General features: G+C 40.9%; 15 protein-coding genes across 20 annotated transcripts in view; 12 read left to right on the top strand and 3 right to left on the bottom strand.

The window, feature by feature from the left end:
- The first annotated feature begins 2,183 nt into the window (after positions 1–2,183).
- On the top strand, positions 2,184–4,370 carry LOC115780862 (DEP domain-containing mTOR-interacting protein). The gene is given in 8 exon segments (XM_075074372.1): positions 2,184–2,292; positions 2,395–2,573; positions 2,665–2,788; positions 2,966–3,144; positions 3,303–3,512; positions 3,639–3,756; positions 4,061–4,172; positions 4,245–4,370. Coding segments are annotated over 8 exon segments (1,131 nt in total). The 5' UTR covers positions 2,184–2,209.
- Positions 4,371–4,634: 264 nt separating this feature from the next.
- On the top strand, positions 4,635–9,013 carry LOC115780883 (activity-dependent neuroprotector homeobox protein-like). Of its 2 annotated transcripts, XM_030730303.1 has the most exons (4): positions 4,635–5,030; positions 5,461–5,574; positions 6,138–6,230; positions 6,343–9,013. In XM_030730303.1, the coding sequence occupies exons 2-4, from the start codon at positions 5,467–5,469 to the stop codon at positions 8,659–8,661; spliced, it is 2,520 nt and encodes an 839-aa protein (XP_030586163.1). In that variant the 5' UTR covers positions 4,635–5,030; positions 5,461–5,466; the 3' UTR covers positions 8,662–9,013. The 2 variants fall into 2 exon arrangements, with proteins under 2 accessions (XP_030586163.1, XP_030586164.1); XM_030730304.1 differs by lacking the exon at positions 4,635–5,030 and having other exon boundaries at positions 5,049–5,574.
- A 554-nt stretch (positions 9,014–9,567) lies between these two features.
- On the top strand, positions 9,568–11,339 carry LOC115780418 (bcl-2-like protein 1). Of its 3 annotated transcripts, none has more exons than XM_030729602.1 (3): positions 9,568–9,656; positions 10,204–10,778; positions 10,879–11,339. In XM_030729602.1, exons 2-3 carry the CDS (start codon positions 10,227–10,229, stop codon positions 11,005–11,007), a joined length of 681 nt encoding a protein of 226 aa, XP_030585462.1. In that variant the 5' UTR covers positions 9,568–9,656; positions 10,204–10,226; the 3' UTR covers positions 11,008–11,339. The 3 variants fall into 3 exon arrangements, with proteins under 3 accessions (XP_030585462.1, XP_030585460.1, XP_030585461.1); XM_030729600.1 differs by having other exon boundaries at positions 9,593–9,748; XM_030729601.1 differs by lacking the exon at positions 9,568–9,656 and adding an exon at positions 9,764–9,943.
- Positions 11,340–16,366: 5,027 nt separating this feature from the next.
- On the bottom strand, positions 16,367–20,628 carry gata1a (GATA binding protein 1a). Its single transcript, XM_030728469.1, has 6 exons — positions 20,507–20,628; positions 18,582–18,813; positions 17,983–18,486; positions 17,373–17,518; positions 17,135–17,260; positions 16,367–17,031 (listed from the first exon to the last, which is right to left on the bottom strand). Exons 2-6 carry the CDS (start codon positions 18,793–18,795, stop codon positions 16,744–16,746), a joined length of 1,278 nt encoding a protein of 425 aa, XP_030584329.1. The 5' UTR covers positions 18,796–18,813; positions 20,507–20,628; the 3' UTR covers positions 16,367–16,743.
- A 5,765-nt stretch (positions 20,629–26,393) lies between these two features.
- Positions 26,394–31,232, top strand: LOC115779709 (ras-related protein rab7). Its single transcript, XM_030728470.1, has 5 exons — positions 26,394–26,545; positions 26,808–26,934; positions 27,051–27,269; positions 30,912–31,037; positions 31,146–31,232. The coding sequence occupies exons 1-5, from the start codon at positions 26,490–26,492 to the stop codon at positions 31,230–31,232; spliced, it is 615 nt and encodes a 204-aa protein (XP_030584330.1). The 5' UTR covers positions 26,394–26,489.
- Positions 31,090–44,524, bottom strand: LOC115779707 (host cell factor 1-like). The gene is made up of 28 exons (XM_030728468.1): positions 44,503–44,524; positions 43,600–43,800; positions 42,958–43,106; positions 42,010–42,170; positions 41,695–41,903; positions 41,293–41,377; positions 41,057–41,163; positions 40,779–40,958; positions 40,451–40,693; positions 40,204–40,352; positions 39,920–40,102; positions 39,610–39,834; positions 39,131–39,235; positions 38,802–39,018; positions 38,439–38,575; positions 38,207–38,354; positions 37,888–38,108; positions 36,702–37,614; positions 36,314–36,453; positions 35,908–36,042; positions 35,577–35,784; positions 35,068–35,343; positions 34,862–34,968; positions 34,627–34,761; positions 34,345–34,530; positions 33,921–34,218; positions 33,761–33,824; positions 31,090–33,661 (listed from the first exon to the last, which is right to left on the bottom strand). The coding sequence occupies exons 1-28, from the start codon at positions 44,504–44,506 to the stop codon at positions 33,622–33,624; spliced, it is 5,226 nt and encodes a 1,741-aa protein (XP_030584328.1). The 5' UTR covers positions 44,507–44,524; the 3' UTR covers positions 31,090–33,621.
- A 13,575-nt stretch (positions 44,525–58,099) lies between these two features.
- LOC115780887 (blue-sensitive opsin-like) lies at positions 58,100–60,434 on the top strand. The gene is made up of 5 exons (XM_030730308.1): positions 58,100–58,612; positions 58,718–58,886; positions 58,978–59,143; positions 59,454–59,693; positions 60,175–60,434. The coding sequence occupies exons 1-5, from the start codon at positions 58,234–58,236 to the stop codon at positions 60,274–60,276; spliced, it is 1,056 nt and encodes a 351-aa protein (XP_030586168.1). The 5' UTR covers positions 58,100–58,233; the 3' UTR covers positions 60,277–60,434.
- A 6,346-nt stretch (positions 60,435–66,780) lies between these two features.
- LOC115780886 (blue-sensitive opsin-like) lies at positions 66,781–69,996 on the top strand. Its single transcript, XM_030730307.1, has 5 exons — positions 66,781–67,305; positions 67,609–67,777; positions 67,911–68,076; positions 68,635–68,874; positions 69,376–69,996. The coding sequence occupies exons 1-5, from the start codon at positions 66,927–66,929 to the stop codon at positions 69,478–69,480; spliced, it is 1,059 nt and encodes a 352-aa protein (XP_030586167.1). The 5' UTR covers positions 66,781–66,926; the 3' UTR covers positions 69,481–69,996.
- Positions 69,997–76,363: 6,367 nt separating this feature from the next.
- Positions 76,364–78,680, top strand: LOC115779986 (red-sensitive opsin). Its single transcript, XM_030728897.1, has 6 exons — positions 76,364–76,547; positions 77,101–77,397; positions 77,539–77,707; positions 77,807–77,972; positions 78,063–78,302; positions 78,396–78,680. Exons 1-6 carry the CDS (start codon positions 76,445–76,447, stop codon positions 78,492–78,494), a joined length of 1,074 nt encoding a protein of 357 aa, XP_030584757.1. The 5' UTR covers positions 76,364–76,444; the 3' UTR covers positions 78,495–78,680.
- A 5,301-nt stretch (positions 78,681–83,981) lies between these two features.
- Positions 83,982–92,530, top strand: LOC115780101 (guanine nucleotide-binding protein-like 3-like protein). Its single transcript, XM_030729089.1, has 15 exons — positions 83,982–84,058; positions 84,154–84,197; positions 84,871–84,981; positions 85,068–85,184; positions 85,280–85,363; positions 85,528–85,663; positions 85,737–85,840; positions 85,969–86,113; positions 86,284–86,371; positions 86,566–86,743; positions 86,831–86,973; positions 87,064–87,200; positions 87,368–87,534; positions 88,612–88,783; positions 92,427–92,530. Exons 1-15 carry the CDS (start codon positions 84,046–84,048, stop codon positions 92,492–92,494), a joined length of 1,707 nt encoding a protein of 568 aa, XP_030584949.1. The 5' UTR covers positions 83,982–84,045; the 3' UTR covers positions 92,495–92,530.
- Positions 92,531–93,202: 672 nt separating this feature from the next.
- On the top strand, positions 93,203–101,936 carry LOC115780104 (transcription factor E3-like). Of its 2 annotated transcripts, none has more exons than XM_030729094.1 (9): positions 93,203–93,338; positions 95,810–96,043; positions 96,129–96,353; positions 96,819–96,914; positions 97,623–97,734; positions 97,834–97,890; positions 98,075–98,150; positions 98,280–98,427; positions 99,690–101,936. In XM_030729094.1, exons 2-9 carry the CDS (start codon positions 95,843–95,845, stop codon positions 100,146–100,148), a joined length of 1,374 nt encoding a protein of 457 aa, XP_030584954.1. In that variant the 5' UTR covers positions 93,203–93,338; positions 95,810–95,842; the 3' UTR covers positions 100,149–101,936. The 2 variants fall into 2 exon arrangements, with proteins under 2 accessions (XP_030584954.1, XP_030584953.1); XM_030729093.1 differs by having other exon boundaries at positions 98,262–98,427.
- LOC115780108 (myoD family inhibitor domain-containing protein 2-like) lies at positions 101,860–103,676 on the bottom strand. 2 transcript variants are annotated; one of them, XM_030729098.1, is made up of 5 exons: positions 103,622–103,676; positions 102,785–102,951; positions 102,606–102,706; positions 102,343–102,520; positions 101,860–102,246 (listed from the first exon to the last, which is right to left on the bottom strand). In XM_030729098.1, exons 2-5 carry the CDS (start codon positions 102,918–102,920, stop codon positions 101,975–101,977), a joined length of 687 nt encoding a protein of 228 aa, XP_030584958.1. In that variant the 5' UTR covers positions 102,921–102,951; positions 103,622–103,676; the 3' UTR covers positions 101,860–101,974. The 2 variants fall into 2 exon arrangements, with proteins under 2 accessions (XP_030584958.1, XP_030584959.1); XM_030729099.1 differs by lacking the exon at positions 103,622–103,676 and having other exon boundaries at positions 102,785–103,147.
- A 374-nt stretch (positions 103,677–104,050) lies between these two features.
- Positions 104,051–110,259, top strand: LOC115780098 (CXXC-type zinc finger protein 1-like). Its single transcript, XM_030729087.1, has 14 exons — positions 104,051–104,186; positions 105,496–105,611; positions 106,567–106,667; positions 106,760–106,896; positions 107,056–107,211; positions 107,446–107,589; positions 107,668–107,775; positions 107,873–108,051; positions 108,321–108,528; positions 108,612–108,722; positions 108,805–108,854; positions 108,938–109,034; positions 109,153–109,305; positions 109,704–110,259. The coding sequence occupies exons 1-14, from the start codon at positions 104,184–104,186 to the stop codon at positions 109,848–109,850; spliced, it is 1,710 nt and encodes a 569-aa protein (XP_030584947.1). The 5' UTR covers positions 104,051–104,183; the 3' UTR covers positions 109,851–110,259.
- A 2,592-nt stretch (positions 110,260–112,851) lies between these two features.
- Positions 112,852–122,320, top strand: LOC115779898 (methyl-CpG-binding domain protein 1-like). Its single transcript, XM_030728791.1, has 16 exons — positions 112,852–113,006; positions 113,211–113,800; positions 115,711–115,851; positions 115,984–116,119; positions 116,208–116,494; positions 116,583–116,665; positions 116,805–116,848; positions 117,059–117,199; positions 117,292–117,372; positions 117,462–117,482; positions 117,571–117,663; positions 118,648–118,791; positions 119,199–119,279; positions 119,372–119,452; positions 122,080–122,172; positions 122,252–122,320. The coding sequence occupies exons 2-16, from the start codon at positions 113,379–113,381 to the stop codon at positions 122,318–122,320; spliced, it is 1,917 nt and encodes a 638-aa protein (XP_030584651.1). The 5' UTR covers positions 112,852–113,006; positions 113,211–113,378.
- An 11,422-nt stretch (positions 122,321–133,742) lies between these two features.
- LOC115780097 (coiled-coil domain-containing protein 120-like) overlaps positions 133,743–138,828 on the top strand; it is a 6,505-nt gene continuing 1,419 nt past the window's right edge. Inside the window, exons 1-9 of the mRNA XM_030729086.1 lie at positions 133,743–133,772; positions 135,841–135,940; positions 136,304–136,434; positions 137,062–137,163; positions 137,261–137,381; positions 137,549–137,608; positions 137,833–137,986; positions 138,107–138,208; positions 138,530–138,828. The exon at positions 138,530–138,828 is cut by the window's right edge and continues 739 nt beyond it. Coding sequence (XP_030584946.1) covers positions 135,892–135,940; positions 136,304–136,434; positions 137,062–137,163; positions 137,261–137,381; positions 137,549–137,608; positions 137,833–137,986; positions 138,107–138,208; positions 138,530–138,828 — 1,018 coding nt within the window. The 5' untranslated portion in view covers positions 133,743–133,772; positions 135,841–135,891. The remainder of the gene's footprint in view (positions 133,773–135,840; positions 135,941–136,303; positions 136,435–137,061; positions 137,164–137,260; positions 137,382–137,548; positions 137,609–137,832; positions 137,987–138,106; positions 138,209–138,529) is intronic.

The raw sequence follows: 138,828 nt of genomic DNA, 5'->3' as shown, positions 1-138,828 counted from the left end.
GGATCCCACCAGAAGTCGACAGCTCAGCAACAGCTCTGACAGAACAGACACCCGGCTGTCCAGAGGTGATGCCCCAGTGCACAGGATATCGAAGGGTTAAGCGATGTTCCTGCCCTGAAGTGACCCTCTCAGGCAGTGCTTTCTCCAATGATAGTGAAAGCTTCACTGACAAGATAAAAAGACTCAAGCCAAAACCAATAGAAATTGCTGTCTGAGAATGGCCAGGCATTGTTTCAGCGAGTTTGACTTGCTGGGAAGAGAGGAAAAGAGGAGACAGTGTGACTGAGCAAGGATTTCTCAGGGACACAAAGCAGGATTTATGCCAGAAGACCAGGGTGATGCTTTGTGGTATAACTTGTGCTAATGATAGGATGCTTAAAGCCTAAGTGCACGTCACTGGTTGGCACTACGATTCTTTTGTCATAACAAGCATGTATCAAAACAGTCGAGTGTCCTCAACGAAAGCTGAATTTCTGGACACTGCAACAGCAAGTTTATACATCAACACAAAATCACAGCTCTTAGAAACTTTAGGCTCTACTTTATCCTGATCTGATATTAACCTAAATCTTCAATAATAGTTGCTTAATTTGAAATAAGGGCATACATGCAAGGTGTGCTTTTCTGGTTTTCCATTTGGGAGACGACTGTGTGATGACCTTTAAAACATGATGATAAAACAGCATGTTGCCTAGGAAACTGTATATATATTTAAAAAAAAAAAAATCCCAGCTTGCCCCTACAGGCGGTCTATTTTGCCCTCCAAGCTCGGGTCCTCTACCAGAGGCCTGGGAGCTTGAGGGTCCTGCGCAGTATCTTAGCTGTTCCCAGTATTGCGCTCTTCTGGACAGAGATCTCGGATGTTGTTCCAGGAAACTGCTGGAGCCACTGTCCCAGTTTGGGGGTCACTGCCCCGAGTGTTCCGATTACCACTGGGACCACTGTTACCTTCATCTTCCACATCCTTTCCAGCTCCTCTCTGAGCCCTTGGTATTTGTCGAGCTTCTCGTGTTCCTTCTTCTTGATGTTGCCGTCACTTGGTATTGCAACGTCTATCACTACGACTTTCTTCCTTTGTTTGTCCACCACTACGATGTCCGGTTGGTTAGCCACCACAAGTTTGTCTGTCTGTATCTGGAAGTCCCACAGGATCTGAGCTCTGTTGTTCTCAACCACCCTTGGGGGCATGTCCCATTTTGACCTCGGGACTTCCAGGTCATATTCGGCACAGACGTTCCTGTATACTATGCCAGCCACTTGGTTATGGCGTTCCATGTATGCCCTGCCTGCTAGCATCTTGCACCCTGCTGTTATGTGCTAGATTGTCTCAGGAGCATCTCTGCACAGCCTGTACCTGGGGTCCTGCCTGGTGTGGTACACCCCAGCCTCTGTTGATCTTGTACTTGGAGCTTGCTCTTGTGCTGCCATGATTAGTGCCTCTGTGCTGTCTGTGAGTCCAGCCTTGTCCAGCCATTGGTAGGATTTCTCTATGTCAGCCACTTATTCTATCTGCCGGTGGTACATGCCGTGCAGAGGCCTGTCCTTCCATGATGGTTCCTGTTCTTCGTCCTCTTCTTTCTCAGGTTTCTGCTGCCTGAGGTACTCACTAAGCACATGATCCTTTGTGGCCATCTTTGTGATATATATATATATATATATATATATATATATATATATATATATATATATATATAAAAGTACATATATAAAAGTACATATATAAAAGTACATATATATATATATATATATATATATATATATATATATATATATATATATATATATGTACTTTTATGTTACCAATTTTTATGTTACCAATTTTTCATGAATGACACACTAAAATAAACAAACAATTTCAAGCCACTGTTAGAAAACACAACACTCATCGACACATCAAGCATCACCCAGGCAAATAGCCACTTGTTTCTCTGAAAAAAATCATTTTAATTCAAGTACTTCATAATAGTGGTAGTAGGCATTACCCAAACACCCAACTGAAAAATGAATATCTGTTACATTATGAATGAAACTAAACAGACAAACCTGAATTTCAGCACTTCATTCTACCCAGTATGCACCATGTCACTGTTGTTTCTGTATACACAACACTGCTCCCACATGGCAGTGGGGTTCTGTAATGTTTCGGTAAACACAAAAGGCCATTTCTAAAAGTGAGCTTCACTTACTCTCGAGTCCAGAAACAAGAAACATGGAGCAAACAAGTAGCATTAGGATGAGGTCCATGGCCAGACAATATAACGCTGAGGTCATGATTGCAGGAGAACAACTCAGGTAAGAGGAAACAGATTCAGGGTGATATGCAGCAGATTTGATTCTGCAGGTCATGCATATGATTAATGCCAGTTTTAAGGCTGATTTGAACGCCACTTTAAGGTTGAGACTTCACGATGGAAAACTGATTAAGGACCGACGCTACTACTTTCATACGTACCCAAACTGCTTTGTGGCGCACGAGCTCATAGAATGGCTTGTCAGCCACAAGGAAGCTGCAGATCGAGAAACAGCTGTCAGAATCATGCAGCACCTTGTGGACCATGACATTCTACACCACGGTAAGAAGGAAGCAACTAGAAAGAACTTTGGGCAGAGATGTTTTTTCCAAGACCTTGTGTAGCTTTCACGACTTATTTCACCTTTTCTTAGTCTGTGACAAGAGGACAGAATTCAAGGATGCCAAACTGCTGTACCGTTTCCGCAAGGATGATGGCACATTTCCCTTTAACACAGAGGTGAAAATCTTCATTCGAGGACAACAACTATATGAGCAGTAAGAGCTGGTCTGTTTGTGCTTCAGGTTTCTGGACTGAGAAGGATCTTAAAATGCACTGTCAATCATATTAATGCAGGTCTTTAAATAAAATTCTCCACAAAGCTCTCATCCAGGTTTTTCCTCTATTGCAAGCTATTTAAAATGTGATCTTTGATTTTGTATCTGTTTCTTCAGTCTTATAGCAGACAAGAACTCCATTCTGCAGGTGAGAGAGGAGCAGGGCTTTACATATCAGCGCTCCTTTCCTGGCTGCCAGTTGATTGACTGGCTCATTCAGAACGGAGAGGCAGACAGCCGGCGACAGGGGCTGGAGTTGTGTCGTGCATTGCAGGAGCATGGCATCATTCAGCACGGTGAAGGGGGGGGGCCTTCATTTGGCCTTTTTCATTTGGCTGCCAGCAGTGGGTTTGCCATCTGGGACTCTTGCAATCAAAAGCAAAAATACATATTGTAGATCCCATTTATTCTAAAACTACTGCTTTTATGCTCTCTCTCCAACTCCGACTACCAGTGGCAAAAAAGCATGATTTCTTTGACAGTGGGCTACTCTACCAGTTCTGCATCAATTTCCGGCGCCGGCGGCGCCTTTCTGAGCTGTTAACTGAAAACGAGCAGGTTAATGATGAGACTGTGATGGCATCAACACAAGAGGACAACAGTTCTGAGAGTCCCTTTCTTCTACGCAGAAACTCATCCAAGGAATTCAACCGTGCATTCAGTGGTAAAATAAATAAATAAGAAAATAGTTTAGAAGAAATTAAAACCCTCTGCAATTTTCACAACATGCACTTTTTTTTATGAATGCTAATCACTGCATGATAACTTTGCCACTAATCTAATCTAACAGTGGGCTCAAATAAAGACCTGAAACAGGTTACCGGTGGACATCGAGGTAGCTTGAATTCCCTTCAGCTTCACCCTGCTGGATTTCCACCTCTTCAGCTGTCTTCAAACTCAGCAGGATGGTGCAATCCTAAATCAGGCAAGAGTTTTATTAATATTCAGCTGTGAAATGTTTCATAATATCATTAATGTTTAGCATTTACTATAATGAGGCTCTCTTGTAAAAGTATATAAACTTAACCTTTTAATGGTTTCACAGTTCTTAAAAGAAAAGTCACTTGTGACGAGTTATTGGCACCTGGCACACCCTTTATCAAGAAAGTATTGACGGTGAGTCCTGAAAATGATATAAACTATTATTTAGAGCATTGCTAGGATTTAATATACCTGGATGACTAAGTTTAAGGTGTATTTTATCGGATTGAGATTGCAGGTGATAGGAGACGCTCTGGGCTGGGGCTTTGTGGTCAGAGGCATGGCCCCTTGTTATATACAGGCTGTTGACCCTGGAAGCCCTGCAGCAGCTGCTGGAGTTAAGGTTAAATAACTGAAACAAACTGAAAATTTTATAGGAAACATGTATAAAACCCATGACCTTATTTGTTTTTAGGTGCGGCAGTTCGTGTGCCAGGTGAACGGACAGTGTGTTCTTTACCTGGACTACAGGACGGTCACCAGACTGGTAATGACTGGTCCTCGCACTGTTGTACTGGAAGTTATGGAACCAATGGAGTGAAAACAGCTACCTTATCAAATCTAGCTCTTGTTTTTTGACACAAATACTGCATTTGAAAGAAACAAAATGTTTATTATGTGCTCATTTTTTCAGAAATAAAAAAATATCTTGCAACATGGAAGGTCTGCTAAACGGCTTAGTTTGCTTTCATGAATTTGAATTACAGAACTCTAAATGTTAGTCATGAATAACTGGGAATAAATCATAATTATAAGGACCATAGTGAATCCAAACTTCGGGTAATTCAGTCCAGCCCAACGCTTGATTACGACTTCCGTCTTTTTGTAGTCGCCATTTTGGTTTGTGAGTTGATCGGCGCGTTAGCCAGCAAGCTGCTCTGCCCACCGGTGCAAGAAAATCAGATCGCTGGAGGAGTCTAGGTGGCCCTGGAGTTTCCCGTTTATAAGTGTGCTATTTTCATGAGTTGTGCATCATCCTAGCACTCTGCTCTGCCATTCGTCCCCCAGCTTGCAGCTCCGCAAAACAGATGAGACAGCTAACTAGATAGCTCGGCTAGCTAGCTGTGGAGCTACCGAGCACCGGCGTTGAGGGGAAGCATCACCGCCAGTCTGCATGTCCCGGCCGTTCCCTCAGTTTCTTTGTTAGCCATTAATGTCGTGAGACAAGCTGTGTAAAGTTAGTCCTCGGGCTTATTGCAAGGTGAGTAAAAAAAAACGTTAAATAACGTCAGTGAAAATGAAAAAGAAGGAAAAAAAGCAGTGATGTGATGCTAGCTAGTGTTGGCGCTCAGTTGGGGTAGCTAATTCTTGCTAACGCTGTAACACTAGCCCGCAAAGCTAACATGTACTGCAAAAATGTAGTGCTTGAAAGTGCTGTACACGGGGGACAGTAAAGGTCGCAGACCTGCTCTGTGGTCAAACCGTCACTCACTCATAAAGGAGGTTACGATGAGGCGTAAGGGGTGCGGGACCCCTGAAGCTCTGAGCCCAGACAATGTCACCATAATAAACATGTTGACAGTGATCTGCTGGAAAGGGCGTGTTCTCTATTAGTAAGGCCGGCTAGTGTGATATCGGTTATAAATGTACCTGAGGTTATAATGAAGAATGTGAAATGATCTGTCTGTCAGGAGATCATGTATCAGCTCCCAGTGAACAACCTTACAAGAATCAGAAGAGCCAGGAAACAAGTGAAAAAAGCACTTGGTGACATTGGGTTGGAGTTCTGCAAGGAAGCGGCAGAGGTGAGTGTATTTTGAGTTACATGTGATGCATAACAGGAAGTCTAAATAAAAGACAGGCGGTTTTGATGGACCTAACAGATGATCCTAATGCATGTGTCAAAACATGGTTGTAAGCAATGTATAGGCATTTTGAGGCGACCTAACTCAGTGCTGTCTCAGCACAATTTTCAGTTGATCATTGATGGATATGTACTGAGAATAACAAGTTTGTATATTACTAAATTATATTTACTTACAGTAACAGTCAAAAGTTTGGACACACTGTCCAAACCTTTGACTGGTACTGTAAGTACTCTGGCTTGAAAAAAACAGGAGACACCATACCATCTACACTGACGAGATGTGTGTTTTTTCTTTGATCATTAGAATAATTTTTTTTTAAAAATCACAAAGTGGGAGCAGAAAAGTATTAGAGGAGACATGCATAAAAATTTTGAAACAGCTTATATTTGAAAAAGAGCTACAGCACAGACTTGGATGTACAAACACCATGCAGGCATGTTAACAGTGTTAAAAGCTTGGTTTTCAGTTGGAGGTCTTAAATCTTTTCAATTTTTCTGCAGGAGTTCAAAGAGTTTTGTCCTAATGAGCAATTTGTGAAGGGCACTCTTTGCCTTGATATCTGCGCATGGGATCCATCATCCTCTAAAACACAGGTAAGATTTATTCCTACATTCAAGACTTATTCAAATTTCCATGCACTAATGTCCGTATTTTTCTTAATGCTATTTTTTTCTTTTCTTTTTTTTTCCTTCTATCTCTTTTTAGGAATACAGATCAAAGCCATTTTGCTGCACAGAGTGTCCATTTTCTTCCAAATTCTACTCAGGCTACAAGAATCACTTCCGCAACGTGCACAGGAAAACCTTGGAAAGTAAAATCCTGCTCAACTGTCCATACTGCACGTTTATTGCAAGCAAGAGAACTCTGGAGACACATGTTAAAATATTCCACATACCCAATTCATCACGGCACAATTATGGAGGCTCACAGGGAGCTGGGCTGGGAAAAGCCTACCTTGATCGATACAAACAGGGAAACGTTGTGGAGAAAGCGATGTATTTCTGCAAAAAATGCACGTTCCGGGACACACTATACAATGTGGTGAGAAGGCACATCTACAGGGAACATTTTCAGCATATTGTCTCACCATATCTTGGTATGATTCCTGAATCATTTGTGAAAAATGGTGCTAGTTCCGCTAGTGGCAACAACATCCTCTGTAAAAGATGCCAGTTTACCACTTGCAGCTACGAGGCGCTGGTGCAGCATGTTATTGAGTACCATGAGCGCATTGGTGCTCAAGTAACAACCATGATTGGACATGCTAATATTGTTGTCTCCAAGTCTCAGCCCTTAGCAGTTACATCACAGAAGGCTCCTTTGGTTGTCAGCAGACCCCACACACTTAGACCTGAACCAATTACACAGCCAGTAATTGGCTATTTAAAGCCAGTGCGCCCTGTTATTAAAAATCAGTCCCCCACTGGAGCCAGTCAGGTGCGTGCCACTGCTCCTGGCACCAGTACAGTGGTTGAAAATAATGCTAGTTGTGTAAACACAGCCCAAACACAGAAGTGGAAGATATGTACAGTTTGCAATGAACTTTTTCCTGAAAATCTGTACAGTGCTCATTTTGAGAATGCACACAAGGCGAAAAAAGTGTGGGCGCTGGCCAAGTATATCATGAAAATCCACAACTTCACCAGCAAGTGTTTGCTTTGTAACCGCTACCTACCCAGTGATACACTGCTTAATCACATGCTCATCCACGGCTTAACCTGTCCACAGTGTCACTCTGCTTTCCACAATGTCGAGAAAATTATGGAACATTCAGCTCAGGCACACCCTGAGGAGTTTGTCGGACCCCCTGGTGCATCACCTCTAACCTTTGACCTTACCATTAAACAAGATAAGTCCAGTAATGTCCAGCTTGCTGTTCTTACGTTTAATATGAAGGAACCCATCAATGGTCAAGATCAGTCTGCACCTGCTCAGAATAGTCTTCCACATCTTGTCAAACTAGGCGGTCCTAGAATGAGTGAAAAAAGTGAACCACTTGCTGGAAGTATCCCTTCACTAATGCAGACAAGTGAGGTTGGGAAGACCGTATGTCCGCTGTGTTTCACCATCCTCAAAGGTCCTATCTCTGATGCTTTGGCCATGCATCTGAGGGAAAGACATCAAGTCCTTCAAACAATGCATCCAGTTGAAAAAAAGATGACCTACAAGTGCATTCATTGCTTAGGGGTGTACACCAGCAATATGGTGGCTTCCACAATCACGCTGCATCTCGTGCAGTGCAGGGCTGTCGGTAGGAACCAAGCAAACCAAAGCTTCAAGCCTGGCTTGACGCTCAACTCCTCTGGGGCTGGCTATCTCAAGAGGCAGCCTTCAACACAGGCCATGCCTGGCTCCAAAAGGCTAAAACTGGGCAAGGATGCAAAGATTTCTTCCACCATATTTGGAAAGAAGGCTGAATCTGATGGACTTGCTCTAGATCCCAGAAGCTATGAGCACAAGACTTATGAGGCCAGGAAAAGTTTCCTGACTGCCTACTTCAATCGCCGACCATACCTTGCTCCTGAAGAAGAGGAAAAGCTGTCTGCAAGCCTGTGGCTGTGGAAGTCTGACATTGCTAGTCACTTTACAGCCATGCAAAGCACATGTGTGAGATGCTGCAACACCAAGAAGGTGTCAGTGCTGCTCGGCTTTGACATGCAAGCGCTAAAGAAAGTTAAGCATAACTTGATTTTTGAAGACAAAGTTGTTGGCACCTCAGCTAAGAACGCTGGAGGAATCAGTTGTCATGCTCCAAAGACAGACCAAAACAAGCAGTGTGGGACACTAAACTGTACTTTAAAACTTAGTACATGCATAGAGACCATTTCCATAGATTCAGACAGTGAAACAAACACAGATGATAAACCCACTGAGAATGGAAATGTCGACACAAATGAACATTCGAATGTACGATCTAAGGAACTACTAAACGCAACTGAGGAGACAAGAGTTGCAGCTGATGCTTCTAGGGAGGAGAGCTCTTTACAAGATGGGAAAGCAAGCCTAGCAGTGTGCCTTGGTTGAGTATTAAAGGCGTGTATTAAAACAAGAATTACTGATCTACACATGCAGTTACAAGTTGCCAAGTGGCATGGGTCAGTAAATCGTCAGTTCCAGATAGTGATTTTTTTCAACAATGTTGGAAAAAGGTTACATTATAGTTAATAAATAGCATATGTAAGTAGTAGTGTATATATTTTAGCCATTGCTCCTTGTTAGTTTTTTCATACGGTCTGTCACTCACTGGTTAGCAGTCACATCATAAGAAATATGTGTCAACTTAACAACTTGCATATTTTTTTTCCCCCAACTGTGACAAAAATCTGCTTCATGTTGTTGTTTCACATTTAGAAAATGTAGGATGTCTTAATTCCTTATGGACATGTTTTAATAAAAATGTTTGGTTAATAAAGGTTGTTGGAACTCATTCTTTTCTGTGCTATTAAACTTGTTCCAGGTTTGATGAAATAAGCTCCTTTAAAATATTTCTGCAGAACATAATGGTGCTTTAAAAGTTTTCTTTGATAAGCTGAATAACAGCTTATACAGTGAGAGAAGTGTCAGAGATTTTCCAAATACTTTTTTTATAAAGGCAAATTTAGGGCAACTAGAAGTCAAACATGATACCGTGTTAACTTTTTTTCTCTTTTTTTTTTTGAAACAAAGTGAAGTAAAGAGTTTTTGTTTACACGTTGCACAACACTACTTTTTACAACGGGGGGCGCTGTTAATTAAAATTAAACATTTAAACTCAGTAGGTAACCATATGTCAGAAGATGAAAGCATGGGAGCATGTTTTGAGTCACTCCGCATGATTTAGTGGGCGTCAAACTCACAACAGATGGAGCTGCGTGTTTTTCTAATGAAATTACAGCGACTTCTTAATATCCGGGGTGTCTTGTCAGCTGATTGGTCCATTTTGCAGAAATAGGCGGGACTTCTGGCTGATAGAATAGTACAATTGGCCAACCGCCAGCGTGTTTCACTACGCAGGCCATAAAGTGTGACGCTTCAGCAAGGTGCGTTTATTTGGAGTATTGGCAGCAGTATGTTTTTCTTTTTTTAAACTTCATAGCTGCTTTATGAAAGGGAGAACAGCATATTAGCAGATGTAAGTATAACATTCGGTGGTGAGACCCGCATATCAGCACCTTGAACAGAGTTTGTAGTTGTTTTTGGTTCGTTTCTTTGGACTGTGTGGCAGCTGGTTAGCACGTGAAGCTAAAACTGAGAGTATCCAAGCGTGCCACTTCCTAGCTGGAGCTGTCAGTGATGGTTAGCTGGCATGTAGACGCTCGGGTATCAGGTGAGTTAAAAAGTGATGTTAGTGGACCTCTCAGTGCTAAGCTGGATAAGCTGCTAGTTAGCTTCTGTGCGTTAGCTCACATTTAACGTTATTTTCCAAACGGCTGCCACAGTTTAACATTTGTTTACTTATTCATAAGTTTAACACAACTGACGACAAATAACGCCTTTAATCTGTAGGGATGGATGCTGAAACAGCTGCGTGGGTTGCTAAATGCTTAAAGTAATGAAGGTAACTGCAGCATCCCTCTGTGCTTCCAGGTGGGGACTCAAAGTGAAGTCTGATGTGCCAGATGATACAAAGGTATGACTTGCAGGAGAGATCGTGGTATCTGATTAGGCTGGCCCTGCGGAGGAGGTCCAGAGTGGAGATGCAGTACAGTAACAGAGAGCTGGTGGAGTTCTTTATAAGCTATAAACTGTCTCAGAAGAACCACCCAACTCCTCTACTGAGGCCGAGCGATGCTGGGCAAAGGACTGAGGAAGACCAGGCCAACTCTTGGCCTGCACACCATGGTGTAGAGGCTGTAAAATCGGCTCTTATAGACTCAGGAGAGCAGTTTGGTTTTTTGTTCACACAGTCTTTTCAGGACGTTGCGTCACACCTCAGCATCACACCTGACACGGCCCAGCAGTGTTTCAAGAATGTGATGGACGAGTTGTTCAGGGATGGGATCAACTGGGGACGTGTAATAGGTCTGTTTGTCTTTGGCTCTGCAATGTGTGCGGATTGCGTCGAAAACAATATGAGTGAGATGGTACCCCACATTGCAGATTGGATGACTGTGTATCTAGATGAGCACATTAACCTGTGGATCCAACGACATGGAGGATGGGTAAGTCAGCGGGGGATTGACTTAACGTGATGTGTGCTACTTTTGTGCTAAAAGGAAAAATAAAGTAGTCTTAAACATTGTTTAATGTCTCTTCTCCCAGGACCGCTTTACTGAGATTTTTGGAAAAGGGATGTCGGCAAGGAGATCCAGGGAGTCTCTGAAGAGATGGCTGTTTGTTGGAGCGGCATTAGTAACAGGGCTGCTGGTTGGCATGCTCATGGCTGATTAACAATGAAGGTGCTACATCTCTGCGGTCATTGAACACCCTATGAAACGCTAAGCTGGGGGTGGGGGGTGGTTAATGTTTACAAAGAAGCCCAGATCACATGTGCAGCCACAGAATGTGGATGGGCAAAGGCATTTTGTAGGAGAATTCATAATGTGTAACTTGGTGAGCTGTTACAGACCTGCTTCTCACCTTGCTTTGACCAATGTCTCATATTCCAATTTTTTTTTTTTTTTTTTCTTTAATTTTAAAACCCACAACAATTTCAGTAGATGTGGCCCTCTCAGAGGGGGAGTGCTTCAAAGGAACCTAATAAACAGAGCTGGTGAAAGTGATTCAGCTGGTGTGGGATTTTTTTTTTTTTTTTTTTTTTTTTTTTTTTTTTTTAAACCCCCTCTGCATTATTCAGCTTCTTTTGACTGCGCTTGAGTTTTAGGTGTGTTTCAAAAGTGCTTGTCATTTTGTTTTGTTGAAAAGACAGTGCAGTGGTTCACGCTGTTGCCTGACAGCAAGAGGGTCCTGGATTCAAATCCATAAGCCAACTGCAGACCCACGTTGAGTTTGCATGTTCTCCCTGTGCCTGTGGTTTCTCTCGGGCACTATGGCTTCCTGCCACAGTCCAAAGACATAATGGTTAAGTGTGTGTTTGTTTTTCCTCTCTCCTCCCAAGTAACTCACTATGACATTAAGCTACATTTATGATTGGTAGGGAGAAAACGTACAGGAGAACTTGATTTGCATGTAGTGAACAGTTCATTCTAACAGGAGCAGTTGGTCAGTGTTGTGAATCCCAATTTGGAACATTCACTGATTTATTAAAGGTGCCAAAATTCAGAAGTAGAAGTGCAGATGGATCCCTTAATGTCGAATAATTAAAATAATTCTTGCACAGTGACTGTTGATGGACAACACGTGCAAATACAACAGGCTGAACGTCGGCCTGAATATCTTCTGACTCTTCTTTTTAGGGGTCACCGAAGAGGATTATCTGCCTCCACCTTGCCCTATACCAGGCGTGTCCTCCTCCATTCCATCCTTAAACTTTCTCTGTGGTCCTCCTCTTTTCCTCCTGTCTGGCAGGTGATCTTCAGTATATCCATTTCCCCTTTCTGCACATCTCCAAATTATCTCAGCCTTGCCTCTCTGTGTCTCCAAAATGCTCATCCTGAGCTGTCCCTCTGATATATTCATTTCTAATCCCGTTGCTCCCAAGGACAATCTTCATTTCTGTCACCTCCAGCTCCACCTCTTTTTTTTTTTTTTTTTTTTTTTTTTTTTTTTTTTTTTTTGGTCAGCACCGCCATCTCCAAACCATACATCATAGCAGGTCTCACTATCACCTTGGAAACCTTCCCTTTCACTCCTGATGCTTTCCTTCTGTCACAAATCAAATGAATAGATGGAACAAGAAACATCGTGAAAGATGGAATAAAATGAGATGTGTTCTATTACACTGCACTGAGTCTGTCAGCATATCATGTACAAGAAGCTATACCAAGGTCCTTCCATAAGCACTTGGTACTTGGTAGCCATCTTGGTAATGCTTCTGGGCAGTTATTGAGTTATTCAATTCAATTCAATTTTATTTATATAGCACCAAATCACAACAAACAGTCGCCTCAAGGCGCTTTGTATTGTGGGTAAAGACCCTACAATAATACAGAGAAAACCCAACAGTCAAAACGACCCCCTATGAGCAAGCACTTGGCGACAGTGGGAAGGAAAAACTACCTTTCAACAGGAAGAAACCTCCAGCAGAACCAGGCTCAGGGAGGGGCAGTCATCTGCTGCAACCGGTTGGGCTGAGGGGAGAGAAAAGACATGCTGTGGAAGAGAGCCAGAGATTAATAACAATTAATGATTAAATGCAGAGTGGAGTATAAACAAAGTAAATAAGGTGAATGAAAAGAAACAGTGCATTATGGGAACCCCCCCCCCAGCAGCCTAGGCCTATAGCAGCATAACTAAGGGATGGTTCAGGGTCACCTGATCCAGCCCTAACTATAAGCTTTATCAAAAAGGAAAGTTTTAAGCCTAATCTTAAAAATAGACAGGGTGTCTGTCTCCCGAATCCAAGCTGGAAAAGAGGGGCCTGAAAGCTGAAGGCTCTGCCTCCCATTCTACTCTTAAGTATCCTAGGAACCACAAGTAAGCCAGCAGTCTGAGAGCGAAGTGCTCTATTGGGGTGATGTGGGACTATAAGGTCTTTTAGATAAGATGGGGCCTGATTATTCAAGACCTTGTATGTGAGGAGAAGGATTTTAAATTCTATTCTAGATTTAACAGGCAGCCAATGAAGAGAAGCCAATATGGGAGAAATCTGCTCTCTCTTTCTAGTCCCTGTCAGTACTCTAGCTGCAGCACTATCTCAGTAGTTATTATATACCACCTTTTCTGTTGTTGAGTTCTCCCATAGAGTTCAGGGTTCTTTGTGTGCCGTGCCTAGAATGAATTGAAACTGTAAAATCTGCTTTGCTTCATTCTGATTGAACCCTCTTGGTGTCATAGTTTGAAGTGTAAAGATGTGTGCAGGGTTTTACATGCTACACAGTATCACTTATCAGCAGTGTTGCGCTTCCACCATGTGGGGGTGCTTATATACCACATGTTTCAAAAGAAGTGTGCTTTATATACCAAGCTGTACTACTTTGCTTTCAGTTATAAGTAACAGTAGACAGAACAGCTGTTGTGTTTACATCCTGTTCTGTCATGATTTTATCCTTTTGTATTTATCCCACAAGAAAGTTAAAATTAGACACAGAGAAAATGTGAATTATCCCAGAGATGGGTTTGATCTGTTTGATCATACACCACAACAGGTGATCAAATCACTCACTGGAACATGCTAGAAAGGCTTTTACATGAATATTCTGCAACTCTGGATGATATAACAGTAGGCAAACAGTGAAGCAGCAGGAGAAAGAAGGCCACCAACGGATGGCCTTGTGAGTGAACTGGAGAAGGCCTGTGGTTGCTAATCTATCCCTGTCATTTGTTGCCATTTCCCCAGTGCAGAGCTGACAGCTGCAGCAGATAAACAGCAGATACAGGCGGTTGAGGAAAAGTGTATAAATTATGGATGTGCTTGCCAAATCATCATACTCCTTTAAAAGAAAGAAAATTCTTTTTTTTTTTCTGCACTCAACTCATTTTCCTGCAGAGGTAAGCATCGTGTATTAGTCTCTGCTTTAGTGTGATTTAGGGTATATTTATGGATTCAAATAGAAACTTCCTCATCTTGCTCTGTAATTTCACAGGGCACTATCACAAATAATTCCTATAATCAAGGTCTTCGGGGAATCAGTGGAGTTCAGTATTGTAACGGTTGACTGCTAATGAATGAAGCTGCACTGAGAAGAAACACAGTACAGTTTTAATGTTATTTTTCCTACTGGGGGGATTTGATAAGTAAGTTGAGCAAAATGCTTATATTCATAATCTTTGTCAAAGAGTTGGTTTATTACCAATGAACCCAGTGGTGCGTGTCATGCAGTGGGTGGTTTGCCCAGATGTTCACAGGGCCGTACTCGCTGAGATGAAACCGAATGCATAAAAGAAAATCATATTTCTCCTTGAGTTCTGCAACGAAGCGTGTACAAATCAGCCACGAAAGAGCACACGGGCGACGTGAGCGATAATTTATAGATTTGTCTCAAGGAAAGCGTTCTGATGTGCGCCCGCAGATTATGAAACATGACACATTGGTTTTGTAACCAAACTGTTTTAAGCAAGCACCCCGACACTCATCTACCTACAACACCCAGTTACCAGCCCTTCAGATGATTCCAGTGATATGTGTGTTTGTCTTTGACACCTCATGAGACGCTGTGGCCCTCGCTGACTAACTGACAGGGAGTGTGAGAGTGGCGGTGCTAGGAGCAGGTGGATGGTTTGGGGTCTGTGGCCTCAGTGATAACTTATCAGCCATCCCCCAGTCCTGAGTGAGCAACCCCAGCCCTGCAGCTCAGCACGAAGAGTGCACATACACGCGTGCACTGTTATTTGGCATCTTTCATAAACTGTTAAGGCAAATGGCAGAATCTGTTAGGATACTGAATTCAAGGTGTTTCTTTGCATGGATCAGGTTGTGTTTTGCAGTAAATTTGTGCCACATAACTTTGCCTATGCAGTCTAATTTAACCTACTAGGACAATCCCACAATGTGCTCATTGTAAAACATTCCCCTATAAGAACAATCAAAGCAGCTCTACGTGTCTGATTACTTGTATCTACATAAAATGTCATAATAAAAGATTCTTTAAAAGCTTGTTTTGAGTAAATGCACTTATCCATGTACTTGCATATTTACTGCTTCTCCACTACTCATTATAAGGAATAAAATGCACATACTGTAGTGCAAAGGTCAGAAACCACAGAGATATGAGCCAAAGAAGGTCAAGCAGTCAGTGCACCTGGATTGTGAGGTGAATTTGTTCAGATAACGTGCAGTTGTTTCCTTTATTTAAGCAGAAGAAGCAATACAATCACAGATGTTCCCACCAGCATGTGTTTGAATGCTGTCCTCCCTCACGCTGGTTTTTGTTTTGTTTTGTTCTAATTACTTTTCAGGCTACGGTTTTTCAAAATAAAACATAATGGCTCCTTATAATATATCATGCATTGTTAAGAGTTTAAACTGCACCACAGTAAAGTGGATAAAATTAGCCCTTGTTCCTTAAATGTTCACGACTCGCTGATAATTTTTTAAATATATTTTACATTTAAGTGTTCTTTACTTTGTTAAAGTAAATTTTATTCGTAATAGTGTTGCTCACTCACTGGAGTAACTTCTAATAGTAAATGTTTCCTCAGTGGGTCAGAAAAATGCGTCATGATATTGCTTCTTCTAATGCTTCAATAAAGTATCTAAATGATTACTGAGCAATGACACATTTCACCCCACAATTCATGCGCATTAACTGCTCAGCTTTCTTCGGCTTACACCAGTCAACGAAGCATATTGTCTTATGATTATGAAGCATTTTCTCTGTAGTTTGAGACCTTTAATGGAAAAATGAAAAGAAAAAAAAATCCCCCTTCTGTTCATTCAAACAGAGACGAGCAATGAAAAGTACAAACATGACCCAGCTGTTCTGTAGCTAGTCTAAATATAAAACCAGTCATAAGTGGTGCACTTTAGTTGAATGTTTGTCACTTCTGCGGAAAAGAAGATTTGCATACCTGCTATGAACTATTACACTGTCAAAGTGGAGAACTGCCAGCACAAAGACACCATTATACCAGTGCAGGGGAGTACAATAACCTCACACAGCAGGCCTTGCTGTGGTTGGGTCAGTGAGCTGAGAATTCAAATGACTTAAAACAAAAGCCTTCATAAGTCAAACAGAATAAGTCACACATGTTTTTTGTTTAGCGTTTTAATATGGCAATATGAATTATGCAAATACAAAACAGACCCACGAAGCACGAAACTGAAGTATACCTTCACTTTAAGAATGATAAAAGGATTGTCATACAGATATGGTAAATCAGATTTGTGTTTGTATTTACAGCTGGAAGAATTCCCTCGTCAGGGTGTTAATGCATGCCAAAACCTGAGTCAGACTTCAAACAAGCGCCCAATCGACACATTACCATAAAATATGGATGAGATACAGTGAAAACACACAGAGAACTCCATTCATATGATACCCACTGAAAAAACAAACAAAGAAAAACAAAACACATATGTACAAATTCACACAAATAACTGGCAATACAAGGAAGCAGGCTGTTATGTCACACTAGTGTGGGCACCATGCCAGAGTTGAGGTGGTGTGTGTAAGGTAAGCTGGCAGAGGGATGGAGGGGAGACGGTGTAGGGATGAGGTGAGGCGAGTGACTGTAGGTCAGGAGAGTCCCGGGGCCGAGGGAGAAGGCCCCACCGTGGTCGTCCAGGGAGGGCGGCTGATTCACCTCCGAATACGGCTCCAACAGGGCAGCCTTCTTGTTCTTCTTGTTCTTGTTGGAAACTTTTCTGTTACGCGTTTGGATCCCATCCTTCTTCATGGTGAGAGGCCGGTTGACCTGTGGCGAGAAAAACAAAGCTAAAGTGAGCTTTTTTTTTTTTTTTTTTTTGATATTTAGCCACGAGCAGGTGTTTGCTGATTTATCCAGATGACTGACTCACATTGTGCAGTTTAAAGTAGAGTCCACAGGCGTTGCACACAGGCTCCCCATTGGAGTTGCGTCTCCACAGTGTTGTTGTGCTTGTGTGACAGTTGGCACAAAGGGTGCCTGCACGCTTGCTGACAATCTGAAACACAGAAAAGGAAATAATCAAGCTTTTCAAACTACTCTGGCAGTGACAGGTTATTTGTTTGATGGTTTACAAAGGAGACAAAAAGGGCCGTATCAGCCAGTCATACCAGTCTCTTCTTGGGCCGGATTAGAGGTCTATTTTGGCCGTTCATCTTGTGGTACAGTCCACAGGCATTGCACAGGTAGTGGCCTGTACCATCCCGACGCCACAGAGGTGTAGCTGTGGCTCCACAGTTAACACACTCTCTGGCCTCTGTTCAGAGATATAATGACAGTTATTACTGAATAAATTCTCTTTGGTAACCAATTTTGTCGTAATATTTCATGTGCAAAAATCTTAGTGACACTTTATGTAATGGAGAAGTTGTTGTTCTCATTAAAGAACAAATTATTTTAATTTGATAAGTCTCCTCTAGTCTTTTTTTTTTTTTTTTAAAATTGCAGATGCTGAGTTGTCATCGAAGTACAGATGTTCTAATTTCTATTCTGGGAGCACTTCAGGGGTTGAAAGTTTATTCAAATTTCTTGTAAATATAACCATCTACAGTTCCATGAAATCTGCATCTGCTGAGAAAAATCAGATAATCTCCAAAACAGCCATTAACTGTTATTTTAAAGGTCGAGACTTTCAGGCTCATTTCATAGAATCGTGTGTCAAAATTACCCACCTAATAAATAAAAAAAAAACTAAAAATATACCTGTCAGCATATTCTCACCTGGAGTGGATATCCTCATCTTGTTGCGGAGTTTAGGAGAGTATGAGGGGTTGATCCAGGCTCCAGGGCTGGAATAGAGGGCAGCAGAGCTGTAGTCCTGTGGGCCACTCATGTATGAGCTGTAGGGGCTCATCATGTGTGGGTGGGATGATGGCGTATACACATTGCCAACTGCAGGAGTCAGGTTCAGAAAGCTGCTGCTGCTGGCCCCGGAGCCCCCAAGTGGGCTCAGACGCTCTGCCTTCAGGGCCTCCTGAAGTCTGGGACTCTCCCTGCCGTCTCTGCCTGGAGATGAGTATCCGTCTCTGGAAGTGGTGAAGGAAGGGGTCACTCCGGGAGTGTAGAGGGAGGTCGGGGTGTGTGAATGCAGTGGCGTCTTGGTGAGAGGGCTGCTGCTCCAGGTGGAGGCCGGCGGATTGTAGGGTGAGCTCAGAGAGTGGCTGGGCAGCCCATCCAGCAGCTGCAGATTGCTGAGCAGACTCGGTGGGCTGAACATTGGTCGAACTGTGGGAAGAGAGACAGAAGAAAGAGAGTCAGATCACGATTTAGAGCGTGAACTAGAAGATGGATTTGTTGGGTGACTGGCTGGAGGCACTGACCCGAGCTGTGTCGGTAGGTGGCTGGCGCTCGGCTGTGGCTTGGGTTGGAGAAGAAAGAGGGCAGGCTGGTGTAGTCAGTGTCTTGGCTGGGGAAGAATGTCTCACCCTCTTCTCCTGGAGGCAACAGGCCAGAATCAGAGGAGAAACCAGCCAGGGGGTCTGAGCTGAGCAGAGATGGAGACACCCAGTGGGACTGCTCTGATGAATCTTCCATGTTGGCAGGTAAAACAGCCTGTGGCAAGTACAGACATGAGGACTCTAAATTGTTTTTGCTGTCAAACGCACCGGCCAGAGGGAAAGATTAAAGCTGTGCACAAGCCTCATTTTACATGTCATTTATTATTTATTCAAGTACTCTTTGCACTCTTCACCCTCACACTAATGCATTCGTCTTTACAATTAGCACAGCTTGATTCACATATAAATATACGAGCATCTATTGACATTGTTTTTAGGTGTGTAAGTTATTGTCTTTCTGGAAATTGTTGTTAAAACCGCACAAATACACGTAGAACATCTCGTAAGAAGCACCACCAAATTCCTTGCATGTTCGTGCTTTGCAACTCAGTTAATTCAGATGAGAATGAGAGAGGCTGCGACTTTGATTGATGCGGCTGCATTATCACCGAGCTTCTCACTTCACAACAACCAGTGCAACTTGAAGTTATCAGGGACGAGATCTCTCGACAGCAGGCTTTTTCAAACTTCCTTTTCTAGGATCCTCATTTGACTGCGGCTGAAAGCAAAAACTAAAAATAAACGAGTCTATAAATGTAGCGATGCAGTCAGTGACCAAACGGTTACTAAGTGGCCTTATAGGTGTGCCAGTTAGAGGAACGCGAAAGACGTGCCCTCGGGGACGACCGGTGGTGTGGACAAACACACGTGAAATGCAGCTGTGTTTGTTGGCATTTTTTTTTCTAAACAATAGTGTATTTTTAATGATGATGATGTGTTTTTTTTTATTAATTTATTTTTGGCAAATTTTTATTTTTATTTCAGAACAGCTCAAATTTTGAGTCAGTTTTTAGTCCTTGTGATGACCCCCCCACCCCCTTTGAAAAACAGAACTGCTGCTTTTAAATTCTAATATAAAAACAGTTTTGCTCTAAAGTAACAGCAGCAACATTAGAGTGTTGTGATGTGAATCATAACAGCAGCGGAGGCCTCTCCCGCTCAGTACCTTTAGAGGGAAGAGAAGAGGCTGATAGTGTCTGATAAATTCTGAGAAAATCTGATAGACAGCATTATTATAATGCTATTTATATATATATCTAGTTCCAGTGATACTACAGGACCCTAATCTCATCTGATTAATAGAAATCTGTTTGATGAGAAATGCAATGGCACAGCAGGCTGAGGCAGCGTGGTGTGGAGGGCTGATCAAAAGAGAAAAACTGAAAAAGAAACAACCCCACAAGGCTAGATGAAATAATTTGAAACTCACACCCGGTCCCTCACACATGAACACAATTAATTAACTTCAATACTTCCGTGATTCAATCTTAATGGACTGGCATTTTGCAAAGCTACTTATATTAAAACACACTGTATATGTCTACCATGTAAAGTGGGTGATTTGGTCTGGATATGAATTACTTTAAACTGAACTCATGCAGTCGGTGAATTACTCATCATAACTCATCCCTGCAGTTTTATATATGTATATATATATATATATATATGCTTGTGAGAATTATTGAAAATTCAATTGAAAATGATGAAAACCAAAGTGTCATTTTCTCATGTGCCCACAAGTCAGTCAGTCATGAAAAAACGATTGTAATTCTCACCAGTGAAAGTTTCACATGCAAAGTTACTCTTAACAAAAATTAGCCGGCTATACTTAACAAATCAATCCAGCCATAGGCTGGTGTCTGGGTTAAATAAGAGAACAGAAGACAAAGAGCTGACTGGTCACCTACCTGAGTGGACGCCACTGACGAGTGATGGGTGCAGTGAGCTTTTGGAGCAAAAATTTATACAGCCAGGTGGAAGGCGGCACACAGCTTGACCTCACTGTAGGCTGATGGCTACAAGTAAAAACTTCTCCAACTACCAGCAAAGTTTAGGGCTACGAGACAGTCCGTGGGAGGGGTTGGGGACAACTTTTTTTTTTTAAAAGACACACCTCTTTGGTCCAGAGAGAAAGAACTTGTGTGAGGGCAGATGTCACATATTTACAGCCATGAGTTTAAAATCCCATTTAACTGTTTCATTCATCTGCAGATCCAAATAATGTAATAAATGTTTGTGGCATGAGGATCATGTGCAAAAGGTGAAGGTGTCAGCTTTAAATCTTAGTTCCCCCGTTCTTCCTTTATGGCTGTGTGTGCTGCTTGTGTAGTATTGATAACATGTTTGTATCTCTGATGATTTCCACAGAGGAAGCGCCATGTATAAAAAGCATATCAGCACCAAACCAAGGCCACTATGAAACAATTACATACAGGCGATAATCAGCCTAAGCATATTTTATGTGATATATTGTCCTTTGTAAGATTTTAGAATCACACAAATGCACATATTAATGCAGTAAAATGGGCTTCATGCAGCAGTTCTTGCAGTGTGCATGCAGGATGAGTACTTTTTGTCTGTTGATGAAATGTGCATACAGCCCCTGATAAGACCAAGCCCACATGGAAAAGAGTTTGACAGACATTTGAACAAAGCAAATATAAAATGCAAAGACACAATTTCTTTGTGGTCCAGCAAAGCTTAGAATGGAACACAGTAATGCAAATCGGGAATGAAGCTGCAATCATAGGGGAGAGATATGGTCTGGACACGGCCAAGCTATGCACAAGCCCAACACTGTCAAAGTCATTTGATAGTCAAAGCAGCTCCCCAACTTTCCTCTCTCTTTGTTCATTTACAGTTTTCAGGGAAATCAGGGGAGAAAAACAGTTGGAAATATTTGATGCCTTTTTTAAATATATAATTAGACACTGGGCCTTATCCTGTCATTTAGGAATGAGGCAGATGAGTTCAAATGTGCCTCACAAAGCAGCGAATGCAAGAAAAAAAAAAAAAAAACATCGGTTAGGCCAGATGCAAATCAATGTATAGGCCATGTCAAACTGTGGCACAAAAATTCTAATCGAGCCAGTCATTTCCCTAAACTTTCCACACATGGTGTCATTGCTTACTGTGAAATTCGCATCCTGGAACAACAGAAAGAAACTGTTAAAGTAGTAAAAGGCAGTGAGGTCAACGTCCCGGAAATTATTAACAGTTGGGTATCAGGAAAAACAGAGCTGTAATAAAGTCTCCTCTTCATCAGGTTCGTATAACGTCTGATGACCCTTGGGTCCCGTTCTCCTTGTTTTGGGAGAGATAAGTGAAGAAGAAACCTGTTCCATTTGCACCTGTCAGTTTTTTGTGGCAACAAGGTGTGAATGAGACACGAAACTCTATCCAAATCCAAATTCTTCCAGGAACATTTACACTCACATTGAAAAGGAAATCTAAAAAATGTGAGCAACTCCTTTGAATAACTGACACTAATGTATTGACTCCATGGCTTCCACGAGGCTGTTGGTAATACTCTATTTAAATATTACCAATTGTATTGCAATACAGTAGAGTGCAAAGTACAACAGAAAAGTAGAAGAAAATATTATTCGGGGTTCTGTTACACGGAGCTTGGGTTTTGCCTCAGTAAGCTGACCCTTGGGGTCAAAGTTTGCAGGGAAGGTGAACTGAAGGTGTTTAACTGCCTGCTGCATGCTGGGTGGGCTCCAGCTTACCATAACCTCTAAAAAGAATAGATAGGAAAAAAAAAGCTGTTGTCACTAATTTATTGTATTGGCAACTTAGGTTTGCCCTTTCCAGGTTTTCCTTTTAACGACAGCAGTGCCACAGTTAAATGGGAATGGGCAGCCTGTGTGAATGAGAGCAGTAATATCAGAGCGAGATGAGGTCTCTGCGGCAGCGTGGACAGCCGGGCAGGGATGTGGCTGCTGCTGCCACAGTGTGAGCGGGCTGCTCTGCTCTGATAAGAGGTTATCAAGATGCAAGGAGGAGGCCAGGAATTACAGGCCCGCCGCTTACTGTCATAAAGCGGCACAGGCGTACTGTCAGGGCTACAAGACCCTACAGCACGTTAAGTGGTTATAGCACATAAATCACACAAGGCAAACACACACTGACACAATTTGCCTCATCTGTCGGCAGTATCTCAACAGAAACAGTTTGAACTGACACTGAAGTGTCTCGTTGGACAGTTAGGAGGTTGTTTGAGCCCTTTGTAGCTGGGTGACGGGTGACATTGTGTGTCAACAGTGGAGCATGAGGACAACTTTCAAATTCCCAAGAAACAGGCTTCTGTGAAGGCGGTGGTCTTATCTCTGCAACGCAGGGCTGCAGCAACAGTGCTATACCCAGGAGGATAGCTCTCTCTCTCTCTCACTCTCTCTCTCTCTGTCTTACACACACACACACACACACACGCACAGACACAAACTCGCACATTTGTACAGTCTCTTTGTGAGAACATTTATTGACATAATGCTTTCCCTAGATCCTCACCAGAGCCTTAATCATCACGACTATGTGGGTAACCTTTACTCTGACTACAACCTAAAGCTGTTTCTGACCAAAACCTCATAAAACTGAGTCTTAGCACCCAAACAGCACCCCCCTCCCCTTTTTTCACACCCCTTCAAAAGGTGTGAAAAAAAAGTGGTGAGCAGCTAGAAGGTTTTCACTTTTTTCAAAAAGTCCTCACTCCATAGTTTGTGCACACCTCTGTCATTTTTTATTGAGGTGAAACTAACTTTTTAGGGGCTTTCTTGGCAGTCAAACAAGCTCGCGTTTTGTGTAGTAGCACAGTGTGTGTGTGTGTCTGTGCGCGCGAGTCTTTTTCTCGAATGTCTAATAAAGTTAGGCTTGCGCTTGAGCGCAACTCACTGAGATATCGCAGTTTTTCCAATGCTATTTTTGTGCAATCTCAGTATTCTGCTGCACCTCAGACACTCTCAGCAGGATGCAGATATGAAGGGATCCCAGCATCGTGTCGAGTAATTGTGTATTGTGTAATTCTTTTCTTTTATGTTTTATGTTCTGTTTTAATTTTCAGTTGTTGAAGGAAGTTGCTGTTTAACATTTTGTAATTTTTTTTAACCCTCTAATCAACACAAATCATTTAAAATTTTGTGTTTTCTGTGTTTAATTAATAAGTAGTAAACTCTTGTTATGCTTTAGATCCAGTTTCCAGTTTACATCACACTTTATGATAAATAAGTAGCTTTGATGCTGGAATGACCAGGAGGAACAGGACTGGAAATGAATACATCAGAGGGACAGCTCAGGTTGAGCCGTTTGGAAACAAAGTCAGAGAGGCAACCTGGAGATGGTCTAGGCATGTGCAGAGGAGCAAGGAGGAAACGAGGAAGAGCACAGAGGAGGTTCAGGGATGTAGTGAAGGAGGACATGCAGAGGATTGGTGTGACAGAGGAGGATGCACTAATGCACCCACATACTGTCATGGGTGCTGCCTTTTTAACCACGCTCTCATAATCACCCAAATGTTTCCTCTGCTATGCAAAGAGAACACAAAGTCCACGATTTTCAAACACAAAAGCACCAAAGGAGAGACCAAAGAAAAGTTTCACTTTTCCTCAGTCCATCTTAAATGAGTCCAATCCATGTCTTTGCATGGCCGAGTTTCTTCTCACATTTGTGGATGTAACTACAGCTGGAATATTTGCCTAAGCAGTTATAACCCCGCTTATCTTTAATTCTTAGAGACCCAACCTCTCGATGACACTCACTGTATACGCTGCTCGGTTTTTGGCATCAAATTCAAAATATTCTTATGATGATTTTACATTTTTACACAGTGTCCCAAACTTTTTGGAAATACTGCGCAGGCACTGAATTCTTCACTGAAGTTTATCAAATAAAACTTCACCCCCCCAGCTATCTATCTATCTATCTATCTATCTATCTATCTATCTATCTATCTATCTATCTATCTATCTATCTATCTATATCTATCTATCTATATCTATCTATCTATCTATCTATCTATCTATCTATCTATCTATCTATCTATCTATCTATCTATCTATCTATCTATCTATCTATCTATCTATCTATCTATCTATCTATCTATCTATCTATCTATCTATCTATCTATCTATCTATCTATCTAACCCAAACACACTAAAGTGAAATCTAGTTAAGGATGACAGATTGATTACAATCTGACACATCACAATACAAAGTGTGAGTAAATGCCAGTATTTGAACCTTGGTCTTTCTTCATCTTCATCTCCTTTTTTCATTTATTTATTTATTTATTTTTTGCATTTATTTATTTACATTTACTTTAAATACTGAGGACATTTTAACTTTCATTGATTAGTGTAACCCCACATTCAGTTAAAAACACTGAATTAGTCATAGATTATTTAAAGCAACCCTTCCTCGTGGCTCTGAGGATAACTGTCCTATATATCTATACTGCCCTCTAGTGGGAAACTAAAAAAATCATTTTAATGTACAGTAAATTGCACGTTAGATGGCATATGTTCAAATTCAGATTTAACATTTAAATTTAGATTTAAATTTTGAGAACTGTAATAAAAGTATATCAATAAAATACATGGTGCCCTTTCTTTCTTTCTAGTAAATATTTTCATCTGGAGCCCATTCCAGGAAGCAGGTTCAGCAAACTCTGAGTTTAAAAATAAAGTCCGAGTTGATTAACTCTGATAACTCTTAAATTTCCAGCAGAGTGGGTTCAATCAGCTCTGAGTACAGTCTGAGTTAAGCGAGTGCGTGACTAGAGAACGACAGCCATCATCAGTGGAGTCTCACTGTGGCAGCGGGTAAGTACAGAGCAGAGCCTCCGCTTCAATCCAGTGGACTGAGGAACATGAATGTGGATCAGTGTGGAGGGGAAAAGGGCCATTTTAATGAGCCTGGTCCTCTCTGTCATCATCACAGACAGCTTTTCAATATTTCTTCAGAGAGCATTTAATGTACTGATGGGTTGTCACAACCTCATTTTTGAGATTTACAGAAAAAAAAAATTATAATTTGATCTAATCTTATCCTTCACTGATGGCTCTCTTACAGCCAGAGCAGAGATGTTTTACTGAGTTACTGTTGACAGTCAGAGTTCAGTGGCAGTTTCACATTTAACTAAAAAAAGAAAGGAAAAAAAATGCAGGGCAGCGTCCAAGTCTTTAATGAAAGTAAAGTTTTATCAGTAAAGGCAACCGGGATAGGAAATGTCAGTTTTTACCGAGCCGTCTACATGTTAGCTAGGTTTTAGATAAGTCTGTATAATTTTGGAAGGATGAGCCATAAGCTGTTGGCAGGGCTGGAGTATCTAATGGGCAAACTGGTCAAATGCCCAGCGGCCCGTGCACAACTGGGGGCCCATCAGTGTCTTATTAGTTGCTACAGCAGTTGAGGCTGACGTCCTCCTGCTTATGACAACTTTTATGCCTTCCCGGGCTGACAGTTGTGCTCGGGGGTGTGTAGTTTGATGATCCGGGCATGGCTGTTGGCTAAACCTGGCTTCTGGGATAAAGCTCTGCTGTCATGGCTTTGGACCTTTGAGTGTGACGGGAGAAGAGGACAGGGGTCGGCGGTGTGCCAATCACCTGTCGTTATGTGGTGCCTTCAAAGCACAGCCGCTTAAATGGCACTTTGGAGACAAGACTGAAAACACTGAGGCCATGAGAAGCATGCATTTGTAATTTGGAAGAAGAAGAAGAAAGAAAGAAAGAAAGAGTAGTCAAAATCGTATTTATTTGAGGTTTTACTTTCTAAATGAAGCCGGTTTAACATGTCCAATATTCGAGGACGAATATTTCTAGAGGCCCCTGAAGGCACCAGCAGCGGAAGCTCCCGTGGGTCCATACTGACTGGATCAAACAATCAGACCTGAACATGAGTGACAAAAAGAGCCCAGTTACACTGAAAATAATCCTCATCGGAAACTCCGGGTGAGTTAAATGGTCATTTGAATGTTTTGACTTATTGTTCATGTCCACCGATACTTGTTTCACTTTCATTTACTTCGACTCTGTTTGTATTGCAAGATCAAGATATAAATCACTATTGATATTCTCGAGAGTGTGAAAGATGGGCGTGATTAACGACACAGTGCGATACAAGACGAATGTCTATGAATGTCTCTGTTTAAAGAGCAAGACAACTTAATTTTATCGACCTTTACTTTGTGTGTGTGTGTGTGTGTTTACTTAGGGTGGGAAAATCCTCCTTCATGAGCAGATATGTGAATCACCGCTTCACCAACATGTACCGGGCCACTGTAGGGACCGACTTCCTCACCAAAACAGTCAGCATAGATAGGGACACAGCCACCCTGCAGGTAATTCACCTGTGCACCTGTGCAGTGGCAGTAAAACAAAACCACATATGCAGGTACAAGACATTCATATCATATAGGAGGGGTAATTTCCATGTTTTCCACTGTGTGTATGTCAGATCTGGGACACAGCAGGCACAGAGAGGTTCCAGTCTCTGGGTACACCTCTGTACAGGGGAGCTCACTGCTGCATGCTGGTGTTTGATGTCACATCCAAGGCCAGCTTCTCTGCTCTGGACAGGTGGAGGAAGGAGTTTTTGATCCAAGGAGAACCCCAGGATCCTTCTGATTTCCCTTTTATTGTACTGGGCAACAAAACTGATCTGAGCGACCGGGAGGTTAGTCAAAGTCCTCTTCTCGTCAGTCTTAGTGAGGCATCACCAGGTTTACCCCATCATGTGGGTCGACACAGATTTATTAAATGCCGATTTGTTTTAACCACCACTGAGCTACAGTATCATTTTTCAATTGCTCTCTTTGAGGCCTGGTGTTATCGTGGGAACCTGTGTGAAAATGTAGTTTTAGGACCCCTAGTCTATATTGAGTTAATTTGTTTAAAAGTTTATCAAATTGCTTGAGTTTTGTGTGTTTCAACTAATTAAGACAGCGAAATGCATAATTTTAGTGTAGCTAATGTAATAGATTATACTGCAGATATATACTCATCTGGAACTTTTATTGTCTTTTACTAGTACTGGGTCGGGCCCCCTTTTACCTTCACAACTGCTTTAATTCTTCATAGCATAGACTCAACACGGTACTGTTGCTGTAGATTTGTCTGCTGCACATCCATGATGTGAATCTCCTGTTCCACCATATCCCAAAAGTGCTCTATTGGATTGAGATCTGGTGACTGTACAGGCCATTTGAGTTCAGTAAACTCACTGTCAGTTTAGTTCAATTCAATTTAATGTGCCAAATCACATCAGTCACCACAAGGCTCTCAAGCGGGAAGGGAAAAACTCCCTTTTAACAGGAAGGAACCTCCAGGAGAACCAGGCTGAGGGAGGGGCAGCCATCTGCTGTGACCGGTTGGGGGTGAGGGGAAGGAGACAGGATAAAAGACATAAGAGAACTAGAGATTAATAATGACTAATGATTAAATGCAGAGTGGTGTAGAAACACAGAGAGTGAAAAGCATCGAGTAAAAAAGAAACACTCAGTGTATCATGGGAACCCCCCTCCCAGCAGTCTAGGCCTATAGCAGCATAACTAAGGGAGGGTTCAGGGTCACCTGATCCAACCCTAACTGTAAGCTTTATCATAAAGGAAAGTTTTAAGCCTCTTAAACATAGAGAGGGTGTCTGTCTCCCAAATCCAAACTGGGAGTTGGTTCCACAGAAGAGGCGCCTGAAAGCTGAAGGCTCTGCCTCCCACTCTACTCTTAAGTATCCGAGGAACCACAAGTAAGCCATTAGGTAAGTAAGTGCTCTACTGGGGTGATATGGAACTATGAGGTCTTTAAGATAAGATGGGGCCTGATTATTCAAGACCTTGTATGTAAGGAGAAGGATTTTAAATTCAATTCTGACTTTAACAGGCAGCCAATGAAGAGAAGCCAATATGGGAGAAATATGCTCTCTTTTTCCTGTCAGTACTCTAGCTGCAGCTTTTTCGATCAGCTGAAGGCTTTTCAGGGAGCTTTTAGGACAGCTGATAATAATGAATTACAATAGTCCAGCCTAGAAGTAATAAATGTGTGAATTAGCTTTTCAGCATCACTCTGAGACTGGATCTTTCTAATTTTAGAAATACTGCACAAATGCATAAAAGCAGTCCTACATATTTGTTTAATATGTACATCGAAGGCCATATCCTGGTCAAAAATGACTCAAAGACTCCACACAGTGTTACTGGAGGCCAAGGTTATGCCATCCAGAGTATCTGGTTAGACACCATGTTTCTAAGATTTGTAGGGCCGAGTACAATAACTTCAGTTTTATCTGAATTTAGAAGCATGAAAATAGAGGTCATCCAAGTCTTTGTGTCTTTAAGACATTCCTGCAGAGTCAACTAATTGGTGTGTGTGTGTGTGTGTGTGTACTCTGGCTTCATGGACAGATAAAGCTGGGTGTCATCTGCATAGCAATAAAAATGTATGCAGTGCTTTCTAATAATACTGTGATGCCTAAAAGAATCATGTATAATATAAATAGAATTGGTCCCAGCACAGAACCCTGTTGAACTCCATAATTAACCTTAGTGTGTGAGGAACCACAGTATCCAGAGTGGTTATGCAGTGAGGATGTAAAACTACTTACGAGATAATCAACCTCTGTGGGAGTAAAGTTTAGGTAGCTGCTCTGCACTATGTTGGCACATGGCATTGAAGAAGATATGAATACTGTCATATTCAAGAAACCAGTTTGAGATTATTTGAGCTTTGTGAGATGGCAAATTATCTTGCTGGAAGCAACCATCAGAAGATGGGCACACTGTGGTTATAAAGGTCTGGATATGGTCACAGCAGCAAGACTCAGGTAGGCTGTGGTTTTTAAATGATCCTCACTTGGTACTAAGGGGCCACAAACCACCAGGATGGGGCCACAAACCACCAGGATGGAGCCATGCTTTCATGTTGTTTATGCCAAGAGATGGTTGAGATGGTCCCAGTAGATCAGCAGTCTCTGAAATACTCAGACCATGTCATATTCAAAGCCACTTAAACCACCTTTCTTCTATTCTGATGCTTGATTTAAGCTTCAGAAGGTCATCTTGAGCCAGTCTACATGCACTGAGTTGCTGCCATGTGATCGACTGATCACATGAAGTACAGTATGTAAAGCAAAAAGAGTTTGTACAACTCATAGTCAGCATGAAATGATGTTTGGTAATGGTACTTTTTAATTCTTTAACACAGCCTGAACTCTCTTGGGCACCTTTCTTGTCATTTCTTTAAGTAGTTTTCAGGAATAGTTCTCCAGGCTTCAGAAGGACATTCAAAGCTCTTCTTTGGATGTTGGCTGCTTTTTGTTCTGTTCTCTGTCAAGATGATCCCACACTGCTTCAGTGACATTGCAGTCAGGGCTCTGGGGAGGCCAATCCATGACTGATGGTGTTCTATTGTGTATTTTTTTTTTTTATCCAGTAATGCTTTTACTGCACTGGCAGCGTATTTGGGATCATTGTCATGCTGAAAAATCAGATGGTATTGTATGCTGGATGAAAATCTGTGACTTCTGTGTTCAAAATTCCATCAGTTTAGACAAGATTTCCAACACCACTAGCATCTGACATGCAGGCCCAAACCATGACAGAGCCTCCACCGTCCTTTACAGAAGGCTGTAGACCAGGGCTCTTCAACTCCAGGCCTCAAGAGCCCCTGTCCTGCAGGTTTTAGATGTGTCTCTGCCTCAACACACCTGAGTCAAATATAGAAGTCATTAGCAGGACTCTGGAGAACTTGACTGCGTACTGAGGAGGTAATTCAGCCATTTGATTCAGGTGTGTTGGATCAGGGTCACATCTAAAACCTGCAGGACAGGGGCTCTCGAGGCCTGGAGTTGAAGAGCCCTGCTGTAGACACTCTATGTTGGACCGCTCTCCTGACCTCCTTTCTACATATTGACAACAATTGGAAACAAAAATTTCAAATTTGGATTCATCACTCCATCAGACTTGTTGTGACTGATTTTCAGTTCAGTTCTTGTGCGATCTGGCATACCTCAACCTCTTCTGTTTCCCTTCCTTAAGATTGGCCTTTTTAGTATTCAGTTACAAAAATGGAACAAATTATGTTTTTTGTGACAGGCTGCTAGTAAGAAAGCACCTAAAAATATAATTTAAAATTGGTTCTTTGCTAAGTTTTGTATAAACAATGCCAGTTCATCCCTTGAGTTGGGTGCCTTTTTTTTTTTTTTATTTAAATGTGTGAATGATATATAGGTCAGTAAAAACTTGACCAAAAAATAAATAAAAATCTGAAATCTTTTAGTCAACATGTTGCTCTGTGGGGTCATCTAACATTTGTTTCCTCTCAGGTGTCTGCTAGGACGGCCCTGCAGTGGTGTGAGGAAATAGGAGCAGAGTACTTTGAAGGAAGCGCCAAAGAAGATCTGGATGTAGAGAAGCCGTTTATGAGAGCAGCTCAGCGCGGCTTACAACAGGTGATTCGGCTCCTTTTGTTTGCTTTTAAGACCCAAAAAGACACAGAATCTGTTTAACATGTTTATTTTTTATTTTTTTGATGATAAAAGATACATTACTCCCTACAGTACAAAAAACACACGTTGGAAAATACAGGACATTTCCAGATAACCTGCAAACAGCCGAGAGAAACTCGCAACACCTGCGAGTGCTGAGAGGAGCACTCGTCCCTGTGTGGGAGGGGAAAGTTCAGAAAGACCTCGGCACTGCTGATGATGACCTATCTAACGAGGGTGCAAAAATAGTGACCCGGCAAAGGTACTGTGGAAGGAAAGGACACAATTGTATACCACATGGAGAGAGGAACAAACTCATTAAATGTTTTTTCTTTTTTTTTTTTTCCTTTTTTTTTTTTTTTCTGAGAACCTTCAGCTTATGGTCTAACTTAAGGCATCACTACTAAAATACACTGCTTTTGCATGCATGTCTAGTTTTGTTCAACAGACACACTGACACGCACAAAATTATGAATGCATATGAAGAGAGTTCATTTCTAGAAAGAAATCGGGAGAAATCACAAACAGAACCCGAGGTACGAACCAGAGAAAAAGCGGCAAACCTGGGCTCTCATCTTCCTGGCCGTTACCATCACAACTGTATCCGCCCTTACAAAGTAGATATACACTCATGTCCAGTCAGAAACCACCTCCCTGTACAAGTTTTGTATTGTAATGAACCTAGCAGTGATTCAGACTCCTACAGTGAATCAGCTTGACAGAAGCAAATTAGAACAATCAGGGAGACTATATATATTTATATATATACGTTTCTTTTATAAGTAAAGACACAAAAGGCAATCAAGAGATGACCAACATGTAAAAACAGTTTGTTACAGGTAATTATATAAAAGGCCAAGATGTTTTTTTTTTTGTTTGTTTGGTTTTTTTTTTATTCTTCCTCTATGAACTAATTTACAAGTGAGTACACTCCGGCTGTGTAAGACATCCCCATTCAAAGACATGAGTTTCACATGTCACAGTTAGCTTGCACACCATCTGTATGGAATACAGAGCTGTGGAAGGGAAAAAAAAAAATATATATATATATAATTAAATGGATTCACATACATCAATAGGGTAGGGAAAATAAGTCCACTAACAATTTGCCAGTCTAAAAATTAAAGAGGTGAGACACCACATTCGTGAGCATTAAAAAGCGTAGAACTGATTGGGATATTTGAGGAGGGGGGGGAGGTAGGCAAAGATCTGATGTTGGTCTTTTCTAATTCCCTCCCCCCTGTGAAATTCCATGTTTGGCAAACGAAGCAACAAAAGCATCGAGTAGTAAACAAAGTAAAAACTCTCCTCTCCCTGGGTCCACATCAAAAGTTCCCTTCAGTCCTATAACCTCTGCGGTTCTACTTGGAACAAATACTAAAAGTCTCTCGCTTTCATTTCCATCTGTTAACAACAACAACAACATACAACCAACTGAAGATTTTTTTTTTTTTTTTTAAAAATATAGTGGCAACCTCAACACAGCCACATCTTCCCATGAACACAAATTAGCGGGATGATAAACAACAGTTTAAAAAAAGTGATGTATCTTTTTTTTTTTTTTTTTTTTTTAAAAATGCACACAACATTACACATACACACAGGAGGGAAAACAAAAAGCTTAAAAAATACAAAAATAAACTACACAAAAGATCTTCTGCATCATTGCTTGCTAATTTTTTGGGAAGATTTTTTTTTTTTTTTTTCCGTGTGTGCTGCAAGTCTCAGTCCTAGCAAAGTCTGTCATTCATTCTCTACAAATCTCTTTCCTTTGCCATTCTTCAACATGTTGGCCACCAGTCCTCATCTTGGGGTAAAAAGGGCACAGTGATGACATTACCAGGAGACTGGAGTCCAGTACGATGACTGTACAGACTTGGTTCTCAATGAAGCAAATTAATTTTGAGCAAAAAAATAAAATAAAATAAAATAAAAATGATGTCCTCGTTCATGGAGGACAAGTGCTTTATTTGTTTCCATACCGATTTTTTTTCCTTTCATCTATACTAATGCTTCCACAGCCTTTTTTCAACACTGTACATCATTTCATGTAGTCTCTCTCTACGCCCCTCCCCCAGAATTCACAAAAAGAAAAAAGAAAAAAAGAGGGGTAACATTGCGCTCAGGCTGGCTCCCAGTTTGTGAAAGATGTAAATGATGTAAATGCTTCTCTATACTGTTCAACTACTGAAATAAGTCAAAAATAGGTGTTAAAAGGATGGAAGGGGATGTGACTGAAAAAGATAATGTGCTTCTAGGTTTGTGTTGCTCTAAAAATAGCACGGCCAACAGAACGAGGAGGAAGGAGGGTTTTATCTACAGAAACATCTCTCAGATTGACTTTCATCTCGGCTTCATACGGTTGTTCTGCCTCCATTGCTGTCTTGGTCTGAGACGTGGGGGAGGATGGAGGATGAGATTAGGATGAGGATGAGACGGGGTGAAGGTCAGTCTTCCTGATTAAAAAGACAGCGAGTTGGGGGAAAGGAGGGAAAAAAAAAGAAAAAAAAAAAAAGGACAAAAGACTGGGAGGGGCCTTTGGGCAACCTCACTGGTCCGTCCTTGCTTTCTTTGGACCAGTAGACTTACTGCAGGAGAACACATAAAACCAGAATAAATGCTGGATGTTTTATTCATCAGTGACATGTTCCTGTGTGCGTGATATGAAACATGAATACTGTACTTACGCATCAGGAGAGGTGCCGGGTCTCTTAGGGGCCGGTTTTGCAGAAGAAGCATCTTTGCCAGATTCTACAAAGCATTAAAGTAGAGACAGTGAATCCATTAACTGCAGACTCAGTAATATAAAAGTATTTTTAATATTTAAGAATGAATATGTGCGCTCACCTTGCAGCCATCGAACTTGGGTGGCAGGACCGTAGCCCTTCTCGTTGCGGGCGGCAATGCGGAAGATGATAGCTGGCTTGGTGGTGTAGTCAATGTGGGCATTGGAGAGGCTGGACGACTGCACCAAGCAAGATGGGTTGGGTCCACAATACCCACGCATGAAGGCTAGCTGGGCTGGGGTGGAAGCCTTGGCTTCAGCTGTCTGGTTACTCTGGATGGCCAGGTAAACAGAGTACTCAATGATCTTCCCTGACGTCACCGAGGGTGGCTCCCAGGTTAGGTGGGCACCATCTGGGCTCTGGGAGGGTACAGCGAATAGATGCTACTCAGTGGCTGAAACCACAGCTCTTGTGATCACATTTGGATCACGTAAAATCTACAATGCAGCAAAAGGTTTTTTTTTGTGTTTGTTTGTTTTATTTACCTTGCTGATTTTGATGGCACAAGGTGCCCCTGGGAAGCCTGGTAGGCAAGTCTTGAAAGCAGAAATCTCTGAGAAAGCTCCACGACCACAAGCGTTGATTCCAGCAACACGGAACTTATAAGCTGTTCCGGGCTGCAGCTCCATTTTCTTCATCTGACTGTAGTCTGGTATGACGCCAGAGTCGTCCTACCAAACAAACAAATAAAAATAAGCAATTAGAGATGAACCTTGTAATACATATCAATATAATTAAGCAAGAAAAGGCTCCCTGAGACGACTTACATCTCCTTGAGAATCATCTCCTGGCACATAGTAGTGTGTGACAACCATATTTGTCACTTTAACAATCCCAACATCAAACCACTGGTTCTCTTTTTTTACAACAGGCTTCACTGGAGCTGGCTGAGGGGCTTGCTTCTGTATGGAAACAAAAGTCACAGTCAACAATAAGTGACTCCTTTCCTCTCTTCAACTTGACTGAACCAATCAGATGTCGAATAGCACCAAAATTACTCACCTCTCCCTCAATGCCATTGGCAACCTCTGCTAGAGTGGCTGCTGCTTGCAGCTTGGCTGGACTTGCCACAGATACAGAGGGTGCAAATGTACTCGATGGAGCAAGTGCTGTGTAATTTGAAGAGCAATACAAAAAGAAATCAGTCTGCTGTAGAAAAAAAAAAAGAAACAACATCCGAAGAAATTATAAAAAGCACAAAAACGTACTTTCAGCAGTGGTACGTGGCAGGAGAGAAGCCACAGCACTGGTGACTGTGGCCGCCATTTCGTTGTGTCCATTACTCTCAACAGAGGGGTCGTTGAGACTGTCAGCAGGAGCGAGACCTTCGGTGGGCAAACTTGTGTCCACCGTGGCCTGCTGGGCTGCAGCCTGAGCCTCCTGCAGCTGCTGCTGCTGTTGGACCAGTGCCGCAAGCTCTTGCTGGGTCAGCATGATGGGGATGTTGGTGGGTTGCTGGCTCTCTCCAGCAGCATCACCTTCATCTGTATGTTACAAGTTTTTAAGAATTGCAAAATCATAGAGGCTGCAGGACTACACATCTACAGGAATGGTTTTGCTGAGAAATATCCTAACTGTTTGGCAGTAAATGATCATCTTTCCATGCCTCCTCCCCCCATAAGTACAGCTCAGCCCTTGATCTTCGGCTATGCTATGTTTCAAAATAAAAGCAAAAGCAAAACCAAGCGTGTGTACACAAAACCGTGCTTCTACTCACTCATTACGGCTTGCTGAGCTGCCTGGAGAACAGCCTGGATAGCGAGGGCCTGGGCTTCCTCAGTGGCCGCTGCCTGGGCAGCTGCCTCTGCTGCTGCAGTCACTGCCAGTTCCTCATCCGACAGCCCCGTCACCATTAGTGTAGCTCCCTGGCCCTCAGACATCAGCTCCGAAGGAAGGTTCAAGGCTGTCGCTGCTGCTGCTTCTCCCTTGATAACAGATTAAAGAGGTTCCATCAAATAATGCAAAAAATAAAATAAAAAATGCATGACTGGAAAGAATTTCAAAATGAAAGGCCACACTGGCTTTGTCTGCCTTTACACTTTATTCACCTCTGCTTGCGTCTCCATTGCAGTGGTTCCTTCCTCAGCAGGTGCAGCTTCTGCTGATGCTGCCTCATCAGTTTGCATGGGTTCCTCTGTGGAGCTGGCAGCAGTGCTTACTCCCTCTGTGATTGATGAGATCGACTAGAGGGGAAACAGAGAAATCATGGCCCACAATGAAAAAGGAGCATTTTGGAAATGACATTCCCCTTACATTTTGGTACACTGTATGCAGCTATAGCAGCTCCTGTAGGTGTAATGTGTAGGTGGCCCGGTACTTTTGCCTGTTCAGTGTATCAAATTTAGAAATACAGCTCTAACATGGACATCTACTAAGATTAGTTTTACCACCATCACCCACTGATCGTGTTTAGGCAAGGTGCTACTTCTGATAGGCACAGTGTGGTATTCTTACAGGCACCGAGGGTCCGGGGGCTGGTGTAGACTGAGTGACAGTAGTGACAGCCCTGCCCTGGGTGGTACCAGTTGTTGTTGTGGTGGAGGCCTCTTCTGTGCTGCTGGCACCTTCTGCCCCTTCTTCTGTCTGCTGGGCTGCTAATGAGACATAGTAGCATAATTTGAGCTTGATGTTTAAACAACGAACCACTTTTACTTCTTAGATACAACACAAGCAACAACCGTGTGGGATTTAGATGCAATTCTAAGAAAGACTTTAAACAAGAACAATTTTTAAAAAGGGTAGAAGACATCAACTGTAACGGTGTAGGAAAAAAAAAAAAAAAAAAAAAAAAATCACTTCATTTGCTGTTAATTACAAAAATTGTATGCATATGTTTACATACCCGTGCCTTCACCTGTCTCCATGCTGCAAGTGGCAGTTGTGGCTGTGTTGGTGGTCCCTGTCTCATGTGTTTCACAGGGGGGGTTGGAACAAACCCTCTGGACCAAGCCTGTTGTTGTGCTGGTCTGGTCTCCTCCCATGTTGGAGGTGGCTGTGGACGGAGTGTTGGTGGTCCCCGTCTCGTGGGTTTCGCAGGGTGGATTAGAGCACACGCTCTGCACGGTGTCTGTCTGGTTTGCGTTCATGCTGGATGAAGCTTGGGTGGCGGTGTTGGTGGTGCCTGTCACATGGGTCTCACAGGGCGGGTTGGAGCACACCTGCTGGACCCCTCCCATATTAGATGTCGCCGTGGTAGCTGTGTTTGTTGTCCCAGTTTCATGAGTCTCACACGGTGGGTTGGAGCACACACGTAGCGCAGACATGTTTGAAGTAGCAGTTGTGGCTGTGTTGGTCGTTCCGGTCTCATGGGTTTCGCAGGGTGGGTTCGAGCAGACCTGTCCTGCACCAATTGTAGCTGAGGAAGTGGTGGCTGTGTTGGTGGTTCCGGTTTCGTGGGTTTCACATGGTGGATTTGAGCACACCTGCCCAGCTCCAATTGCTGCAGACGAAGTGGTGGCTGTGTTGGTGGTTCCGGTTTCATGGGTTTCGCATGGTGGGTTAGAGCAGACCTGCCCTGCACCAATTGTTGCGGAAGAGGTGGTGGCTGTGTTAGTAGTTCCCGTTTCGTGGGTCTCACAGGGCGGATTAGAGCAGACCAGGGTGACAGTCCCAGAGCTCTCTCCAGCTGCTCCAGCTTCAGTGGAGGTGGGCTGCTCAGAGGTTGGTGAAGCCAGGATGGACACGGGTAGATCTTGTACTGGCTGAGCCTCTACACCACTGGGAGTTGTGATCAGAGTCACCTGGGTGGGCTGATTCTGGGGAAAGCAAAGATATGTCAGAAATCTTAAAGGCAAATGGTATGTTACATGGTCAAAAACAGAATAACTTTGACTCTCCAAAAATTTATAAGGAGCATCTCTGGGAATTTTCTGCGATTACAAAAATAAGCAGCAACATCTTCACATTTGGTCTTTTTCATTAAGTTGTAACAAAGCAATTAAAGCATACGACACTGCCAGAGCTTCATAACCTGATGACCCGAATACAAAATGTTACAAATTGATTAAATCTGGGTTGCTGGGTCTTACCTGCACTGTCATAGTAGATGAGGGCAGTGCGGAGGAAGAAGTCAGGCTAGTCTGAGCAGCTGAAACTGTAATGGCAGCTGGGCTGATGACCTGGCTGGACAGGGTAGCAATGGTTCCCAGTGTGGTGATGGGAGTAACGAGAGAGGCCGTGGAACTGTCAACTGTGCCTCCTGCCAGGCTGGTAGAAACAGTACCAGTGACTGTGCCGAGAGTGGTGACACCTGGAGGAAGTGCACATTCAAAGATGAAACCAGAGAAAAAAAAAAAAAAGAAAAAAAGTTAACATATTTACATTATCCAATAATTAAGTTTTTCTTACCTGTAGTCCCCTTGACAACCAGAGTTGTGACAGTAGGCTTAACAGCAGACACTGTCACTGGTGTAACGAGGCGAACACCACCCACTGTGCTCATGGGAACAGTGCGTAAAATAGTGCCGGGTTGCCCAGGAGCACCCTTCAAAACCACCTAGAGACAGAAGATTTAGGCTAAATAGGCAGCACAGTAAACTCAATATGTACAAAGACTGCTGCGCAAACAGAGCCAATTTACCTGTGTCAGTCCCTGCTGGCCGGCTGCAGTGGCAAGTTTGGGAACTGCAGTGATGATTTTCCCAGGAGTTCCTGTCGTCATTACCTTTGTGGTAAGGATTGTGATAGGTGTTTTCATGCCTGCACTGCTTGTTACACCTGCAAAGAGAAACACAAGCATGAATAAAATCATTCTCCATCAGATCATGACTGACTAATCACTATCCTAAACCTATTGCTGATTTACACAGCAAATGTCAAAAGGTTTAACATTAAGAAGACACTGTTTTCTTTAATATCTAAGAACTCCATGAATATACCTTTAGCCCCATTTTGTAGTACTGATCTTAATTATTTAATTCTGCAAACTTGAATGAAAACAGACCTGTAGCTCCAGGCTGGGTCATGATTGCTGACATGGGGATAGTCTTAATGATGGTGGTGCCCTGCTTAGTGGTAGTAGGAGAGACTCCGCTGATGTTGAGGATAGTGGGCTTGTTTCCTGTGCCTCCAGCCTGGGAGGTGGTGATGATGGTTGTGGGTTTGCCATCTGCAGAAGTCACCAGCTTCAGGATTGTGCCAGCTGGGAGTGGACCCTTTGTCTGGAAAGAGAGGTGCATGTTATGCAAATTATTTGGGGAAAGACACGTGGTGCCTGTCTCAGGAGTTTTAAGCTACCTCCTGTTTTTTCCTGCACTCATGCAGATAGCTGACCTGTATGATCTGTGTGAGAGGGTTAGTGGAAGCCTGGCCTGTGACAGCTGATGTCTGCACTGGCTTGGTTTGTACCACAGACATCATCTTGCCAAGGTTGGAGATCTGCCGACATAGAAGAGAGACTCAAGTTCATGAGTCACCAGAAAACATCGGACAGTACAGGGAGGTCAGCCGGAAGCTCGACCACTAAACTCGTGGCTCTACGGTTCATTCCAGCCCTAACTGACCGACAGTCATGCAGATCACTAACATGCTCCCTGTTTCCTCCAACAGTCACTGTAGGCCAACTTTTACACCCTCTCTATTGGCTCAAAATGACAATGTCACCATCATGTGACCAATCAATACACACACACACCGAGTGCAAGGAAGCAATTTACAGAATCCAGGTTTACAGCATGCCTGTGAAAGCACCAAGGGTGCTCTCAAGAAGAGTTGCAGTATTGCATTATGCTACAGAATTTGTGTTTTCTTACCAGAGTGCCACTGCTGCCCATAGTGAGTGGGCTCTTGACCAGGGTGATGGTCTTGGTGACTCCTCCAACCACAGTGGTCACCACCTGAGCCTGCTGGGCCACTGTGACTGCACCAGACTTATGCACAGTGATAATGGGTCTGGTGGTAGTGGTGGGAGAGGATGCAGTTGCTGTGCCCACCTGGGCTGCAGCAGTCTTCAACATCCGGGTGGCCGGGTTACTGACCTACAAGTGCAAATTTATCATCACGAGTGACTGGTGATAGAAGCGGCACGATGTTGGAAATGAGAATGTTTATTGCAATGTGTACCATGACTGGAGAAGCCACTTTCACTGTGGTTGTGCTGGGGGAAACTGCAACTGTTTTGAGAATGGTGGCACCTGCAGGAACATTGAGGACAGTTCCTGCAGAAGAGGGCGGGATCTTCTGTGTTGCTGCAGCTGCAGCAGCTAAAGCTGCCATGCCACTCATCTGAGGGCTGCTCCCAATTGGCTAAAAGTTGAAAAACAAAAAACTGTTAAACATTTGTTGGTCTAGCAGTGAACTTTACAGCAAATCAATATGATAAAATATTTGTATGAAATTGCTCTTACCGATCCTTGGGTGGTCTGTGCGGGCACTACCATTCGAACACCTGGAGGAAGGGATGTCACAGTGACAGGGGATTTCCCTGGCTGGCTGGGACGAACTGTGACAACAGACGTGCCTGTTGCAGCCTGCTGAGCTGCAACCTTTAAAACTGCTGTAAAACAATTGAACCAAGTGATTTACACCTTGTGAATTTGGGTTCTTGCAGTTGCAGAGCTTGTGTGTGGTACAAACGATGCACATGTGTAATACCTGTCTGTGGTAAGCTTTGAGCCGAGGGAGCTGCAGCAGCCGGCGCAGGGCTCTTTGGAGAGTTAAGGGGCTGCGATGGGGTTGCACTCATGGCTGGGGAGGCTGCAGCTGGAGTTGCAGGGATGTCATACTTCTGCAGCTGCAGCAAGTATGTGTCAGCTGTGGAGACTGCACCCCAACTCACCTCCAGAGAGTTTGTGTTGGCACGGACTAACTGCACCCTGGCAGGGGCATGCGGCCGCTCTGGGGGGGAAAGAGAGCGAAATTTACAATACTATTTGACAACCAGCTCTCATCTTCAACTACACTCATGTTACACTGCACCTACCTGTTTCCAGGTACCACAGATCTTTACAACACACTTGGTTGTTCCAAGCTTTACGATAACCATCACGGCCACTCCATACATAAAGTCTAGAATTGATAGCCACGGCACAGTGGCCGGCACGGGCCCTGGGGATGTTGTCTTCAAGAGTATCCATCAACACAGTTTCCCAACACATGGTGTCTGCAGAAAAATTACACAAAAATTAAGACTGAGTGAACTACACAGTACCAGTCCTTTTCATATAAAATCTATTCGAATGAGAACAAAGTTAGACTAACCGAGATTTAAGCAGGCGAGCGTGTTTGTGCATTTCCACTCTTTTTCATGTGTGGCCACTTTGACGTCATCCATTACCAAAGGAACCCATCCTCCAAAAACATACATCCTGCACAGTGAGAAAATGAGTTCACACTTTGACCTTTTACCAAGCACATTGCTTTCCATGGGGAATTTCAACAGTGACTAAAATGAAAATTCAGTGTGTTTGTTTTCAAATGTGCAGCAGTCATCTCACTTGTTTGTGATGGTGGTGGCAGAGTGAAGACTTCGGGGAAGTGGCGCTGTGCCGCTTACCAATGGTTTGTTCCATGTCAGGGTATCTGGAGGAAATGATAAGCAGTAGGACATTAAAACACACACACACACACACACACACACACACACACACACACACACACACACACACACACACACACACACACACACACAAAAAGGTAATCTATTGTTAAATGCAAACAGATGAAATACCTCATGTACAGAAAACTCACAATTTCCTATATTGCTTCTTTAACTGTGAAATGCTCAATACCATTTGTTCTGATACTGTGTGAAAAGCAGCACAGTCTCTGGAGGCTGACAGCAGGGCATTTGTAATTTTAGTGCTGTTACTTTTCCATTTACACTTCATAAAACATACCGATATCGAGTGTCCATAGATCTCCAAGACGACAGCCACTCATTCCTCCATAGATTATTAGGCGAGACTTCCTGGTTGTCTTGTCTGTGTATACCACAGCAGTGTGGCTCTCACGAGGAGGAGGCAGAACTCCATATGTGATTGGAATATCCCATCCAACCACACTGGAACCCGCACGAAGCTCGAGTGTGTATAGATCATTCAGATATCTGATAAATAAAAACACAGTCACACTCATGTTGGTGGTTGAAACTGAATCTTAAGCAGTCCTGAGAAACAGCACTCCACTGATAACTGTTCAGAAAACCTCTGTACCTGGGAATGTTGTTTTTTGGATCCTCACTGTCATTGGCAAGTCCACCAAAGAGGTAGCATTTGTTGCCAACCAGTGAAAAGCTGTGGCCAAGACGAGGGCAAGGAGGGGGGCCGTTCTTCGGGTTTTTTGCTTTCAATTTTTTCCATTCCCATCTGCTGGCCTGTAGCAAAAACCACAGTGAGAAATTATCAGCTGACAGATCACAGCAGAAGCTGTAACTACCAAGTCATAAGTTGACCCCCATTCCTTGTTCCATGTAAAAATAAGGACAGATTTAGCATCACATCTATGACTCAAACCATACATACTTCCCCCCAAATAAGCCCATATTTATCCCAGTGACTGAAAATCCATCCGGGATTTGGCTGACAAAAACTTCTGAGATATTGCTTCCTGACATCCCTTCACCAGAAACATATTTATAACTTTACACACAGGAGAATAAAAACACTTGAGAACTTGTCAGGATTGGTAAATAAAATTTAGTGAACCTAAATATACTTGAAGAGCAGAACTTGAATTAACTGGAATCAAATTTGATCAGTAAGCTCTTCTACACTCTACAGCTGAGGACTGAGCACACTCAGAAACTTATGTTACATGGGATTTAATTTTAATTAATAGTTCATATAGTCCAGGAAGCATAAACTATAAGATGGGTGAAAACTAACTTTGCAGTGCACTTTGGGTTTTTTTTTGTATTAGTCATCTCTGATGCAGACAAGAGGAAATATAGCATGTGTGATGTCAAGTTGATAGAGACGCTGCAGCACGATGACCTGCATATGAACCCTGCTTTGTAAACATCTTATCTCTGGAAATTCTGACCTTGACACCAGCTATATATTACTGATAGAGATGCATTAAGCACTTAGTTTCTAAGCATTTATTATACTGACAAGCAAACTCAATAGTAAAACCTGGGTTATTTTTCACTGAAAGATTACCTGTAGTTCATAAAGATCGTTGCTGTACTTTCCATACTCCACCATTCCCCCAAACACCAGCAACCGCGTGCCATCACAGACAAAACCATATGCAGCACAACCAGGAGGTATATCACCACGGACTGCTGGGATAAACCACTGGTTTGTTGCTAAAAAAAAAATTTTTTAAAATTAAAACACAGCAACAGAGGACAACAGAAGGGTTATTTTAATTCTAATTAGAATTAATAATAAAGTTTATGCTACCTCCCCAATAAGGCTTAAAACAACCCTCCATTTATTTTTGGAACACAAACTTAAACATAAACACAACTGCTGAGGCTGCCTGTCCTTATTGGTTTATATGCAGGAAACTGGGGCAGAGGATATACTTAAACCAACCAGCATCATCCATTTTATTTTAGCCCGCCTTTTTTAACGTGCATTAAAATCCTTCTCCGTGAGGGGGGGCTAGAATTTGTTTGGCCTGTCGAGGCCTTCAAAGCTGTTTAGTTTTGCGCATCACAAATATACACAACTGAAGCGTTTTAGATGAAAAACACATAAAAGTACTCTGCATATCCTCGTTAATATTTGAATATTTTTAAAAAGAAAATATGCTTTCTACAGAAAGTAAAGTTATTTATACAAAGTTAGTCTTACCGGTGTTGTATACATGCAACTCATCCACAATTCCTTCGTTTCCACCGCCAAAAACAACCATAAGTTCCTTTATAGCCACAGCTCTGTGTCCATGTCTGGGCCGGGGAACAGGACCGGACCACCCGAGGACCCGTTTCCATCGCGGCTGCAGAACCGACGCCGTGGTCCCAGATACCGCGGAGCCAGGGGCAGACATGACTTCTACCAAAATGAATGATAAAGACGCAATCATCATATTTTCTTGAACAAACAAACCTATTATTTCTACATCAAACTTATGAAAATGCTACAACAGTTAATAGCCTTGAACTACAGCTAACTTTACAGCTACCGGTTAGCTTTGGGTAATGAACACTATCAAAAAAAGGAAAGGAAAAAAAAACAACAACAAAAGCTATATTTGCATAAAACCTTTAGAGCAGCATCTGCTCTATAATCAACGCTGTATATGTGTTGAGAAATATAGTAAATCGTGCCGTTATCTAAGTTTGTTATTAGTTGTTTCTAACCATTGAATTCAATCCATGGAAGCCGCCATCTTGCAGCCAAACAAACACCCGCTAACGCTACTGCCCATCTGAAAAATGGCGGAAGCGAACGAAAAATAAAAATTCATGACAGCTAACTTATTACACCAGCAAAAAGAATACTTCACCATCAATACAACTTCAGCGGATCATTATAAGTATCGGTCCGCAAAACATTACACAGCTGTAGCACTGATTTATCCGCTGCAGTAATCGTTAGCAACAGTCGGCTATTTTCATGCCTCTCTGGGAGTCGCCATATTGTAGCTAACAAGTTTAGCATTCTTTGCAACCGCTTTAACGCATTTTTAACGTTATACGATAGCCAAAGCTTATGCTAACAGTTGCAAGTACTGTGGAGCTAAGCGTTCAATACCCATCGAATGATTTCCTTAGATTTCCAACATTTTAAAGTTGCAATCGCAGCATTCAAATTCTCCTGTTAGCCGTACGCCGTTAGCGCTAGCGGCTAGCTGCTCAACCTAATTTGCTCGAGCTAACGGCGTTAGCAAGCATCTGTCAAAGCGCTGCCAAATTTCTCAATTAAATTCAAGGTAATTCAAATTTTTTTTTCAATGCATAATTTACCTGATAAAAACGCAGGCTCAGCAACACTCTTAAAACACAGCTAAATTGAGTTAAACAGCATAAACACAGTGTTATTATGTTTCATGCCGTCTCTGGAAGCAGCCATCTTTTCAACAATCGGCCTAATTCTACAGCTCCCACAAGAAAAATGGCCGGGCGGTTTGCTACAACAAAACACAACAGACCGAAAAAGGCACGCATATTTCAGAATTGTACTCACTTATTTCGATGCAGTAATTGCAAAAACACAGGTATGTGCTCTAATCTTGCGGCAATAATCCAGATTCATTCGATTTGTGGAGAAGTATTTCCTCTCATGCCTGCCTGGAAGCTGCCATCTTCTTGACAACCAGAGGCGGAGGAAAATGGAAGAGAGTTGGCGTCACCCAAAGTAAACATGGCGACAAGGACCCGCTCGCTATCGTTTCGGAGGAAAACGTATTTACAATTTTCTATATTTGCCACTGTGAGTGTCTGAATTATGCAGTGTATAGCGGTGTACTTTCACGAACAAGCGAAATCGATATAAAGTTAACACATTACGAGTTTGCCCAAATTACAACAAGTTGTGTTATAGGAGTTGGGTTATTGTCCCCTACTAAAGATGGCGACATCCGTACCGAATCTCCTTTTATTTTATTTTTGCGTGCGATACAGATTTTATTCTCCTTTAAACTTACTTGAATATACCCACACATTCTCAACAATGGTGCAGGGCCAAGAATTTACACATATTGCGCTCGGACATATTAATGTTGACACGCCCACGTCGACCATTAGCGCGCCCTCCACTGACGCAAACAATGTACTACTACAGTGACTACTACAGAACCTTCAGCATGAAAGAAATAAATTAATTTTAAAAACGTGCCTATTTTTTTTTTTTTAAACATGCCGGTTTTGACACAATATGTTTAGCCACATTCTCGGATGTCAGCCTGAAAAGTCAAGAAGATGCTCTAAAATGTGAAATGTACACTCCACATAACAGTCTAAATGTAGATTGAGTTAACAGAAAATAAAGAAATAAAGATTGTGAAATTTGACTGACACTGTAAAAAAGACCAGATGATGTTTAGAAAAACTTGGATTTAAAAAATTAAAATATATACACAGCCCTATGCTAAAGTCTTAAGACAGCCTTAAATTTTTTATATTTTGGTAGGAAAATGTTAAATTGGAACAGAGACATGAAAGCATATGTGGAAATATAGCATATAAAGCAAAAACAGAGTCTATACTACTCTGACCAGCTTGAAAGTCAATTTTTGGTATGACCCCTTTTATTCTTCAGCACAATCTGAACTCTTAGGCAGCTTTCTGGTCATTTCTTTATCTAGTCTTCAGGAATAGTTCTCCGGGCTTCGTGAAGGACATTCGAAGCTCTTCTTTGAAGTGATGTGATGGTACACTTTTGTGACAGCGCCATGACTTTTGTCCTCCACTTGTCCAGTTTCCTTCATTTTTTAAGAGCACACTGCACACCAGGTTTTGGCAGTTTTCAGCTGATAGCTCTTTCAACTAAATAAATGGCAACAAATTATGTGTTTTTGTGACAGGTTTTTAGTAACAAAGAGCCTAAAGATACAATTTAAAATTGGTTCTTTGCTAAGTTGTCTGTTATGTGTAGATACAACACTGATTCATGCACTGAGTTAGGTGCCTTTTTATGCTTGATTGATTTATAGGTCAGTGTTTAGTGGCTTAACAAACAAACATTCCTCTTAAATTGGTCAGGTACAAGGACTGGACTGGAAATGAGTGAAAAAGCAGCCAATGTCCAAAGAAAAACTTTGAAAGTCCTTCAGAAAGCCTGAAGAACTGTTGCCCAAGACCACTTTAAATGTCTGGGTCTATGGAAGGAAAATATAAAATGAGTGGTGGTTCAAGACCTTTGCACAGCAGTGTAGTTTAACAGACTAGTCCAAGATTTCAGTGTAGCCAGCCATGGAAAAAAGTGACTATCAGCTGCAGGTTTAATTTGGTGCTACAAGGATAGTAAGATTATGGGGCTTTAACATTTTCTGATAGGACTGCAATGCTGTAGACCTAAAATTCCTGTCTGCAAATATATATTTTTTCTCATTATCAGACTACATTATCATCCATTAACTGGTTGACAGTAATGTGATCGATCTGTATTCTGTCACACCATAGCTTTATATCTGCTCCAAGTGAGACACTTGCATGTACCTTGAAAGCCATAGGTTCATGGTAACTAAACATGACCTCTGACCTTCTTCTCCAGTCTTTTGTATAAAAGTAGCTGTCCTTTGTTGCAGTACTACTTTAGTCCATTAGATGTCAGACTTGCACCACTGATTTTGCTCCTCCATCAAGGTGCCATGAGGTGAGTTTTCAGTATCTGTCTGTCTGACTGTCTGCAACATTAAACAAAAACTACAAAGCTGAATTTGACGAGACTTAAATTTAAGTGCAGATCTTACTTTCTGTGAACTTGTGAAACATTGCATTGGCCTTGGCAGAAGGAGTGCCATCCTTTGTTGTAACAGAGACAAAGAAGAAGAGTTTGGGCCATATGATTTATATGTGTGTTTACATCACTGCTGTCACTTCGCCAAAATTAAAACTAAAAAAAAAGAAAGAAAGAAAGCACAAACAAATGAAATAAGCCACTTCTATATGCAGTACTGTCTCAAGCCACCACTCATTTCTTTGTATTTTGTTTCCAGTGAGCAAAACCTTTATACTTTTTTAAAGTGGTCTTGAGCAACAGTTCTTCAGGCTTTCTGAGGGTCTTTCAAAGTTTTTCTTTGTACATTGGCTGCTTTTTCACTCATTTCCAGTCCAGTCCTTGTACCTGACCAATTTAAGAGGAATGTTTGTTTGTTAAGCCACTAAACACTGACCTATAAATCATTCGAGCATAAAAAGGCACCTAATTCAAGGCATGAATCAGTGTTGTGTCTACACATAACAGACAACTTAGCAAAGAAGCAATTTTAAATTGTATCTTTAGGCTCTTTGTTACTAAAAGCCTGTCACAGAAACACATAATTTGTTCCCATTTCTTTAGTTGAACCTACAAAAAAATGTCAATGAAAACACAGTTTGACAGGCATAAAATAGTATAAGAGCTATCAGCGTGAAACTAAGAAGGGAAGATATGCCTCGTCTTGGCATATCTCAGAATGGTGTGCAGTGTGTACTTACAAAATCTGAAGAAGTGGACAAGTGGAAGACGAAAGAAGAAGTGCCAGGCCTAAAAGCTATCTGCAGCAAATGAACAGTATGTGAAAGTCATGTCCTTAAGTTGTCCCTCTTCAGCTGATCCATCTACTGTTTCACTGAAGCCTGATTGGAAATGGTCTCAGTGGAAGGGTGGCTGTCAAGAAGCTATTCATCAGGAAGGAAACAGGGAAAAAAAAAAGTTGAGTTATGCCAAATTACACAAGAACTGGACTGAAAATCAGTAGTAACAGGTCTGATGGAGTGATGAACCCAAACTTGAAATGTTTGGTTCAAATCATTGTCAATAAGTACCGAGGAGGTGAGGAAAGAGGTACAACAGTGAGTGTCTGCAGCCATCTGTAAAACACAGCAGAAGCTCTGTCATGGTTTGGGGCTGCATTTCAGCCAGTGGTGTTGGAGATCCTGTCAAAATTGATGGAATTATAAATGCAGAAAAGCACCATCAGATGTCGATCTATCATGCAGTATCATTTGGAAAGTGTCTGATTGACAACAGCTTCATTTTTCAGCATGACAATGATCCCAAACACATTGCCAATGGAGTAAAATCATACCTGGATGGAAAAAACCACACAGTGAAACACTCAGTCATGAACCTCCCTAGAGCCCAGACCACATCATTACTGAAGCAGTGTGGGATCATCTTGACAGAGAACAGAACAAAAGGCAGCCAACATCCAGAGAAGAGCTTTGAATGTCCTTCCAGAAGCCTGGAGAACTATTCCTGAAGACTACTTAAAGAAATGAGAAGAAAGCTGCCCAAGAGAGTTCAGGCTGCTGAAGAATAAACGTGGCCACACAAATATTGACTTTAAAGGTTGTTACAATTGTACAAACTCCGTTTTTGTCTTATATACTGTATTTCCACGTATGTTTGCCCATGTTTCAATAAATTGCTGCACCTGTTTCCCGTTTTCCAGCAAAATATAAAGAATTGAGGGGTAGCGCAAGACTTTTGAAAGATACTGCAAATTACCATCAAATGGACTAGGTGACCCAAATTACAGCTGCACACTCATATAGATCACTTTCTTTTTCTGATCAAACCTAAGAATGATAACCATCATTTGTCCCAAGTTAGAAGTTAGAATTTTCTGTCAAATGTAATCACAGAGCTTTTAAATCTGGTTCTTTTGTTTTGATGATGACAAAGCACTGGAATACAACAGATCTGAAATAGTCGTGACAGAAAAAAAAAAAAGGCTTTGCAGCTAAACCAATAATGGACCTTTACTTATTCCTCTGCATATAGCTTTTCTTTCTCTTTTTTCTTTTGGCTAAGATTGGTTTTATTTAAAAAGAACTAGAAAGAAAGTACAATGGTAAAAGCATGTCATGCGTGCTGCAGAAAAGGGGATTACACCTTGGAAGTCCCATCAGACAGATTGGAAACTTGTTACAAGCGTCATTGCGATAATGATTGGATAAAAGGATGAAAACTTCCTAGAAAGACCAGTGCAACCTGCGTCAAATCTGCCTAAAAAAGAGAACAAAAGAAATTGCAGAGATAGCTGAACACTTGCAAATTATCCACCTTTTACTAAGTGAGGTCTATTATACACGTTCTACTCCAAATAATTTCAGAGTCAGTGTCACTGTAATTTTTTAATATTTTTCAGCATTTTTCATAAAACATTATCATGTTTAGATTTTAAGCAGATTAGGTCACAAGAACGGCATGTATGTGTTTGAATTCATATACATGTGTTCACCTGGGTGAGTACAGCAGAGTTAGCAAGGTCAGTGGTGCTCAGATGTCAGTAATTGTTTATACCTAAGAGTCTTAGGTAATGGTGGGACAGCTGAGCTTTTAAAACCTAAAGAGATCATGATGTCACACAACTGACATGGATCAAGGATTATGACAGCAGGATGTTTTTGCGAAGGGAACTCCCCACCACCACCACCACCACCACTACCATTATACATCACAATTCAATTCAATTCAGTTTTATTTATATAGCCGCAAATCACAAAAAACAATTGTCTCAACGCACCATACAATAATTACAGAGACGGTGGGAAGAAAAAAAACTCCCTTTTAACAGGAAGAAACCGCCGGCAGAACCAGGTTCAGGGAGGGGCAGTCATATCTGCTGTGACTGGTTGGGAGTGAGGAGAAAGAGACAGGACAAAACACAAGCTGTGGAAGAGAGCCAGAAGTCAATAATAACTCATGACTAAATGCAGAGTAGTGTATAAACACATAGTGAAAAGTGGTGAAGTAAAAGAAACAGTGCATCATGGGAACCCCTTAGCAGCCTAGGCCTATTGCAGCATAACTAAGGGAGGCTTCAGGGTCACCTGATCCAGCCCTAACTATAAGCGTGATGAAAAAGGAAGGTTTTAAGCCTAATCTTAGAAATAGAGAGGGTGTCTGTCTCCCAAATCCAAACTGGGAGTTGGTTCCACAGAAGAGGCGCCTGAAAGCTGAACGCTCTGCCTCCCATTCTACTCTTAATTATCCTATGAACCACAAGAAAGCCAGCAGTCTGAGAGCAAAGTGCTGTGTTGGGGTAATACAGTACTATGAGGTCCTTAAGATAAATCAGTACTCTAGCTACAGATTTTTGGATCAGCTGAAGGCTTTTCGGGGAGCTTTTAGGACAGCCTCATAACAATGAATTACAATAATACAGCCTAGAAGTAATAAATGCATGAATTTGCTTTTCAGCATCACTCTGAGACAGGATGTTTCAAATTTTTGAAATACTGTGCAAATGCAAGAAAGCAGTCCTACATCTTTGTTTAATATGTGCATTGAAGTACATATACTGGTTAAAAATGACTCAAAAACTCCACACAGTGTTACTTGAGGCCAAGGTAATGCCATCCAGAGTAAGTATCTGGTTAGACACCATGTTTCTAAGATTTGTACAGCCAAGTACAATAACTTCAGTTTTATCTAAATTTCAAAGCAAGAATATTAGATTTCATCCAGGCTTTTATTCTTGCAGTTTAACTAATTGGTGTGTGTCATCTGGCTTTATGGATAGATAAAGCTGGGTATCATCTGCATGACAGTGAAAATGTATGCAATACTTTCTAATAATACGGTCTAAACAAAGCATATGTAGTGTAAATAGAATTGATCCCAGCACAGAACCCTGTGGAACTCCATAATAAACCTTAGTGTGTGAAGAAAACTCCTCATTCGCATAAACAAATTGGAGTCTATTAGATAAATATGATTCAAACCCCTGCAGTGTAGTACCCTTAATGCCAATGGCACTACTCTAATCTCTGTATTAAAATATTATGGTCAAGAGTATTAAATGCTGCATTGAGGTCTAGCAGGATAAACACAGAGATGAATCCACTGTCAGAGGTTATAAGAAAATCACTTGTAACCTTTACTAATGCTGTTTCTGTACTGTGACAAATTCTGAAACCTGACTGAAACGCTTTAAATAAACCATAATTATAGAGCAACATAATCTGTGTTGCACCTTGAGGTGAGGTGTTTGTTGTGATGTGGTGCTATTTAAATAAAAGTGAATTGAACTGCTTTAAGCTGTGCATTTGTGAGTTATACCAGGGAGTCAAGCACTTCTGATTTGAAGTTTTTTCTTTCAGAGGAGTCACAGTATCCAGAGTCCTACGCAGTGAGGATGTAAAACTACTGACGAAATGAACCAAATTCCTTGTGTGTGTAAAAATACTTTGCCAAAATAAACCTGATACTGATTCTGATCTGTCTCTGAGGGAGTAGAGTTTAGGTAGTTACTCTGCACTATGCTGGCACATGGCATTAAAGAGCATAATAATAGAGAAATTATATCCTTAAACTTAGTTACAGCACGTTCAGAAAGACTTCTACTGTAATATAATGTATTCCCCATTGTGTAATTCATTCAAGTAAATGTTAAATGTTATTAAGAAATTATCAGACAAAAGAGGGTTTTCAGGGAATGCTGTTTAGTTATCCGTTTCTATGCCATATGTCAGAACAAGATCCAGAATGTGGTTGAAGTGGTGGGTAGGCTCATTTACATCTTGAGAGAAGCCAAATAAAGCTGCAGAAGCTGCAATAAATTTGGCCCGATTTCTGGAAATGACAGTTGCTTCATCCAAAGTGGGATGGATGCTGTCTCAAGACCAGGTTTTCCTCAGAAAGTTTCCCAATTATCTATAAAGCCCACGTTGTTTTTTGGACAGGACTCAGACATCCAGCAATTTAAGGAGAACATGTCGCTCCTGGTCCAACTGCGGAGGGTCCAGAAAAAAACGACAGAGTCCGGCATTGGTTTTGCAAAGTTACACACTCATTCAATATTAACTTTAGTGACCTCCGATTGGCGTAACTGAGTGTATGACCTTACCAAATTTACATTTAGCCTTAGTGAGCAGTTTAAAATTTCCTTGAATGTCACTTGCTCTGGCCCCTGGAAGACATTCGACTATGGTTGCTGGTGTTGCTAGCTTCATGTTTCTCAAAATAGAGTCAACGGGTTGGTGATGTATCGGGGGCTTCTGTTTAGGACTACATTTCCTCGTCAGAGTCACCCAGCCGGCCTGCTTTCCTGGCTGCTCGGGATCTGCTGGGGGGAGCTACCTTGGTCCTCACCGACTACAGGGACCTGCATAGACATACATACATAAGTATTTTGTCTATGGGGGGCCTGGCTATCCACAGGATTTTTTTCAGGGTGTGGAGCCTGGCCTCCAAGGCTACAAACAGGCTACATTTATTACAAGTATCATTATTAATAAAGGAGGATAACTAAACATCTGACATAAACAGCAGGAACGTGCAGAACAGACAGAAGAAGGTTACACATGTTAGAGTCAGCAGAGAGCTAAGCTAATAGCTACATTTGGCTAGCAAATCCCTAAAAACACACTAAGTGAATAATGTGAATATAATTTGCAAATGATTCAGCAGAGAGTGCTTTGAATAAAGCAAAAATATACAGTATGAAATAAGTCATTATCTAGATGAATCCTGCAACACAATAACATGACTGTGCTCAGTAACAGGAGCAGGAAATGATACAATGCCAACAACAAGTGACGCTGCATGCATCCATCAGTCCTCTTTGCTTTCAGTTTAAGGTTGTGGGGGAGCTGGAGTCTATCTCGGCTGTCATAGGTGGTATACAGCCTGGACAGAGCACCAGTCTATCATAGGCCTAACACAGACAGACAGACAGATCACTGTTTTATCTGGCTGCTCTTGGAGATACTTTGAAACTGTATGAAAGTCTATCCCTGATATGCTGATATCTAATGAATGCACAGGCTTGTTTCATTTTGTAAAATCCTTCTAGGTTCTAAAGTGTTTCATCAGGTTGTAAATACATGGTTACATGTTTGTGCTGAACAGCACAGGATGACTCCTTGTATTTCTGTTTAGATGCAAAGGTCTTCTAGAAGCTGATACATAATTGAACATCAGTAAATAGTTATTTTACTGTTAATATTCCATTTTATTAATGACAATAATCTTAACATATAATAATGACAGAATTTTGTCATTTTAATTATTAGTTTGTGTAGTATAAAAAACAGCTATATGAATGTCATACTATAGAAATATCAACTTACACAAATGAGTTTGCAGTTACATTATGATGACATTAATATGTAATCTTTTACATATTTTAATGACCATCACATGATATTGTCATCTTGACACCACTGCCAAAGGACACCTTATGTCATGGATATTTGTATAGTCATGAGGATCTTTTTTATACATCCCAAACCAATTTTTTCTTACATCAAACAAAATAGTTTTGTTGCTTAAACCTAACAAAATTCAATGTAAATCTCACCTTAACCTTACATGAACAGTTTACAAAGAACATTTTTTCAGGACACTTTAGCACTGACATCTCTATCTGCTGGTCTAGATCAGCTGAGCTTGAAGGTAAGACACTGACTTGGGTTGTTGATATTTTTTGTTGACTGCTGTATTCACTACTTGAGCTGTAGCTCAGGTGGTGGAGCAGGTCATCTACTAATCAGAGGTTTGGTGGTTTGATCCCCGGCTGCTCCAGTCTGTGTGCCAAAGTAACCTTGGGCAAGATACTGAACTCCGAGCTGCTCCTGATGCATTCATCGGAGTGAGAATGTGTGTGTGTGAATGTTAGATAGAAACCACTTAGACGTAGAAAGTTCTGGTGTGAATGGATGAATGAGGCATGCTGTATAAAGTGCTTTGAGTGCTCATGTTCAGGAGAAAAGTGCAATATCAGAACCAGTCCATTTACCATTTACTGCAACAAAATTAACAGTTAAGTCTGAAAATAATTCCGTGCTGAATTAATCACATATCCCCCAAAGCAAACAAGATGATACAAAAATGCAGGAGACTGACATTATTACTTATAAGATGGCAGCGGTCTGGCCACTGAGCTGAGGAGCTACTCCAAAGTAGGACACATCTTTTTATGTTCTCAAGACTCATCATTTAGAGCCCAAAACTGATCTGTCAACCAGAGCAGGTCGAGGTGGGGTGAGCATAACAGGTGTTTGTGTTGAAGGCACAGGTGGAGGTTGGGCAGAGACAATGGCATACACTTAAATGTGTTACCGATTTTTGATACATTTTATAAAAAAAAAAAAAAAAAAAAAATATATATATATATATATATATATATATATATATATATATATATATATATATATATATATATACAATTCTACAGCAGACAGCCCTTAGAAATGTCTTATGTACTTCCAGGTGCCAACATCTGTCAAAATAAAGAAAGCAGTCTGGGTGAAGATATGTACAGTATTAATTTTATTAAAAATAAACATTGTTTTTTAAAATGAAACTGAATTTGGGAATGTATTTTACAGTCTTTTTATGTGAAAACAAAAACAACTAAATTTTCTTTTGAAAAAAAAAAATTATTGTCATTCACAGTTACAGTGTTTTGTGTTATTTTACATTAGATAAATCAGTCCATGGTTTATTTTGTACTTTTATTGATATTTTAAAAATAACAAGAAAACTCTGAAATTTATGGTTAAATCTCTGATATATAACACGTTGTTTTTTACAGTCTGTATGAAATTACACAATCATAAGTTATTTATCCCTGGCTTTAGCAAATACAGTTACAATATTTCTAACCATCTTCACCCAGTTTTACTTCTTCTTACCTGTCTGTCAGTGTTGACCTTCAACACATTTTTGTACTGCAGTATTTTGTTCTGATGTGAAAAAATTCCAGTACTCTGCTGTGTGCAGAGATCCATCCTCCACATGGGATAATCCTTTCTTGAACCTGATACGATAATGAAGGTAAAGATCATCCATCCTAATGCCAACAGAAAGCAGGTTAATCAAGATCAGACCGAATGTGATTTGCAGTCGTAATAGCGTTGGTGGCTGGATTAGCTGATCCCAAAACAATGTCCTTCCCTCTACAGGGGAGGTAATTGAACCATCTTGTGCACTGGCACTCTAACCTGTTTGCTTTTAGGTGGATATATGTTTGTCAGTAATATCCTAAAACCAGGGTACAGCCTGGACAGGGTGCCTGTCCATCACAAGCCAAATTCATAAAGCTCCAATAAAGAGGTACCAATTAATCTGGCATCTTTTGGTGTCTTTGTTATGTGGGGGGGGGGGGGGGGGGGGCAGGAAGATCCTAAGAAGACCCACACAGGTACAGTGAGAACAACTCTACACAGAAAAACCTAATGCAGATTTAAACCCACAACCTTCTCACTACGTAATTGATGACATTTACTCAGTGCTGTCACCTAATTAATGAATAAATAACTGTGTAACCATTTAATTAATTAAATGTTTGACAGTCCAGTAAGTTTATCCCCACTCCCTCTGCTGCTTTAGTCTAGCACACCTACAGATGCTGCACTAAACCATCCATCCATTCTCTTCTGCTTATCCTGTTCAGGGTCGCGGAGGGGCTGGAGCCTATCCCAGCTGACATAGGGCAAGAGGCAGGGTACACAGGTCGCCAGCCTGTGGCAGGACCAACACAGAGAGACAAACAACAATTCACACCTATGGGCAATTTAGAGTGACCAATTAACCTAACCCCAGTAACTGCATGTGTTTGGACTGTGGGAGGAAACCCACACAAACACGGGGAGAACATGTAAACTCCACACAGAAACCCAGACCTTCTAGATGTCCTTCTAGCTGTGAGGCAATAGTGCTAACCACCACACCACCGATGCTGCAATAAACATCACACAAAAAAATTTAATTAAACACTAGGCAGAGGGATCCTCATTCCTGTGGATCTGGACAAGATCACATGTTTAAGTCTCTTCCTAGTCCCTTAGGACCAGCTCTCAAACTCAGATACAAACTATGCAATGGTCATACTCCTGTAATGAAACAAACAGATGCATGAATGGTCAAACATGCAGAAGCCATGTGAGTCATCTTGCTTTTCTTACTCAGCAGGCAGCAAAAGCCCAAGCTGTGTCTGTGTCCACCCAGAAGCCCAAGAGGAAGGTGACCAGGATAGTATTGATCATCATGCTGGGCTTACTATCACACGGACGTACAGCATGTCAGCTTTGCTTTCCAGATTATGAACAACCACAGCTGGTCTTTTGATTTGAGATTTGCTTCTATGCTGTCTATCTTTTCCAGATCCTCTGCAGTCTCTAACCTAGTTATTGGTCCTGCCATTCTGGGCAGGCACGAAAGAACAACATGGACATCACATGTCTCCACATTCTGGAGGCTTACAGTCTACAGTGTTCCTTTTCATAATTAGCAGAATCACAAAAAAATTATATAGACTAAAAGTGGGTTTAAATTAAAATGCCTTATTAAAGCATCACACATGCACCAAGAAGCAGCAAATTATTCAGCTGAATTCAATTCAGTTTTATTTATATAGCACCAAATCACAACAATAGCAACCTCAAGGCACTTTAATTCATAAGTTAAAGACCCTGAAATGATACAGAGAAAACCCCAACAATCAGACGACCCCCTATGAGCAAGCACTTGGTGACAGTGGGAATAAAAAACTCCCTTTTAACAGTGAAACTCTGGCAGAACCAGGATCAGGGAGGGGCAGCCATTTGCTGTGACTGTTTGGGGGGGTGAGGAGAGGGAGACGGGACAAAAGACACACTACTGTGGAAGAGAGTCAGAGATTAATAATAACTAATGATTAAATGCAGAGTGGTGTATAAACACAGACTTAAATAAACTTATATAAATACAGTTATATAGATATTAATAGAAACTGGTATAAGCAGCCTTTTCTCATTGTTAAAACCTAACCAAATGAAGATGCTGAGGATGAGTGGAGACAAGGATGAAGAGTCCTTGACATAGTCAGTCACCAAACTCTCCAAAGCTGGACCTGCTTGGAGTGGAAATGCATGGGATTGGGTTGATTCTTTTCAAACTACTGCTGACTGACTGGTCATATGATAATTGTGTTTTTGAATATTCACACACACACACACACACACTAAATTGCTTAGGTTCTGCAAGTTTTTCCTGTAGGAAATAGTCTACATCTTTCACTGCCCAATAAAATTTAATAAAATAAGAAACTGTTCAGCAGGCTACTTTAATACTTCTGTTTCCCTCCTATAACTTCCTCCCTCTTAAGTATGCTTATGCACATCCGGTTGTTGGAATGACAATGAGCCAATTCTGTGATTACACTGTCATCTTAAATCTTACCACCAAGTGTTACCATGAAGCCTTCAGTCTTGCATGCTAGTGCAACAAAAGCTTTACCTTAAGCTCAGCGAAGGCAGCAAAATGCCAAAGAGGTAACACAAAGCTTGAGTTAAATCCCCGTGCAAAATAGAGTGTAATCCACTTAACATGAGATTATCAAATATAATGTGATTGGAAACCAGATTAGCAGGTGGAGACCTGCAGAGAACTTCCTTAGGAAAGAGGGATTAACCTATTTAACCAGGTTTAGATGTTGAAAGCATATCTGCATATGTACATTTATGCTTGTGTTTGTCAAAATCAAATGCCTTTGAATTCAGATACCTGCCAAAGAACTAAATCTTAATATTTACCATCACAGAACACAACACAGAACTGGAAATCACTAAAGCAGCGACGCCAGTTAATAAAATAAAAATCTATGAAGTCAATTAAATTAGTAATTTAATTAATTAGTCAATTAAATAATCAATTATCCACTTTATAGTGATCAGTGTCATGAGGCCCTTTATAAACATCAATACGACACAGGCGGCCAATAGAGACCGAGACGGCAGAACTCTTAACGGAATAGCATTCATGTCTGCTCCTTAAATTCATTCTTTGACAGAGCGTATGCAGCACGTAATTTGAGCTATAACATCAGCCGGAATACGCTACACAAAAATGAGAGGTAATCGCGATATGGAGCTGCCAGAGGACTTCTGGATACCCGTTAAGCTGGACACAAACAACATCACATCACTTAGCCCTTTCCTGGTTCCACAGGACCACTTGGGGGATTCACTCACCTTCTACGCCATGGCAGCATTCATGTTATTCGTATTTGTATTTGGCACTTTTATCAATGTCCTTACCATTGCTTGCACCGTCCAATACAAGAAACTTCGATCCCACCTCAACTACATCCTGCTGAACCTGGCAGCAGCAAACCTCATTGTGTCCTGTGTGGGCTCCTTCACTGCCTGCTGCTCGTTTGCATTCAGATATTTCATCTTTGGTGCACTAGCGTGCAAGATTGAAGGTTTTTTGGTAACACTCGGTGGTAAGTTTTGAGTTAAAGACAATACACAGAATCTATTGTAGCCTAGCTTTCTTTTATTTTATACTGATTTCAAAAGGGAATTAAATTGTTTGCCTGTCATTGCAGGTATGGTAAGCCTGTGGTCCCTTGCTGTGATAGCTTTTGAAAGATGGCTTGTGATCTGCAAGCCACTGGGTAACTTCGCTTTCAAGCCTGACCATGCTCTAGCCTGCTGTGCATTCACCTGGTTTTTTGCATTGGCTGCCTCAGCTCCTCCACTGTTTGGATGGAGCAGGTAAGCAACAGAAACACACTTAAAATCAGCTGGCAACACAATACATTTAAACAAATATGCACGCCCAATACGCTTGTGCTTTTCTCTGCAGGTATATTCCAGAAGGCCTGCAGTGCTCCTGTGGACCAGACTGGTACACCACAAACAACAAATACAACAATGAGTCCTATGTGATGTTCCTTTTCTGCTTCTGCTTTGCTGTTCCTTTGACCACAATTATCTTCTGCTACTCCCAGCTGCTCATTACACTGAAAATGGTGAGGCAAAATAACACACATAATTTTACTGTAAAGACTTATCATCATTTTGGTCTACTGAAATGACTTAATTTATATTTGTTACACCAAAAAAAAAAATCTGTTCATGGTTGAATACATGCTTCTTCTGTCCTAGCAAAGCTAAAATCTAACATTAAATCTACTGTTTAAACTCACATGCTTTTAGCATCACCAGGATTTTTAAGATCACTGTACAAAATAAGCTGTTCTATTTATTGATGTGATTCATGTCACTGCAAACGGTAAACTAGTATTTCTAACATGACCTGGATCACTCCACAATTAACAGGCAGCCAAGGCCCAAGCTGAGTCTGCCTCCACCCAGAAGGCAGAGAAGGAAGTGACCAGGATGGTGGTGATCATGGTGGTGGGCTTCCTGGTGTGCTGGTTGCCATACGCGTCCTTTGCTCTTTGGGTTGTGAACAACCGTGGGCAACCATTTGACCTGAGAATGGCAACTATACCATCTTGTTTCTCAAAGGCTTCAGCAGTCTACAACCCTGTTATCTATGTGGTCTTTAATAAGCAGGTCAGTTAAATGTGAGTGAGTGAGTAATTGGAGAATGTGAGTGCTTGGTTCTTAAGGAGGTAATTAGACCACTTTTCTCCTTACAGTTGTCTGCTCTTGGTTTTTAACCTTGTAAAATTGAGTGTACTTCACTACTGAGACTGCTTTATATTCAACTTAAACAGTATGTTCGACCTTTCTGTGACTCGGTTTGGAGGTAGAGCAGCAAATCAGTGGCTGGATTCATGGCTACTCCAGGTCACATGTTGAAGTGTCCTTGAGCAACACATGTCTGTGTTTTTAAGATTTTTATGATGCTAAAGTCTACTCATCCACTTATTTTCCTCACTTTAGCCTATCTTAGCTATGGCCCTAAAGCTATAAATAATTCAGTAATCTTTTTTCTTTTAGTTCGTGGATAAGAATTATGACAAATGGATAAGTTTGCACAGGATTTTGTTGTCCAGATGATTTAATCTACAAATATTTTTTTCCCTTTCAGTTCCGTACATGTATGTTGGCGATGCTGGGGATGGGAGGAGGTGAGGAGGAGAGCTCAACTACATCATCAGTGACTGAAGTTTCCAAAGTTGGGCCTGCTTAGATAACGCGTCAGCGCTTGCTGATTTCTAATTACTTCCGAACTGTAAATTACAAAGAATGTACATGTGTTTTATCATATGAAAAAAATGTTATCATTCACATAGGAATAATGTGCAAAGTGAAAAATACAAATAAAAATTAATAAAAGACACAAATATCTTTACTGAGTCTGTGTGCTTGACTGGGAAAGAACTCGTTTGCCGAACAGACATATTGTGTTTTCATTTTCCTCGTATTTTTCTGCAGCACACAGATGGTGTTAAAAAGCATACAATTAAAGTAAGCATTATTTTTCTGATGTTATGTAAAATATTGTTGTAAACAGTTATTTTAAATTTCATATTTATTATGTTGTTTAGCCTGTGATTAATATGATCAGCATGTATTTGTACTTTTCCTTATAAATATTTTTATATTGTTGCATAATTGATCAGCCATAATTTTAAACAGGTTACTCTCTTCCAAAAAAAATGCAAAATTATATAATTCAAAAAGGTGTACTTGAAAAGAGGTTTTCTGCTATTTTTTGTAAAAATGTGCATATAAAAGACTTGCATATCTTTTTTTTTTTGCTCTCTCTCCATGCCAGAGATGCAATATGAAAATGGAAATAGACACCATAAGTCATACCCATAGCCTTGAGCCATCTTTGTGTTTTGAAACTGGACATGATGAGCGAGGGGGTGGATGTAGCTGAAAAACTGCGGGCCACATTATGCACATACAAGTGCAACTTCTCGGTCACAGGGTTGGCCTGTTCTAAACATTACCCTACTTTTATATTCTTTCTGATTCTAATGTGGATCAAAGTTTACAAAATTAACATCATGTTATCTTTAATGAGACTACAGACTAACAACTAAGACTGTGAATTTATCAAGGTAGTGTTTACTAAGGGTGTGGATAGAGGTAGCTAAAGACTTTTATACAAAAGGACTTCTTTTTTTCAACCAAAGTGTCATGGTCCCTCCTCCCTCCTGTGTGTGGTGTGTGTGTGTGTATGTGTGTGTGTGTGTGTCTCTCTCTCTCATCACCCTCGTCATCTGCCTCACCTGGGAGTAAGCAGACACAACTGGGCAGGCTTATCAAGTCTCCTATTTAAGCTGGCCGGTGACGGTTAGTATTCGCTGGATTGTTGCCATCAACAGTCAGTGTGGATAGCGCCCCTTCAAGTTTGCTTGGTATTTTTTTGCACACACCTCTTGCTAATCTTTGCCTTTGATTTTTGCACTCAGGTTCCCAGCAGGACACATCGAGACATTCCCAGAGGAGACAAACAGATGTGAGCTCTGGACTCGTGGACCATCACAAGAGAGGGTCAGAGTGGAGAGAGAGTGAATTCCCCAGACAAGTGAGGACAACGTACCTGTTACTTCTCGCTTTCCATTTGCACTCTGTAAATAAACACTGACAAAACTCTAACCTGGGATTTCTGCCTTCAGTCCTTTCAGCCCCCGCCATGACACAGAGTCCTGCTAGCCATAAGAAAGCATGCATTTTTTTTGTTTGTTTTTAAAGCCTGTCATGTCTGGCAGCTTTTGTAATTAGTATCATGATTTGAATACACTGTTGTGCCAAACATATTTGCTTTTCCAAGATGAGCTCTATGAATTCTCTATTGGCATGTTTAAGGAACTTCCACTTTAGCCTGGACTCCAGAGTCTGGAGTCCAGACCAGTCCAGACAAGGTCAGTTAGTGGAACTACTATGCTAGTCAACTGAAGATAAGCTCTGCCAGGCCTCTGCCACAGCAAGCAAATAAACAAGTGGTCTACATAAACTTGCATCCAATGTAACATTTTTTTTTTTTTAATTAAATTTTTTTTTAGTACAACAAGTTCATTGGTTGATCGGTTACAAACCACCACAGAAGAAGACATGACGTGGTTATGAGAGCTCCTGCTGAAGCTCAGGTAGTAATTGAAATAGAAATCATGTCATGACAGTGTTTAAAAGCCATCTACTGTTAGCACACTGTAACCACGGTGTCACATCTCGTTTAACTAGCTATAATTTTAATGGTTTGAAACCAGCAGTGGTCAGGGCAAGGTAAGCATTGCTTGGCTAGTAAAATTAATGCCATCTTGTGATTGAAACTGGCTATTGTCACCCTGTGTCCCGGCCCATTTCACAATGGCTCAAGCTTTTCTTAGGTCAGCAGCTTTTTCTGACACGCATTGTGGATAAACCTGTGATCTTTGACAGGAGATGGGTGTCAAACATCTTAAGGACTTATCTCATTCTTTCACTCAGAAGTTTGTTCTGTGCACAAAACCAACCAAAATAAGGATCATTTTACTATGGATGCACTCTAAAACTAAATCAACCAGACCCTGCAAGAACTCACAACACTCTTACCTTTCTCCATCTTAGATGGAGAAAGTCAACTGATTATCACACTAAAATTGCTGCACTCCTCAGTGACAGCAACACTTATGAGGTCTTAGCTCTGCTTGTGGGTAACACATCCCATCAAAATGCCACTGACTTCACCAACAAGGTCTGCAAACTTACACTGAATCCAGATGAAACCATAGCGTCCGTTGATGTGGTTTCACTTTTCACGTGTATACCTGCAACCGAGTCGGTGGAGATGATCAGAAAATGACAAGACGGCAAGACATCTCCTTACACAACAGAACCAGCAATGCCCTCAGTGAAAGTGACTGTCACAGGCAGTGATTTGTTCACAGAGGTAAGCACATGCTTGGATAGGCTTGGGCTGAAATGGGACAAACTGGCAGGTGCTACATCTGATGGCTGTCCAAATCTGACAGGAAAAAATGTTGTACTTTTGAAGCAAATGCAAGATAAAATGAACCCACAACTAAAATTATTTTTGTATTGTATTATATGCCAGGAGGTGTTGTGTAAGTCATTGCTAAACATTAACCATGTTATTGATGTTGTAACTAAAATCATTAACTTCATCAAGGCAAGAGCAGTGAATTGCAGACAGTTTGTTGGACTTTTAAAGGTGCTTCAGACTGAAAATGGTGATATGGGCTACCAAACAGCTGTCAGGTGGCTCAGCCTGGGCAGTGTGCAAAAGAGAGTATGAGACCTGAGGGCAAAAATTCAAGAGTTTTGTGAGAAGAAAGGCAAGGACATTTGTTGTTGATTTGTTCACAACTGTTAGTGAATAAATAGTGATAAAATGGTTTTTACTGCACGCGTTTCACATTGTAATTGCCTAACTGTAACATCTACTCTTACCACTAGCAGTTTATAAAGAGATAAAATAATACTGAGCAGAATTAAATTCAGCTTATTGGTGTGGCCCTCCACAACAATCTCAGTCTCTCATGTGACCCCTTGGGAAAATGAGTTGCCCACCCCTAAGTCAGAGTGTAGTGTGAAAAAGATTTAACATGTTAGCAAGGAAAGACTGAATGATGGAGCGGGGAACTCCTGCTAAGCTGAGCAGCACTTTACAATTAGCATCTGAGAGGAAAAAACTTGGTTGACAAATATACAAAGTTTAACCATTTCAGAGTATGTAAAATGAGCTCAAGCTTAACCATCTGCAGCAGTAACATTAATTCATATAACACTAATGGTGAGCATTTTCCTGTAGAATAATAACTTTTCCTTCAGACGATTCAAGCACAATTTGCCAATAATACAGTTTTATGTGTAGTGAGGTGTTTTCATAGTGTTTTATTGCTACGTTTGCAAAAGCAATGGCTCTAAAAAATTCATCCAGCACTCATCATTGTCAGCTAATAGGTCTGGAACGCAAATTTCGTTGTATGTTTACATATAATGACAATAAAATCTTCTTGAATCTTGAATCTAATAGTGAATATTTAGATGATAGCTACAGAAGTAGTAATATTTAAGAGTTCTTCAGCCAGGAAGCATGCAGCAAGATGGAAGAGGCTACCAGTTTATATAAATGAATAAAAAGGCAGGTGCCGCAAAATGGAATATTTTAATTTGGTCCAATTTGTCTTGTTAAACAGTAGAGGAAGATTCCTGGGGGGAGGAGCGTGTCATCGTCTCCGCTCATCTTTCAGGAAAAGTCATCACACTCCACTGTTTCAAACAAAGACAGCGCTTTTGAGCACCAGGAGCAATTTCCTTAATGCAGCAGTTAAAAAAAAAACCTCTTCTCTGTACAAGTGCATTTTCCAAATTATTGCATATGTATACTGCATATACATGCATTTACCACATCAAGACATTGAACATTTAAGAGATGCAACTTCAGATGAATAATAACTTTACTACAAGTGACATATTAATCGTGGCTTGTGCTTTCTCATTCACAGTTATGTTAGACACAGGTTTATGTATTTTGTTAACTTAGTGGCATGACTGACAGTAGTGACTAGCTAACTGTGTTTTCCTTAGTGATTCCAAAGAACCTGATTGGTCTGAAGCTGGAGACTGCAGCTAGCTTTTGTCTGATACACTATGTACAAAATAAAATAAAATGTACACAAGGCTTCAAAAAGTAGCTTGCTGAAATAAACTTCAAAGGAAAAGGTTTAAAAAAAAACAGTGGTTACAGAACCTTGTTTTCAAGTACACATGTTTAAATTTTACAGTATTGTATACCAAGAAGACTCTGACCCATAGGGGTAGGTACAGGACCAATAGCATGGATTCTTGCTTCTTGTGGATTGAGGCCTCTGTGGAGGCAGATGCTTCATCGCACTAAGATCTGATGAATTTGGATGCCAGGTCAACGGCTTGGACTTTGGACTATTAACTCAAGCCATCCCTAAGATGTTTTTGTGATCTTAGTCCTGAATATTGTCCGGCTTGCTGCCGGGGCCATTGCCATGTGCCATCTCAAAGTAGCATCCACATAAATGCCAAGATCTGAGGCTTCCCCGTTCATGGTACTGTAACAAGATCATCAGTGTTATAAACTAAACCTGTCAGTGGCACAATATACTGCTCAAAAAATGAAAGGAACAATTTTTAATCAGCATACAGCATTAAGTTGATTAAACTTTTGGGATATTGATGGTCAGTTAAGTAGCAGAGGGGGTTGTTAATCAGTTTCAGCTGCTTTGGTGTTAATGAAATTAACAGCAGGTGTACTTGTGGCTGGCTGTGGCTCAGAAGGTAGAGCAGGTCATCTACTAGTTGGAAGGTTGGTGGTTTGAGCCCTGGCTTTTTCAGTTTGCCACTCAAAATATCCTTGGGCAAGATACTGAACCCTGAGTTGCTCCAGATGTGTTCATCGGAGTTTGAATGTGTATGAATGCTAGAGAGAAAGCACGTAGATGTAGGATAAAGTGCTTGTATGACTGTGTGTGAAAGGGTGAATCAGACATTGCACCCTGACTGCCATTAGGTATCAGGATGAAATCCTTGGACCCATTGTAAAACCAGGTGCGGTGGGTCCTGGGTTCTTCCTGGTGCATGATAATACCTGTTCTCATGTGGTGAGAGTATCCAGGCTGTTCCTGGAGGATGAAGGAATTGATACCATTGACTGGACCCCATGCTTGCCTTACCTAAATACAATAGAAGACTTCCGCCTCAGACTGTCCAGGATCTCAGTGATCCCCTGGTCCAGATCTGGGAGGAGATCCCCCAGGACACCATCCATTGCCTCATTAGGAGCATACCCTGATGTTGTCAGACACACATAGAAGCAAGTGGGGATCATACAAACTGGTGAAAATTAGTACCATTTTGAGTTGTTGAAATGAAATTTCAGCAAAATGCAAGAATTTTTTTCACTTTGATTTCTAGGGTGTCTTTGAATTTAGCCCTCTGTAGGTTGATAATTTTCATTTCTATCAAACAATGTGGCGGCCTTTCGTTCCTAACACATTACCCAGTCCACATCAGTATAGATATCCAGCATGATATTTTTTTTTTCAGCTTTCATTCCAGCAGAGGATTATAAGCTATGCTGTCTGAAGTGGTGACATAATTAAGAGGTCACAGAGGATATCCTCTGCAGTAAATGGATTTGATTTACAGATTTAATAATGTTGCTTAGCAATAGGAGGAGACCCCAAAAATTAGACTACTGCTCATTCAAAAAATTTCAAGTTTAGTACTGCGCTTACTGTTCCCTAGCCACTGAATTTAAAGTAGATCTGACAAGTGGTTGGCAAAATAAATGAAGAACAGACAGCCAAAGTTTTTTTTCTTCAAGTTTTTAAAATTAGATCAGGATGCTTCTCAAGAAGACTGAAGGCTGCTTCATGGTGAAAAGTAATTGTACCAGAAAAAAAAATTATAAAGCAGCACAACTGAGATTACTGAAGGTAAAACACAAGCATCTGACCTCCTGGAAGTCACTGTAGATGCGATTATATGGATCACAAAAACAGTGCTCTTACAATAGGATGAAACGAGATGATCCTTGCCAAGTCTGGTAATGCGATAGTAATCTGTGTTTTAGCTCATAGGAAGGGTATGTTGTTATGGGAATGCAAGGAAAGCTTTAAATCCTGTCGTTTAGCCAATTATGTTGAGCCTTAGTGATGATCAAAGTTCCTATAAATGCCGCGTTAACGCCCCATCAGACAGGAGCACATCCCAGATATAAGACAGAAGAAAACACTAAATCTCTCAGTGCTATTTAGATGCAGTTTATTTGCAATCTTTTAAAGTAGTTGTATTTAATATCTTTATTAACGGCGCTTTAGATTTTTATTTAACACAAAATCTGAGAAAATGAGAGGAAATCGTCCTGAAGAGTTCCCAGAAGACTTCTGGATCCCCATCCCCCTGGACACTAACAATATCACAGCCTTTAGTCCATACCTGGTCCCTCAGGACCATTTAGGAAGTCCACTGATCTTTTATTCGATGTCGGCATTTATGTTTGTTTTGTGGGTGGCTGGTACAGCGATCAATGTCCTCACTATTGGATGTACTGTTAAATACAAGAAGCTCCGCTCTCATCTGAACTACATCCTGGTGAACTTGGCTGTGGCAAACCTGCTTGTCTCCACTGTGGGCTCCTTCACCTGCTTCGTCTGTTTTGCCTTTAGATACATGTACCTTGGTCCAGTTGGATGCAAGATCGAAGGATTTACAGCGACTGTTGGTGGTAGGGAGCATAATTATAAATTCTGCTAAGTAAAAGAAAATTGGTTACATGTTACATTGTTGCTCTAGAATTTAAATTATTTAGCTGTTGGAGATTTTGCTTATGTCAGTTTTTGTCATGCAAACACTTATTGTGCCTTTATTTGTAAGATAAATAGAGAAATCGACCTGTGATAAGAAAGACTACAGATTATATATTATTTTAATTGGTCCTGATTGCCTCATCTTACACAAAGATTTGCATGCCTTATAGTATTCTTCATATTCTTTTACCATTATTATCATTATTTTTGTCTCGTTGCAGGCATGGTTAGCCTGTGGTCTCTTGCTGTGATAGCATTTGAGAGATGGCTGGTTGTGTGCAAACCACTTGGGAACTTTGCCTTCAGATCAAGCCATGCTGTAGCATGCTGTGGACTGACTTGGGTCTGCGCTATGAGCGCTGCAGTTCCTCCTCTGGTTGGATGGAGCAGGTGAGTGAGTCTTGATTAGAGCATATGACCTTATCTTTCCTGTAAATTATCTCTTATTTCTAAGGTTAATGATCAACATAATAGACGCCTCCATACATATACTATAGTAACGATTCATTGTTTCTCTCTTTAGGTATATCCCAGAAGGCATGCAATGTTCCTGTGGCCCAGATTGGTACACAGCAGGCAACAAGTTTAACAATGAAACCTATGTGATATACCTCTTCTGCTTCTGCTTTGCTGTCCCTTTCTGTACCATCATCTTCTGCTACTCACAGCTTCTGCTCATGCTGAAATCGGTAAGCTATATGACATGGGTTACCTACTGTCATATACTTGGTTTAGGCCGATTACGTGTGACTTGTTTTGTGTGGTGTTTTTTACCTCTGCCAAGGAGGTTATGTTTTCGGTCGCGCTGGTTTGTTTGTCTGTCTGTCTGTTTGATTGTCAGCAGGATTGCTCCAAAAGTTATGAACCGATTTCGCTGAAATTTTGTGGAGTGGTTGGAAATGACAAGAGGAAGAAGTGATTAAATTTTGGCGGTGATCCGGATCACGAACTGGATCCAGGAATTTTTTTAAGGATTCTTCACTATTGCGGGATAGGGGGTTATTGTTGTCTGGGAAAGATGAAAGATTATTTCACAGTATTTAAATACACGTATTACAGCGTCAGTGACCCTATGGCCTTGGCGGAGGTTTGCGCTCTCTGAGTACTTCTAGTTATTAGTTGCTTATTACAGAGAAATACCATAAAGCAAAATAAATCATGAAGAGGTGGGAATGAAGGAAAAAATATTTTTAGACCTACAATTTTCCGTGCTAATGCCGATTCTCACAACTTTTCTGTCTCAAAAGGCAGTGAAGGCCCAAGCTGAGTCTGCCTCCACCCAGAAGGCGGAAAAGGAAGTGACCAAGATGGTGGTCATCATGGTGTTCGGGTTTCTGGTGTGCTGGATGCCATATGCCTCCTTTGCTCTTTGGATAGTCAATAACCGTGGGCAGCCATTTGACCTGAGACTGGCCACTATACCCTCCTGTTTCTCAAAGGCCTCCACGGTCTACAACCCTGTCATTTACATCCTCCTCAATAAGCAGGTAAATTCACTGGCAACTCAGTTTGAAATAGAAGCTTTGTGTAAGCAGGAGATTAACTTTGCATCCATTTGACTGAACTGAAGCCATACTTAGTTTAAACAGAGGAACAAGCATGAACCCCTGCCACTGACGCCCTCTAATGGTGGCTGCTGGAAAATGCAAAAGGCTTGGCCCATCCTCAGAGAGAGAATCTGATAGTTAAGCCTAAATACATATAGAACAAAAAGAATACACTCATGTATTGCAAAATGAATCCCCTGCAAAATAATAATTATTAAAGAGGGAGTAAATAATAATTTTCTGACTTTTGCTTGTTGTGCCAGCTCTTGTCTCTCATCCATCACTATTGGTAACGTGCTAATGCTGCACTCAGTGGTGGCCTGTCATTGTCATTCATGTCCCCTGAGACATTTCAATGTGATGGCAAAGATACTTTTTTACAAGGAGTTTTACACAGAATAATAGGAAGTAACCAGAGTGCTCATCTTTGTTCTCTTTCAGTTCCGTTCGTGTTTAAGGAAGATGCTCGGGATGAGTGGAGGTGATGAGGACGAGTCAACAACAAGTCAGTCAGCCACTGAAGTCTCTAAAGTCGGACCTGCGTAGGTTGTTCATGCCTAATTTGCATGGATCACATACTGGACCAAGCACCGAATTGACACAAATATGACAAATTTATTTTTGCTATTCTTACAGATAGTTTTATGCAGAAAAATGTAAAAAATAAAATGCAATAAATAAATAATTTAATTGATTAAGCAACTATTTGTGTCTTTAAAAAGGCTATTCACTGCACATAACCATGGCTATGAGACAAAAGAATAACTTTTTTTGGTGTTATTATTTTGTATTTAAATATCTTTTTCTTTTCACAAAAAGATTCAGGTCATCAAAACCCATATCAGGCTTCAAAAATGCTCGGAGAATGATCGAAATTTCTGTAACTATGTTTGATAAGTTGTACCACAGTTATTATAGCAAGACTCAAATATATCCTTGTTTATATTTTTAATGTATATAGCCCATGTTGTAGTGTAAGAAAGAGTCAATAAACAGTTGTTGCTGCTTATATTCACTTTAGAAACTGTTACTGCTCCTGGATCAGCTCATCAGAGAGCTGGGCTCATGAAATCAGTGGGAAAATCCACAAATGCGCATCAGTGTTATTGAAGTCAATGAAATGTTTCTAGTCTCACTAGTTTTTCTCTCTCTCACTCTCTCGCTCTCGCACACACACACACACACACGCCTATACATAGTAAGCCAGCAAATGCAGCAAAAACACACTCCTGTAGACGTTTACTTTGAAACAGACTTGAGAAAAGAAAATTAAGACACAAACAAACAAACCAAACCCACTTTCCTGGTTTATTCACAGCTGACGGATTTGTTGTTTTGCTTATCAGATGCTCAGAATGTAACTCTTACTTCCAAGTCTCTTTTAATATTTTTGAAACCCTGCATTAATCACAGATAAACGGGATAAAACTAATTAATTAATAACTGAGATTTACACGCAGGACACTTACTGCAGTGCAAAAATGTAGATCTTTAGCATTTGGCCTTTGACAGCGTCATAACTAATGATGCCTCACAGCAGTTCCAATAGAGCTTAACAGAGAGCCTGTTAATCTCATTGCACCAAAATTGGTTTACAATTTACCTGGAGTGTACTTGCAAGATAGTCCTTAATGAGTATGAATGAATGGGGCTTGACAGCTAAAATACACACACACACACACACACACTTACACACACACACACACACACACACACACACACACACACACACACACACACACACACACACACACACACACACACACACACACACACACAAACACACACACACACACAGCTTCTAAGGCATCCACTTCCAGATGATAATAATTACAGCAAATGTTTGATTAAATCTAAACAAAAGCCCACATGTGCGTATCAGAAACTGTATATTCAGGGTGGCTGTGATGGTCAAAAGTCACTTTTTTCAGGCAGCTGCAGCCAAATATTCTCTGTTTTTTGTTTACATAGATTAGTGTTTTTCTACAGCTGTATACTATGTACACTCTCTCTCTGCCCTTTCTATCAAAAACCTAAATGAAAATTCCTTAAGTTTTTTTTAAGTTACACTTTGGGTCTACGACTCCACAGGGATCCATTCATTCTAGACTATCCCACACGTGCTCCCTGTGAAATGGGACTAATTCTCTGGCAGATGTGTACTGTAACTGTACAACTGTGAATGATCTCTTGGAAATCAGTGGAACTTTTCAGTTTAATTTTGTTTTTGTCTTAAAAGTTTTAGTGTCTCATTCTTACCTGCAAGCCTGCAGTTTACTAGATGACTTTACAGTTTTTCCTCTCAGAGTTTTGCATAGTTTTAGTCAGAAATGGAGTGTAGACACAAAAACAGCTCTTACAATAATACTGAAAACTCAAACATGAGGTTACATGCTGTCATACTGTTGCAAAGAAGTGAATGTCAGCCTGATCAAACATGGAAATCTGTGCAGGAGGAGAAAAGGAATGAAAGCAAGAGGAATTTGGTCATCAAATCCTCACTCAAAGACAGATTACAAATACATGAGGATTATCTGGTGTGAATTGAACACTAGAGAATGAAAAGTGGCAAAGGTGGAGCTGGTTCACGTCATTCCGGTGCAGTAATTTGCAGTCATTACCTGTCACTGCAAGTTAATGACTGCAAATTATTTAGGACAGCGAATGAATAAACCAGACCTTCACCCCTAGTGACGATGGTCATGGAGATACCCGTCGATAGTCGGGAGCAGATCCGAGTTCTGCTAGTAGTGAACTTTTGACAAACATGAATAGTTCAGAACTAGCGGAATTCCAGACCTACCCTCGAAACATCACATCGTCACATGAAAATAGCAGTCAAAATTTAAAAAACAAAACAAACACCTTCCTAGTTAACTTCGCATATCAAAAATGGCTTTGTTTAACCCCCTGCTGCTTCATAGACTAAAGTGAAAAATTTGGCAGGCATTAGCAGGAAAAGAGACATAGTTGGAAATACAAAAGTGGAAAATAAAAGAAAATTTACAACTTCCTCCAGCTTTCGGGTCCATCCTTTTCCTGGTGTAAAGTCCTTGTCCAAGGAAGAGTTCTTATCAAATCTGCGAGTCAGCAACCCGTGCAAGAAGTGGGCTCAACAAAAGTGCAGAGTTAAGGATTAACATAAACCACTATAGCAGCTTTGATTACCCTTAGCTTTCTCCTGAAGTGAACCGTTGTTCCGGAGAGATTAAAGTGTTATGGAGAGAACATGCCAAAAGTAATTACTCTGTTAATCTGTTTTGTGGAAGAACCTGAGTTGTCCGTATAATCTGCTTTGGTCTGCTCAGAGATGAAAACTCTTTGCTCACATTTCACTGCGTCAAATAGGTCAGAGGTTTACAGCTAAGACAAGAGAAAGCGCAGCGACAGAGCTGCTGCCCTCCAAGATCTTCAGCGAGGAACACTGATGCAGTGCTACTATTGTAGCCAATAGAAGATCCACAGTGAATCCTCAGCTGATTGTCACCACAGGGCTTTGAAGATGAGGAATTTCTTTCAAAATAAGAAAATTGAAAACCTGACAGCTACTTTACAGTGTATCACAAAAGTGAGTACACCCCTCACATTTCTGCTTATATTTAAGTAGATCTTTTCATGGGACAACACTGACAAAATGACACTTTGACACAATGAAAAGTCGTCTGTGTGCAGCTTATATAACAGTCTTCATGTAGCGCAACAATTCGTCTCTTAAGATCCTCAGAGAGTTCTTTGCCATGAGGTGCCATGTTGGAACTTTCAGTGACCAGTATGAGAGAGTGTGAGAGCTGTACTACAAAACTACAAAACACACATGCTCCCTATGCACACCTGAGACCTAGTAACACTAACGAGTCACATGACATTTTAGAGGGGAAATGACAAGCAGTGCTCAATTTGGACATTTACGGGTGTAGTCTCTTAGGGGTGTACTCACTTTTGTTGCCGCTGGTTTAGACATTAATGGCTGTATACTGAGTTATTTTGAGGGAAGATAAATTTACACTGTTATATAAGCTGCACACAGACTACTTTTCATTGTGTCAAAGTGTCATTTTGTCAGTGTTGTCCCATGAAAAAATATACTTAAATATCTGCAGAAATGTGAGTTGTGTACTCAATATGATTTACAGCCAAAGAGCTGATTTACCCTACTATAGTGCAGTACAATGAGCTCCATTCAGCACACAACAGGCTCTGGAATAAAGGTAAACCGCTAAACAGTCGATAAAGACAAACATGGTAATAAACATGGAGATTGAATCATCAGAAATGAACTAGTAACCTACTATGCACAGGCACAGGTTGCCTAAACTGAAACCGTTAATGCTGAAATATCGTCCTCAGTCAATGAGGCAAATCCGGACTTTCAGGAGTATGCCCAGTGGGCTGCTTAAGCATTGGGCTGCTTTTCCTGTCATAAACAAAACATCCTAATCAAGTTTAACAATGATTACATTAGTTAATCTGCTCTAAACTTAGGCTACATGTTCCACTTTCTGTGGTACTGACCACTGTGGCCTCTAGATGGCACTAGATCAGACAGCGAATTCCCTCCACCCGAATTATTAAACATAATTTAGTGAAAACAACTCAGCTTTAGTCATTTTAGATCATAGACTATTAAAAAAAAGATTAAAGTGGCTTGTGGCTCTGAAAAGTGCGAGCAAGCAAACGAACAAACAAAAAAACAGTCTGTGGACACAGAGGACAAAGAACTGTTAACCTAAATGACAGTGACACACCAACTTTTCACATCCCATTCCTGGTATTCCACATGATTTTACTGAAGACTTCTCACAGATCATGATGTGCAAGAAAGCAGTCATACCCATCATGATCCCATATAAAGAAGCAGTTTTGTGGATGGAGGCACTGGAGCTGTGTAAGCCTTTGGAGAACCTAATGCTTCTGTAGCCATTCATTCAATATTCAAACTGTTCCCACCACCACAACCATGACTTATTATCATTATTATCATCATTATTTTATTTTTTATGAAAAATTAATGACCTAAAAGTTCGAACATTAATAACTGTACAATCAAGAGATGGCTAAATAAAAACAGGGGTTTTCCTCAAGATGAAAATTTCAAGTTAACAGCAGAAACATCAGGAAAAAAATGACTGGTTAAAGCAAGCTGAACTAGGAGCAGAATTATGGCAAGTGGCAAGCTTTTATTAAGTATTGCACATCATTTGTCAAACATTTTGAAGGCAGCGTAGCGGTATTAGCATGCATCGCTGCTAGTGGAACTGGGACGCTGTTGTTTTATTGATGATTTGACTGCTGAGTCAAATGCTGATCTGGTGGCGCCAAGGTGTACACGGATATTGATGAAACATACAGCAAAAACAAACACGGGCTTCTTCAGGTAGACGCTCTGAAATGGCTGAGTCAGTCCTCTCACCTCAACCCAACTGAGCTTATTTACTTACTGAAAACTGAGGGTCCAAAGACCCCAACAAACCAGCAACACAAGACAGCTGCAGCTGAGGTCTAGCAAAGCATGTCTAAGGAGGAAACACTTCAGAGATGTTCCTGGGTTAGGCACTCAATAACTGCAACAATTAACTATATATAGTACAGTACCAGTCAAAAGTTAGGGCACATGGGTGACGCCTACACTTAAATATTAAGATCTTAGCTAATGTTAGCTAAAACAACCATAAGATAAAGGTTCCAGATAATAGGCCTATAAAAACACTGTGTGATGCTAACAAAGTGGTAAATGACTCATTAGCATTATAGATGAGAACTCAGTCCTGGATTTGGTTTATCAAATTCAAAGTTGCTATTGGCTATGAATTAATAATCAAGCTGAATGTCACACATAGTGCATTTAAAGCTGAATGAAGTTTTATTTCCAGCGCCAGCAAAACTGTTACAAACCTGAAACAATGATTCTTTGTGCTACTCTGTTAACTCTTGACTCTGTCAGGGAGTGTAATTTACTAAATTCAACATCATGTTTTACTCAGTAAGACCCGAAACTCACAACTGAGATCATAAACTCATAAAACACTAAGTGTTTAGAGAGGTCCTAGTAGAAGAGAGTAGTCAAAGAGCTGGTTTCTCAAAGACTTCAATACAAACGTTTTACTTTTGGCCATTGGAGCAGGTTTAAGGCACTTAATGAACAGCCGTGTTCACTGTGAGTGCCCTGCTATCACATCAACACACAATTCCTGCACTGCCTTTGAAACTTGAAAGGGTCTGTAGAAAAGCAGAATGCAAATAATAACGCTGTATGACTGTTATTTATTTGCCATGGCTGCATCGTACATATTCCAACAAAAGCTGTCAACTACGACTCTGAGCAGATCTCATAAACACACACTATCCTGCTCCGATGCCAGACACATAGCTGTCATTCAGTGCTGTTTGCCAAGAATATGTAAGCAGGATGGAATTTGCGACTCATGAAAGAATATGAAAAACATTTTCACGAAATTGCTAACAACTTTATATTAATAACTTTTGACTGACAAGCCTTTCCCATAACCAAATGAAGTCTTCTACACAGAGCCACGCTGTCCTGGCTTATCTTGAATTCTCTTCTCTTTTATTTTTTTTTTTACATTTTATTATTTCAATCATTTATACATGGTTATAAATCTGAAAGTGTTCCTCCCTTTGCTTCCCTCTTGCCATAAGGGCTATGACGTGTGTTGCAGGCTCAAAGGACTGTCAAAGAATCCGATGAACCCACTTTCCGGAGGGATTAAAAGTGTCTTACTTCCCTCACAGGTCAACAACTGAAACCTGCACTATTATAGGACTGTGGATCTCCGCTTCTCCACTAAAGCTGCTTTGAGAGTGCCAAGTAAATTAGGGTTGACATGTATACCTATGAAATTCACAGTAGTGTAAATCTTAATTATCATCATGTAATAGATGCAAAGTATCTGGAGTTTATTCCTGTCTGTATTCAAAAGTACAAGAAAGTAAACATTTGCATTTAAGCATAAATGGTGATTAAATAGATACATGCAGTATTGTTTTGTTTTGTTTTGTTTTGTTTTGTTTTGTTTTGTTTTGTTTTGTTTTGTTTTGTTTTGTTTTGTTTTGTTTTGTTTTTGGGTGGGGGGGGTGGGAGTGGGGGGTAATTTCTTGTTTCTATATAGTTATAAATGATTTGAGTGACCAGAGAACTCAGTGAGTACAAATTAGGACACAAAACTGACATTTATTTGTTGGTCAAAGATCTCAAAACTAATCCTCATCTGAAGTCAGTAGACGGAAATCCACTTTCAAACAAGATTATTTGAGCATTTTGTCTTAACCTCATTAGTTGATAGTTTTAATTACAGTTCAGGGTTACTGATTTGCTACTGTGTGGCACTGCCAAGAGGCGCGACACAGCTATAATTTGATTGTGACCTAATCCAATCAGAGGTTTGTGAAGCATAGGTATAAAAGCAAAAGTCAGATGTGCAGCACCAGCCATCTGAGGAGGTAGCAAGTGACAAGACAGGCTAACAGCTAAGGACCTCCTTCTAAGATCAGAATGGCAGAAGAGTGGGGAAAACAGTCTTTTGCTGCCAGGCGGTACCATGAAGATACAACAAGGGGATCAGCCTTTGCATATACCAACAGCAATAACACCAGAGGTACAGTATTATAGCATTATTTTTTTGTGTTTTGATTGACATGGGAGATTGTAACAAAAGAACAAGCTGAGAAAAATAGCTCAACTTGTTCAGCTGAGAGCTTATTCAAAATCAGTGTGGCTGAGATGCATAGGCTTCAAATAATTATGGTAGTAATTATATTACAGACAGAATACACATTCTTAAGAACTTTGAGTTTTCTAAATTTGGTGTTTCCATTTTCAACCAATGTATGCTGGCATTTTTTTTATAGCATCTTATTTAAAAAAAACATGCTCTATATAGTTAGCTCTGCCATGCAAGGCAATAGTTTGCCAGGAGCAACAGCTTGGGGTTCAGTCTGTTGCTAAAGGACAATATGGCACACACACAAGGGCTGAGGATAGAACCACAAACTCACAAAAATGTACTGCCTGAGCCATTTAAAAAGATATGCAAACTTTTAGAACCACATTAAGTGCAATGCAGAGAGATTATGGAACCACACAAGATTCTAAACTGTAAGAATTTACAAATGATTGTTTTGTTTTCCTTTTTTACATTTTATTCCTAGATCCCTTTGAGGGTCCCAATTACCACATTGCACCTAGATGGGTTTACAATCTTTCAACACTCTGGATGCTTTTCGTGGTGGTTGCATCAACTTTTACCAATGGTCTTGTCTTGGTGGCCACGGCGAAGTTCAAGAAACTGCGTCACCCCCTAAACTGGATCCTGGTGAATCTAGCTGTTGCTGATCTGGGAGAGACACTTTTGGCCAGCACCATTAGCGTATGCAACCAGTTTTTTGGCTACTTCATTCTAGGACACCCAATGTGTGTCTTTGAGGGCTTTACTGTAGCAACTTGTGGTAAGTTATCAGTTTTTTTTTTGTTGTTTTTTTTTTAAGATGCAAAAGTGTTTTACAACTGTTTCCAAAGACAGGATTCCTGGTCATATATGAGCCTACACGCTAAACAAACTTAACTGAGTGCCCTGCTTCTTTACATAGGTATTACTGGTCTTTGGTCCCTGACAGTCATCTCCTGGGAAAGATGGATAGTTGTGTGCAAACCTTTTGGAAATGTCAAATTTGATGCCAAATGGGCAACATCTGGAATTGTCTTCTCCTGGGTCTGGTCAGCATTCTGGTGTGCTCCTCCCATCTTTGGATGGAGCAGGTAGGTACTAGCCTGCTGCTTCTTTTCAATGACGCTGATACATACGAAGACAATGAGTGCTGAAACATAAACTAGAGACTAATCATTTTCCTGTATTAGGTACTGGCCTCATGGACTGAAAACCTCCTGTGGACCTGATGTATTCAGTGGAAGTGAGGACCCTGGAGTCCAGTCCTACATGATTGTTCTCATGATTACTTGCTGTATCATCCCCCTGGGTGTCATCATCTTATGCTACCTTGCTGTGTGGATGGCCATCCGTAGTGTATGTAACCTTGAGTTTTACAATTTAGTGGTAATTCAAAGTTGTGAGATTAGGATATTAAATCTCACACTCTTGATTTGTCGACCACAGGTTGCCATGCAGCAGAAGGAGTCAGAGTCAACTCAGAAGGCTGAGAAAGAAGTCTCCAGGATGATCGTTGTCATGATCCTGGCTTACTGTTTCTGCTGGGGACCTTACACTTTCTTTGCCTGCTTTGCTGCGGCCAACCCTGGATATGCCTTCCACCCTCTGGCTGCTGCCATGCCTGCATACTTTGCCAAGAGCGCTACTATCTACAACCCAATCATCTATGTCTTCATGAACCGACAGGTGGGCACAAAATTACCACATGTGGCAAAATTTCCACCTCAATTGTGTTTCAGTTTTTAACATGCTTTTTTTTTTCTCTTCATTCCCAAACAGTTCCGCTCATGCATCATGCAGCTCTTTGGCAAACAAGTGGATGATGGTTCTGAAGTATCCACATCAAAGACAGAGGTCTCCTCTGTGGCTCCTGCATAAATGCCCATTTTCTCCGTTTTGGGGAAAAAATGAGAAATATTTTGATTTGTACAGTAAATATTTGTTTCTTTTTTTTTTAGTAAATATAGCTTTCTCTGGCAAATGAAAAAGGAAAAAAAAATACATAAAGCAAATGAATCATTATATTGTCCTTTTTTTCAAATGTATATAAAATTATCAAGCATATTTCAAGTTTTTGTGTCAGTGTGTTCTGTAACCATTGGTGTGGCGATTGTTTGATAACTATGATAATTTTCAGTGGTGTTATTTTCTATTAAGCACAAGACCGTACAAACATTTGTATGTCTTGAAATGCTGTAACACAAACATTCACATTAATCATATACACGGGCAAAAGTACTTGATTGAATTAGGGATGAAGTCTGTAAGCCAGGAGTCAAAGTTTGCTTCATTTTTATTTTCCACCTCAGTAACAACAGTTTTAAAGCTCAAGATAGCTTACCTATGAGCATGTGGAGAGCATGCTGCTTATTCAAAAGTATGAACTTTTTTTTTTTCAAAAAAAAGTATGAACAAATTTTAAACCTCAAGAGAAAGAAGTGTACATTTGAGTGTACTGAAAGTTTTACAAAACAGCAGTGCAGAAACTAAATGACAACTGAAATGGGTCAAAATTTAAAGAACTCGCAATACACAGCACACAATCTGAACACTCATGGGGGGTGGGGTGGGGGTGGAATCGGTGTCCCTTGAATATGATAGCAAATCTTTACAAAGTTTTGGCAAATGTCAAACTGATGAGAACAAAAACAACAAAAAAAATGCAACATCTATTTAAAACCCATACATCTGAGTGGTAAATCACTTCTTGGTTCTTTATTGTACATCAGTCCCCAACATTCAAGATTCCTCAACACCATTCAGATGAGCCCTGGGTATCACTCCTCTGATCTTTGGCAGGACGGCGCACTTTTTGAGGGCTTGTTGTCCATTTTCTTCCACAGTTGCTGGTAACAGTGAAGGGCCAAACAAAAAAAAACACCTGACATTCATATGTGTTACAACTCCAGATTAATGGTTCTAAAACTAAACCAACAAACAAAAAAAAAGAGAGAAAGAATTGCCCACAGTCTCTTAGTGCATGAACAGCAAGGCTAATTCTTAAATTTGTACAATGCCTATTGGTATCAAAGGTTACTCACCCTCAATTTAGAACTGAGGGAATGAAGCCAAATTAATAACTGAGCTTCAAATCAGTCATAATTTATGGCAGTGAACTAGTGTCTGATTTCTTTCTTCAGCTGTTTTACTGACAATGCCAAGAAAAAAACATGCACACAAATCTGCTGTGACATGAACATGAGACACTATGAAGACTGACTTAGTCCTTTTCACACTAGTGTATTATTTGGTACACAGATGTAAAAAACAAAAAAAGAAAAATTTTCCTCATCCGGTCAAGGGGGTTCACATTCGCAGCTTGGGGAGATCCCAACTTCTTCAAATGGAAAGACAGTCAAAGTGGCACCTTTGACTTGATCTGTAAGTTTGCATAATGAAAGTAAGAATTTGCTTTAGGCCGCATTTGATAAGCTTCAGAAAGTGTGTACAACACTATAATATTAATATATATACGTGCACATTTAAGGAAAAAAAGAGGAAAAGTTAACATCTTCAGATGCAGCTCCTCACGTGAAGTCCTTGACCCACATGGAGTTCTTAACTAATGTTGGCCTGTGAGGAAAATGGACTAAACCATTACACCAGCTTTGGTAAATCTCAGCCTTTCCTCAAGCGAACCGTCAATCCGGAGAGATTAAAAGGTTCCAGAGCAAACTTGCCAGACACGAAGGGTTACGGAGTGAACAGGTCAGACACAAACAACGCGATCCCTTCCACTAATCTCATTTGTGAGGACGTGAGAAATCTTCACCCGCATCATCACGGGCATCACAGCGTACAGAGCAAAAGTATCCTGTGATACCTTTGGTAAAATATGAACACGCTAAGTTAAACAAAAATAACCACACTTTACAGCATTCAGTATGTTTTACTGTTACTGTTTTAAGCACCTGATGCAAAGTCCGGCGCAGGACTGTACCTTTTCATCACGTGAGGTGCTTTGATTTAATGATGTAGATGCCATGTGACAAAAATATGCAAACTTACATGAATCTGATAAACAACAGCTACCCAAATGTATAAAATACTATAAAAATGTAAAATGTACAAACTCAGATAATGCATGGACTATTGGCATCAGTTGATACAGTCGTTACAATTTTTATACAATTTAATAATTGAAATAGACAAAGAAAAAAACAAATATTATATATTCAAAATTATAGAGATATTGTTGCTAGGCTGCATTTTAATTGAGTGAATGGAAGTCTGCTTACAAACAAGATTAATGTAATGCTCTGATTCAGCCTAATGAAGTAATAGTTTATGGCTTTATGTGTTGCTGCCAAGTTGCACACCTTGATTGTAATTGATTGTGCTCTAATCCTATTTGCTCACAGTCTCTAAATGCAAGTATAAAAGATAAACCCATCAAGCAAAAACACATTAAAAAAAAACTTTGCCAAATGTCTCAACAACCTGAAGGTTTGATTGAAAGTGAAAGATAAGAAGTCAGCATTTCAGCTGAGAAAAGGTCTAAAACGATGGCCCTTTATATCAACATTTGTTAGAAAAGTGAATGGTGAAAACAGTTATTTTCAGGACCTTGCGAGGAAAATGCCAAGCGTACTCAAGAGGGAAGAGGGGACCATTACAAAATTATTGTATATGTACTACTAACACAACATGAATCATATAAAAGAAGGTACAAAAAGAATCAGCCAGTTTAAACTGGCAGTTATCTACAAACAGGCTTTCAGTTCTCTGAACCACATCTTCACCGCATGTCAAGTTTAGTGGTTAGGCCATAATGTTAACAAGGAGCACCCACTAAGTACACTCACGCTCACACAGTGAAAAGCAATGCCGTTCTTGATTAATGATGACAAAAACATAATTACATAAAACAAATAAAATGTGAACAAATAAATGTTATGGTGGACATTTGATTGGATGGACAAATGATTCCTCAGACTGGGCAAGGTTCACCTCCAGGTGGACAACTCCAACCAGACATGGATACTCCCCTCATGAGCATAAGACTGAAATGTTTCAGAGAGCTTATAATAAAAAAAAAAATGTCCTGGTAATTTTTTTTTTTTTAATACAGTAGTTCACTGACTTTTCCATAAACGGTAAAATGGAAAATTACAACCTATCAAGCATTTGCTCAAAAATTCGTCATCTTTGTTGTAAACTGTATTTTTTGCACAACAACACTGGTACACTGATACATTTCATTTAACAATATGCAGAACACCTTTAAGCTACCTTGCAGTTGTGGTTTCTTGATCTTGATGCCATGATGTTGTGTTTGAAGAAATTCTTGGTCAACACAGTCTTTATAGAATAACATAAGATTTATTATAAAAAGACAATGTCAAAATACAGATGCTCGAGACATCTGGGTGAGAAGGAAGGCCAATGATCTTCTGCACACTGAACAAAGAAACTTTAACATCTGGTACTCATGTTGTCACACCTAGACTGGTTTCTACCAGTTTTTGGAGGGGCTCAGAGACCACTAGTTTTACAACTTTCCATATTTGGTAAAGATAAACAATGAAGATGAGCTCCCAAACTGAGAGGCCCCTTGCTGGAATTTTCCTACACCTTTAGGAGACAACATACATGCAGTTTCACATAGGCATTTTAGACACTACACAGTTGTTTCACCACAGCCAAACACTTGAAGTTGTAGTTTGTATCCACGTCTGTCTACATGACTGCATGATACAGTATCCACATGTAGTGAGCTATGGCCAAAAACTCTCCCTTGACCACTAAATTCCATTCGCTTCATCAATGAGTCCAAATGAACATTTGTCCTAGATTAACACTGTAGAGTCTTTACCTCATAATATAAAGTGCCGTGAGACAGGATTTGTTGACTGTTAACTGGTGCTGTATGAATGAAACTGAATAAATATAAGGTGTTCCTTATATTTGGGTTTATTACAACAGGACAGATGGATGACCACAGCCCTCTCGGCACAAGGCTGACAGGATGTTCTCCCGTATAATAAACAAAAACAATACACAGAATAAAACATAATAAAAAATAAAAATATAATAGATTAAGATAGATAGAGTTATACCACTTCACTGACAGGTAATCAAAATTCCAGATGCAGAAAAAACATAAGTTTCTAGATTCAAGAAATGTTTGCTATCAGAGTATTATGTCTTTTTATTACATCTGTATTATGTCCAGTATTATGTTGGTAAACCAAGGCTCTGACACCAAAGAACACTTTGTGCATATCTGACACATCAGCAGCATCTGACAGAGCAGCATTTAAGATGCTGGGATGTGACAAACCTGCACATAAAAGAGCATTTGCTGGATTTTTTTTTTTTTTTAGCTCTTGCTTTTCAAAGGCAGTGAGGAGCAAACAATGTGTAAAGTGTTTGTTCTGATGAAGACTTTTTAAATTTTAAACAGCAGCTAAATGAATAAGTACCTCTGTCCATGCTTGGGTTTTTTTTTTTCATTAATTTTTTGTTCATTTTCTATAAAAATCCACAGCAGTGACAACACTTAAAGTCTGTGGGTTAAAATCACACTTGGTGCACACCTTTTTCTCTGCAGTGCTCAAGATGCTTTCAGCTGTTTAACCTTTGGAAGGGAAGAAAAGTCTGATATATTTTATGTGGATTAACTGTTAGCGAACATCCTCTGAAAACGAGGTCATGGTCACTTCCTGTGCAAAAACCTGTTGCCTTCAGTGTGCATGTTCAGTCCATCAAGTTCCACAGGGAAAGATTAAGCTAATTTTCTGAAAACTAGCTTAACTATTCCTTGAATTTTCAGTTGTTCAGTTCACACAGGAACTTGCAAGAAACTGAGGAACTGAGTCTGTACAGGATTTCTTCAGTGTAAAAAAAGGGGGAAAAGAAAATAATTATTTTTTGATTGTCGTGTTTTCTTTAAAGCTGCAAATGAAAAGAAAAAAGGCTTAAAAAAGAGATAAAATCTAGGTAATACGTTTCACTTAGAAAAATATTAGGAAATAAAAAAATGTAAATTTTTTTTCAATTAAAGTTTTTTTTTAAGTAGGACAAAGTGTTTTTAATCAAAAATACAAAAAAAAAAATACTGTCTTCAAATACTTTATTTTCTTTGAGAAAACTGTACTGAATTTATCTACCTCAGAAGTGCCTTTTCATAAATGCTCGGTCACACCAAAATAATTGCTGGATTCTGTTATAATTTTGAAATGTGTATTGTAATGTTAATTTGATACTGAATTAAATTAATGATAACAACACAAACAACATAAATTCTCCAGAACCCCAGAGGGCGAGGCAAGTGGCGGGGATAATAAAAAAAAGAAAAACAAATCTTTTTTTTTTACGCTTTTATTTTGATACTTAACCGGATGTTATTGTTGACGTCATTGTGCGCCTATGTCCATATCCTTGGTGTCCACGTGAAGCCTTAGAAGAGCGAGGCTAGAGTGAAGTTATGTCCAAAGCTAGTACGTATTTATTATGTGTGCTCCATGTTTTGAGTCGCTGAATAAGTTAATTAACATTTAAACGTCTTCGTTTCGTATTTTGTTGCATTTGACAGAACAGAAACGAGCCAAACGACTCGGCTTTGCTGGGAAGTTTAAGGTGAGTGCTACGCGGCTAATGTTACCTGTGGTTAACTTTTAGTGCTGGGGCTGAGCCAGCAGATTAAGAAAAATACTTATAACTTTCATAAAAGTAGACAGAGCTTGTATAAAATGTAATTTTGAAGGAAGACTATTCGATGCCTGAATATCAGTGTAAAGGAAACGAGATATACCATAAGACTTTACCATGGGTATCTGCAAGGAATGGTGCTCCAAATCTTGTACTGATTAAATTACGTTTATTTCTAAAATTTAAGCCATGGCCCCAAAAGTTTGGTGCAATACCATTTAAAAATTTAAATACAAGATTGAGCTTCAGCTGGCCAATACGTTACCACTCAGTGGTAACGTATTGGCCTGCCTAAATTCCTCAGCACCAATATGACTTCTGACATGATTTGCTTGTCAATAGATAAACTTTTTTAAAACTATTTCGTCCACAATGCTTTCTCTATTCAGATATTGATCTAAAATTAAGCCCAAGTACTTGACATGAGCTGCATGCAAGTTTTCCACCGATACATTACACCTTAGTGGAATTTATTTGTTTGTGTCATTCTGTGTCACTGTTTATGTCTCTGTAAACAACCCAGTAAAATGAATGTTTTGCTTTCAAATTCCATGGTGATGAGCTAAAATACATTACATCTTACTGTCTGTATATCCTGCAGACTAAAGATGGACAAAAGGGGGATGCTTCAGGGCGGACAAGGAATACACAACAGTCCACTGCTCAAAATGTCAAGGACAGCAGAAAGCCAGAAGAAATCAGGAAACAAAGGGTATGCCCTTTGAAAGTCTTGGCTGTACTAGATTTGATGGCACAGTGCTGATTGAAGTGAATCTGTCTCTCGTGTCTCTTTATTAGCTTCAGGACCTCCAGGAGAAACAGAAATTGTCTAGAGAACGAGAGCTTATGAAGAGGAGAAATTTGCAAACCTTCCAGAATGACATCCTTCAGCGACAAAGAGAGTTTGAGCAGAGGGTAAACATGAGACCGTTTAGGATTCTAGCTACAGCAGCAAACTGTCTGCAGTTTGCTGCTGTAGACATTATTATTTTTCTCCTTCATCCCCACAGGAGACGGAGATGCAGAGTTTGGAGAAGCATGTCAACTTTGAAAATGAGAATTCAAGAAAGGCATATTACAGAGAATTTAAAAAGGTATTTAGTTGCACTGCACCACACACCAGCCTTTATATATAACAAAAGAAGAGTTATTTGTCTTATTTTAACTGAAAGGAAATTTTGACAGACATCCTGTATCTTAGAAACACAGTGAATGAGAGAAGAGTTGACTTACATGTGATCTGACTTGTTTTTTTAAGGTTGTGGAGGCTTCTGATGTAATTCTGGAGGTGCTGGATGCGCGTGACCCTCTGGGCTGCAGATGTCCTCAGGTGGAGCAGGCAGTCATTCAGAGTGGTACAAACAAGAAGATAGTTTTAGTCCTCAATAAAATTGGTAAGAAAACTACTAACAAAGTACACATCTTATTTGTTTGGTTAAATATTAAATTGTTTTGCTTTGATTACAGATTTGGTGTCAAAAGAAATAGTGGAAAAGTGGATAAAGTATCTTAGAAATGAGTTTCCCACTGTGGCTTTCAAAGCATCTACTCAACAGCAGACTAAGAACCTGGTAAGTAGTGAAGCAGTTATACTCAAAATATCGAGAATTAAAGATTAAATCGAGGATATTTTCTCTAGTTGATGTTTAAACATGACTTTTGCATGAACTCTGCCCATTATGTTTCCTGCAATGGGTAGAAACGCAGTAATGTTCCAGTGACACAAGCTACCACAGAGCTTCTCAGTACCAGTGCTTGTGTTGGAGCAGATTGCTTGATGAAGCTACTGGGCAACTATTGCCGCAACCTGGATATAAAGACAGCCATCACTGTAGGTGTTGTAGGTAAGCACCGAATCCAACAAAACCTAGAGTACCAGTAAGTCTGACAGAGGAGCAGCTGCTGTGCAATCACTGTACAATCTTTATAGTTGATGTATAACTTTTTTTTTTTTTTTTTTTTTGAAGAAATGTGGATTAAATAGGAATTTTTTTGTTGCACTGATGGTTTGCAGGTTTTCCTAATGTGGGAAAGAGTAGTTTGATCAACAGTTTGAAACGGGCACGGGCATGTAATGTTGGAGCCACTCCTGGTGTCACCAAGTAAGTGCACATGAACATGTTCATCCTGTACTCCTACGCTTGAACTAGCCTAACAGTTAAGCAAAGCAGGCAGCTGCTCACAAGCCTGGAAAACTTCAATAAATGTCCTGTTATTCCATCACAGGACAGCTGCACCATTATGATGAGCATATTAATGCTGCCATAGTCTTGCTGATTGGTTTTCTGGATTTCAGGTGTCTTCAAGAGGTACATTTGGACAAACACATTAAGCTTCTGGATTGTCCCGGCATTGTCATGGCCACATCAACGACAGATGCAGGAGTGATTCTTCGCAACTGTGTTAAAATCGAACAGCTTGTTGATCCCCTTCCACCTGTGGAAGCCATCCTCAGACGGTGTAACAAGGCACAAGTGGGTCATGCTACCTCTTAAGCCATTTTTACTGAATGATAAAGTAGCTCAAACAATGACTGGACATTTGTTCTTTTGGAAATCCAGATCATGGAACACTATGGTGTCCCAGACTTTCATACTGCTCTGGAGTGCTTGGCATTGCTCGCCCGACGGCAGGGCAAATTGAGGAAGGGAGGGCTGCCAGACACTGACAAAGCAGCCAAAAGTGTACTAATGGACTGGACCGGGTTGGTAAAATTAGTTTAAAGCTTTAGAATTCAGTGAACCAATGTCACAGTATAAATGCTCTGTTAATTTTACCATGTTGTGTTATTTAGGGGAAGGATTAGCTACTTTACACACCCTCCAGAGACACACACTCTTCCTACACATGTCAGTGCTGAGATTGTTACAGAAATGGGTAAAGCCTTTGACTGGGATGAGCTGGAAAAAGGAAATCAGGAGGTTCTTGCAGGTAAACAAGTTATGCTTAATAGTAGCACAGTCAGGCAAATAAAAAAAATTATTTTATAATATAATAAAACCATATGCTTTGATCATGTAAACTTGGATTACCTTAAGACTAAATGGTTTGAAACACTTCAGGGTGGCAGAAGTTGATCTGCTTTTCACTGTGTTCAGAGTCATCTTGCCCTGATGGTCAAATGGGATTCTGTATGGAAACCACTGGGATGACACAAGGAGGCCAGGGTGAGCCACACTGTGAGCTGGACATGGAAGGAGGGTCAGTGGAAGCATCGTCCTCTAAAGAGGAAATTGAATCTATGGAGGATGATCAGGATCCAGAGGTGAGAAACCGCAGTAGCCTTAGGTGGTAACTAAATTACAGTGGGGGGAATATTAGTTGATCCCCTGTTGAACTGGTAAATATGCTCACTTTCAAAGAAATGAACAGTTTTTATGTTAGTTCCCTTTTAATGGAGAGTCAGAATGTCAACCAAAAAATTCAGAAACAACAGATTACATAAAGTTTATAAATTGACTTGCATGTCATTGAGTGAAATAAGTAGGGCGGGGCGATACATCGTGTTTAAAAATTTCAATATATTTTCATACGTGATATAAGATGAGACAATATTGTTTATATCGATATAGTCTGTCGTGTTACAATCATACTTGTACATCCACCAGTTTACCTTTCTCTTCTCCCAATTTGTCTCTGCACAACTTCACACTTCCCCACCTCTCTCCCTCACCGCTTCACCTGTAAATCACGCAGGAAGTGACAGCATGGCAGTGTTGCCAACTTAGCGACTTTGTCGCTAGATTTAGCCACTTTTCAGACCCCGCTGGTGACTTTTGTTCCCCAAAAAGCGACTGGCAGCAAATTTAGCAACTTTTTTCTGTTAGCTTACCTGTCGGAAACAAGCTCTCATGGGTGATGTTTGCTAAGTGGCACCATTTCAGTTATGTTAGCTAACGAGTGAAGTACAATAGGAGCAGCTATGTGGTCTCCTATTTTTTTCTCGCATTAATATTAGCATTCATTCTGAATAGTAAACCTCTTCATGAACTGAATCATCTGTAAACTTCTCAGTTGTTTTGCACAGAAAAATCTTTTTGGTTTAATTTGAAGCCTTATTTGAACTTATGGACAGAGGCCGTTTTTTTTATTTTTTTATTTGCACATTATATTTTCATTTAAAAATAAAACTTGCAGGGGCACCCGGGTGGCTCAGTGGTGGAGCAGGTGACCACATGCATATGCCATCCTGCATAAAAAATGCCATAAAAAATAAGAAACTTAATTTCTTTGGAATGAGCAAACTTATGAATTCATCAGAGGATAAAATAATTATTTTCTCCCCTGTAATACTCCTCAGTACTGTTACTCAACTCACTCTATTCTGTCCTGCTCAAAACAGTTTGGACCAATGACGGTGGAAATAAAAGCACAGAAAAAGACAGACTTCCCTGCTAAGGATGCTGTATCCAAGGCTCCAAATTTGAAGGATATCTTGCACGTAGACCCTCTACTGCAGGGTCATGCGCTCCTGGCTGCTGGCAAGAAGAGGAAGAAGCTACAGAAAAGAGCTGGTTTGTACAATTTTTGGTCTGTGTAATACTGATACTCAGTCTATGATAACCAATTCATTGCACTCTAACATAAAAAAAGTCAAACAAAAAACACTAAAAACGTCTAACTGCATGATAGATCAGATCCAAACTAAATCCTATTCTATGCCCTGACTTGGCGATGTACTTCGTGTCAATGCACGGGCACATTCACAGCACGGCTGTGAATTAATCATTTTTGTTTTTCCAGCTGTTATGAAGACTCAAAAGCAAGTGGCACACTGGTGTGATGGTTGGGACTGTAACTTCACAGCAAAACTGTCTTAGGGTCAAAGTACAGTTTAGGGCTGGCACGAGACCACTTTTTTATGTCCGATACCAATATTTTACACTTGGATATCTGCCGATACAAAGCCGATCTATCACGTGAAACCTGTTGCTCCTATGTGAGAAGGTGATGCATTGGCTTATGGCATGTTGCAAATTTCATTAGGGCTGTAACTATCAATTATTTTAGTAATTGACTATTTTATTAATTATTCCATCGATTACTCAAGTAATCGGATAAGAAATACTTTTTTCTTATCAACAGTTCATCTGCATATTTTAACTTCCGGACTGCAGTTTTTCCCTGTGTGAAACAAACGGTGGATGGAGCAGCTACAAAGTTCTCTTTTCTTCACTTACTGATGAGGTGGTTGATGAAGGACCTCCAGCTGTTTCCCAGTAAATGTTTAATGGTGATTACAGGGGAAAAAAGCTTTGTTTGGACGCTAGAAAAACGTTTCCAGTGAGCTCCATCTGAGCTCACTGTCTCTATAATGGCTCCGCCTCTTTGCGCTTGTGCAGACAGACTGCATGTAAAACAACTGACTGCTGCTATTGCGTCATCAGTGTTTATGTTGAAAAACTGGTGTGAGCGTAATCCTGTAATGATTTTTATATATATATATATATATATATATATATATATATATATATATATATATATAAGGGAACACTCGTAACACATTTGAATGAAGAAAATATTCTCATTGAATACTTTGTACAGAACAAAGTTGAATGTGCTGACAACAACACACAAAAATCATCAATGGAAATGAAATTGGAGTCACAAAATTAAAGTGGAAAAACACACTACGGGCTGATCCAACTTTGATGTAATGTCCTTAAAACAAGTCAAAATGAGGCTCAGTATTGTGTGTGGCTCCACGTGCCTGTATAACCTCCCTACAACGCCTGGGCATGCTCCTGATGAGGTGGTGGATGGTCTCCTGAGGGATCTCCTCCCAGACCTGGACTAAAGCATCCGCCAACTCCTGGACAGTCTGTGGTGCAATGGCGCGAGTTGGTGGATGGCGCGAGACATGATGTCCTAGATGTGCTGAATCGGATTCAGGTCTGGAGAACGGGCGGGCCAGTCCATAGCTTCAATACCTTCATCTTGCAGGAACTGCTGACACACTCCAGCCACATGAGGTCTAGCATTGTCCTGCATTAGGAGGAACCCAGGGCCAACCGCACCAGCATATGGTCTCACAAGGGGTCTGAGGATCTCATCTCGGTACCTAATGGCAGTCATGCTACCTCTGGCGAGCACATGGAGGGCTGTGCGGCCCTCTAAAGAAATGCTACCCCACACCAATACTGACCTACTGCCAAACCGGTCATGCTGAAGGATGTTGCAGGCAGCGGATCGCTCTCCACGGCGTCTCCAGACTCTGTCACATGTGCTCAGTGTGAACCTGCTTTCATCTGTGAAGAGCACAGGGCGCCAGTGGCGAATTTGCCAATCCTGGTGTTCTCTGGCACATGCCAAGCATCCTGCATGCTGTTGGGCTGTGAGCACAACCCCCATCTGTTGACGTTGGGTCCTCATATCAGCCTCATGGAGTCGGTTTCTAACCGTTTGTGCAGACACATGCACATTTGTGACCTGCTGGAGGTCATTTTGCAGGGCTCTGGCAGTGCTCCTTCTGTTGCTCCTTGCACAAAGGCGGAGGTAGCGGTCCTGCTGCTGGGTTGTTGCCCTCCAAGGCCTCCTCCACGTCTCCTGGTGTACTGGCCTGTCTCCTGGTAGCGCCTCCAGCCTCTGGACACTACGCTGACAGACACAGCAAACCTTGCTACAGCTTGCATTGATGTGCCATCCTGGATGAGCTGCACTTACCTGAGCCACTTGTGTGGGTTGTAGACTCCAGCTCATGCTACCACGAGTGTGAAAGCCCCACCAACATTCAAAAGTGACCAAAACATCAGCCAGAAAGCATAGGTACTGAGAAGTGGTCTGTGGTCCCCACCTGCAGAACCACTCCTTTATTGAGTGTGTCTTGCTAATTGCCAAAAAATGTGAAATTGATTGTCAATCAGTGTTGCCTCCTAAGTGGACAGTTTGATTTCACAGAAGTTTGATTTACTTGGAGTTATATTGTGTTGTTTAAGTGTTCCCTTTATTTTTTTGAGCAGTGTATATATATGTGTGTCTATGGGTATAGCGATCCGTTCTGGGAGCTGAAGTAGAGAAAAAAATAACAGCTGAAATTCTCAGCACGGCAAGCACAACACACAAACACGGTAGAGAATGGTGGAGGCGTGGAAAAACATGTCACTGATGATCCATGATGTTAAAGGGAACTTTTTAGAATATGAGTTTTTTTTCTAACTCCTGATCCCCCACTCCATTCCAGTAGGTGGCGGTAATGCAGCTCTAAGCTGGTTTGGTCAACCGCAAACCCACAAGAAGAAGACGACGATGACTGAGTACTGTAATGCAGCTAATGCGGGTTGGATCAGAACGCATTGCATGTTTTATTCCTTCCCGATATCCGATCCAGTAATTTAGGTCAGGATCGGACCGATACTGAATATTGGATCGGCACATCCTTAGTAAAGTAAAACAGCGTTCAGCCATTGGAAGAGTACTCTCAAAGAGCCGGGCATATCATTATTCAAGTGTATTAAGAACAGGGATTCACCACAAGGGACAAAGTACAAGAATAACACAACCAAATTAGACTTTAAGAAAAATCTAAAAAAGTTGAAGTATAGAGCATGACATCCTTTTTATGATTCACGGTTGTGTGTTTGCTGTAGCACTGTCAGCATTGTTCATTGATTTTAAAAGATAAGTCATCAAGTGTATGGTTATATACAGTGTTCAGATTCAGGTAAGTGCAGTAATATTGATTGGCCCGTGCTTTACAGTACAGCTGAACAGTAATCCAAAACAAGTCGAGGGATTTTGTAGGGTTATAAAATAAAGAACTTCTGCATTGGTAGGTCAGTCATATGATTACACTAGTTTAATTGATGAAACTTGTGTCTTTGTTCTGACTCTGGTAGCCTTCTTTCAAAGACCATTGTAAGTTTAAAAAAAAAAAAAAGAAAGAAAGCAAAGAAAAGTGGAAAGATGCTTTGCAAGGCGAAACAAAATATCAACCTAACAGCGTCTTTTCACAATAATGTCAGCATACAGAAAGATAATTATAGGATATGTCTGCTGCTGCTAGTTTGGTCAGCACAGAACGCCTTAGTCTCAACTAGTTCCTGGGTTGTCATCCAAAAGTTTGCTCATATATGATGTGGGACATTGCCTTTAATGGTACAAGTATAGAAATGACCTAGATTTTGCCCTAACGCCTTCTGCCTTTTCTTTCCTCTGCAGACAAACTTGCCACCAAACTCTCCGACACACTGACATCTGCAATGGACTTCTCATTTTCAGATGACTAAGTAAAATATGACAAAAATAAAAGTTTCATGAATACATTTTTGTTGTTTGTCTTTTATTTTGGGCATATATATTATTCTTGTTGGTTTAAACAAGTGTCACAGTCAGCTTTATTTATTTAAAATAATGCTGTCTCTCCTGGTATATATTCCTATTTATTATCATCACTGCAATTTCCATTCATGATGGTAATTGTTACACATTATTGTTCGTAGTATTGGTATAATTATACTAATAATTATTTCTTTACTTTTGAATTAGTTTAGCACTACGGGATCATTGACAGATTAAAATGGACTAAAATGGTAAATGAACTAGTTCTTATATAGCGCTTTTCTACTCAGTCAGAGCACTCAAAGCGCTTATGGAAATATGTGTGAAAGTGGTATAGCAGAATCTCAATCCGTGTGTGCTTAATCAGCTTTGTTAAAAAAAAAAAATCTCAGCCTGCAAGGAAGGTGTATTGACACGTAAATCTGTACACACAGTGGTATGTTGCAAGTGCCAACCTAGTCTAATACAAGTAAGCTGAAACTGATTTTAACTTCTTTAACCTCACAAAAATGTGAATTTCAGCATTACTTTATTGTTTTTGTTTTTTAATGTATGAATGCTAAATTTTTGGCATGCTATATTCATGCGGCCGTTTTGAAAATACAGCAACTTTAAAGTCAACAGGTTCCGGGTAAGTTGCGTAAGATGACGTAAGCCCGTCGGTCTGAGGTAAACAACGATAGAGGCTAGTGACTGTCAGTGTTGTTTTCAAGGCTCTGAAGAAATGGCAAAGAAAACAAGGGATTCCGTAGATGTGTGGCTGTGACTCCTTTAAACTCACCAGTTTTCATGGTACGTGACTTCATTCCAAATTAAGTCGTGTCGCTATCTGGCATTAGCTTGTGGCAAGTAATTGGTGCTAGCTAGCTAAGTTTCAACTTCCTATTTTAACTTAGCCGTAGCGGGGTCGTACGGTACTGTCTTTAACTCAAATAGCAACCTTCTAACAAGTGGACAATTATTGTATTGCTAGACCACCGTAAAGAGGGCACTATGTAAATTATAGTTTTTATTGCGTATGCACACATTACGTTGCTCTGGGCCCGTTAGCAGTACTGAGCTGTCAAACACGCCGCCAGTTCCTGACGCTGGATCCGAGCTAGCCAAAAATAGAGATTACGAAAACTGCTAAAAGGAAGCCCCCGACTTGCCTGTCCAAATTGTCCTTAAGATAATCCAGCTAACTTGTGGTTTTGAAAATAAAATGGGCTTTTGATGGTGTTTCGTCAGCATAGGTTTCTGTTGAGAAGACGACCACTTCTTAGCGGACATTTCAATGGAGTTTTATTTAATCGAAACAAAAAGTATCACTAAAAGTCTGACATGATCTTTACCGACATCTACAGACCCTCTATCAACGTGTCTTTAAACTATGAGACAGGATTTGTCGTGGAAACCTCGTTAGAGGACGCAGCTCATATGGCCATTCGTCAAAACTTAGTGCTGGGACCACGGCGTCTGCACACAGCTTACTTGGACCAAATTGTCCATCCAAACTCTACAAGCGACAGTGCAATCTTAAACTAATCACTAAGGTCACAGAAAACAGGCTAAAGGTGGTTGAAGGTATGGTTTTTTTTTTCTCTGTGGCGTCGGTATCTCGTCAATAAGTAATGACTCAAAGGCTCGATCGATGTGACAGATCCATGCCTTTAAAGTGATACTTCCTCCCGCCTGCCGATGGTTCCCTTTCCCGAGAGATCACTTCTCTCCTATGGGACTATTAAAGTTTTCAAATAGTCTGCAAATGTGTGTGAAAGTGGTATAGCAGAATCTCAATCCGTGTGTGCTTAATCAGCTTTGTTTAAAAAAAAAAAAAAAATCTCAGCCTGTTTTCAGATGTGCAAGGAAGGTGTATTGACACATGTAAATCTGTACACACAGTGGTATGTTGCAAGTGCCAACCTAGTCTAATACAAGTAAGCTGAAACTGATTTTAACTTCTTTCCAACTCTTGGGGCAAACGGACTTTTCAGCCATTAATGTCTATGTAATGTATATGTATGTTTGTGTGCACATTTATACTTGGAAATCTAATTATGCTCACGCAGATTTTAAATGCACATTAGCAGATCCCTGCACACTTTTACAAATATCACCGTGTGTTTGGAGAGTCCTTTACAAATTTACAAATCTATTGGTGCACAAATTGTTACAGAACTCTTTTCACATTTGCATATAATTATTTTACAATAGAAGTCTAGGTACTCGTGAGCATGGTAGCAGATAGATATAGAAATGAAAAAAGACCTATGTGAGTCCTCTGTATCTCTGAGTAAAACTATATAAAACTATAGCAGACATAACAGAATGTTATAAAAAGTGTATGGCACAGTTCACAGCTTCCTGAAAGTAAAAATAAGGAATTGAAAATGAAAATAAAAAAGATGAGGCTTGAATCAGCTTTGAGGGCAAAAGATCAGAGAAAATAGATTTGAAAAATTTACTATTGTAATCAGAAATCAGAAATACTTTGATCCCAGAGTGAAATTTCAGATGTTACTGCTGCAACTGTTTATCATGTAGGAAGAATAAACACTTTAATAATTTAAATAAATTAAAACCAAAAAGATAAATTTGAAGTATATACATGGAAGTTCTTATGAGTATAATTAAGGCAGTGGCTATGGTAATAACTAAGTAACATTCCCAGTACTATTTTAAGATCACAAAACATTTTAAATTAACTTTTTACTACAAAATTGGCACTTCCATTACAGCCATATAACTAGTATTAACACAAGAATAATCTCATTTTCAAAGAGGGCTGGATGGTTTAATGTGTGACAGTATCAGTAAAATCGTATTGCAAGACCATCTGAAAGCATTTCATCAAAGTTCTAGCAGTTCAACAGAGGTACACTGTGAAAGTGGGTGGATTAATGCTGGATTTGATGTGATTAGGTGGTGAGGGTGTTGCAAGCTGATTGATGGTGTTGAGCACCTTTATGGTGCACAAGATGATGTTGATTTGTTTAGCATTTTGAAGTAAAAAAAAATGAATTAGGATGGTTGTGATAGGTTGTATAATTGTGTGTTATATTGTACAGGTCATATCAAACTTTCGATGGCTTTTTAACTTCATTACACAAATTATTTCAAACCAAATTAAGCATTCCCATTGAAAATCTATTTTAGATGCACAGTAACATCTGGATGATGACGATCTCCATCATCAGAATATTATAGTGGATGATTCTGATTTGTGGATTGAGTTGTGTAATAACTACATAAAAACATTATATACTGTGTTTGTCATACAGCTCCATCACTAGGTCCGTGGATCCATCTCAGCCATGTCGTCACGTGTGTTGCTGCGGCAGCAGCTGATGCGAGAACAAGCCCAGGAGCAGGAGAGACGTGAGGCTCTTGCTCAGCAGCAACAGGCCGCTGCTGCTCAGCTTCGGGCATCTGACTCAACTCCAGCTATCTCTGTCACTCTGCCACCTAATGCCGCCCGTCCCCCACCGGCACAGGTGCCTGTGGAAGTGCTGAAAGTAAGGGCGGCCAGTTTGCATTATTTATTTAGTGCCGTCAGTGTGTGTCAGACTACAGTCCCCTAACAGCTATTTAAATCATCAGGTGCAGACCCACTTGGAGAATCCCACCAAGTACCACATCCAGCAGGCACAGAGGCAGCAGGTGAAGCAGTACCTCTCCACCACGCTGGGAAACAGGGCGGTTCCTCAGATTGTGTCTGTGTCCCCTGTCCCCCAGTCCAGTTCAGCCCCTGAAGTGGCCCCCACTGCCAGCAGCGCCCCTAATAGTCCTATGGCGCTGCTTAACATCGGATCCAACAAGGAAGAAGTAAGGGGAATTCCGACATTGATACCAGTGGTTACATTTCCTGTGTGTGAGTTTCATTTGATGATTCAGCAGATTACACAACCTTTTCAATAGTTGCCTTTCTGCAACTTTCCAGTCCAATTTCCATTTTTAGGGAAGTGAAAAATCTGTTGCTCTCTTTTTGTTTAATTACCTTGAGTTTGTAGTGATGTGCCCAAAGGTCCTACTGTGATGATGCATACCTTTTGCTGTCATGCTCCTGTTGGCCTGTTGTCACAATAAGATGTTAAATACTGCACTTACAGAATAACCGTGCCGGCACTTCTCATGCGTGTATCACTCCCTTCCAGATTAGGGCTCCTTAAAGCTCTTTCATTGAGCTTAGATATTTAGTGTTGCCACCCAGACTGTTTTTATACAGTTTACATATTTGTTACTGTCACACTGCTTACTTTTCATCACTTTTTTTCATTGTCTTTTTTTAAGATTGACGATGTGATTGACGACATCATCAGCCTTGAATCGAGTTTTAATGACGACATCATTACGTTGATTGACTCAGGTCTTCAGCTGCCTAGCACGGTATGAAAAACTGTATTCATTGTACCGTCCTGTACTTCCTTTTTTAAAAGGTTCCGCTGGAGTTTAGAGGTTCTTCTTCAATAGTACGGTAACAGAATAATGCAGAACGCTCTGTGTGAGTACTTTCTGTGAATGGGCGGTCTCTTTCATGTGTGGAATTCTGAACAAATATACACTTCTGGCACTCAGTTACTATTTGTCACCAAAGTGTTTCATGGGCGGGGTGAAGCTGTCAGTGGCTACAAGACAAAGAGAAGTGAAACAAAGTCATAAAAAGTACACGGCGAGGTTAAGAAGTAATCTGTATGGGAGATACATTTTGCCAAAAGTTTGCTGCAAAACAAAAAAATGAGGATTATGGTGATGATTTTGGAGGGCGAGAAAAAGAAGCACATTGAGGTAAATATTTCTGATTTTTGAAGTGGTACTAGGGATTCTTCATAGCTGATATGTAATTGAATATAAATGGTTGGGTTTTTTTTTTGTTTTTGTTTTTTTTGCTTTGCTTGTATAGCATCCATTTACTTCTGTAATGCAAAAGCACATTACTTTTGCAACTTGTATCATCTGTCTGATCTACAAAAACCTGCTTTGACTCTATTTTGAACTCAAGGAACTGATTGCTCTAAATTAAAGAAGCAGCATTTGCTTCTAAAGAAGTCAGGGACTATTTAAGGCATATATTGCAACATGTTGTTTGTTGTGCAGCTCCCAGGAAACCTCTTGGATGTCTACCATAGCCCGGGAATGGCAGCACCTACTCTTACTGTCAGCAACTCCTGCCCTGCTGATCTTCCAAAAATTAAAAGGGAAATTACTGGTATAATAACTTCCTTTTTAAAAAAAAAAAAAAAAATTAAAAAACAGAACAGATTAGTTTAGCTTTTCATAACATGAACACTGACATTTTGTCTTTCAGATGCAGATGCCAAAGCATTAATGAAAGAGAGGCAGAAGAAAGACAACCATAACCTCAGTAAGTTAATCTTTGTTTGAGATCATTTTTGGTGTTTTATTGCTTGTTCATATCTGAACAAAAAGCAGATTCCAAATCACAGTCCTATCTACCTTTTCGTGCACTTCTGCTTAATACCAGCTGATTGTTCGAGGTAAACACATGTGCCTTTGCTTCCTCTCTGCCTCGCCTTTGTTGCTTACAGTTGAGAGGAGGCGACGGTTCAACATCAATGACCGCATAAAGGAGTTGGGCACTCTGATACCCAAGTCATCAGACCCGTAAGTATTATTGGTGCTTTTTAGATCTCTATTTTCTTCTGCTCATTTAGAGTTACAGTGTTCTGCATCTGGTTTATAAATGCGATCTTGTCTTCTTTCCTGCCTTTACTGATATCACAATGACGACAGAGAGACGCGCTGGAATAAAGGCACCATTCTCAAGGCTTCTGTAGACTACATAAGGAAACTGCAGAAGGAGCAGCAGAGAGCCAAGGATATTGAGATGAGACAGAAAAAGCTGGAGCAAGCAAACCACTCTTTAATGTTACGCATCCAGGTGAGTTCAGTTTTACTTATACAGCACCGTGTCACAGCAGTAGTCATCTTAAAGTGCTTTTTATCGTAAGGTAAGGATCCTGACCCCGACAATCAAAGGATCCTGTATGAGCAAGCACTTGGTGGCAGTGGGAAGGAAGAACTCCATTTTAACAGGAAATCTAACAGAAGCAGACTCAGCAAATGTTACTGACACGCAATAGTGCGTATTCACCTCTCATTGCATCAGATTTTGAGCCTGATCTTAAAAGTGCAGAGGGTGTCTGTTTCCTGAACCCAAACTGGGAGTTGATTCCACAGGACAGGGACCCGAGATGCTCCCTTTCTATTTTTGCAAATGGTATGAGCAACAAGTAAGGCCTGCACTCTGAGAGTGAAGGCTTTGTTGGGTTGATATGGTACTATGAGATTTTTAAGACATGATATGGCTTTTCTATTGTGGATTTTACATCCATTTTTTTAATCTATTACCAGCAAAAAATAAATATTCTCTCTCTTTTTTCCATCGTTTTGCATCAGTTGAAGGCTTTCCATGGAGCTTTTAGAACCTCCTGATAATAAGGAATTACAGTCGTCCAGCTTGAGCCGGTGTTTCAGCATTTTTGGGGGAAGTATTTAAGCAGAGACAGGATGTTTCTAATTTAGACAATATTTAGTAAGTGAGAGAAGGCAGTCCTAGAGATTGTCCAGCACCACGAACTGCTGGATAGTCTGACCCTGAGGAACAAATCCATCCACGGTGCATAATTCCTGTCTGAGACCGCCCCACACATGCTGTTTCTAAGGAGACAGAAAAGTAACCAGGGCATGTGTATCATGAGTGCCACGCCTTTGGCCCTGCTCTGTTGTCTTTTCTCACTCTCATTTTTTTTTAAACTAAAGAGCTTTTTCTTTCCTAAGGAAGTGTCTGGGTACCTGTGCTCACTGCTGTAGTGCGTATAGTAAGGCTGTGAAGTGTCTGCACTCGACCCGCTGGTTTACTGAGGCATAAAGTTTGCAAAAAATAGGTCCACAAAATTTGGTGTTTGCTTTATTGAGCTCTGGACTTCTTCAGATATTCTTTGTCCAGCTTTATTCCATCTTATTTAGATGACAGTGTTAAACTCAATTTTTGGGGGGTTGTGTTTAATGTATGGAAATAATTTTTGCATGCAGCAACATAAACCTAGGTATATAACATAGGTATCCAATATAATGTGCAATAATGACATCAGTGATTTCCGGACGTCTGGGCGCTCACAGACATGCTGTTCTTATTTTCAGGAACTGGAAATGCAGGCACGGCTTCACGGCCTCTCAAGCTCCAGCGGCATCTCTGCTCTGACCTCCGATCCCTCACTGCTCCAGCAGCGGTCCACAGTTCCACAGAGCAGCCAGTCTCTGCCTCCCAACGCAGGAGTAGCCTCCACCCAGAGCCTCCTCGGTCCAGCAGCCATTGGGCAGCCTCTGCCAGCCTCCTTCCTGTCCCCACCCTCCTCAGACTCTCCCGCTGGACTCACTATAAGCAGCCCGCTGGACCTGGGCAGCCTGAGCTTTGCAGAGCTAGACGACGCCCCGGCCTCAGCCCTCTACTCTGACGTGGGTTTGGGAGACATCCTCATGGATGACGGGTGCGCGCTGTCTCCAGAGAGGATGGGCGAGCCGCTGTTTTCTCCTTTGTCACCAGGTGCCTCTAAAACCAGCAGTCGCAGGAGCAGCCTCGAGATGGACGAGGACTTCTGATGACTTGTGTGTGGTCAGAGACTCTCTGTAGGGACGAGAATGCCGGGAAGTCCAGTTTATCTTTAAGTAACTATAGCCTATTTATAGAACTGCATAGTTGAATTTAAAAAGTCAAATTAGCTGTAATTATGAACAAAACTAACACCAGAAGACAGCAAGTTATTTTTTTTTCCTATAGAAATTATTATTGTTCCTGTTTGGAGCCAGTCAGATGATTGTCTGGGTTTATAAATGCAATCTTATTAAAATGCAATATTGTATAATAGGGGCATGGACCTAGCATTAAGAAATAATACATTCTTAAATAATTGTTGAGATTTATTCAGAGATTTAAGAGGGATATAAGGTTTGCTTGAATTTATTATATGCATATATTATGTGTAGGGAAGAAAGCTGTGAGGTTTCTTTTTCATGACATTTTTCAGCACAGCAGACCTGTCAAGAAATGCCAATAATATAGTGTATATTTTGTGTGTGTGTGTGTGTGTGTGTGTGTGTTTTATTTTGTTTTGGTTTTTTTCTTCAAACCGACTGGAATCAGGGTTTGTCAGTAGCAGTTGCATGCTCATCCATGTTGGGTTGGATCACCAGCAGCTACAGAAGGGATTTTCCGTATTGGCACATTGTGAAATATTTACAGCACATTGTAAATAAGAGTCTTTTATTTTGAGCAAGTTCTTTGCACCTTATTTTATGGCAGTCTATGCATTTTATGAAAGCTTGTGTCTGTTTTTATTACTACTACATACAGTGGACAGCTGATGCCCAGGACGCATGTATTTGTAATAAACCTTAAAGGCGGTGGGGAAAAAAAAAAAATCACTTGCTGCTGCAGCTAGTTAGCCAAAGCAGGATTTCTTCCAGAGTAGCTACAAATTACAAATCAGCGTTATATATATTTTTTTTAATATGTTCACTCAGTCAATGGAAATGCAGAACAATTTTCTCCTTTTACAAGAGTACTGTAGTTCATTACATTTTTATACCTGATAGTTTGGTAAGTAGTTTCTGCTGACTAATATCTGTGTTAGTTTGTCTCCATTAATCTTGGTGATCACTGAGTGATTGTTTTTGGGTTTGTTTTTTTGTTTTTTACCAGTTTGCATGTTCTACTAAAATTGTTGTTTTTTTTTCTTCTTTCTTTTGGATGATGAAAGTGATATAATCTAATTATAGGTTATTGCTCAGAGGGCTCGGACCTCTTTTTTTTTTTTTTTTTTTTTGTTTGTTTTTTGGAACCAACCACTAGTCTCACCTCTGTTATAATAATGTATGATGCTCATTGAATAGAAACCTCAATGCATTTATTATTCCATTAAATAGTTAAAAATGTTAGGATTTTTTTCATCACGTGCTTAACAAACTTTCTGTACAGTTAATGAATGTGTGTGGAAGTACGTACCTGCAAATGTCAAGGCTTTTTTTTTTTCTAACACTGATGTACTGTTTTTGTTTTTTTTTTTTTTTAGTTAAAACAGCCAAACGCATACTTAGATCGTAGCTTTGATTGGCATCGATTGGCGGTTACAGTGATTTTTAAGGCACCTCGGGGTACCTTTGAGCTTAAAGCCGCTCCACTCCATCACTCAGTGTTGCTCGTTCTGTTCCCGTAAATCGAAGAGGAGAACTTAATGTACGGTCAGCTTTTACTGCTCTCCGCAATATTAACCCAGTCTCACTCTGGTATATATTTGACTGCTAACACTGACTGTTAACCATAAACAAACATGTCTTGTCCTTGCAAATTTGGCTTTTGGAAGATTTTAACAAATAAATTATTCTCATTGGGTTCGTGTGTGGATCTGCTCATTTCCTGACAGCGGCCGTCAGTGGTAAAGCATCTGAGAGATTTCCATAGCGAGGTCCAGGCACTCTGTAGCGTGGAGGCATAAGTCGCACACCGGGCAGTCACTCTGGAGGCAGCGGACGCCCACACACTCGCAGAGGTCGCAGTGGTGCATCACGTCCAGGAGAGGCTCGCAGTCACAAAAGGACGAGCACAGCCACCAGACACACCCGTTAAAGCCTCTCAATGTGGACAGTAGGCAGTCCAGAGGGTGGCAGAAGAGGCAGGCCATGAGGACTGCAGCACAAAGGTCTCACGTAGATAAGAGAAGGGTAGTGAGACAAGTGAAAATAGAGGGATTTAGGAGCAAAGAGATGAAGCAGGAATGCAGTGATTTAGTGTCCTTACCATCTCCTCCTGGGTCAGTGTGAACAGTGGTGGTTTTAAGGCTTTCTTGGCTCCTGTTTTTTGCTTTGGATGATTGGCTCACTTCATGGACTGTGCTGGCCTCCGTGGAGGAGAGCAGCAGGGCGCTGTGAGGTTTGGGCTGGTCCTCCACAGATCCTGTCGTATTCGATGGCCGTTTCTGTGCCAAGCAGAAGAAATCCTCATGAAAGCTGTTTTTATAGGAGAAAACTATAAGCAGAGAATTCACAGGTCAGCGTACCTACTGTTTTATGTGGGAAGACATTCACAGAGATGTCCACTGAAGATAATTCAGTGTCCTCGGTGGAGATCTGCTCTGAAAAACTAGTGACTTCAGTCAAAGATTCTGAAAGAGCAGACACAAAGAAGCATCAGGAGACTGAACAGCAGCATTTTCATTATTACCTGTTTAATGTGAACATACCTGTTAGATCTGCGGTGGAATCGAGTGTGACGAGCAACTTTGAGGTGGTGGGGAGTGGATCATGGACCTTTGGTTTGTCATCATTTCTGTCATCTACTTTTTCATTTGTACCTACAGAATTGATCTTGTCATCCATCGTGGGATTCACCTAAATATGTCATCTGCCTCTGGAAAATATGGACCTTTAAATTAAATATTTAACAATAAATGCACTATATAGCAGTGATAATTATATTTAGATCAGTTCTCTTCTTAAACTGGAATAACTGACTTTGTAATACTGCAATGAAAATCTATCATTATCACTGTGTGCAGATACCACAGAGCCAGAGTCGGATCTATAGCTGAGGTTTCATAGCTGTCAGTAATGAGTGGACATCTTGGGAAGTTAATCTATTATTTATCTCCATTTTAGATACATTTACAATGAAAGGTAGTACACTCATATCCTGACAGTGATATGAGAAAGTGAGATCTTGAGTTTGCACTCATTAAAATTTCATATCTTGAAGCAATACCTACCTTATCTGACATTTTTATATGAAGTATTTTGATCCATATTTCTGCTTTTTGATTAGAAAATGACAGAGAAAAACTACAAAGGAAGTATTTAGAGGGTATATGGGAATAAATAATTTAGCACTGTGTCAAATGAAGCTTATTATTTAGATTCAGTAAATCCAGTTAATTTGAAGATCAGTAGTCACAACCATAAACCATTAAAACATCTTTAATACTGTGCTTTTTAAATATGTTGATATCTACAAAATCTGCCAAGTTTATCTCTCCTTATTTCTCTCTGCATCATTAGTTTCATAGGAAACATGCTGTACTTACTTTTCATAGCATATTGTAGAGGACAACCCAACATGCAGCCTTAATCACATCTCTCAGTGGTGGAGGTTTAACTGCTGGCATGGTTCTCACAGAAACTCTTTCTCTCCCTCTCTTTGTCTTACTCTCCCTCTGTGTGTTGTGTGTGTGTGTGTGTGTGTGTGTGTGAGAGAGAGAGAGAGAGAGAGAGAGAGAGAGAGGTGCAGAACATGACTGTAATAAATAATAAATTTGTTCATGTAGATATGCTCCTGCCTAACATTAGTGTCCAGTGTAAACAAATATTAACAAGAATATAAATGAAGCGGTATTATTGTACATCAGCGATATAAGTGGCGTGTCCGGTTGATTTGTACTAAATCCACTAGATGGCGGCAGTGTAAAGTTGGATATTACTCGGCCCAGATTCTACCATCATAGAAGAAGAATATTGTCCAATAATACTTTAACGAGTTCCGCCGATTATTTCCGTGTAAATCTTAGCACGGAGCTGGCTATCAGGCTAAAAGTTTAATTTCATAAATCCATATTTGCAGAGTAACGAAAGGCTATACGGTCCCAGAGTATGGTGAGTATTAAAAAAAAATTACTATGAAACCTGTGATCTGAAAAAGTTGTCGAGCGTAATTGTGTCCATTAGGTTACACGGCCGCTTATCTGCAAGGAGAGCTGCTCTTTCAACTGTGCATAATGGATGATGGTTTTGATCAAGCTAGCAACTAAGTTACCGCTTTAACTTAAATTGTGTGTGTAACATCATAATTGCAAATACCATCGATCCACTTTTCACTGCTTCTGCAAATGAAGCCAGCTGCCAGACTCACCCGTTAGCTGGTGCTAAACCTACGAGCTAATATTAGCGCGTACAGTTTGTGTGTAAACACAACAGTTTACCCTTCACGTTTGGTGCCGGATTTAGAACAGTTTCTACAGTCTATGAAATGATCATTACATGCTAATGGTGTTCGCTAACTAACTTTACTGGGCACTGTATTTATAACTGCGTTATTTTATGACATCAACGTTGCTGCGTGGATTCAAATTACACACAATTATACTTATGAAAGTGAGTGATTGTCAGAACAGTCCGAACCAAATGATCACGTTCAGTATCAGACCCCACAATTTAATGGTGTCCTTAGTAGACATAGGCAGGGTCACAATAATACAAATGACAGCACAACAAGATAACGACAAGAACGGTAATACTGATGGTTCCATTGCTTCTGTGCATACGTGTGATCCATCGGACCCCCACCCTGCCCTCCTTTCTTAGCGCTGCATTGATGTGGAGTTTCTCTGACACACCCAGATCAGCTGTGGTTTAGCCAGACCGGTTTTAAACTGAGCACTTGTGCAGTGGGTAGCACTGTTGCCTCACAGCAAGAAGGTCTTGGGTTCAAATCCACCAACTGTGTGTGGAGTTTGCATGGACTCCGGCTTTGTCCTACAGTCCAAAGACACGTGTGGGATCAGGTAATTAGTTAATTCTAAATTGGCCGTGAATGTGAGTGTGAATGGTTGTCCCTGTGTCTGTGACCTGCGTCCTGTCCAGGGTATACCCCGCCTTTCACTCTGACAGCTGGTATAGATCCTGAATTGGATAAGTGGACAAAGATTGATGATTGTTTTATACTTCTGTTAATGTAGTCAGACACCAGGACACAGAAGTCCAGAAACATACTAACCAAAAAATAAAACGCTAAAGCTGGTGTTTGGAACAGTATACTGTGAATGATAGTGGAGCAACTGGACACAACTAGAGTGTTAATAAGTACGGTAGATAAGTAACATGTTGTTACTACAGCCATGCGGTTGGTTATCTTTAGTACACCATCATTTGTAATGCGGTCTGTCCTGTTTATTGTACTTTCCAGGATAGTGAAATGTCTGATGTTGAGCATGGACCAATGCCTGAGCGCACCCGTATGGAGGGGGAGAATGCACCTCTTTACTGCATTTGTCGGAAACCAGACATCAACTGCTTCATGATGTAAGTTCATACCAATTTTATATTTGCAGTATGTGCAGTAGGGGTGGGCGATAGCCTCAAATTTGCTATTTCAAGAAACTTTGCAATTAAAATACTGAATAACATTTTATTGATGCTTGCAGGTAGCAGCATTTAAAAGTGTAAAGAGATGAAGAGCGTTTTCCATCTTTCTTTTCCAATAAGCTGCTTTAATCAATGACACATTTCTTAATTTGAAGTGTGAATCAACTGAAACAAGGTGACGACAGCAGCAGCATTATAGTGCAATAGTAGTGACACAGCATTATATCCAGTGACACAGCAAAAGTCAAGTGTGAGCACAAAGTAGCCTAGGTAGTGTTTTCCCTGGAAATTTTAAGTAAAATGATAAAATAACTGCTTAACACTTTAGTTCAACAATAACTAAAGTAACTTAACCTTGTAACTCGTCAGCGGCCTGCACAGTATTGTCACATAAAACTGAAAAATATTTTCTACCTGTGATGTTTTATCTTGGGTCAAATCTTTCCAACCAGCTCTGCTTACAGCCTCCCTTTTAACACGAGTAATTTCCATCCACTGTTTGCTCTTCCTGTCATAAGGAGCACAATTAGCAGGTGTGTAGGTGATGCCCCGGGGAAGTCATTTGTTTACATTTTGGTCGCTTATCGCTCGCTGCTAGGATCTCCTTCTTTGTAGCCTGGTTGTACTTGATGTGTTTGTTTTTTGCCTCAAGTGGTGAAACACGTTTGTTGCTTCACCTTTTAGTGGAAACAGGTTTCAACTTGCTTTTTTTTTTTTTGGAGAATTTTTTTTTTAGATACTAAATTGTCACTGGAGGCTGACATGCGGCTCTCATACGTGATATTGTGTAAAAATTTATGTCCGTATTATCACATATGATATGGCACAGCCTTAGTGTGCAGGGAAGAAATGTGCTCATACGCTAGGTGTTGCTTTTATTTCTCGCTGACAGCGGCTGTGACAACTGTAACGAGTGGTTCCATGGCCACTGCATTAACATCACTGAGAAGATGGCGAAGGCAATCCAGGAATGGTACTGCATGAGATGCAGAGGTAATAAATTCTTGTCCTTTTTTTATGACTGCGGTTGTTCCTTTGCCGTGCAAATTAACAAGATTCTGCTCCCTTATGTTTGTGATCGCCAGAAGAAAATCCCTTGTTGGAAGTAAAGTACAGATCAAAGAAAAGTCGTGAGAAGGAATCTGAGTCTGACAGAGGCGAAAAACAGTACAGCACACCGAGTACTCCAGATTATAAGAGTGAAAGGCGCCGTGGATCTAAAGTAAGTTGTATTATTATGATCACTTTGTGCAAAGATGCAGAAGCTGCATGCAGTCAGTAACGCAGACTAAGGTTGGGCCATCTTCTCCATAGTCTCATTGTCCTGATGTCCACCTGTGACATCGCGTATTTGGCTCTGATTGCACCTCATTAATTTCAGGTGAAGCGTTCAGTCCGGATGTGCGGGGAATGTGAGCCCTGCAGGAGGACCGAGGACTGTGCCCAGTGTGACTTCTGCAAGGACATGAAGAAGTTTGGAGGCCCTAACAAAATCAGACAGAAGTGCAGGTTCAGGCAGTGTGAAGTTCGAGCCAGGGTAAGTCCCTTTAGCTCCGTCATGTTTTAGAATGTGTTGTGAAATAACAGTGTGTCATATACTGTATATAGTCATTTGCAAGGCATAAAAAAAAAATCAGAAAGTTAAAAAATTTCCTTTTTTTCTTCTTTAGTCTTTGAAAACTGTGGATCTTCTGATTTCTGTACGTGTTTGTGCACACTCTCTTGATGTAACTTCAGAAAATGTGCAACCTGTTGTTTGGCTTTTGTACAGAAAATGCTGCGTGTGAAGGATGAGGAGTTCTCTCTGAGAGAAAGGAGGGACAATTCCCACCACAGACGGAGACGGTACTCTGAGGACTACGACAGCGAGGCAGAACTCTACCATCAGTACAGGGCGGCAGGACTGGACAGCATGGTAGGAGAACAGTTCCCATTCCATTGTTGCTTGTTAATCCGCTTATTTTATATGCACTCAATCACTCCTCTGACGCAGGCATGGGCTAGTGAGGACGATGACGAGGTGCCCTTCAGTCCTGTCATGCGTAAGAAAGCCATAAAGGTGAAGCACGTCAAGAGACGAGAAAAGAAATTTGACAAGAAAGTAAGGCTCATTTCCTCACAGAAATTGTTTAAAGAGCTAAAACGGTAACCGTTAGTAACGCACGGTAACATCTGTCCTTTTTTCAAAAACCATTCAGAAGGAGTCACGTCGCCACAAGCAGAAGCAGAAGCACAAAGACAGAAGCAGGCACAGTGAGAGGGGGGATTTGCGGGAAAGCGGAGGGCTGCGTCAGTGCCTGGGGCCCAACTGTGTGGAGGCAGCAAGACCCAACTCCAAATACTGCTCTGAGGACTGCGGCATGAAGTTAGCTGCCAAGTAAGACTGGCTGTTTTTATTTTTCTACTTGGCTTTTTCTAATATCCCTTGTTTGCACTGAAGTGATAATGCCATTAGTTTCTCTTGGTGCTATAAGGGTCTTAAAATATTTCAGAAAGTGTATATTTTTATTTACAACTTATCTAATTAATAAGGTAATTACTTTTTGGTGGGGATTTTACGACTTTTTGCATGTGTCAAAATGTCTCTTTGCTGTTTCTGAAGCTTTTCCTAACAGCTAACTGAAATCTGTGCTTGCCGCTAATCAGCCGGATCTATGAGATCCTCCCTCAGCGTATCCAGCAGTGGCAGCAGAGTCCGTGCATCGCTGAGGAGCACGGTAAGAAGCAGCTGGAGCGCATACGTCGTGACCAGCAGAACGCCCGGCTCCGCCTTACTGAGATGGAGCGACGCTTCCACGAACTGGAGGGCATCATCGCCAAGGCCAAGCAGCAGGCGGTTCAGCAGGACGAGGAGGTGAGCGCACGTCTCGGGCATTCGTTTGAAACTGCAGCTGAAGAACAGGGAACACTTACATTGGTTTTGGTTCCCATTCGCAGGTGAATGAAGGTGATAGCGAGGACACGGACCTGCAGATCTTCTGTGTGTCTTGCAGTCATCCGATCAATCCCAAAGTGGCACTCAGACATATGGAGAGATGCTACGCAAAGGTTATGATTCCTTTCATTTCTGTTAACGCTGCTACAAGCACATGCTTTTCTTAAACACTTATTTCTCTGATTATTTTAACAGTATGAGAGTCAGACCTCCTTTGGCTCAATGTACCCTACAAGGATAGAAGGGTAAGAAAAGTTCTAAGAAAAGTCTAAGTGTATAGGTCTCTCCTGTAGTTAGATGACTTACTAAGACTTTGCTTCTCTTGCAGCGCAACAAGACTCTTCTGTGACGTGTACAACCCACAGAGCAAGACGTACTGCAAGAGGCTTCAGGTTTTGTGTCCAGAGCATTCCAGAGATCCCAAGGTCAGCAAAACTGCCATTATGCTGTAAAACCAAAGTGACAAGCAGGAACCTGCAAAGCATAAAGTCCATAGAGTCCATGTGAAGATTTTAATTTGTCTTTCTTTTGCTTGGCCCGCAGGTGCCCGTCGATGAGGTGTGTGGATGCCCTTTAGTGAAGAATGTGTTTGAGCCGACGGGAGAATATTGCAGAGTCTCCAAAAGGAAGTGCAACAGACATTACAACTGGGAAAAGCTTCGGAGGGCCGAGGTGGACCTGGAGCGAGTCAGGGTGGTGAGTCCAACTTCACGGTTTGTTCACTGGGAATTGCTCAGGTTTTCAGAATCGGGTGAGATGTTGGGAACGCTCTTACATAAAACAGCTTCTACCAACTCTACCTCTTCACAACACAACTGATGGTCTGAGAAACATTAAGATGTCAAGTCAGACTGATGGCGAAAACAAAATAAGGGCTAACTAAAATACACACAATTCTACTTTATCCAGACGTGCAATATATATTTTAAAAACATGTAATTTTATTTTTCATACTATTTCCCCCGTAGTTACCGTCTGTGGTTGCAGTGATTTGGCTCCCCTGCCATAACGAGCGATTGTCTGACCTTCTCACGTTAAATACCTAACACTGGCTCTTCCACACTCACCTGTTTCTTTTCATTCCTCCCACGCAGTGGTACAAGTTGGACGAGCTCTTTGAGCAGGAGCGTAACGTCAGGACTGCTATGACGAACAGAGCTGGTCTCCTCGCTCTCATGTTGCACCAAACTATTCAGCACGACCCCTTGACGACTGATCTCCGTAGCAACAAGGATAGGTAGTCAACCCACTCTGCTGCTGTTCTTGGATCTTTTTTTTTTTTTTTTTTTTTTGATTGCTCATTGTCTTTCAGGGGAAACAAATTTTCATGATCAAAATTTTATCTCTTTATTTTAATTACATTTCCTACCTTGTAAATAGAAACAGAAGCCACCGCCATCAGGAAACGTGTTTTTACCAGTCAAACAAGCTGGTATTAACAAATATATTGCTGCACCCCTACTGTACATAACATGAGGTTTGGAAGCTAAGTTGTATAAACATTAACCAATTTTATGGAAATTAATTTTCTAACTAGATAATTATTTTAAAATGTGTGTATGATAATATATATTTTCCTGATAGTGGTAGATGAGCTACTGCTGATTGAAAACTGCAGTTTTTGTTTTTTTTTTTTTTTGTTTTTTTTTATGGTCACCTTGAATAAACACCTGAAACCTGCTGTATTTGAGGGGTGTGTGTAAGAGTGATGTTATTTGTTCTTCCATTTCAATGCCTTTTAAATGTGACTATCATTTATTCATTAGAATTAAATAATTATACCGCTCTAAATTCAACTTCACCAGGAAAGTAAATGTAGAGTGAACTGATGTGCAGTAGCAGTCAAAAGTTTGGACACATCTTCTCATTCAATGTTTTTATTTTATTTTTTTTTCCTACATTGTAAATTAATACTGAAGTCATCCAGACTATGAAGGAAAACATAAGGAGTCATGTAGTAATCTTAAAGGTGTTAAAGCAAAATATGTTTTAGATTTTTCAAAGTAGGCACCTTCTGCTTTGAGAGAATGCCAAGAAAGCTGCAATCTGCTTCATGAGGTCATCACCTGAAATGGTTTTCCAACAGTCTTGAAGGAGTTCCCACAGGTGCTGAGCACCTGTTGGCTGCTTTGCCTTCATTCTGCGGTCCAACTCATCCCAAACCATCTAAATTGGGTTTAGATCAGGTGATTGTGGAGGCCAGGTCATCTGACGCAGCACTACATCACCCTCTTTCTTGGTCAAATATCCCTTACATAGCCTGGAGGTGTGTAATTATTGTCCTGTTGAAAAACAAATGATAGTCCCACTAAATGCAAACCAGATGGGATGGCATGTTGCTGCAGAGTGCTGTGGTAGCCTTGCTGGTTAAGTGTGCCTTGGATTTTGAATAAATTGCCAACAGTGTCACCAGCAAAGCGCCCCCATACATCACACTTCCTCCTCCGTATATCACGGTGGGAACTACACATGTACGTAGGAAACCATCCATTCACCTTTTCTGTGCCTTACACTGTCACTGTATACCAACTCTAACTCTTCACAACACAACTGATGGTCTCACAAACATTAAGATGGCAAGAAATTCATGAAATGAACTCTTGAAAAGGCACAGCTGTTATCTGAATGCCATTCCAAGTGATTTCCTCATAAAGCTGACTGAGAAAATGCCAAGATGGTAATAGCTGTCATCTAAGCAAGAGGTTCCTACTTTGAAGAATCTAAAATATAAAACATTCTGGTTTGTTTAATACTTTCTTGTTTACTAAATAATGTCTTTTTTCATAGTTTGGACAACTTTGGTATAAATCTATAATGCAGACAATTTTTAAATAATGAAAAAACACTGAATTAGAAGGTGTGTCTAAACTTATGACTGGTATTTTATTATTACCTAAACCAAGAATAAGTGGATATAATGGCAGGAAAAAATAAAGGTTAAGAAAGACTGCACTGAGAATTGTGAAACAGAGGGTACTTCAGTGTAGATTATGTCCTTTAAGAAGAATACTCACACTCAAAACCCTTCAGACTCAGTTTCTTGACCCGTGCCAACATTTTTATGCTGAAAAAACAAAACAAATATCACTCTTCTAACTGTATACATTTTATATGTCCGTATATCATTTGAGTAAATACCCTAAAATGTGTTTTTTAAAGTCAGTGAAAAAATGTTTCCGGTTTTCATGTTCCTGTTCCTTTAAAATGCTGCTGCATTCAGGTGTGCCTCCTAATTCCTACTTCAGACCAGAAGCTGTTTGAAATAGCTGCAATCTCATGCAGTAATTAACAGATGACTCTCAAGCTGTGCTCTCTGTGAAGTCACTCATTGACAGCTCTGGGATTATCTAGCACCACACTCCTGATAGCCCATGAATGCAGCACAGTTAAAAGGCAAAGACGATGGCTTCGAAGAGGATACATACGGAATCAGAGGGGTCACTCCCTTACGCCTCTGTGTGTTCAGTTCGTTATTTTCCCTTTCAATAACGCTGAAATGAGTCCTGGTTGAACTAGGTTACTGTTTAAAATCAGTAAACAGCAAATCGCATATAATGAAGTGGTTTTGCGGTGAAATGAGTGATTACTGATACACATTTTCAACTTAAGTTGAAAATGGAACTGAGTGTCTATTATACACGAGGGTGAGATCTTTAACCTAAATTGTATTGTAACAACAGAAGCAACTTCTGAGCCGCTTTCAATCCTGCTGCATTCATCTGTGACAGACTGTCAAATTATAAGAAACCTACTAATGAACGTGATAAGGAATGTAAAGGGTGCAAGAGTGCATCAGGATTTCGTAGTAACTACTCTTTCATTACAACTAAAAAGTAAATATAAGCTAGAAAACGACGCTCACTTTGCAGAAGACAGAGTTATAGTATAAAGAAGAGTGATAGTCCCGTAAAATAACCCCCTCACTGCAAACAGGATCCGAGGGGGGGGATTTCCATCTCGAATGTTCGGCCTTCTTTGGTGGTGCTTAATGCTACTGTTTCCGTAGTGCTAGATGTATGGTAGCTATCAGCGTTAGCCCTACCTCGTAAAGTGAAAGGGGAGCTACGTGTTGAAATTAGAGTGCCAAGCATCTGAGGAATATTACACTAAAGGTGTGTGTGGGCTCACCTGATCACACACATTTGTAGGCCGGTAGCGACAAATAGCTCTCAAAACAGGAATAATTTCAGTTTGTCGTCATAGAAATCATCCATGAAGGTGTGCAGTAGCTAATGGTGGCTAACGTTACTCCCGTTTTAAGTGCTTTCTGTTCAACCAAGTTAGCGTTGATAACACATTGCTGTTTAGGATCTCGCTCACCTCCGTGTCACCATATCACCGTCCTATATGTCCAAGAATCGGAGACCTTGAAGCAGTAACATCACTTAGCAGCTAAGGTTAGCTAGTGTCGCTAACGTTTTGTTTGCTGGCTAACATTGCTACATTAGACTGCAAGCTAATAACTGTGAATACCTTTACATCGAAACTAACTTTACAGTTACACAACGATTTAGCTGTGTTAACTGTGCGTGCTGTATCGGTCATAAAGCTTGCTTGGATCATTTTTAATAATCAGCTTCTGTCTTTTTTCCCCCCCACAGGGTTCGTCATGACAAACTGATCAGATTACAACCATCCTGACGGCTCAGAGGCCAGGACATCCAGGGGTAGTGTGAACACACGCTTCTTTAAATGGGATGCAAGACCGCCTATAAAGTTTATCTGCGGGGAATCACTCTGGACCGACTGTAGCTTAAACTTGTGCATCAATGAATGAGGAAACCCTCGAGAGCCCACTCCAGGGCACAGAGACTGTAGCTGAAGATGCAGAACAAAGAACAGATACGACTATCGGTGAGAGAGACACTGTAGAAGATGATGTGCGACAAAGCTCAGAGAATAAGAGCAGCGAAACAGAGAACACTTCCGATGCTGCACCAGAACCATCAGATGGTGTGAATACAGAGGAAACCCACAGCGCTGGTCCTGCAGAAGAAAAAGCAGCAGAGGAGAAAGAGGAGGCTAAGGTTTCTGGTGGCGAGCCTCCTGTTGACTGGTTTGAGCCACTTGAAGATGATGACGATGCCGAAAGCAATGATAGAAATGATCCAGAGGAAGAGAGCCTGGCAGGAGAAAGTGAAAGGAGCGAGAGTGTGGCTGGCAGTGAGAGCACCTTCAAAAAGATCTATCAGTAGGTTGAATAATGTTTTATTTCCCTTTGTGGTCATGTAACGCTGTTGTAATATTCACCCACAAAGTTACTTTTCTCTAACATGCAATAGATCACTCAAGCCCCTTCCAGAAAGCAGTGCTAAGGTCCAGGTGATCTGTCACATTACTGCTTAAAACAGATACAGTACGGTGCAAAATTCTTGAGCTACCCCTAATTTCTTTATATTTTACGAGAAAGGTGCAAACAGTTTGCTATGGCCACATTCATTCTTCAGCATAGCCTGAACTCTCTTGGGCAGCTTTCATGTAATTTCTTTAAGCAGTCTTAAGGAATAGCTCTCCAGGCTTCCTGAAGGACATTCAAAGCTCTTCTTTGGATGTTGGCTGCCTTTTATTCTGTTCAAGATGATCCCACACTGCTTCAGTAATGTTGAGGTCTAGGCTCTGGGGAGTCCAGTCCATGATTCATAGTGTTCCATTGTGTGTTTTTCTATCTTGGTATGCTTCATTGGCAGTGTGTTTGGGATCACTGTCATACTGAAAAATGAAGTTGTTGCCAATCAGACACTTTCCACGAGGTACATCAAAATCTGACCTTACTTTTCTGTGTTCGTAATTCCATCAATTTTGACAAGCTCTCCAACACCACTGGCTGAAATGCAGCCCCAGACCATGACAGAGCCTCCACTCTGTTTTGCAGATGGCTGTAGACACTGTTGTACCACTCTCCTGACCTCCTCCGTGAATGTTGACAATTATTCATCAGGCATGTTCCCACTGATTTTCAGTCCAGTTCTTGTGTAATGTGGCATACCTCAATCTTTTCTCCCCGTTTCCTTTCTGTAAGAATGGCTTCTTGACAGCCACCCACTGAGCCCATTTCTGATGAGGCTTCAGTGAACAGTAGCTGGATCAAATGAAGAGCCAGCTGCATCTCTCAGGTCCTGTCAGGTCTTCGCAGTTCTTCTTTTCTTCTTTCTTAAGAACATGACTTTCAGATACTATGCATCTGCTGTAGAAATTTTAGACCTGACACTTCTTTTGTCATCCACTTCTCCAGTTTCCTCAAGCTGCTAGTAACAAAGTGCTGAGAGATTCAGTGACAGGTTCATCCTTTAAGTAGGGGTGTCCTTCAGAAAGCCTCAAGAACACCCTAAAAAAATACAAGAAAGTCTGGCTCCTTGGAAGCGAAATATAAAGAAATGAGAGGTGGCTCAAGACTTTTGCACATTACATTACTGCATATGTTGCCAAGCTGCCATCTTCAGCTCTGTTGGGAGTACTAAAGTGTGGGTAGATGTATTCATGTTCCCTCAAATGGGATGCAAGCTCTCTAATTGTTAAAATAACTACCAAAATCTACCTGCCGTGCTGTAGAAAACTCTAACCTCACGCGTTCTATTTTACTTGATTGATTGATTGCTTTCCATTACTATCAGTGGTATGTCTGAAAGAAGTCCTGAGGAATAACGTAAAAGCGATTTGTGTGTGAATGCCAACAGATTTGTCTCACTTTAACCAACTGATGAAGCCAGCAATGTTACTTATCCCATGTTTGGAAAAGGTTTTAGATCTTGTACTGTAATCTGATAATGAGCAGCATTATCCTAATTATTCTTGGACTAAATTTAGATGTTAAGTTGGCGTGCGAGCACAGTTGGGATGCGCGGTGCAAAAATGCTGTACCAGCTTTCTGACTGAATTCAGCAGGGAGTGTAGTTTCAGATATTCAGAGGAGCTGCCAATGAAAAGAGGGCTTTTGAATGTCTTATTCCTTTGAGCTCATTTCAACCTCTATGCAACTTTGCTTCTGTCAAAAGAATATTTATTTGTAGCTTATTATGTGAACAGTTTGTCGGGGTGCTGTATGTGCAGTCTGCTCTAAACTTTAATAAAATGTTTGTGTGTTACGTCTTCTTTTAAATTCAGGCTTCAAGCACCTCGTCGTAAACGATCACACCCTGATGAGGGATGGGTGGACTGGCCTGGATTGGGAGAGGGCTGGAAGCGCAAAGAGGTCGTTCGACGCTCTGGCTCCAGCATTGGCCAGACGGATGTGTATTACTTAAGGTAACTACAGGGAATAAGGAATTCAGCCGTGCAGACGTGTTACGGTTGCTACTTTTTATAGTCCTCCTGAAGCACGTCACTGAATGTCAACAGGAATTCTTTTGTGGTTGTAACTGTTTGTTTCCATTGCAGTCCACGTGGTGATCGAGTGAGAAGCAGAGTAGAGCTGGCTTCAGTGCTGGAAGGACAGGACTTGTCCAACTTTGAGTATAAGACGGGCAAGTTCTACGATAGCGAAAACCCGCTCCCGAGAGTTCGAAACAGAAAGGTCTCGCTAGGTCTTTTTCTTTGCATTTTAAGCATTAAAGCATTGAAGATTTCTATTGTTTGACTTACAGTCTGCTATCCTCATTTAGAGAAAGGTCCGCGAACGTTCTTCCTCAGAGTCCAGCTGGATGGAGAGGGGAGAGGGGGCAGACACTCCTGACTCTCATCACAGGCTCACCCCAAGCCTCGGGCCTAAAAATGTCAACTCCAGTCAGACAAATGTCCCTTTGAACAGTACAGTGGGAACTCCAACTCAAGGGCCTCGAAATGAGGATCCACCCTCCGAGGATAAAATCAGACTTCCCGCTCCCTCGTCATCTCAGTCGCGTCCGCTCCCGTCCATAAATGGAGAGATCGGGTCAGAGGACAGCACCCTGTGAGTCTGTCACTGTGTAACACAACGCTATAACTCGGAAAGCGTCAACTTGCTGTGATAACCGGGGGGTCATCATGTGTCTCTGCAGGATCTGTGCCAGATGTGGCATTTCCTTCACAGGCACGTGGTACGACAAACAAAGAAAGAGGCCCTGCTGTCCCACCTGTTGGGGTAAGTTGGTGCCTGAGGGCGCAGAGTTGTTGGTATGAGGCAAAACTAAATCTGATATGAAAGGGAAACAGTTCACTGAACATGTGCATTACCTGTGTGTGTGTGTGTGTGTATTTGTTTGTTTTTTTTCTACTTCTAGTTGCTTCAAAGACGAAAGAACATCCAATGATTCGCTTCAGAAAGGTAAAGTGCTGTGTGCAGGAAGAGCAGCATTGTGACTGCTGGACTAATGCTGCAAGGATGCATGCAAATATTCTGAATGCTCTTAACTTCAGTTCATTTTCCTTTGAAATTCTGATTAAAAACTGTTGCCATGTGTCATAACAAACAAATTTCTCATGAATGTCATTAGATAAACAAACTGTCTTCTCTTCTTGTTCATGCCGTCTGTAGTGGATTCCTTGCGGTCAGTGTGTGGGATGTCATAACACAGTCAATTGTGGGCAGTGTGCCAATTGCAAACATGGGCTGCAGAGCCCCGAGTCCCGGAAACGCATATGCCGAAAACGCAAATGTATATGTCCTATTCGCAAGGTAAACAGATCGTTGCATACTGATTATTATTTATTCATAATTTTTTTAAGTTACTTTAGCGTCACTGCTGCTTTCTCGGTATATTCCTCCAGGGACCTGGAAGCGGCGGCTTCATGCAGCAGAGGCCTTACAATGACATTCCTGAGACATTTGATGACAGCATGAGTTTCCAGGTATAAATTCTGTATAATCGACTAAAACGTTGGCACTTTGTTTTACTTTGTTTCCTGTATTTTCTAAAATATTAATTTGATTTTTGCAGAGTGAAGTTACAGATTCACAGGTAGCACTTTTCTGATACAACATTTGTTATTTATAGCACCGTCCTTTAGAGCTTATAGCAATAATTTCCCTGACTTTTATGCACACAGCACCCCAGTCTCAAAAGCAGCGACACAGAGAACTTCTCAGTCAACGTGGATGTTGATGATGAGGATGACATGTCGACTGATGATGACGATGATGTGAGTGCTGTTTTTTTTTTTTCTTTTTCTAATGTTTGTGTAAAGCAGTACACGCTCACCGGCTACTGCACACAAACACACACACACACACACATTCATGTTGATCTCTGGGAACTGCAGTGCAGCAACGTTTCGTAGTAGAAGAGTGACACTTCTTCAAAATGTTTACAACCTCTCCCAAATAATATGAAGAGACATGTCAGGTTGGTGTACTCGTTAGCCAAGTTTCTATCCACATTTAGCAAAATTTCCAAAATGTGCAAATAAATGCAAACACTATTCACAGCCTGCATGTAAAAGTTGGGCTTTAGGTGGATTGTGATCAACAATCGGTGGCATCAGTTCTCCGGTCTGGTGTTATTAAGCTATTGCAGAAGAAGAAGTTCTAGCCAAACCTCAAACAATGGAAAGCCAGTGTGGGCAAACACAATGGCATTTCTGTTTGTGCTGTGTATTAAAGGAAAGTCCCAGCCCTGCACATGGTTTCACATTAGTGGGAGTGTTGTTTCACTCGAGCTGATTCCAAACATTAATTCAGTGGATTGTAAACTACTCACTCATGGTCGCAGTTGGACATCACACTAGTGGGTTTAAGAACATTAAAGTCGACTGCACGTGCACCTCCACCGGGTTTTTCCACTTTTCAATCTTTTTTATTTTTTGTCTTTAGTTTTATCTTTATTCACCCAGGATGTCTTTTGACACTTAAACTTCTTTTAAAGGGCGACCACCTCATTATGTAAACACTGAATTTTACAGTAGTGGTTGCTGATTAACGGCATACATGCAGGAAACTTACTTTTTGCATATTTACATGACTTGCATTTTGATTTTAATCCTGCAGATGCCCGTTGACCACAATATTTCTTCCTTATCACACATCTTTGACAAACTGATGTCACCATTGGTGATTTATTTGCTTGATTACTCGCTGTAAACTGTCTCGCTGTTTTGACGAAATTGTGTGAATTTTCTCATTTTCAGTGGCACAAAAAGCGGAAGCGGCGTTCCTGTGGAGAATGCAAGGCCTGTCTCTGTAGGAAAGACTGCGGCACGTGTGATTTCTGCATAGACAAGCCCAAGTTTGGGGGCAGCAACAAGAAAGGCAGAAGTGTCGTCTACGTCAGTGTCAGAGACAGGCAATGGTAAGACTCTGACAGTCGCATTTTTTAATGACATTGAGTCTTATAGCAGTTATATAGTTTCGATTTAAAGCATATTCCGCTGCTTTTATCTGGCAGAGACATTAGCTGCCTTTCCAGATGGGACAAGGTGAATACGGACCAGAAGGCCCGATGCTGCCGGGCCGACCCAGACCTCACTACACATACAGTCGCAAATCAGGTTTAAAGAAAAGCCGAGGGTCTCAGATGGGCTTGGATTTAACTGACAATGAAGATGATGACAGTAATTTACAACCAGTGAGTTCCCAATGACTTCTTTCCTCTTTGCTTACAGTGATTACTTTTTGAAGTCCATGCAGCTCATCACCCCATTATTTGTGGTTTCCACTTTGCTTTGCTTTGCTGTTCTAGATTAACTGGAGCTCGTCACCCGTGAGAGGTAGCAAACACTCTTTTGACATGAACGTGGGAAACCACCAATCATCTATGCAGGTTTGAAATCAGGTCACAGCCTACAAATATTTGACAAATGCAGCTCATCTCAAACACAAATATAATTTCAACTTAATGTTTTCTCTCAGCAGTTGAATAATTCAGATTTTGGAGCGCGGAATGGGCTGTCGGACCGAGTCCCTCACATCAGCAACCACAGCAGCCCACACCAAGTAAGTTTAACTTATTCTCATTCTTCAGCATCTGACAATAAATGGATTACATTTTCTGATCTTTACAAATGGCTACACGCTCTCTGAGCTGTTTGCTTTAAATGCCCCTACGGCTCGATTGTAAATTGTTGCACTTTTCTCGCTGATTGTGTAAAAGCTCTTGCTGACCAATGCCTAATGATGGCACAAACCTGACTCATCACGAGCCATCTTTGGCCTCCTATTTACACTTTATCCTTACAAACACTTCCTCACTGGCAGCTCATTTTCTTATATCAGGCTTTTTTTTAATCAAGGTTTGGTAATAAAGTTTGAATCCGTAAAGTGTTCATCTGGGGATTGTTGCTTCTTGTTGCGGTTTATGTGCTGGTATCAACTTGTGTTGTCTCAGGTTTGACTTTTTGCCCCTCTCCTGGTCCTTAGCTGTTTTTCGAATATTTGAAAGCATCATTCAGATTAAGCTTTAGGGCATATTTGCCTTTACTACAATTTTACAGTGTAGAAGCATGAAAGGCAGAAGGGTGACAAAATGTAACAAAGCCCTCTACATGGACAGATAAAGCAGCGATGTTGCAATGATACGGTATGTTGTCTCAAACACTTGGCGTGACGCCACCCGCAAAAGTTAATGTGATCTGTTGTAAGGGCTGCATTTTGCTGCCAAGCTGTCGGTGATCTCTACTTGTCACCACTCTTTTCTTGGCTGTCCTTCAGTTTGTTCTTGTGGTCACTTGTTTTGGCAGTCAGTTGATAGATGAACATATCTGATTTTCCGCAGTGCATTTCAAATATAGCAGTCGAGGTTTGCTTGGCCCTCCCTTATGTAAAGGCTGTGTAGGACAAAGTGTAGATTTTTTTTAACCCTTCACCAAGTTTTTCCTATTTCCCACATCATGTTTTTCACTGAAGCTCTTTGAGGTGTGATGGGTGGATACATAGAGATACAGTTGCTAGAAAAGGTGTTTCTGCATTTCTCAAATGTGGTCTGATCGTCTTCCAGATCACAATTATAGACAAGCACAATCTGACAAACATAACAGGGTAGTTAATAATTCCATGTGCAGGCTGAAAAAAAGTATTCTTTTTCCAGCCTGTACATTTGAATTGAGCAAATCCCATACACTGTATTTAAAAGATGGACATAGCCAGCGTGACATCACCAAGTGGTTTGCGGGGTAGGAATTTGAATCCTCAATTTAGCTTCGCGGCTATCAGCAGCTTTATTTTTTTAAGGCATAAGTGACCATCTTTGGACAAGAAGGCGGAGTGCTGAATTTTAGCAAGCTGTGTTGGCATGGCACATACTGTATTTTTTGGGCTATAAGGCGCACTTAAAATCCTTAAATTTCCTCAAAAATCGGCAGTGCGCCTTATAATCCGGTGCGCCTTATGTGTGAATTCTTCTTGTGCTTACTGACCTTGAACCAATTTTATGTGGTACACTGCGGTCAAAAATATGTCGAAATCTTTTAGTGCGATTTTGGTAAGGGACGTTTAATAAATATCGAAATATTCCAGAGCGTATAAAGCGTACAATGGGGGGTGTACGCTTTTCAAATAGTCGAGTGCTCCCGTCTGACTGCAGATGGCCGAGGCATCCACACCACTGCACCATTGCGTGGTCTGCAGTGATATTAACTGGTCTGGCAGATCAGTTCAAAGGCCTCATTGAATTCTCTAAAATAGTCCATCATCGATTCACAAAATGACTCTACTGACGATATTAGACAGGAACAAGCTGTGAATGTGGTGCAGCAGGTGTGGAAAGCAGCCAAAGCCACCGGAGATGAATTCAAGAAGAAGTGGAAGCATTGTTCCAAAAATAGAAACCGTATGCAGTAAACCGCAGAAAACGATGATGGATTTTATTCTACATGTTCCTGGCCTATTTCCATCTATGCTGCCCTGGATATTTGTGCGTAATCTAGCGATCAGCGGCCGGCGCTGTTGCCAACTTTTGTGCAACAAAACTCGCTGTTGGCTGTCTCAAAAGTTGCCCTTTATTAACAATTAAATGGTTGCTGTGTGCCGCAACCAAAACAAAACAGTAACAACAGCGAGACTGACTCGGATAATGACGAGAGAGAACCCGGCATGCTTGATGCCGAAATCGCCCAGCTGTTCAACTCAGACACTGAAGATGAGGAATTTAAAATGTGAGGGTATTTTTCTGTATTTGTTACAACTGAACAATATTCTGAGTTATTGTGAGTGAGTTGAATAAAGTTGGACTTACCTGATGCTTTTGCTTCGCTCTACATATGTTTTTATCATGTGCCTTATAACCCGGTGCGCCTTATGTGTGAAAATAGACCCGTTCATTGATAGTGCGCCTTATGGTCCGAAAAATACGGTAAATTGTTTGGGGGTATCCCACAGACAAGCACTGGATTGTCATCATAAGTCCAATAGTGTTACAGTATTGCACTGCTAAATTAGTGAAGTACTCTTTAAAGCTTTTACTGCAAACAGTGCAAATAGGAAGCTGTAATTGTTTACATGAACTGACCCAATTTGATCTGTAGGCAAGATTTACTTTAGTTGGTGTGGGTTGGGTATAGTTTTGTATTTTTAATATTGCGTTGAGTTGAGCTGTCACTCTCATGAGACCAACTTTGTCAACACAGGACCAGCAAAACAAATGGGATGCAGAGAGAGCTCAAACTGGCAGAGATGGCCCAAAGCAAGCTGCTGAAGATGATGAGGATGAGTTGCCGATGGTAAGCATCCCGCTGAGATGTTTTTTCTCCCCACAGGCTATCGCATGTCTGTGTAGTTTCACTCTTTTGTTGTCTGCAGATTACGCAGATCTTCAGTTTGGCTGATAACACAGTTGGGACTGGTGCAGACGCAGAAACCAGCTCATGAAACTACTAGACTCCTTACGCTCCTCTGTACTGCCAATACTATGGTATGCTATAATGGTGGAGGGCCCACAGCTGCAGCTAATCCAGTGTTCTAAGCAGTCCAGCATGACCGACACCATGGTGCTGATCGACCCGGGCTTCTTCTATCAGGTCACTGTCCAAAAGCAACCGCTGCTTCCCACCCACCCGCTGTACGACTGTTACCCAGCACGGCTAACCTCAGTGACCGAGGTGGTCAATCTGCTTTTGGGCCTGGAGAAGTACTCTGTGTGCCAGGGAATGCCCCCTAAAGAACCATTACATTATAAAGACCCCATCATACTGGAGCGCTCATCAACATGTGATTTCTTGGTTAAGAAGAATGTGGGTATTTGTAATAACTGCAGAGCACTTCATGGACTTTAACTTCATCACATACAGAAATTAAAACATGTGTGACCGGAGTGGAGAGTGCTGGTTTCTGGTTACACTTGCTGCCATTTTATTCGGCGATGAGATATATCAAAATTTTACAGACTTACCTCTGGACTGTAAATTATTTTAAGAATCACCAAAGGCATTTCAGGAGCTGTGACATTATAACCCAGGCGTGTTTCTTCTCAGATGTTTTATTATGTAGGTGTAGGACTTTTCTACTTGACTGTTATGTGTCAGGGTTTTCGCAGTGTGTTGGATAAAGCTGAAATACATAGGCCCTCTGTGTGGTTAGTATGCTATTGGTTGATTCACACTCTTACTTGAGGAATATCCCTCACCCTCCTTACCATTATTCCACATTTAAGTAGTCCTTTTTTGCTCTTAGTCTACAAATAAAGTATATCATTAGAAATCAGCCCATTCCCTGTAGCGTTGGGCATAAACATTGCTGTCATGCTACCTGTTTCATGTGTACCATATATGGGTTAAATGGAGATTCCTTTTGGTAAAATCGAGTGTGCATCTCAACCACTTTTTAAACATTTTTAAAAGTATATTCACAAGTATCATCATGGTTGTCACTAACACTCCGTTTCTTAGTTTTACTTGACATGCTGCATTTGCTCCCAGTGACGGTACCAAGCCCAGATAATGGGAGAGTTGTGTCAGGAAGGGCAGCCGGTATAAAATGAGTGTCAAATCAAACGTGTGGATCTATCTGCTGTGGTGACCCCTTGGGAAATAAGGGAACAGCCAAAGTTACCTTTTTTTTTTTTTAATTAGAAATAGTTGAATTGCCATCCTAACGGATTCTAATGCTTCTGCTGATTCTGGGCTGAAATCCCATTTCTTTATTCTTTAATCTGATTGTAAAGTAAACCACGATTTGTTAGCTCCTCAACTGTAGGCTGAATACATAGCAAGCAGCAGCATATGTGGTGTGATATAGTTGATCTGACCGTAAAAATTGAAGCGATATTCTCCCGTGACAAAAAAAAAAGTCCGATTACTTTCAGAGGTTTAATCTCATAACTTTGTTGTCCAGCATTAGACAATACAGAGCTTTAAAAAAAAAAAAAAGTGTTGTAAACTCCACAAAACTCAACTTTTTCTTATTTTTAAAATGTGCTTTTCAACACTGCGTCAAAGTGAAGAAAAGGACCTGAAAAGTGGTTAATATCATCACAAACTGACCAAAATGAGTTACAGACAAACTGCATTAAATTTGTATGACCCACAAGCTCCAAGTAGGAGCAGGCCACAGTTTAAAAAGACTCAGGATTTCTGAGGTAATGATTTGCCAGAATATACAATAAAATTAAAAGTCAAATATTTAACTGAATATTCTCCAAATTCTCCAGTTATGCAATTATGCAGTTATGCCTTTAAAAAAAAAAACAAAAATCAAAGTACCTCGGTATAATCCTAACTCTGTTGGGGTTAATACTTTTGTAATGCCATTTTTATCAATTTTAGCTCAATTTTAGAATATTTCACATCATCCCTAATGAAAACCCTAGTGACCCAGTATTTAGACTTGACACTAAAAAACAGTGGAACACTTTTTAAGATCTCAAAAAACCAGGAAAACATTACTAACATTGTTGAAGATGAATGTATTCAAACTTTTCTCGAGCTCAAACCCAGGAAGGGGGGGGGGGGCAGTTTACAGTAGCTGTGACTGGCAGCGTGTTTAATTAAAGCAGAGGAGTGCACACTTCCTTACGTTGTAGCAAAAATCATCGTACAGATGATGACATACGCACTTAAACAGTGTTCTGTTTCTGTTCTTGAGTAGTGTAACACTTTGGCCTCTGATAATAATTTGTATTGTTTTCTTAAAGTGTATAATAATTAACTTTTCTCCCATTACACACCACCTGTTGGGACCTTTATGGAAAAACTCAGTTTTAACTGTGAAATTTTATGCATTCTTAACATGCGATTTGTTTTTTTCCATTTTGTTTTCCTCAAGTAATTGTGCATATTTGGAAATATTTGGAATCAGTGGATTATTCTTTGCAAAAAAAATGTTATTTAGTCTTGAATTAAAACTTATTTGAAGAATTGATGCTGGGTTCCACATTGCTGGTGTTTTGTGTTTCTGGACAGAGGTTTAGGTTAGGGCCTGGTGATAGGGAGATAATAAATCTTCCTTGCTACCTTTATAATAAATCTATCTAAATCTTCTCCTGAGTGGAAGTTAGTAAGGGTTTAATCAAAATGATTGTATTTATTTCTGATGAATTACAGACACTTTATATACTGCCCTATTTAATGTTTCAATCAAAATAACTGAAATTGGTCTTTGGTGCCGCTACAGCTCACCATGCTGAGCAGGTGATCCATGTCCCAAAAACCTCCTGCAGGGGTCCCGTGCTCCTGCTCTCTCTCCCTATCTGCTCTACTGTCCTGCTGAAAAATAATAAAAGGAAAAAGAATTATTTTTAAAAGACTGAATGACTGTCGAGCATGCTTTTCATGCAACAACTGCCCGAAGTCTGGAACTCTTACACATCGCCAAAGAGTGGGAATACAGAGAGAGTCTAAAAAAATTACGTCCTACCTCCTTTTCCTAATCTCCTTTCCTTGACCTCAGTAAAGAAGGTCACAAGGTCAACAAAAGGTATGAAGAAAGAATTTAAGAGGACGAAAAAGAGAATTCAGAAACTGCATTTATTTACTTTAGACTCCTAAAGAAGGTGACGGAGGATGTCTGCCATGTTCAAACTACAGTGTCCAGAATTTGGAGTACAATGTATTCATCTTACTTCACCCCAGCGTGTTCTCACCTTGTTGTTTTATGCATTTCACATAAACCAGAACTGGTCATTACAAAGACTGGAATTTTAAAGAAAACTTATCGCCTATAAAATGAGAGAAATGTTATCATTTTTTCCTGCTGGGGAGTGAACCAGTAACTCCCTGCCACCTCATTCTTTAGAATATCTGTAACTGAAGTAAAATTCCCTCCATCTATCACTTATCTCAGCTGATCCAAGTAAAAATGATCCTAAAGGCTAGCTGTACAACACTGGATATACTAACTGTAACAGACCTTAACATATATTTATCAGTTCTATATATATCATAATCTTTATATAAATCTATATAATCTATGTTTTCATCAAGCCACCCTTGACAAGAAGCAGATTTTGTTATGTAGTGTGATGTTTCAGAGTTCAGCTGTGGGTTTAACGACCAATTAACATTGTGTCTGTAAAAAAAACAAAACATCGGTTTTAATCATTTTCATGAGCAGTCAGATGGTGAGTTGCTATGAATTTTGGGATGCAAGTATCATATTTCCTTTTCATAAAGAGTGCTTCAGCTTATCTTGTGCTAAATGATATAATAATGAAGCATCAAAGCACCATTCCTTACTATTTAGAGAAATCAACAGCTCTTATCATGGCTGCCACGCAGGTACTTGTGGGTCACCCTGACTGACAATTAACCACACTTTATATTTGCACCTCTATGATGTGTTGCCAGGAGTTATAGAAGTTATTAAATTCAGGTCCCTGCTCACTTTAACAAGGTTTAGAAAACATCCAAGAACACCCCCAGTTTCATCTCCTGAAATATACAGTACTTTTGAGAAACTGAAATTTTCCCCTGGAAGTTTTTCAGGAATTCTGAGATAGGTCAGGTGGCAGGTATTGATGATGGAGCGACCCATATTCCTTTACCATAGAAAGGATCCTGCGATCATCCACCACTCTTGTCTTCCATGGATATCCAGGTCTTTTCATTTTGTAAAGCTCACAGCTAAAGATTCCAGATGCAGATGCCACACAACAAACAGACAAAATATCAATTAAACAGTGGATTTTCTTATCACATTTAATCTTCTGAAATTAGCGGTCGAGGTTAATCCAATATTCTTGTTTGGCCCCTCAAATGAACTTGAATGTGTTCTTGTACTGAACTAAAATAAAACACCAGTAACTGTCAAAGTTCCAACATTTGGACCAAAATGCATTTCCTGTGCTTTGAACCAAACAGTATCTTTTAAATGTTAATGCTGGGAATGATGGATAATAAGGTCATGTATTTTAATTATTCGAAATTTACGAATTATTGATATTCGCCAGTAAGACTTCCATTCATAGAAAACTAATTATTCATAATGCAATCAACATTTTTTTTTTAAATATCCATGTTGGCTTGCTATACTTTTGTATCGTGTAACCTGTCTCTCTGACATGGCGCTTATGTTTTCATACAGGAGTACTTTAGGTGTTTCGACATAAATTAGTGAGCGGGTGCCTATGCAACACCTGGATGATATTTGTATTACTGGATTAAGTGGCGCACATTGACTGCATGTACCATCTGGGGAGGGGCATCGCTGCTGTGGTCGTGTAGAGTCGGTTGGCTGTGTGAAAGAGAGGGTTTTCATCCCGTGCAGAAAGCAGGTCTGTTGAGATGCGCAGAGCTCCGACGCAGCGGAGGTCGAGAGGCTGCTGGTGAATTACAATTGGGATACGGAGCCCCCATGAACGGGGAGCTGTTTTCCGTGATTTGCCGCACATTTTGTTAATAAAAGGCTTTCTTCCCGAAAGGATTTCGTCTTGTGTTCTCTCGCAGGAATGATTTTTCTCCGCTTGGTTTTGCTTCAGAGGACCATGGAGACCTCCGAAGGCAACAGTCATGCTCTCTGGTAAGAGGGGATTCTGCTCCAAGATGTCCTTTTTATATCCCAACTGGGCGTATCAACTAACAGCCGCCAGTACAGATTTATGGTATTCTCTATAAAACGAAATATCTCGACCTAAACAGGACGTTCGTGCATCTGTTCATACCTTTACCTCGTGTAAAAGACGCGTTTGTCATCGTGGCAGGCTGTGACACACCTGCGATGTGTTATCGCTTCCATAATTAGTCCGGTGTGTTTCATTATCAGCCGGTGCGCTGCCGTCTGCAACGACTATGCAGATGCAGGATTCAGTGCAGCCTCAATGTGGGAACGCATGCTTTATGCTTTTTTTTTTTTTTTCCCCCTCTTCATACCCTGAGCTAAATCACATGTCTGTACAATAAATGCAAGGACTGCATGAAGTGAGATCCTTGCATTTGTGCATGCGTTGTGGCAGAAAACAGAAACACACTGTTTGTGTGGCACATTGATTAAAAGGGTAGGAAATGCCAGAATTGCAGCCGCATCTGAATTCAAACGGCAGCTTTAAAGGAGTGAAAATGTGTGTCAAGCTTCCTGGGAATACATAACTTCTCCCTGTTGCTGCATTGTTATGGAGCAAAACAGACCCAGGCATCTTGTTACTGACGTCTCCTGGGCCTTATTGGCTTCACTCTTCTCATTTATTAATACTCGGTCACATGCAGCACCGTTAAGCCCTATTATTAACAGATTCCTGAGCATGCCTTTCCGTCAGGATCGGGGGGGCTCTTCAAAATGTGTTGTACGGAGCAATCAGTGCCTTTACAGTGAGTCAATGATAGCCCACCTTTTGGTGTTTTTTGGGAAACACCTCTCTGTTTTCACCAAAGGGTTTTCCTTTGTAGCTTTATGCTGATTGCTCCTATTTTAGAGTTGTTTTTGCTGGGAGCACTGAGCCATTTACAACAAGGGGTTGCTGTGCTAGGAGACCATTCTCATGCTCAGTTTCATCTTGATCACAGGGATTAAGATGAAACCACTCGTGCTAGTGTTTCTTTTCACCCGAGCATGACACCCTTCTACAATATAAAGCACTCCCTCTGGCTTTTATTCTGTTTTCAGCACAATTCAGTCAGATTCCACTGAATTGGGCCTCGACCCAGATAGGCGCGTCACAATCGCATTTTTGCCATTTGGTTCCATCAGGATGACTATTATTTTTTATGATGCCCTTAAGACACGGGCTGACACCAATGTGAAAATCTGGTTCCGTTGTACGGGACTGACAGAACAGAAGTCATTTCAGGAAACCCATTTTTACTAGTATATAACATGGACTTAAAATTAAAATGTGTTTAGCTTTTTTCTAAAGTGTTTTGTTGCTTAAGCAGGGAGGTCCCAGGCGTGATCACGAGGCTGTAGTGCTACAGATCGACGAGAGAATTCGCCTGCATTTCTTCAAAACACAAAAGAATCAGATCAAGGTCTTTTGTGTGTATATATTGAATGTAATGGCGTGGCTGCACTTCATAAGTCTGAACGAAACAAAAGCGCTGAACTCTTTCCAGAATCAACAAAAGTGGATTACAGCAAGCCACAGAGCATAAAAACAGCTTTGGACATACAGAAGAAATCCCTCCAGGTGTTACAGAGCAAAGGAAAAAAGAGCAGTAATTCCCTCAGACATTAGAGTCACATTCCTTTCTTTATTACTACCCCCCCCCCCAAGAATCCAGGTGGATAGCAATCACCGGGTTTGATTTGTTTTGCCTGTGGTAGTTGTGTCATATGTGCAAAGGTGAGCGTCAAGTCCCGGGAGGAGAGAGGGTGAGCTATACTATTGGTCAGTCTCAGCTAAGCTGCCCTGCCTTGTGCTGATAACGTGCATTATAAATCAGCATTTCAAGGATATAGAGCGCAAAAGAAAAGATCATATTGGTGTGCAAGGTTGGCTGGAGGGGCACCTGACCTTGCATAAGCCCTCCACAGTTGTGGGGGTTGCTTAGGTGGAGATAGTTTAGCACTAAATCTGCTCTCAATCACCCACATGTCTGACTATGTCCAGTCTCTTGTTTGTTGAATCATAAATTAAATCATCCCTTCTTTTTACATTCCCACTGCCATCCACGCCAACAAATCTTACCAGTGGGTCTCCGGTGTCCTTGGAGTTTGATATTCAACGTTAGGGAGTTGCATTGCTGTTCTGCTATAGACCATCAATGTGACATTAGATCTGGACAAGTGCTGTCATGGTAAACCACTGAAAGCAGTGAGGTCCCGCTCTGCAATAACTATCAGCTAATTGGGAGCTCCAGTTTGCAGCGCACTTTGCTGCATTTTGACTGCTCGGGAACTAGCGTGGGATCCTCGTGCTTGCCTAACAGGAGCTGTATAGTTGTAACCCTGCACTGGTTAGCATGTGTAAGTTGACAACAGCAGCAGCTGTGTCAACACCAACAGTTAACATGAAGACTGCTGGTCACACCTGCCCGTAGTGAGCTGGAGGTGAGGTTTCAGCTGTTCTTTTATCCCACAGCAGCCTGTTTGAAAGAGAGCAATAAACCTGCTGTGCAGTACTGCAAAGCTTCTACTACACCATATCAAGACATGCAGTTATAAGTCATGAATATGTGTTATATAAATTCTCCATAATAGTGTTTCCTGTTCCTGGGACTCTTGGGCCACATGAAAGCTGACAGTAGAGAAAGAATGAATCTATTTTAGAGCCGAGAGGCATCGTGTTTATCAAGGGAGGCCACACACAAAACTGTTGCCTGTAGGAATTTAGCATGGTTGTGAATATTTCAATCTAATATGCATTACTTCTAAGCTGAAGAGAGAGCATTATGGCTCCTTGTGTGGACACAGGAGGATCAGAGCTACGGTACGGGCTTCGGTGTTCAGCCCGGTTTGAATATTAAACTCGTCGTTGATTTGCATTTGAGCGATACGAGCTGCACAGGAGCGGCTCACTCTCATCGCACGGCTCATGTTTTAATCGAGGTGGCTCCTTCTGTGCTATCTGTACCGCCATCCACAGCCCATACGCACGGTAAGCCGACACGTGTTTGACGCCGTGGTGTTAAAATCTATATCTCCTCTGATTCTGTGGGGTCAGGTGTGGCTCAGGAGTTAGAGCTTGTTGTCTGTTAATCAGAAGGTCGGCGGTTCAAATCTGAGCTCTTTCAGTACGCATATCAAAAGTGTCTTTGGGCGAGATACTGTGACCCTGCGTAGGTGGAGGTTAGAAGGCCCTCAAAGGCATCGTGTATGATCGTGTGTGAATGTGCCTTGTAGTAAAAAGGGCTTTGAGTGCTTAGAGCAGTGATTCTCAAATCCAGGCCTCATGGCCCAGTGTCCTGCAGGCTTTACAGTGTATCACAAAAGTGAGTATATATAACAGTGTAAATTTATTCTTCCCTCAAAATAACTCAATATACAGCCATTAATGTCTAAACCAGCGGCAACAAAAGTGAGTACACCCCTAAGAGACTACACCCGTAAATGTCCAAATTGAGCACTGCTTGTCATTTCCCCTCCAAAATGTCATGTGACTCGTTAGTGTTACTAGGTCTCCGGTGTGCATAGGGTGCAGGTGTGTTCAGTTTTGTAGTACAGCTCTCACACTCTCTCATACTGGTCACTGAAAGTTCTAACATGGCACCTCATGGCAAAGAACTCTCTGAGGATCTTAAAAGACGAATTGTTGCTCTACATGAAGACTGTTATATAAGCTGCACACAGACGACTTTTCATTGTGTCAAAGTGTCATTTTGTCAGTGTTGTCCCAGGAAAAGATATACTTAAATATCTGCAGAAATGTGAGGGGTGTACTCACTTTTGTGATACACTGTAGATGTGTCCCTGATCCAACACACCTGAATCAAATGGCTGAATTACCTCCTCAGTATGCAGTCCTGCTAATGACTTCTATATTTGATTCAGGTGTGTTGGATCAGGGACACATCTAAAACCTGCAGGACACTGGGCCACGAGGCCTGGATTTGAGAATCACTGGTTTAGAGTTAAAAAAAAAAAAAATGCTATTTGTACTAGTGTATTTACTATCTTCCACTTGCCTCCCTCTGGAGTGTATTGCAGTCCTGTGTTGTCACACCTGTACCTCTGCACAGCAAGTGTTTACAAAGTTGCTGCTTAACTTCAAGTAACGATGCAGCTGATTCCCCTCAGGGGTGCTATCTGTTAAATGTGCAGTTAGGCTTTACTTTTTTCTAGCGTCTATCATACAAATTACTACTATGGTGTTTTTACTCTGCACTATGCAGAGATGAGATGAGTGGTTAGAGGTTGTGGTTGAGATTGTAGTGCCCCCCCCCCCCCCCCCCCCCCCCCGATTCTGTAGTTACAAACACTTTCATTAAATAAGATGCACTGTAGGTTTAACCTTTGTTGAACAGCAGGAAAATTTGCGATAATAAAAAGCAGTAAAATCTAGCACAAAAAAAAGCAGTCACTGTATTGTATAGATTCATTTTGTTTCACATATTTAAACTGATGCTAGTCTTCCACACCAGGCCCATAGCGACAGGAGGCGTAATCGAGTAGTCAGGATGTGTTTTCTAGAGAATTGCTGTAACGCTATGAATTATGACCGTGACTTTGCCTTTAGATGCTAATGGTGTATATTGCCCTAAAGAGAATTATGAAGAGCAGAATGTAATGCTTTGAAGTTCTTGCTCGATGTGCATCATTAAAGTGAATCAAGGGAGACACGGTGGTGAAGTGGTTAGCATCATCACCTCACAGACAGAAGGTTCCTGGTGCAAACCTCCAGCTGATCTCAGTGATTCTAAACTGGACATAGGTGTGGATGTGATGTGATGGCAACCCCACCTCTCACCCACAACCGTAATACAACCAGTTTATAAGCAGTAATAGGATGGATGGATGGATAGAAAAGGAATTAAATTTAAAGTTGGCTTGAAAGTCACATTGTCCAATTTAAAAAAACAAACAAAAAAAAACAAACAAACCTTCACAAATAACAGTTTTTTGAAAACTGAAATAAAAATTATTCATTATTCTGTGTTTTGCATTTGTGGTTAGACTGCACCATTACTACCTGAAGGAGTAGTCTACAGCCAGCCATGGACCCACATGGGGGTTCATGGTATTTACCAGGTGTTTCTTGGCTATGTCTAACCCTCCCATAATAGGCCACTTTGACCCAAAAGACAAGCAGGCTGACAGTAGAAATGTTTTCCTCTGCACCTGAAGGTCAAGGTGGCCATCGGGTGGGGCACATCCGAATGTAGTAAGTTACAGTGTACAGGACAGTGTTTTAAGATATTTCAAAGTAATACAAATGTACTAGTGAGTCCGTGGCCTGGTGTGAAGTCCTAAAGAACTAATGGTACTGTCCAACAAGCACAAAACACAGAAATGGACCATTGCAATACTGAATCATTCAAATTCAGTTCAAAGATGTTACTCTGAAGCAGCAACCCAGACAATTTAGAAAATTATTCATTTGTGAAGTAATTACATTTTAAAAAATGCATATTGAAGGTTTCAAACCCATTTTTCAGTCCATTCACTTTGATCGAGGTCTTCAATTTGTCATCAAAATGTTTTCTACCATATTTTATTCACCAGCATAACAGAAACAGGGAACTGGTTCGCGTTAGTTTGGTGTCACCAGTTCATATGGTATTAAATTCCTTCTTCAGTACATAATTAAATGGTTTTGGACGGACATGGATATAAACTGCTAGCTGCTAAGGTATTGAACTTTAGCTTTGTAAGAGGAAGAATGTGTTACTACTTCACTGTAAGACTATAAAAAAGGTGTAAGATGTAATGTTACAGTAGCAAAGATGAATCATTGATATTCACCCAGTGTTTGTCGGATTATTAGTTTTATGATAAGACAATGAGCACATTTTACTTTGTAAGAAGAAAAAAAAAAGAGGATTGCACTGAATTTCCTAGGAAATGTTTCGGTTGCTAGACAAAGCCATTCTTAAGGGCACAGCAGCGTTTTGGCTCCAGCTGCACAGTGACAGTCCAGATGAATACCAAATGTCTCCGTCTCCTCTCGACTGCTTCTCTCAGCGGGTTTACCGCTCTGCTGTTCGACAAAGAACAGACATGACACTGCATTGTACACTCCCAGGTGAAAAATCCCACTCAGTATATTAGATTAACTGAAAATTTAATCATCATGAACCCAGTTTTGTGTAACAGGATTCATGTGATGAGCTTTTTTGTCTGAACACAGGCTGTTACTCTGCCACTTGCTTGTGTGAAAGGCTCCTGTTTGTCTGTCAATGGGAGGTCAAGCACTCTGGGGGTTTTCACATGTACAGGAGCAAACAGCACTTACTGGTTCACTTCCAGAACAGGAGCCAACGCAAACTCTGGAAGTATTTCAAGTATGTCTTCACAGAAAGTGAGCTTCATTGTTTATGGTGTTTGAGTCAGGAAAACAGAAACACGAATGTTTCTGGCCTGTAAAAAGCAAAAAGCCGAGCAGAGCTTTGAGACAGCTGCTCGGGCTAACTGATAGATAAATGTTGCTTTTGAAAGATGGGACATTGGCAGGAGCAATCCTTGGAAATGGTAATTTTGATCCAGCCCTCGAGGCCTTCCACCTAGATTTGTGGGCTGAATGGAGCCATTTTATGATTTACTCGACTGGCAGGAAGACAGGAGGATGCTTATTTACGGCAGCGATTTGTGAGCAACGACGGGCGAGAGGCTTTTGGCAGAAAACGCAGTCGCTATTTTTGGATGTCAAGTCTCTGTTGGGCATTAGGGAAGAGGCTTCGTTTGTAATGAACGTCCATTATGTGGGGAAAGTGTATATGAACCATTGGTCATCTGCTACAGTTAGTGAAAAAAGTACATTTCTCTTTATTCTCTTTTATATTTTATTCTCAATAGATACAATAGATGATGATATGTAAAGATTTTAAAGTGACATGAAGGTAATTCTGGAGAGTGAATTTTCTGTAAACCTTCATATTTATGACAGTCGGTTAGAGGAAATGCCACTGATTTCATTTTTTGGTGCCTTTGTTACTTATTCCACTTTGCTTCTGGCTCTCCCCCCCCCAACTGTGGCTGTTGAGCTTCTAAGGCATGAAACACACAGGGATTAGATTTCTGGCTCTGTATCTGTCCATACATTATTAATGCTACTTATCCTGTCTCATTTTTCCTTTTTCTTTGCAAATTAATTGGCTCCTAATTGCGTCCATAGGCTAATTTTGGAGTATTTAGAGTATTACTCACGTTCAGAATCTGCACATTGCGTTTGGACTTTAGCTGAACTTATTTTCAAAATGTGCTCTAGGACTCGTTCAATTCTACATTTTCACTGTTTGGGTTTATAGTGATTTCAGTTAAATTGTTGCCATCTTCCGCTGTCTTTATTACAGTTTGATTTTCACCTTTCTGAGTAAATATTAGCCCATGAGTGAGTCTGACCTTGCAATGGTTAACTCATATAATTAGTCTTCTCTTGGGTTCAGTTTTTAAATCCCTGAGCAGAGGGGCAGCAGCTCCCCCTGATGGAACTTGCATCATCTGATCTAAGACTTTTTTTTCTCCACAACAGTCAGCTACAACCTGCTGAATATTGTGTACGTCACCCTCTGTGACTTGGTAAGGCACCCCTGTGGGGGTGTCCAGCAGTGTTTTACATGGGTACATTAGGAGGGGATTCTTTGGTTCAGGGTACAGTGGCCCCACCCGTCCCATACTTGGATATGAGGAGTTTGAATACTGGGTTTTGTCGCTTGAGTTGTCACTGAGCAATTAATTGAGCAATTTTGTTGTTGTTGTACTGAATGAATGAATAAATGCCAGGATGTAAGGTTTAATAACAGAACGCTGACCTGTAACATTGAAGATTCTCTTCAGTTTTATTTACTTCACCTGTCCCTGGTTTTAATGTTGTGGCTGATCGGTTTTTCTACTGCTGCCTACAGTGCTTAAAAAATTTATTGCATCACCACCCAGTGAAAGGTTTATGCCACTGCTGCTCTAAATTAACACGTGAAAATATCAGTCATTTGTTTTTTTTGTTTCTGTAATTCACCAATATGTAGAAGCTCTTTAATCAAAATGATATTTTAATGCTAAGATGTAATTATGAATTTTCATTTAGTTTTACAAAAAACAGTGAAGCCAAGAAGATGCCAAATTATAGTTATTTTCTTGCATTCCTGAAAAGACAAATTCGTTTTAGTGGTTGAATGTTATGCTTTTCATTTCTGACTTCTCGGAGAGGCCCAGCGTGCCGGCTCAAATTTAAGTATAAAAAATAAAGTGAAGTTTTTGACAGATTTCTAAAATATTTGTCTTCTTGTTTTTATGACAGGTGGTCTAATACATTTGTTAGTGTATATACTGTATATCCAGATAACACAGAGCTGCAAGGTCAGAGAGAAGAAGACATCGACAGCTCAATATATGTGGCTGCTGCATTTTAAACCTCCATCTCTCTTCATCAGGTGAGGGCGTGGCTGAGAGCGTGAGTTGTAAAGTCCCCAGAATTACATCACATGGAGGTCAAAGGACATCTGATTACATCCATGGGTTTGGGGGCTCCTGGTGAGTAATAATGATCTCTCACAGTGTAAAGTTGCTTCTGTGGCAGGACAAGCCTGAAAAGGCCTGGGAAACCAGTCAGCTTGTTTTGTTTCCTGACAGTTTTTTTTTCTAGGGAACTGCCAGCTGAAAAAACATCTGCCTTTGTGAAGACCTTTTGTTCACATGCTGCCAGTACAGCTGCTGGATAATCTTATCAGAACACTCAGTAACTGAGAACAGACCCCATCAAAAACACGAAACTGTGATACAGAACAAACACAGCCTAAAGACTGCGTTTTTAATTAAATCACTTCCAGTAGTAAGTTTCTTTGAGTCTACATCTGAATCTTACTGTCTGTGACTTACATGTTTTGTGCCTCCTAGATGTTCAAGGCTGCCAGGATGGCAAGCTGCAGGCTGAGAGGGTCGCAGCTCTGCAGGAGAGGAAGCAGGCCCTGGAGGCTCTCCTCAATGCCAGAGTGGGGGAGCTCAAACAAGTGTGTTTGCAGGAAGCTGTGAGTTGCTCTCACTCCTTCTTTGACGCACACACGGTTCAGCATACAGACATTCTCCCTCCATACACGTCAAGTGATTAGATGATAGCTGTAGTATGGCTTAACCGCATATTTAAGTTTTCTGTAAAGATTAAAATAAATGTGAACCTCAGAGCCCAAATGCAGCTAACGACTTGTTGAGAATAAGATATTTTTTTGAAGACACAATGGGCTGCATATTAATCTTTGCTTGATTGCTTCTGAGAGCCTTTCAGCGCATGTAAATGAATCCGCAGCTGCCTCAGCTTTTCTTGAACAGCTGTTTAACACATCCCTGTTTTCAGCTGGATGGTGACTCATTCCATCTCTGTGCCTATTTATGGATTCATAAGTCATCTGCTGTATTGTTAGCGTAGCTTACTTAGACATGTGAAGCACTTTTTATCTGCAGAGTTCTGCTTTAGTGGTAAATCTTAGACGCAGTCACATTATTGCCGGCATATCTAGTGCAGACGACCATTTCAAGAGTGATTTTTACAGCGACTTAAAGTAATCCATTAAACGGTTATCACTTTATGTAACAGTTTGGCCCTCGCTGGCTAGTGAGAAGGATTTTAGTTGCTCGAGGCTAATCGATGTCCTCTATAGGAGCTGACTGGGAAGTTGCCACGTGCTTTTCCATTGGAAACGGGAGAGAAACCCCCACTGGTGCAGCGGAGAGCTGGCCTAGCGCCCATCTCCAAGGCAGAGGTAAGTCAACACCTTGAATATCAATTGTGTTTACACAGCAGTTGTACTGCTGTGTGTATACTTGTGGTCTAACATGGCTGACTTTCCCTGGCTGCAGGATGAGGCTGCCCAAAGAAAGCAGATGAAAGCCATCTTCACGGGTGCTCTATACAGACACTCAGAGTCCGACCGAAATGTTCCAAATAGCAAAAGAACAGTCCATCGGGGCTGTCACACAGGTACAATACCACTGCAACCACACCTGCACAAAATTTAAAAGAAATTAAAAAACAAGCTACACAATAATTTTATGATACTGAAAACTTCATCTTTGCACGTTTGTTTAGCTAAGATCTCAGATGTCATGGTGATTTGTTTATGACCTAAATAATTTGTTGTCTTCCAGAGGACACAGTCATGTCAGAGAGTACCAGCTCCATGTCAGATTCAACATCCCATGACAATGGTGAGTCAACGTGTATCCATATTCACAACACACTGAACAAGAATAGTGAGTAGAAATAGTTAAATGTATTGGCTAACGTTACTCTTAAAATGAGACTACGCAGTCTTATTAATGCCATATACCTAAAATAGCACATAGTTTTTCACTTTTAATGCTTTTAATGAAAGTTAGCAGTCATTGCAGAGTTTACATTGAAAGATAATTAATTTTTCTTCCTCCTAAAGAGTCTTCACCCAGTGTGGCTGCTGACCAGCGATCTCTGTCTCAGCCACGGCTCACTGCAGGCAGCCCTGAGCACAGACTCAGCAGGAAGCTATCCCCAGTGGAGATTTACTACGAGATGAGGACACGGCGTAACTCTGTCACGAGCTCTGTTAGGTTTGTATCTTAAAGTGACCCTGTTTGGCCTGCCTGGTCTATCTGTACATATAAGTACACACACATAATCAGGACTGTGGGTTATAAGTGTTTAAATGCATCATGTGATCCTTTGCACAGCCCAACTCATTCTTTACCTAGAAGTGCTTCTAATGTTGAAGGCAGAAGTGTTCCAGCAACTCCTATGTTGGCTCGAACTGCTCCCATCAGCGTTCACGTCAGGTAATCTGTGATGCTGGGCTGCTTCTGTCTGATGCAGCACGGCTCCCTCCCACTGTGATAACTGTATGGTTGGAAATGGCTTAATGACTTAGCTGAATGCAGACAGTTCAAGCTGTAACAGCGATTAGTGTCAAATTTAGCTACCAGCAAAGGTTTTACTTCTTTGGACTTTAGGCATAAAAATGGTCCCTTCTTAAGTAATTTTTCTGTGAAATGCAATTACACGGTTTAGCTTAAAGCTGCTGTCATTCACTCTTGTATCCACAGTCCCTTCGTTTCCTTTCCTATTATGCGCTGCTGCTTTGTTCATTGCTGTCTTAGGTCCGATGCATCGGGTGGTAATGGGTTGAAGCAGTGGTCTGGAAGCCTGGATGTGCCATATATGATCCCACTGGCTCCAGAAGGCTCTTCCTCTGACCGCCGCAGCTGCCCGTACAGCTCCCGAGCCAGACGCAGCAACAGCTCTGAGGCCCTGCTGGACAGATCAAGCCTTCCAGACGACCCAGCCCCTAGAAACGGCATGCCCCAGAGAGGAGGGCCCTACAAGAGTTCAGAGACACTGACGGATGGAAAACTGCGGCACATTCACTTGGGAAGCCCAGAGGGACATGTGGACAGCT

This window comes from Archocentrus centrarchus, chromosome 5 (genome assembly GCF_007364275.1).
Source record: "Archocentrus centrarchus isolate MPI-CPG fArcCen1 chromosome 5, fArcCen1, whole genome shotgun sequence".
Lineage (NCBI taxonomy): Eukaryota > Metazoa > Chordata > Actinopteri > Cichliformes > Cichlidae > Archocentrus > Archocentrus centrarchus.
Note: the sequence above shows the minus strand (reverse complement) of the source record. Positions and strands in the feature narration are given on the sequence as shown.

Coding starts and splice junctions, on each gene's coding strand:
- LOC115780883 (XM_030730303.1), top strand. CDS start 5,467: ATGTATCAGCTCCCAGTGAACAACCTTACAAGAATCAGAAGAGCCAGG. Junction 5,575..6,137: donor TCTGCAAGGAAGCGGCAGAG/GTGAGTGTATTT, acceptor ATTTTTCTGCAG/GAGTTCAAAGAGTTTTGTCC. Junction 6,231..6,342: donor CATCATCCTCTAAAACACAG/GTAAGATTTATT, acceptor ATCTCTTTTTAG/GAATACAGATCAAAGCCATT.
- LOC115780418 (XM_030729602.1), top strand. CDS start 10,227: ATGTGCCAGATGATACAAAGGTATGACTTGCAGGAGAGATCGTGGTAT. Junction 10,779..10,878: donor TCCAACGACATGGAGGATGG/GTAAGTCAGCGG, acceptor CTCTTCTCCCAG/GACCGCTTTACTGAGATTTT.
- gata1a (XM_030728469.1), bottom strand. CDS start 18,795: ATGGAAGATTCATCAGAGCAGTCCCACTGGGTGTCTCCATCTCTGCTC. Junction 18,487..18,581: donor CACCTACCGACACAGCTCGG/GTCAGTGCCTCC, acceptor CTCTTCCCACAG/TTCGACCAATGTTCAGCCCA. Junction 17,032..17,134: donor TCTACTTTAAACTGCACAAT/GTGAGTCAGTCA, acceptor TTCTCGCCACAG/GTCAACCGGCCTCTCACCAT.
- LOC115779709 (XM_030728470.1), top strand. CDS start 26,490: ATGAGTGACAAAAAGAGCCCAGTTACACTGAAAATAATCCTCATCGGA. Junction 27,270..30,911: donor CTGATCTGAGCGACCGGGAG/GTTAGTCAAAGT, acceptor GTTTCCTCTCAG/GTGTCTGCTAGGACGGCCCT. Junction 31,038..31,145: donor CTCAGCGCGGCTTACAACAG/GTGATTCGGCTC, acceptor TACTCCCTACAG/TACAAAAAACACACGTTGGA.
- LOC115779707 (XM_030728468.1), bottom strand. Junction 39,236..39,609: donor TGGGCAGCAGTGGCACTCTG/GTAAGAAAACAC, acceptor CTATGTCGGCAG/ATCTCCAACCTTGGCAAGAT. Junction 34,531..34,626: donor GAGATGATTCTCAAGGAGAT/GTAAGTCGTCTC, acceptor TTTGTTTGGTAG/GACGACTCTGGCGTCATACC.
- LOC115780887 (XM_030730308.1), top strand. CDS start 58,234: ATGAGAGGTAATCGCGATATGGAGCTGCCAGAGGACTTCTGGATACCC. Junction 58,613..58,717: donor TTTTTTGGTAACACTCGGTG/GTAAGTTTTGAG, acceptor CTGTCATTGCAG/GTATGGTAAGCCTGTGGTCC. Junction 59,694..60,174: donor ATGTGGTCTTTAATAAGCAG/GTCAGTTAAATG, acceptor TTTCCCTTTCAG/TTCCGTACATGTATGTTGGC.
- LOC115780886 (XM_030730307.1), top strand. CDS start 66,927: ATGAGAGGAAATCGTCCTGAAGAGTTCCCAGAAGACTTCTGGATCCCC. Junction 68,077..68,634: donor TTCTGCTCATGCTGAAATCG/GTAAGCTATATG, acceptor CTGTCTCAAAAG/GCAGTGAAGGCCCAAGCTGA. Junction 68,875..69,375: donor ACATCCTCCTCAATAAGCAG/GTAAATTCACTG, acceptor GTTCTCTTTCAG/TTCCGTTCGTGTTTAAGGAA.
- LOC115779986 (XM_030728897.1), top strand. CDS start 76,445: ATGGCAGAAGAGTGGGGAAAACAGTCTTTTGCTGCCAGGCGGTACCAT. Junction 76,548..77,100: donor CAACAGCAATAACACCAGAG/GTACAGTATTAT, acceptor TTTTATTCCTAG/ATCCCTTTGAGGGTCCCAAT. Junction 77,973..78,062: donor TGTGGATGGCCATCCGTAGT/GTATGTAACCTT, acceptor TGTCGACCACAG/GTTGCCATGCAGCAGAAGGA.
- LOC115780101 (XM_030729089.1), top strand. Junction 84,198..84,870: donor GCTTTGCTGGGAAGTTTAAG/GTGAGTGCTACG, acceptor TATATCCTGCAG/ACTAAAGATGGACAAAAGGG. Junction 86,744..86,830: donor GACGGTGTAACAAGGCACAA/GTGGGTCATGCT, acceptor TTGGAAATCCAG/ATCATGGAACACTATGGTGT.
- LOC115780104 (XM_030729093.1), top strand. CDS start 95,843: ATGTCGTCACGTGTGTTGCTGCGGCAGCAGCTGATGCGAGAACAAGCC. Junction 96,354..96,818: donor TCGGATCCAACAAGGAAGAA/GTAAGGGGAATT, acceptor TCTTTTTTTAAG/ATTGACGATGTGATTGACGA. Junction 98,151..98,261: donor ATACCCAAGTCATCAGACCC/GTAAGTATTATT, acceptor CTGCCTTTACTG/ATATCACAATGACGACAGAG.
- LOC115780108 (XM_030729098.1), bottom strand. CDS start 102,920: ATGGATGACAAGATCAATTCTGTAGGTACAAATGAAAAAGTAGATGAC. Junction 102,707..102,784: donor TTCCACCGCAGATCTAACAG/GTATGTTCACAT, acceptor CTGCTCTTTCAG/AATCTTTGACTGAAGTCACT. Junction 102,521..102,605: donor ATGTCTTCCCACATAAAACA/GTAGGTACGCTG, acceptor TGCTTGGCACAG/AAACGGCCATCGAATACGAC.
- LOC115780098 (XM_030729087.1), top strand. Junction 108,855..108,937: donor TACCCTACAAGGATAGAAGG/GTAAGAAAAGTT, acceptor CTTCTCTTGCAG/CGCAACAAGACTCTTCTGTG. Junction 109,306..109,703: donor ACCTGGAGCGAGTCAGGGTG/GTGAGTCCAACT, acceptor CCTCCCACGCAG/TGGTACAAGTTGGACGAGCT.
- LOC115779898 (XM_030728791.1), top strand. CDS start 113,379: ATGAATGAGGAAACCCTCGAGAGCCCACTCCAGGGCACAGAGACTGTA. Junction 117,483..117,570: donor GTGAAGTTACAGATTCACAG/GTAGCACTTTTC, acceptor TTATGCACACAG/CACCCCAGTCTCAAAAGCAG. Junction 119,280..119,371: donor ACCACCAATCATCTATGCAG/GTTTGAAATCAG, acceptor TTCTCTCAGCAG/TTGAATAATTCAGATTTTGG.